The sequence below is a fragment of the Hirundo rustica genome, chromosome 4 (genome assembly GCF_015227805.2).
Source record: "Hirundo rustica isolate bHirRus1 chromosome 4, bHirRus1.pri.v3, whole genome shotgun sequence".
NCBI lineage: Eukaryota > Metazoa > Chordata > Aves > Passeriformes > Hirundinidae > Hirundo > Hirundo rustica.
In genome coordinates, this window is record NC_053453.1 from 36,026,509 (window position 1) to 36,148,404 (window position 121,896).

Genomic DNA, 121,896 nt, shown 5'->3' on the forward strand with positions numbered 1-121,896 from the left:
CAAAACAAAAACAACCCAAGATACGGTTATCTACCCTCCAGCTGTGATGTCATGATGCTCGTGCCAGATCTATACACTGCTGGATCGCTGCACACTCTGGTCCACCCCAGAACGGGCTTGCTGACCCACACAAATCCAGTTCAAAGCTTTTACTGATTTTATGTTGATGGCTGAAGGATGGACAGTACACAGTCTGGCATGAAGCTGGGCTCTTGATTTGGCACAAGGCCTGCTGCTACAAAAGTATTCCATTGTAATGGTTTTAATTTAATAAAACCGAGCAGAAACACCAATTAAAGTAGGGGTTCTAGTATTTATTTTCTTTTTGTGGGAGGGAGAGATTAGGAGAAAAAACAAAGCAGGCTTAAGCTTAAAAATGAACAAAAATAGTTTTATTAACATATATTAAAAGAATGAGAAAAAAAAAGTTGAGAAGAAGAAAAACTTAAACTAAAACAGATACTTTAAAACATGCTTCTTTCCCCTTATAAACTATTAACTTTCTTATTGAACAACATGGAAAGACACAACTTAGCATTTTCAGTCAGTTTCACTATTTAGCCATAACTACTCATTACTTTTAGGAGAAGAGTCTTTCTAAGATCTTTTTATGAAGACGTTTGTCACAAGACAAGATAGTCCAGTGCTCCCAATGTCACACATCTGCTGCTGCCTGGAGTTTTCGCAGACTGTGATGTTCTATCAGCAAAGCTTCTCAGTGTATCTGGGGTACTATTTACGAATACTACTTCTAGTCTAAAATCATCTTTGTCTCCAAAGCTGAGACCTCTTTTTAACCCAGGAGCAGGGGCTTTAAATTTCCCAAATAAATCTCAATTACATCAGTCCTCAATTTTGATTAGAATTAGCATTCTACCCAGGAATACTAAGATGCTGCAAAGAAAAGCTCAATTCTCCATAGTTTACCTTAGAGAAGTCCAGTTAAAAATATCCACTTCTTCAATCCTATTCCAATATTATTAGTTCTTTCACATCTCATCTAACTGACCTAATTCACTGTCTGATCTAGTACCCTACGTTTTCCTTCTTCTTTCTTTTAAGGGAGAATTGTGCTTTAAAAGCTTCATGTTGTTAGAAAAGGGTTAAAGCCATTCGGGCTTGCAAAGGCCACGCGAGGCTGCAGGAGCTGAAGAAAATACAAAGCTGTGCTGATGGAAGAAGCTGGTAGATGTCTTTTTTTTCCACCCCTCGGTCTCATCTAAGGCAGCTCGGCTCAGAGTTGTTACGAAGCTGCAGGCTTTCTTTTCTCTGCTGCCAGCGGCGATTAAGCTGGGCCATGATTTGGCCTTTTCTGCTGCAGTCCGAGCATACGGCCCACACTGCTGAAAACGCAGCCGCCTCTCTTCCCTGCCGGCAGCAGGAGAAAAGGGGCTCAGCCGGCCCAGGCCCTCCCTGTGCGGGCAGCGGCCCTCAGAGGCCCGGCCCAGCCGCCCAAAAGGGCAGAAAGGCCCGACCCAGGCACCCACGATGTTACCTCATGGCTGATTTCCAAAGCGAGAGAGAGGCTGACCACCAGCAATTTCCAAAGCGAGAGAGAGAGAGGCTGACCACCAGCAATTAGTTTTAAATGTCCCCTCCAAAGTCGCATTGACATTTCCCATTGGTTAACTTAGCTGCCAATATCCTGGCTAGCTTTTTAATAGGTCCCTGTCCTCCCTCCCAAACTACTCCACGGTTAGGGCAGGAAAAAAGCATCTCACATTTCTCTACAATTAGAAAACAAAATTGTGCTAACCCATGATATCCATTTACATTTTTCTAAGCAAATATGAACCAATAGAAGAAAGGCTACTGTCATTTTGAAACAATATTGGGAATAGTGAAGTCAGATTTATTTTCTGACCAAATGTCAGTTGGTTTCAGGGCTCAGAGTACCAACTATCCTTTTACCAGCTGAGGATAAGAAATATCCATAAATGTCCTCAATAAAGAAACACTGGAGGCTGAGGGGGGGAATATGGCATAGGGCCAGAGTATATCTGGTCCACTGAAGATATCTCAGATTATCTCATATTTATGCACTTAAAAAAGAAATCATACTCATCAGCCTTTGGCTAGTAGTTTACCTGTGTCCAGTACAGATTGCTAACAAGGATGTGACAACCACAACTATTCCTCACAAAATATTTGGCCATTCTAACAATACTAAAAAGAATAAAATTCTTGCTCATGATATTCCATGTTTGAATATAATTGTGATTTGTCATACTATTTTTCTCCCAAAGGAACACTTGAACTGGAAAGGCCAAGTTAACTGCAGGGTAATCTAATCCATCTGAAGTACCAGTTTTACCCCCTCATTGGAGCTTAGGAGAGCTTGCTACATGACTTTTAGCAAGTCACTTCAGTCCTTTTCCACCATCTCCTCCATTTCTGTCTTGTCTGTTTTGCCAGTAAGCACTCAGGAAAGAATGTCCAGCTATGTATTTATAACACTAGAACATTGATCTCTGGAGCTTGTAATTTAAAATGAATATGCCTTCATATTAAAAAACCACACATAATCAATATGAAAATGGTGGATGTTAGAGTTGATGCCTACATTTTAAGAAGTTAATAACAATTTCATGTTAAGGAATTGTTTTCCTGCAGTTGAATTTTCCAGCCCTGAAAAAGGCAGGATCCTTTTGAAAATTTACATAATAAAAATACATCAGTATTACATTATTTTATATCTAGGATCTTTATACTAGATTCAGTCAAGGGGAATATTTCTGATTTTCTTATGCCAACATAATATTTCACCATATATTTTACCATATAGTGTACAAAGGAGAGACCTTTGCGCATATTTTCCAAACACAGGCCTATGCAACAGATCTTTGTATTCGTACACAAACTTACTTTTTAGGAAACGCTACAGAATATGCAGAAAAAAAAATATATATATAGGCTTTTCATTTGAGGAAACAGACTGTACAATTTCTCCCAGCTAGCACCAGCTATCCAAGTGCTGGACCCCAACAGGGACACCCACCCTCAGGATGTAGCAGGAGGAGTAAGAGTTCCCCTCTCTCCCCGCTGACTTGAAGGGAGACTGGATTAAAAGCTTGGATCAGGCACCTCCTTCTCAGACAGCTAAAGGTGGTGAGATGAATCATACCCCTAGCTGTCAAGTTCATCTGACTTAACACAAAAAGTGAAACATATTTGTGTATATGAGATACATGACTCCTGCCAGTATGTGATACAGTATCCTTTCAGTTACCAGTGTTACTCCATTTCTTTCTGTTACCAGTGAGAACGGGTGTTACTCCATTTCTTAGTTGGAAGGGGAAGCACATGTACCTGTCCCTGTGCCCAGGCATGCACCACTTGCCACTGCTTCTGCCTGAGAAACTGCTGCAGAAATGGGGCTTTAATGTTTCCATTTCTAGTTATCACAATCCATAATGAAACAGATCTGGGTGCAGATATCATAAATTTTACACTATATGAGAAGTGTTTCAGGCCTGTACTAAAATCTGTAGGGGTCTCCAACAGGCACAGCAGTTTGTTTGCTCAGGAGCCACAGCTAGAGTGAGGCTAGTCTCTTGTACTAGAAGGATTTGCTGCTTTTTGCAAGAATATTTATATCACTGTGCACGTGATTTCTAAAAGACAGCAAGATGAAAGAGATAAACAGAGAGAGAGAAAAGAGGAGGAAAGGAGGAGAGATAGAGGGAGAAAGAGAGGATCTCTTTGGATCTTCATCTCTGAAGTTGCTGCCACTTTCTTCAGCGCCAATCCAAGCAAGAAGCAGGGCTAGGCAAGGAGCATGGCTGCAGTAGGAACCCTGGGCTCAGCTGGTGGTGATGGGAGCACGGCAGGCCGCTGAATTTAAAATTCTGCCTACTTCTGCAGAGACATGTCTGACTGAGGAAGCAGCAAACTGCCTTGGTCAGTTGATCTCCATGTGCAGAGCAACTCCATTGCTCTCAGATGGGAACAGTTCTTCCACTAAGAGTACTGAAAATGATGAGCGGGATTGGAGTGCGAAGAAGTGAGAGAGGTTCAAATATTTGTGCATGTAATATTTACAGCTGAATTTCTGTATCATGATACTTCAAATAGTTGGGCTTCATGGTAAACAAAAGTCTGAATTTATGGTCCTGAATGGGACTAGAGTAGGGAAGCATGCTGGTATCCAAGGTGTCTGGGACAGTTTTATAAAATACCAGCACCCAATCTTAGCTGCAGCAAAACTCAGACCTAGACAACTTTTGGAGGGTTCTGAGATGGGATGTGCACATATTTATATATCTTGTTGGACAGTGTTACGAAGGTGAATAAGAGGTAAAAAGTAGCTGCTGTTGCTCCATTAGGGAACATTATAATCCATGATGTAGTGGTTTTGCTCAGCTGGAAAGGCTCAGTTGCAGCCCTGTGATGGTAACAGCTACTGGAGTTTCCCAGAAATGCCAGGGTTTGGGTTTATGTAAACCAGAATAGAAAGTAATACAATTCAGTGTGCTGGCTACAGACAGAGATCAGCTCTGGTGCTGCAAGTTCCCTCTTTCATCAGCCTAGAAACATGTTGCTAGTTGAGTTGGCTAAGGAGGTAAGCAACAGCTCTGAACTTAGGATCTGGGTTTCAGCCTTCACAGAGATGATCACAAGATACACCAGACTCTCTGCTGATGTTCAGGGTCATCCATTGTTATAATCAGCATCCTAGCAAAGCTTTCAAAGTAGCTTAACAGCTGATTCTGCTTTTCAAGCAAGCGCAAAGCCCCGACAACTACTTCTGCAGGCAAGTACCATGGGTCAGTCCACATGTGAAACTATCTGTGGGCTGTGGGGCCAGTATGACACACAGGTAGTTAAGAGCACCACTGGGGATCTCAGGAACTCTTCCCAAAGTACAACCAATCTTCTAATAAAGAAATGAGTTGGCTAATTTGGGCCGCACAGGCAGCAGTCCCTTGGGGTCTTCTGTAGCTTCATGTGCATAACTCGCTTGAACAGGGCAGGGGCCATGGGCTCATCATGCTGTCCAGTGGGACAGTGATACTGGAGTCCTCTGGCTTCTGGTGGGATGGCAGACTATCGCCAGCTGGTATACTTAGAGTTCATTTGTTGTGCTCATTAGCACATATTTAGAGGAGAGCACATTTTGGAAATAGGCCTGACTGTCAATCTTGAAAAACTGTCAAAAAGCAAGAACTAGAATTCAGCACTTTCCAGCCCCCCAGGCTGTTCCCTTCCCCAGCCGAGCCCTCATAAGGGAAATGAATCATTCTTTTGCCTTAGATACCGTGATGGCTTTCCTCAGGCTGCTGGTTATATATTTGCCCATAATTTTTGAAAAAGCTGTTGCAATAACTCTTTATTCCCTGCTTAACTTTTAATTGTGACCATCTTAAACAGTTAAGTTTTTGTTTTTATCAATAGACACGGCAGCTTAATGGAATGTCCTACGTGGCTCATATTCATTGTAACTACAACAGTTAGTCACAAGGAAAAGTCATGCCAAGGAGACCCCAACAACTGAAATAAAACATTGTCTACCTTTTGACGTGATCACAAGTGATGTTCCCTAGGGCTCAGTACTTGGGCCGGTTATGTTTAATATCTTTATTAATGGTCTGAAGGAAAGAATTGAATGCACTTCCAGTAAGTTTATGGATGACACTAAGTTGGGGGGAGTGTTCATCTGCTGAAGGGTAGGAAGGCTATGCAGAGGGATCTGAACAGGCTGGATTCGATGGTCCAAGACCAATTGTATGAGAGTCAACAAGGCAAAGTGCTGCAATCTGCACCTGGGTCACAATAACCCTGTTGCCATATTCTATTAGCTTTCTGTGAATGTTTACATTCCTAGTGGAGTCTTCTCATGCTTGTAACATAAACAAGTGGTTGTTTTTCACATACCTCTCTGATGAGGGACAACTGATTGGACTTCTAGCCTGGCCAGTGGGATGGAGAGGTGCTAACCTTGTTCTCCAATCCCTCGTCATTGTCCAGAATCTATATAAACAAGGTAATCTAAACAAAGATGTCTTCTTTTGCTTTGGAGTTGGAGCATGAGTATAGTTTCTCTTTGAGCCCTCTAGCGACATAATCCATAATCTAGCGACATAGTGCTACAGGCTGGGGACAGAGTAACTGGAAAGCTGGTCATCAGAAAAGGTCCTGGATCAACAGCTGGCTGAACACGAGCCAGTGTATGCTGGGTGGCCAAGAAGGCCAATTGCAACCTGGCCTGTATGAGCAATAGTGTGGCCAGCAGGAGCAGGGCAGTGACTGTCCCCTGTACTTCGCACTGGCGAAGACACACCCTGAATCCTGTGCTCAGTTCTGAGCCCCTCACTGCAAGAAGGACCTTAAGGCTCTGGAGCATGTCTAGAGAAGGGCAACACAGCTGGTGAAGGGTCTGGAACACAAGCCTGATGAGCAGCAGTTGATAGACCTGGGGCTGTTTAACCTGGATAATAGGAGGCTTAGGAGAGACTTCACTCCTCCCTACAACTACCTGGTAGGAGTTTGTAGCCAGGTGGAGACTGGTCTCTTCTCCCAAATAACATACACCAGGACAAGATGAAATGGCCTTGAGTTGCAACAGGAGAAATTTAGATGGGGTATTACGAAAAATTTCTTTGCTGAAAGTCTAGTCAGGCATTGGAAGAGCCTGCCGAGGGAAACAATGGCATAATGATCCATGGAAGTGTTCAAAGAATGTGAACAGGTGGCACTTGGGGTACAGGTTAGTGATAAACCTGGCAGTACTAGGTTAGCAATTCGATTTTCTGATCTTAAAGGTCTTTTCCAACTTAAGCAATTCTATGATTCCATGATTCAATCATTTCAAAAGAGAAATAGCCCTTCTGACCAGGCAGCTCTCCAAAGACCACCAGCTGACTGCAATCTTGAGAACTAAGATAAGAAGGGTTTCTCTTTCACCACTGCCATAACTCCCATCCCTTTGGGGATAATGTTGTTCAGGAATGTCAGTCAGCACCTATTGTGGGACTGGCTTGTGTCTCTAATGCTTCTCTACCCCAGAAAACATATTTCCATCTGCATCATTATTCTTCTCTTTGTCTGAAAAAGCACTTGAAACTGCTATCTCTAATTTTTGATTTATCCTCTCATTTACTAGCACTGTGGCAGACTTCTTAGTTGCTATACAAAATGCGAAGCATCTTATTTTGGGAAAATGCTACATTTTGTCTTCTCTTTGGGGTCATATTATTTTCCAGAATTGGCAGACTTCTTTTTAAACTTGGTATTTTTTCCCCCTGATACTCTGTTATAATTAGCACTAAATCAGACACTGAAGGCACTAGAGCAGAAGGCTGAGAAGGGGTTTCCTGGTAGTAAAAATATGAAAGACTGAGATAAAGATACTTCTGCTCCCAATATTCCCTCCTGGAAACTACAAATCCAGCAGATGAGAAGCCATCTGTGTGGATACCTTGTGATGCATTTTAACGCTAAAATAGTAATTGAACTGCACTTCTAGGGCTTCCCTTGCCAGCAGCCATCCCTGGAAATCCCCTGTAGGAGTGAAAGGATAGATAAGGACAGTGCCATGGAAACAGCTGATCCTTCCCCTACCTTTCCTAAATACACTAGCAACTGGAGACTAACTTGCAAAAGTCAAACTAACTAACCAAATCTGCACAAATCTAAATATTTTGTGTTAAATTTCAGTGCAATAGTTAAGAACTATGAGAAAATACACTAAGAAAATATGAGGTCTCAGTGCTTTTATTCTTAAAAAAAATATGTGTTGTCAACACCTCTTTGAGGTGAGATCTCTAATATTAGATTTGGTGTACATTTTGACACACCTTTATCCTTGTTTTAGAAATATTAAAAAAGAAATCAAATAGGCTATACCATTGAAAAAAATCTGCTATGTTCTTCTAGGGCGAAGAAGAGCATTGCTGTAACCCTACAACATTCCAAAGAAAGCAACAGAGAGACTTTTGAACATCATTCAGTAAGAAAGACCTTAGGGAGAAGCTGCAGCTTCAAATTTATGAGTCTCACACTCACATTTGTAATCCAGCAGAAAACCAAAACCTCTGCCTTCTGCCAAAATGCATTTCACTGTTTTAGCTGATCAAATGCACTTTGCAATCAAGGGGCAGTGTCTTCTGGTTCAAGCCATTTCTTCCAAGGGACTTAATCCCTAATCTGGGGAAGAAAAATACCACCTGTTTCACTACTGCTGAAAAACTGCCAATTCTTGCTCTAAGTGATGGCACTGTATTTGTTTTTCCTGAAGATTATGGTGACAATATGTAGGTGGGAGAAAGAAAGACCCCTGCTGTGTTCCATTTAAATTTTTTGTTCTATTTAAAAATTACTTATACGGTTGCTAATTCACCATGTTCTGCCTCCGCTCATAACTGAGGATGGTGGTCTTACTATGATTAATTTAATTTCATGTTATGGTGAAATGGAACAGCCTAACCCTGCCCTACACATACTCTGGGCAATTTCTCCCACTTCTGCAAGTGCATTGCCCACATCTACTGGTGATACTTTGAGTCACGGAACAACGACGAACTCTCTGGAGCTAAGCCTCAGAAAAACTGCAAAGAATTCCCAATGAACACTGAGATCCATAAAGCATTTGGGGATTCTAAGCACACCTGACTCTCTTGGTGACCTCTTCCCAAACTTTCCAGCTAAGTGCTATAGGCTTTTAGCCTTCTGTAGGTATTAGCAGAAGCATCAGCAAGTGAAGTCCTAACGGCTGGTAGACAAGCGTTGTGACTGCTTCCGAACACGCACAGTCAGGGCCCAGCTCTCAGGAACATTAGGTAGAAGGCTGTGTCAATGGCACCACATGGACTGTCGACTGCAGGGGCCTGCACACAGGATTACATGCAGGACAGGTTTTCTGTAATCATGCTTTATAGCACTGCTACAGACAAAAGTTTTCAGACTGACTCTCATAGGCATTCTTACACTGATTGAAGATGGATGTGTATCAGCGTAGTCTGTAAAATAAGTCAAAAGTAAGAGACCATTAATTAAATGAGAATAAAAATAACAGATGCATAGCAGTTTGTAGACAAAGACTTCAGGAAGGAGGTAAAACTGTACCATACATGGTTCAAAATAGATTAGGACTGTCCACACAAATTAGCAGTCCTTGTGTTAAATGAGCTCAGGGCACTTCTTTAATCAAGCAGATGCAAATACAGGAAACAGGCCTCACCTTTGTAGCAAAATGTATTGAGTAAAGACTAAAAGCAGCAAATGTATGAACACATACTTGACAATCCACCTTCTTTATTGGTGGCCTTGGATGTTATTTTAACACTTTAAAACACTAAATGCTTTCACTTTCTTTAAGAAAACAAAAGAGGAAGTAGAATACACAGCTACTACAGCTCGAGTAATGAACTTCCTCAACTAAACACAGTCTTAGGCAGGACAGGTTAGATTTTTTTTTTTAATTAACAGAATTTAAATCACAAGTTACACACATTGTGAGCACTGGTTAGGTTGTTTATACTAAGCTAACCAATCTAACACAAGATAACACACTTTTTTCCCCATTACTTACCTCTGTTACGCTATTCAGGCTTCTTGTCCTATAAATGCTAATTGATTTGCATGTAAACTGTAATTTTGTAATGGACAGATCAGTCCATGTAGATGCAATGACAATATCAGGATCCTAGTTTACTTGCATCATATTGTTGAGTATTGTCTTAAATGATGTCTCTTTGGGAAAATGGAAAGAAAATTAGCTTTTAAAAAAGAAACTCAGACCACTAAAATGTGAAGTGAAACATAATGAAGCAAAATTTTTATAAACAAATATAAAATAATCAGACTACGTAAACACATTTAATAACACTGAAGGTTAATAACATTGATTGTATTTCTCACTTTCTCTAAAAGCACTGCTTTTACATTTGATTTGTTGTAAGAGGAAATGTTTGATTTTTCAGATTGAACAACAAAAGCGGTCCAGAAGTTCATACTCTAAATAGTATGTCACTTTTGGTACTTTCTAATGGCTTGATTATAGCAAATGCATGAATGTTTGAGACACAAAGGAAAGGTTATGGTTAGAATAATAAAATGCAGAGCTTTCCTGGATGGTGTATATACACATTCATTTCAATTACATGGCAGCCAAGCTAATCACACAACTAAAGCTGGCATTAAGAAACTGGTCTCCTGGCTTAAAAGGAAGACTGTTCTTTTATCTTCAACACATATTTATATTGACAGATATGTTACTGTAGTAGCAATGTTTCTATAATATACTAGTGTTGTGCAACCTACTAAATTCTTCAGTAATTCTAAACTCAGTTTGGAGGTTCAAAATCAAACCTGAGAAGAAAGTACGTGTGTGAACCTACTGAAAGAACCATGCCATTTCTGCTCATAATTTTGCTTGAAATGTTAAACTTTATGATGATTTTACAACCAAACTAAGGTGTCAATGCCATTGTTTTTCTTGATGGAGCAGAGCAGCCAGTTCACAAATGATGTTGGCCTTCATCCTGTAAACACTTGTGCACAGGCTTAGCTTTTTTACCATTGACAGCTTCATTGAATTCAAGGGGATTATTTCCATGAGGGTTCCGTGCATCAGCGCATGCTGTATTCAAACCATTGCTATAACACGGATGTTTTGAGGGTTGATAAATTAAAAGTCCACTTGTGTCATCTTGTAAACGCTTTTCCATTTTATCAAGGCACAAAGTGGATAGCAGGACCTGTCTCTCACCTGTCTCTACCATATTGCAGAGAAAAAGGAACTTTCACACAATTTACCCCAGGGTCGGGTCTTTCCTGACCAAAAGCCTCCACAGGATAATACACAGCCTGCAGAAGAGGCCAGGCCGCTCCTTCTGAGCTCTGCAACCCAAAGGGAGTTGACAGAGCAGGGCCACGGGGAACGGGACACCCCCTTAGGAAGCTGGGGCGCTTCCCAAGGGAGTGCGTCCACGCGGGGTAGGTCTCCACAGGCCCCCGGGGGTGCGGGGAGGGTCGGGGAGCCCCGCTGCGCCCTGATCCTGCTCAACCCCACGCCCCGATCTGGCCCGGCGCCCCGGGCCTGCGCGCCACCCTCTCCCCTCATAGAACGGGATCTGAGCCGGGCGGGTCCCCGGGCAGCAGCGTCTCAGCGGGGCCGGCGGAGAGCGGCAGCATCCGGCAGCCCCGCGGCCTGCGGGCCCTGCCCCCAGCACTGGGCCGCGTCTCCCGCGGGAGGCGGAGGGAGCGTAGCCGAGGGAGCCGCGCTGATCCTTCCTCCTCCCCTTCTTCCCCGTCCCCCTCAGCCCCTCCGCAGGGCCGGGCCGTTGCGGGCGGTGCAGCGGCGCTGCCCCCGCCCCTCGGCGCTGGCGGCCGGGCCGAGCGGCGGCGGGGTCACGGCGGCGGCCGGGTCAGAGGGTAAAGGTTGCTCCCCCAGCATCCTCCGTGCTGGATACTCAGCCATCTTGGATTCGCGGGACAAGAAAATTCATGCGGTGAGTCCGGCCCCGGCCGCCCCTCCCCGGCCCCGCCGCCGACCCGGGCCTCGCCGCAGTCCCGGCCGCAGCCCGATGTGGGAGGCCCGGGCGGCGGCGCGGCCCTCGGCGGGGCACGGTAGGCCTGGGGCCGCCCCACCGGGTTTCCGTTTGCTTTTGTCTCCGAGGGGGAGCGGGGGGGACGCGCGGCGCCCGAGCCGGGGGCGCAGCCGCAGGCCCGGCCTGGCCTGCCGCCCCCCGCCCTCTTCCGCGGCCGCCGCCGGCGGCGGCCCCTTGCCGCCGCTCTGGGGCCGGACGAGGCCGTGGCCCGGCGGTGCCCGGGCCCCGCATCCCTGCGGCCGCCGTTGGCAGCTCGCCCTGCGGCCCGCTCGGCCCGCCCGAACGGCTTCTTCCCGCCGCCGCTCCGGCGGCTGCTCCCGGGCCTCCCCCGTCCCTCTGAGCCCGGCCCCGCGGGGCCGCACGGCCCGCCCAGCCCCCGCCCGCCGCCTTCCCCGGGCCCGGCGCCGGGGCAGCGGAACCTGCCGCCCACGGCCGGGGCCGCGCCGGCACCGCGCTCCGCCGAGCGGCCGTGCGGCCTGTGCCGCGGGCCCCGGGCGGAGAAAGGGGGTGAGACGGGAGTGCTGCTGACTGGCTTTCGGTTGAAATATATTTTTTTTCTTTTTGCCTGCGCCTGTTTCACTCTCCTCCTGGCGGCGGTTAAGGCGGTGTGTAAACAGGTTCTGGCTTTCCCTCAGACGTGTTTGTAAAACAAACTTGAAAGGGACAGAGCGCCGTCGCCGAAGGAAGGAATCAGCCTTCCCCTGCCCGCCTGGGCGGCGATGACAAGCTCTGGCGTGAACCTGACCCGTGCTGGGAGAGGAGGTGGCACAGGGTGACAGGTTAGGGATAAGAGGGGGTCGGTAGGGCAGTGGGGAGAGATGCAAGGGTCAGTGTTAGCAGTCTAGTTAGTGTAGGTATGCTACTGGTGAAAACAAGATACCAACTAATGGGTGTTCTCGGTTTTAGGGTGGGTTTTTCTTGGTGAAGTTACAGGTAACTTTGTTTTGGAGGCTCTGTAATGTGGGAAAATTATGTTTGTGTAAGGGGTTAGTTGTTTCTGCTGCTTAGTCACATTTAACACAAGCAGGTTTATTTTCTGCTGTCTCTTTTATCAGGCAAAAAGTTGTTTCCAGCTTTGCACTGTTTGATCCTCAGGGGAGAATAAGAACTTTCTGTGTATCTTTCATAAATATATATGTGTGTGTGTATGTGACTTGAGCCTGTGAAGGAGACACTCCTGTGTGCCTGCACAGCAGCAACATCTGGTGCTGGTGACTGACTGCTTGTCTTAACTTTTCAGCTGGGAGAAGATTAAGATGATCAAATTTGCTGTCATATCTGTTATTGGAAAACTTTGTTTTGGGAAAGTTGGATTTGTTTCAGACTGTTAAGACTTGTGAAGATCTGCAAGAGGAAAATAATTGTAGAAGTTTATATAGCAAAGGTATCTTCCTTTGGACCTGGAAGGATTTTTGTGTATGTGTTGATGTATTTTGAGTTCTCTTATAATGATATATTAATAGAACATAGTTCACAGGTTCAGGTTTTATGATCTTGAACATGATGTATCTGTCCCATGCCGCCTTCTCTCTTTTTGCCCCCAACTTCCACTGTTGTTTATGTTGCGTCTTCAGCTGGTATGCTAAACTTCAAGGCGTTGACTGCTTCTGATTTTAGAAAGGGATTTGAATACTGACTTATCAAGAGCTGGCTGACTTGACTTGCAAGTGTATTTCCGTTTCGTTTTCAGGAAGCTGTTGATAAAGCTCAGGGTGTAATAGTAGATAAACCTTGTCTTCACATCTCTTCTAGAAACTTAATATTGTTGTCAAAGTAGTCATTGTTATTGCAACCTATTTGTGTGTCAGTTCTGTCAAGAAATGAAAGAAAAGCCCTTTGCTAAAAACTGAAAACAAAGAAACCCCAGAAATTAATATTAAAAAATTGATTTGAATTCTCTTTAACGGAATCTAATTTTAGATAATTGTTATTTAGTGGAAAAAATAGGACAGTTGGTGTGTCCTGAAGTTTGATGCTAAAAGATTGTCCCATAAGTGGCTGTTTCCACCTGAAGATCTTGGTCCTTACCTCAGTTGCTTCATATGAAAATTCTATATGCCTGCAGCAGCCTGGTAGATCTCAGAAAGTATTTCTGTTTTATTTTGTATGTTTCTAAGCATTACTATTTGGATAGAGATTAGCTTTGAAATCAGGAACATTATTCCTTTTTTAAGCCTCTGTTATAGCTTTCTTAAAAATTACCCTAATATTCATGTTGATGCAAGGTATGTTGTGTAGTAACTGCTAAGTTGTAACCTCATCATGGTTTTAAAGGGGCCTTGTATCATAATTTTGTTTATTCAAAAATTATTTCCCCACGTTCTTTTTATGAACTCAGGAAGTGAATAGAACTTAAAAATGCACCATAGTTGAATTAAAACAGAGGTTTGTATCACCTGGCTTTCTGACTTTATCTGGAAACTGAGGAGAAGTATTGAATGGCTTGTTTTCCTATGAGATAGTGTAGAAAGTGTGTCAGTTTTATTCTAAAGGGGGTAAACCCCTGTATCTAACTTTTTAAAATTATGTCTTCTCATAAAGCTTTAATGTGCTTGAATAAAAGGCACCTTAAAAATGTGTTATTTAAAAAAGAAAAATTCTTAAATTCTTGCCAAAGTATTTGCCACATTTGTTGTGTACATTTATAAATGTTAGCTTAAACAGAAACCCTTTACTAGTTTCTATGGAAGTACAGTACCTTAGGAAGTCAAATAAATACTTTTACAACAGATTTAAATGATTATTCTGCAAATGATACAGATTTTCTCATTTTAAATTTCTATCAATACAGTGTGTATGTAAGTTTCAAGGATTGACAAAAGCATAGAAGTTGAAGTTAGGTTAACTTTGCTTGATCTAAACTTTTGAGACATAAGTTAAAAAAAATGTTTGTGAGCATTCTCCTATGCAGCAGAAATCTGCTAATATATTTGTTTGAAATGTATCTTTGTCTCAGTTGCACTGCACTGAACAATTAAATAAAACTTGTTTCAGTTATCTTTCCTGAGTAGAATTTGCCTTTTTTTTTTTTTCCCCTTGCTTTTTTCTTCCCAGATGTGCTTTAGCACATAGGTGCTATGTTTGTGTGTGTCTTGTTGATCTCGTGATCCAGGTTCCTGGAAAGGCATATGAGCACCTGAAAGTTTGTGTATAGTCTCCTTGACTTAAAAGCACCTGCTTACGTGCTGATGGTTCACTTTGTGCTTGAGTTTTCAGGATGGATGGTGTATTTTGACAGCTAACTATGCTTTTATTGAGCATTATAATAGCATAGGAAGAATTGTGTCAAATGAAAATACTGCACAGTAGGATATTTTAAATTGTCCTTGTGGAATTATTTTTGTTTTGGAGCAGGTGTGTATATACCAAGCATGGTGTATGCTAATCAACAAGAGATTCTTACATAGGCTTGAAAATATTTTTCTGTTTGTATATGCAAAAATAATAATAAAAAAAATCCCTAACCAAAAACCCAGCCGTAAAGTGTTCATATTGCTTATAATATATATTTTATCTTTCATTTTTAATACTCTCATAAAATAGAATATTTTTATTGTGGTGGTGTGTGCTAGCTCATCTTCTGGTCTGGCTCCAAGTCAAGGTGTAAGTGGTTCTTGCCCAAAAGGATTACTGAAAACCTTTAATTTGTCTTGCTGTAGCATTGGTTATCAGTAGCATTACAGAAGAGTGTGCATTACTTGTTCCCCCTGTCTTGGTTCCTCTGCCAATCTGATTGTTTTTTGCAGTGCTAATATATATAATTTTGCAACTCCACATTTTCTAGGAGGATTCCTTTCAAATTCTACTGGTACGTTAAAATTTGATTATAATGAAGTATTTTTTCAGACACATTCTTCTCTTGTTAAATTGCAGTGCAAGAGTTGGTAATTAGAAAATCAGTAGTAAGTGAACAGTTGTTTCTTCCTGTTTTCCTTTTGATTTGGGATAATTTATGGGGGAATATTTTTAGTTATTATTTTTTACCCCATGTCGCTTGGGATTTTTTCCTGCTTTTTTTTTGTTTGTTTATTGAACTTCAGAAGCATTTTTAAAATCCTGCTCTCAGTTTTTTTATGTGCTTGAGATCGATCAATGATGTCTGAATATAGTTCACTGAAGTCAAGTTATTCATCAAAAGGTGTAGCTTGTTTAAATGGAAAACTGGTATAAAATGCTACTGTATTTGTGGTACATAAAATGGAGACTCTTTACATTGCTGTTGCTGAGTAGACAGTAACCAATGGGCTGAGCTGGACCGTGCTTTCTGTGTGAGTTACCTACTGAAGTGATGGGTTACTCAGGGTAAGTCATTTAACCAGTTCATAGCCAAGTTCTAGTCTGTGGTAAGAAGATAAGTTTCCTGTGTTTCACTTGCCTTGTTCAGGACTTCTGTGGAATCACGTACCGGTAGCAGTTGATAAATATGGTTAGCAAAAACAGTGTTTACCCCCCAAGAGTGGCCCAATACCAAGTTCAGTAGGTGGCACTTGTCTGGTTTGTCCCTTACGTGTTTCAGAATGGCACGTCCATGATATTTTCATTACAGTCTAAATATGTGTACATTTGGAAACAATAGCAGGGAGTTTTCAGGCAGCAGAAAGAGGCAGTCGGACTTATTATGGCCAACTATTTTTAATTATAAAATGTTAGCATTCAGATTTGTAGGCAATGTCTTGGCAAACAAGTTTTTCTAAAGCTGGCTTTGTAACACAGACAATGATAATGTAATATATGTTATCTTTTCTGCCAAAGGGTTGTAGGAAAATGCCTGTCCTGGTGTAAAATGAGCAACTAATGCTTGTGTCAGTGGACTTTGTACTTGTCTTGCAGTTTATATGACTGTGTGAGTTTTTGCTTGGAGCCTCAGTGGAATAATATTTTTCCCCTTCCAGCTTATGGAGACCTTGTATTGTTTCGAGCAGGATGAGTATTCCTTGTAAGCATTTCTTATTCGAATTGTGAAAATTATTCTTGCAGAGGAAATGTTGCCAGAGAATTATAATGATGGAAAAAATGTCTGCCAACCTTCCCTTTGTTGCTCTGCTGTGTAGGGAACTTATTTGGGTATATGCTTGAAGTCTTTTACCATTCAGTAGTGATAAGGTTTGTGAGAAAGTACTTGTTACATATAAATATTTATTTTTTGAAAAAGTTATAAACCAGGAAAACAGCTTGAAGTAGGTATTTTATGTAATGATCGCCTAAGCTATAAAAAAATGTATAGAAGAAGGTAGTCTCTTGAATGTTTGTATCATGTGTTGTGATGTGGAGAAGTGGAAATCTGAAAGGTTTTCAAATAGAAATCAGCTGTAAGCAGTGTCAACTTTCGAAAGACTGACAAGGTCGTGAGCAATACTGAATGTTAAAGTACCTTGCAATACTGTGTCCACCTGTAAAATTCTTTGACACAAAATATCTTTTTAATGAGAGATTTGTTTATTTATTGCAGTGTTGTTACTGGTCTTGATACTTTGCTGTATTGTGTACTTTTCCTAACATGTCAAAAGCACCATTGTAAAGTAGAAAAGTACCTAATGTTGAAATCTTAATTTGTTGGCTTATTTTCTGGATGTGGATGCACATTTCCAGTAAGATCAAATTGATTAAGATCAGTATTACACATGAGAGTAAGTCAGTATCACTTTTTATTTCATGGTGGAAGTCTAAGTAAATTCAGTAATTCAGGGTCTTTTGCAACTGTGGTATGGAGTTAATTTTTTTGTTTGTTTGGGGGTTTTCGGGTTTTCTTTTGTGTGTGTTTTGTTTTTTGGCATTTTTTGGATATGTTTTGGACAGTAAATACAAGTTTTGTTTCCCCCAATTTCCCAGAAGTTTAGTTATGCATATATGTTGTGAGACATCTGTGATGGAACAGGGACTATCAAATTTTCTTGCAAGATAAAATTTGGTTTTCAGGAGTTTGGCGTTCTTCTGAGCTTACCTTAGGTCAGCGTATATTGTGAATATCAGCAGTATATAGTTGATGGCAAGTAGTATTTTCATTGGGATTAGTATTTTAATTAGGCGTTGCAAACTCTTAATATTAGCTGTGATCCTAATCTTTTATTGTCTCTGAAAGACTTGTAACTAGTTTAAATGTTCTTTTTTTTAAGCAGCTAGCAGTTCTTTTATGTTCCACAGGGTAGATTCAGTTTCAAACTAGTCTGAATTAGGTTTTTTAGCAAGAGTTCAGCAAGTCTTGAAAACTGGGATAGCCAGGTGTAGGTCTGGTTGATAACCAGGAGTGACTCACTAAGAGCAGGCATCTTTAACTCCCCCTTAACAATGTATTCCAGTGTACAGCTGCTGGCCTTTTCTGTACTAATGAATACCTGCATCTACTGAGTCCGGTTATTAAAGCAAAACCATTTTGAGCAGTGTATTTCAAAACTTAGTAGACTAAAGGTACTTCACAGGCCCTGGTATTAAGGTACTTAGGAGAGAGCCTGGAGAGGAGTAACAGAGGCTGCAAATGCATAAACGGTGGTAGTAAATGAATAAACTGTTGATAGTAGAATGTACTTCATGGATTAATTTATGTTTGTAGCTGCAAGAAGTGTAAAAATTTAAAATAAGTCGAATAGATATAGGTAACCTAACTTTCGAGTTAACTCAAAGTTAAGCATTTAACTGAATTTATATAAATATACTCCTATATGGAAACTGAAATCAGGAGAAGTTAAGATTCAAATTATGGTCCTACAGACTTCATAAAATTGTGTCTAGGTGAAAGAATGAATTTCAAATACGTGCACCTTCTTAGAAAAGAAATAGACATGATCTGGTATCTGTTTGGTAGGATGGCAGCTGGTTAAGCATCCTGTAAACACATGCTGACTTGCAGAGTGTCTGCACCACAACTCTTCCCTGAAATGGGGGGAAAGTCATCAAAGAGATGTGGAAAAGAAGGAAGTTGTGGGTTTTCATGGTTTAAGTATTATGATACAGAACAAATCTATAAGAAAAGTACTTTTTAGTTCTGCTGCTCATAGCAAAGGTCTTTATGATTAGTAGGTTTTTTGTGTTTTGGTTTGTTTTTTCTTTAGCTACTGAATGTAAATTAAATTTTATAGTCTCAGATGGTTCAGTATTTTTGGACTATCAGGAGAGAACTTCAGTCTGAATCAAATCTAATATTCTGCTCCAACTGAGCAGTTGTTCTTTGTGCATGTTGATGTAACTGTCCGTGGCTCTGCAACAGATTCCAGTGCAGTACTTAATTTTGTAATGTGCTTCTAAAAATAAGTGCATAGTCTTATGTAACACATCTTGTATTGTTAGCACCTAGAGGCTTCATCCCCACTGGTATGAAGTGGAACTCATCCTACATAATTTTTGATTGTGGGTATTTACGTCTGAAATACTTTTCTCTGTCAGTGTCTATGGGCAAAGAGTAGCTTTGTTTTAGGAATGACTAGTAGTTGCAGGAATATCAGATAACTTGTTTGCATGGTGAATTATGTTACTCCCCTGCATATCTGAGCAAAACAACAGTTGGAAAGGTACTATATAGTTCAGTAGACATTTACTTACAGGTATGTGCGCTTTCTCAGAGCTCTCGCTTAATTTGGCTCTGCAGTGCAACTGTAAGCGTTCTGAAAGTCAGTGGATGCTGCAGACATGAAAACGAGATGTTAATCATATTAATGCAGCTTTGAGGGCAAACTCAAAATCTTCTTGAAAAGAAGGGTGACATTTGTGATCAAATTACACTGTTCTCTTGGTTTTTGTACACCTCTTGCTGTAGTCTTAGCAATGTTTTGATCTTTTTAATGTGGCTTTTCTCATGCTTTTTGAATTCAGGCTGCAAATAACATGTTAAATTAGATGATAAAATGCATCATGTTTTGCTGATAGGATGACACCTGTATAGAACAAACTTGTCATATGTAAATAATTTAAGAAACAGAAATCAAATTTATCAAGAATTACAGCTTTATCAGAGTAACTTGGTTCTCATTTTTCACCACTTCTTGAAGTAGGTGCTGTTCTTTTATGTTAGGGGCATAGCTGAAATTTCAGAGTAGAGGATTGAAAGTTCATCTCAAAGTCTGTGGCCAAAACAGAGGCAACCATTCTTTTTATTCTGTTAGTGTCCCTCTAAATTTTCTATAGTGTTCTTCACTGAAACCCCAAATGCTTCACTTTACGAGGTCCTTCTCTTTTCCTAAGAGATCTGGTACTTCAGTGAAGAATGAATCCAAAGGGATCTGAAGAAATAACTAGAAATAACTAGAAATGTGTAAAACTAAACAAACAGGTAATCTCTTGATTAGGTTGCATCTTTAACAATAAATGAGATGTTTGTAGATGCTTTTTTGATTGTTTTATCTGAACAATGCAAATTATTTAATTTTCTAGCAATATCTATGTCAGGTATCCATTACTTTGGGGCAGGGGAAACACTGTCAGCCCTCAGATTTCCTTGTCAACTATGGTAATCTGGAAAGACTGAAAATGTAAAGCTTGGTATTTATGACATCAGAAGCCCAAGCTTCAGTGTTCGGGTTACCCTTGGCAAAGTATGGGTTACCTTTGTCCATCCTGAGGCCAAACAGCACATATACATATTCAGGTAGTTACGTGTGTGTCATTTGTATATATAGAGGTTTTATTCCTTGTGTAGAAAGGCTGAGAATGTGCCCGAGTCCCGGTGGAGCAGGCATGCACCTCTGATAGGCAAGAAGGTGGGCCAGGGAGGGAGCCATCCCGGAGAGGAAGAGCCTGTGTGTAGACCATGCCATGTTATTTTGATCCTGGTGTGTCAGCCCAGGCCTAGCCTGTCACTTAATACTGTGCTTGTAGAGAAGAAATGCAGTATTGTTATAGCAAGTATGTTTTTCTGTTCTGTCTGGTATTATTTCCTCTTTTTCTTCAGTAAGTGTCCAGGGAGCCAAATGCAAGAATAATGCATTGGTTGTTGGTTGTGTATTTCAGCATTTTTGTGCCCAGTCTTTTTTTTTTTTTTTTTTTTTTAAAGAGAGTATCCCAGAGTTTGCTCACCACAGCTGTCAGTCATATGTTTGTTCCCTGGTAAGAGAAGACTGCTAATGTGAAGACTGCAAATGTGAAGTAGGTTCTGCACTGAGCCGCCTTGCCCTGGTTTGAGTAGGGCTGTGTTAGCAAAATGGTGGTATCACCAGCTTCATGGGGGATTGTTAAGTGAGAGGAGTTCAGTGAAAAGAGTGTGCCATTTATTTTTGTGTGGAGAATCAGTATATACTTCTTACTTTAAACACTTAGTTGTCCTGTTAATATAATTTACCTTTGTGAAGTTAGTGTGTTTATTCCTCACTCATCATCTGACTTGCTGTTTATGAAAAGCTTTGCAGTTTTGTGGAAGATGGCATAACCTTTGTTTCCTGTCTAATTAAGCAAAACTTTGAAGTTTTATGTGAACTTTATTCAATATCTACCTTTTTGACTTGCAGCTTATAGAATGAATGGATAGTCTCTTATTGATTAACGCAGGGTCAGAATGAGCTCACATCCCTCTAATATTGCCCTTGCCATGGCATGCTATAAAATTGTGTGGGTATCTTTTGATCCTTCTGAGATAGGAATATTTTGGCAGTGAACATGTTTTCTGTGAAAACTTTTAGACACTAATAATTGTAGTGACACTCTAAAAGTATCTGTTACTGTTTTTACTGGAGAAGCAAAAAGTGCATAAGACCACAAGAGAATGATATATTTTGCTTAGAAGGTAAACTTCTGAAATTATTATGCATGAAGACCATTCAAAATAATCCAGTTGTCAGTGTTAAACTGATACTGAAACAGGAAAAAAGTGAAAATGGTCTTGCTTAATCAGTTGCCCTCATGCTTTGTAGTGTCAAACCCAAATTTTGCTTTGGTTTGCAAAAGAAAGTTCTCTTTCGTGATGTGCTTCTGAATGAATGAATGCAGCTGCCACAGTTCTGCTCACAGTATAATTCTTTCGTTTCCATTTTTTCTCTCTCTATTTTCCTCTCAGAGATGCGAGTCCAGTGGTGGTAAGGGTGCTATCTTAGAACAAGATACACAGCTGTTAATAGAATGGGTTCCACAGCAAGGCCTTGTCATTCCTGGGAAACATCGCCAGGTCCTGCTCGTGTCAGCAGTCCGACTTCTGTGGAAACTGCCAAACTGGCAAAGTAAAATGGGCAAAAAATCAGAATTATAAATTACAAGATTACTAATAAAAATGTGTCCCTTGAGTAAGAATGGGACTCCTAGTGGTACCTTGTAATTACACATCTGTTATGGGAATCTAATCTAAATTTGAGGTTTGAAGTGATAGAAATCTATGCAGCACTGCTGAGATGGTCATAATCTTCACATATAGGTTCTTTAATATTAAATGTGCTTTAAAATCTTAGCTATTTAGAAGTTTAATTTTTTTTTTTTACTTAGTGTGAGAAGGTTTGAGTTGGGTTAGTACATAAACCTGGAGAGGAGCGGCTCAGTTCCATCTAGTCATGAAGGCTTTCCAGTGTTAATATAGGCACATTATGCTGAAGGCTAAAGTTTTGTCTGAAGACAGCAGTTCAGGTAAATGCAGGACACTCCAGGTAGCCTTTCTTTGTCTCCTGTACTCCTAGAAAGCCTTTTTTTTTTTTTTTTTTTTTTTTTTTTTTTTTTTCTTCCTTAGGTATTCTTACGATTTGTTGGTTTGTTTTTGTTTGGGGGTTTTTCTGTGCTTTTCTTACTCTTTCATTGCTTTTTTTAACTGGGTTTCATTTCCTCCACAATTTAAGATTGAAAAGTAAAGTTTTGGATCACCTCATTGTTCTTCATGATGCTTACTTTTTGTATTGCAGTGTCTTACTGACTTGTCTCATTTTCAGTTCATAAACTGAGAGGGATACAGGCCACTGTTTAAATGAGTGTTTGAAGTTTTCTTGCAAACAAACCCCTCCCTCAGTACATAAAACCCTGCTTCAGTGGCCATTAAAAAGACAAACTCAAGGGAGTCTGAATTCAAGGAATGCTGGAATGAAGGTTTTCTTTCCCATCTTAACTCACGTTCCATCTGCATGTCATTGTTAGACAGGTTTTTTTATCAAATAGTGTTTTCCCATTCTGGTCTCATTGGTTAGAGAGGTTTCATGGTGTTCTCACGCTGTGGTTTTTCGTTTTTAATCCCATTGTTCAGATCATGCTATCCAAACTTATAGGCAAATACAGGGTTAATGTATTCTCTCCAATTTCTTCATTACAGTTTTATGGAAGTGCTTTATAATTCGTTTTTGAAAAGTTATATTTTTATATTGCCTCACTGAAGTTACAGCTATGCATTACACATAGAGAAACTGAGACACTAGTATAGTATAACAGAAGTACCTTCATTTAATTTGCAGCTGTGAATAGTTAATGCTTCTCCGTAGACTCATGAAGTATTTCAAGCAGAAGTCACTTGTGAAAATCTGTGTGGCTCCCTCGAATTATTTAAAAAAAAAGAAAAGAAAATGCAAGCCTTAATGGACAGGCATAAAATTGGTTGACATATGTGGCATTTAAATATCTTAGCTAGACATGTTTTCTTTCTATAGTCTCTGTGTCATCAGTTAGAAGAGGATAGAACTAGATCTTAACAGTAGTCCCTGGTGCATTGGCCAAATCAGTGGGAAAATCCAGAAGGGATGGGTCCAGGATCTGAGGCTCTGCATGCTGTAGTGTCTGGGACTTTGGGACTCTCTGCCTATCCATCAGCATCTTACACTCTTTCTTTCTGCAATTTCTTTTTCTGTTCCCGTTCTGAACTCCAGTTCCTCTTCTGGTTTCCTCCTCCCCTGTGTTCTAGCTATTCTCCTGATAGCACTCAACTGGTATTTAAGACAGTGACAAGCATTTCTCAGTCCTAGGATGACAGGTCCTTAGCTATCTCATGGCTAAGCTTACATCCACACCATTGCACGGCAGTCCTGTGCAGGAAGGGGAAATGTGTTGTAGAGCAGCAGAGAGCCTGCATGATCTCAGTGTAGCATGTCAGCAGGGTGGTGCAGACCCTAGCAGCTGAAGCAGATTTGAGGTCTTTATTGTGGTGGTACACAGTGGCTTCCTAAGACAAGAACATACTGTACTTGTCACTGTTGCACAGCACTCCAGTACTAGAGCATCCAAACAGACTACATTTTAAAATGTCTTCAGCTGGAGGGGGGTATTTTTCTGTTGAAAAACATTGAACTATCTTAGCTGCTCTAAAAAAGAATAAATTTTGATCAGTTTGGCCTGAAAGATGGCTAAAGGTTGTGTTTGGTCCTAAAAGGCTTGTGCATTCTGTAATATAGCCAAGTGAATGAATGTGGGGTCTTAATGACGACTGTTATACAATACAATATTACTGCCTGTGCTTTCTGTAACAATTTAAGTTGGTCTTAATTTAGTAAGACTGAATCGGTATGCTTTCATAGCTTTTTCTTCTTCCGAAGCAGTGCATTTGAAGGCAGTTTTAAGCAAGGCCCAGATTAAAGTGCATTTCACGTGCATGCAATTTATTGTGCTGTTCTGAACATGAAGTGTAAGAAGAGCTGTAGAAAATTTCTTGAAAATCCTTAGTTTAGAAATGTTGGCTTAAACTTTAAATTACAGGATTTTGTTCAGAATTCCCAACTTTAAAATACACAGTTTTCAAAGGGGGCTATCGGCCCAAGATTTCTTTTGAAAATAGTTCTGGACTCAAATTCTTAAAAAAAAAAGGTATTGGTGCTTTTGATTTTTATTTTATTTTATTTTCTGAAAGGAAGTGTCACTTAAGGAGATGAATTGTGTCCATGGGAAGATTATTGATATTTTTAGAAATGGAGTGGAAAGCAGTTAGCTGTAACTTCATGGTTAAGGAATGACTACCACTGTTTGTGTTGTAAATGAAGATACTTTCTGTGTAAGGGTATGGGAGGATTATGTAATGAGAAAAAGGGTGAAGCAATTAAAAGTGAAAGTGTTACAAGAGTGAATGTTCTCAGGTGAGGTGAAAGTTTTAGTTTTATTTGGTGTGTTCACCTGCATTAAAACTACTGTGAAAATAGTAAATATGTTTGTTTAAGGAATATATGACTCATTTTCTTCACTTTGTGTTTTACAAGTGAGACTTAATACCCAGACTCAGCTGTAAGTCTTTGGGTGTCAGCTACAAGATCTAGATTTATCCCCCATATCTTTCTCCACTTAGTTTTATTGCTTTATTGCTATTGAGTCTTGTGACTTCAGCTGGCTAATAGGTAGGCAGGCATGTAGGCCTCTGTGAGTCCAGGTGAAGAAGTACAAGAACTTGAGTAGCCTTGAGAACGCGTACAGGAGAAGTGAGCATTTGCTCTGGGAATGAATAGGCGTAACTGACAGAGTGTGTGTGTTACAGCAATGTGTAGAACAGGTCACAGAGATGTTGTAGATCTTGCTGTACCCTTGTCCTCCTTTTCAGACTATGCTTGTGGCAATACACATATAACCAGTCTTTATGTTGTGCAGATATGCTGCAAATAATAATCAGGGATTTTCACTAGAATGGACTTAAATGTGTGCGTTGCTGATGTTGTGAGTTGCTGATCTAAAACTTCCACTTTTATTCTTCAATTTCCAGATAGGGATATTTTTTCTTATTAGGCAGGTCTTGTTTTCTGTGTGTAACCCAAGGTTCTGGTAAAAATCTTCCTATGTAAATAGGCAGTAGAGCTGCTAGACCTGTGCTAAAGCATAAGAACCCTAATAAACCTGGTATCACTATAGCAATTACAGTATAACAATGATTGAGAAACCTTTGAATAATCTTAAAAAAGCCCTACGAAAACCCAAAACCAAACCCCCATGCAACAATGTATAGTCAGTAGGATCCCTATGAGATTATGCATTTTTTGGAGACTGGCTCTATGTGCCTGTGTGAGTAGTGATTATTGAGATCTCAAATGAGAATACAGTTAGCATATTTTCCTGGTAGGGATCAGTTCTGGACTCATATTATCTTCTCCCCAACTCTGTCCTCCCTGTGTTGTGGTGTTTGTCCTTCTTCGTGAAGGGCCTGTATTGAATTGTTTGTTTACTGGCTCTTCATGGGCTGCTTACTGCCTGCTCTTGAGGCACAGTGCCTCTGGGATCTTTCCTCTTCAAGCTTCTTTGTCTGGCAAAGCCAGAGTTTGTACCTCAGAAAATTTAATTAGATTCTTTTGATTGAGAAATGTGATAATTTTTTGATGTATAATTTTATAAGGATGTGCACTGTTGCTTTTCCAGTCTCAATTTGTGCTTCCCCTTTCAGATGCATATATAAATGGTTACCATTTCTGACTAAAAAATGTTTAAGTTACAGTTTCATGCCCTTTTTTTCTCTTTTTCCTTTTTCTTTCTTTTTTTTTTTTTTTTTTTTTTTAATGAATCAGAACAGTATAGATTGGATTAGGAGTAGAACATTCAGAATAAAATGTTTGCAATATGTAATTTTTGCTCAGTGACTCAGTGTCCTCTCTATTTGTGCACTTCTCTTGAGATCTGTTGTGAGAAAGTCCCTACTGGGCCACCACGCTGACAGTATGAAGTTACCCAAGGTACAGACTTTGCTTGTAAAAACCTCCTTAAAATATGAACCGTAGTACTTGCCACCAGTTTGTGTCCTAATAAAGTTCAGAATCAGGCTACATTGTTTTCTGATTTTTTCAATGCTCTTTTATTGTATTTTTTTTCAAATATTTAATGTACTCAAGAATCACTGAGTTTTATCAGTGGTAATTTATCTCTCTGATGTTTTTGTTCTTTAAAATGTCTATTAGGCTTTCTAACTGTAAAAATATGCTTGATACTTGCGGACTTACATAAACTGGTAGACTTGCTTAGAAACAGTTACTTGAAATTTTTTTTTTTAAAGAGTTCTGGATCTTAAGAAATGTAGTGGAAAAAATCAAATTTTCTGAAAAGAGATACGTGAATGGTTAAGGGAGCATCTGTTAGGGCAGCAGACATACAGTTTTCCTATATATATCATGTATGTATAACATGTTAATCATGGTGTGCTTCAAAGGAGTAAACTACTGAAACAATTTCTTTCATTTGGGCTTTTATCTAGCTAAAGCAATTAGAGAAGATCATGACACTCTTTCATACTTTAAGGAGAACAGTTTTGGGATCTCCTGTTTTGGCTTTCAGTGTCCTGGAAAGTGCTAGTAGTTGATAAACTGATACCATTGAAGACTGTAAGAAGGGTGTCCCCTGAAATTTGTTTAAGGGTTTATAAAGTGGAAGTTATTATTATTAAACTGTTCTTCATTTATGTGATTTCTTTGATTCCTTGCAGCTGGTCTTGCAGCTTGTGAGAATCAAGGGCAGAGAGGAATAAGCTCTGTCTCTTAGAATTATTTTTACTTATCTGTCATATCTTGAGAATGCTGGTGTTAACCACTCCTAGCCTGCAAAAGATGTTTTCTACAGGCAGTTGTAGTGGGTTTGGCTGAGATGAATTCATTTTCCCACAGCAGCCCTCACAGTGCCGTGCTTTGCATCAGTGACTAGAAAGGGGTTGATAACACACCAGTGTTTTGGCTGCAGCTGAGCAGCTCTGGCACAGCATCAGCGCTGTACCTCCAGAACAGCATTTTCTCCACATCAGTAGGCTGGGGGTGGGCAGAATCCTGGGAGGAGACACAACTAGGCCTGCTGACCTAAAATAACCAAAAGATATTCCATACCGTAGGAAGTCAACTCAGACGTAAAAGCTGAGACCAAGAGGAGGAAAGGGGGTGTCGGGGGGGTGGTATTGGTTATTTTACAAAGTTTGCCTTCTGCAGCAGTTGCTACACTGCTGAAGCTCTGCTTCCTGGGAAGTGGCTTGCTGATGGGAAGTGGAGAATTCTTTTTTTTTTTTTTTTTTTTCCTCTTTACTTCTGCATGTTCAAACTTTTGGTTTTGCTTTAGTAGACTGACTTAACTCTAGAGTTGTTTGCCAGCTTACTTTCTCTCCCCTGTGCAAGTGGGAAGGGAGAGCAACAGAGCAGCTTGGTGGGCACCTGGTATCCAGCCAAGGTCAACCCATCGCAGAAGCAAAAAGCATTAGATGGAGAGATTTTAGAAACATTTTGGGATCTGAGTTTTTAGACAATGTGGATTGTTCAGAACAGTGTCAGGTTTTTTTCCTTTGGAAGCAAGACACAGAAACCATTTATGCAAGGTGCTAGTTTCTCCTAGACAGAGATCATGGAAGAATGATACAAACATATTCTGTGGTGTCAGCCTTCTGAGTGAAGTATCAGCTGCAGAGCAATGGGTTTGATACAGCCGTGTCTGAGCAAGCTATTTATGATCATTACCAGCATAAAAAGCTTTGTGCTTCCATTTTTCCCTGCCATCATAAATGCTTCCTGTCAAACAATGATCTGCCAGCACAGGTACCTGTATGACCGGGAAGCGAGCAACTAAACAAACATAAGGAGATCCAGCCAGTCAGTAAACTGCCTAGAAAGGTGCTGTGAGAGCCAGTGGAAAAGTTGATTGGCAGAGCCTGCTCTGATAAATGAGGAAAGTAGTTTTTAAACTGTTCCTTGCTAGACAGGCTTGCAAGCACTGCCTTAGGCTCTGACAGTTATCTCTGATTGCCAGCAAGGCAGCTGAATTAAAGAGAGCTGCTCCATCAGGAAAAGAGAAACAAGTTTCTAAAGAGATATTTCAGGTAGTTTGCTGTGTTTTCCTCCATATTAAGCATGATCTAGGAAGCTATTACTGTTCTTGGGGATTCTCACAGAATTAGGTTTTGGAGGTCATAGATGGGAGTATTTCATAGATGGAGGAAGATTGGCTTGGCAATTAATTTAAATGTGTCCATTGAACTAAGATGTTTTTGGTCTGCTCATGGTGTTACTAATGTGGTATTTCCCAGAGTATCCATTGGAAATTGGGCCGGGTTGAGGTGAAGTCCAAGATTCTTTCTATACAGGATGCCTTTTTCTGTAACTGTAGCAAGTATACTTCCTTTGCACACCATTTCCAGAATAAGTTCAGCTTTTTTACAAACATCACTTAGTAAGCTACTAACCCAAAATAGAACAGTTCGGTTGGGACGAATTTGCAAAATGAATTACAGCAAAGTTAAACTTTACGGAGGAGAATCTTCCTATCTGCCATCTTACATGCAGGGGTTTTTTGTTTGGTTTTGTTCAGTTTTTATTCGTATGCCTGTCTTATCTGAAGATAGTTTTCTGATACTTTCCTAACAATCAAATTACTTTTCATCTTCTAGTGTCTGTTTCCAGGAGCCAGACCTCTGTAGCAGCAAATCCTAAGTCAAACTCTTGGCTGCTGTAGGCTGAGTATCCATTATAATAGACTTACAGAATTTATTTTGCTAAGAATAGCAGTTTTTATAGTAAGTTCTGTTTGTCTCACTTTTCAAACTTTAAATGGACACAGAAGCTGCATTCTTTGCATTCTGTCCATAGTGAGGGAATGAAGGAGGGAACTCGTGCCTTTCAGTAAAGACTATAAACCTGGGATTTGTTCTTCTGCATAGTTGCAAAATATGCTAACAATTCCCCATAACTTTTGTTTCTGCTACTGTGCTCAGCTGGTTATGATCTATCCAGTATTGAAAAAAATTCAATGCAGAATTTTAGCTTTAGAGACTCTTTGATAATATGCAAAGGAAGAAAAAATATAGCTCCTATCATGCTAATTCTTACTGCCTGTCTTATGGTCTTACAGCATTACCAATCTGTTGCTCTCAGTGTATAAATGGTGCTGTCTGAGACCTTTGGGGTTTTTTTCCCTGGTCTCAGTTGCTCTTTATGCTCTTGTCAAAGTGACCAAAAATGAATATAGGCATGTTCAATTCAACTAAAAGCAGACTCAAAAAAAGACCTATTATTTAATCATATTTTTAATTAAACATGAACTGTTACATTATGCTTTTTTCAAATCTTTAGATTTGTTCTGTTACGCTTTTTGTTTTAAGAGTGTGTTGAACTTCCAAAAAACGTTTTGCATGTTGATATTGTAACTTAAAACATAGAGTCCAGATAGATATAAGAACGGAGATTATACCACCATTATTTTTTAATTGATTTGTCATGGAAGGGTTTTGAATACTTGTTTTGTTATTGTGTTGTTACAGCAGCTATTTTTAAGGGACAAAAGGCTGACAAGAAGGTAGCAAGAAGTATTGGAATGTGAGGTAGTCGGGGATGAAACTATTGGGAAAACTTCCTAAATATACTATATATTTTTACATTTAAATCTGTATAAATATCATGATCTCTAGCCTTGACTTTGGAGCATTTTTTGGATGATATCTTTTAACATATCTTTTAATCTTAATTACATACAGTTGAGAAAATCTCTGGGTGCTCATTACTAGATGCCTAATTAAATTCTGCAGAAGGATTAAGCATATGTAATGTTTGTAATAATGAAATTTGACTAAGTCTTAAATGTTCTAGTGTATCTTGCCTTAAAAGAATGGTTCTTAATATGTTGTAAAATAGAGGAGTGCTCAGTATAGCTCCCTTTATAAGAGTGCCTGTGTAATCACACTATTTTAATTACAAGGTCATTGGGCTTTCAGATGTATCTGTGCTTACATTAAAAAGTTTTTCTGGTTTTTTTTCTTTAGCTGCCATCTGAAGGTTACTAGTGCCTTATGAACTAGTGAGTGGAATTAGTGCTCGGGTTCATCAAGAAATTGAGTGTGGGGTAGCATAGACAATACTGAAGCAATAATTAGATCCAAATAGTTTTTGCATGATCACCTGCAATACATCAAAAGAAAAGTTTTTCATGTAGCTATTCTAATTTAAAAAGCAAAAGCTGGGTTGTTCACTACTTGAGAACTGAGCCAGGTTTATGAGAGATGAAATGAGTAAACTTTGTGTTGTATGTAGGTACTTTGGATTTACCAATGAGGAATAAAAAGGTGTTTTCTAATCAAATGCAAAATAACCTGGACACTGATCAGCTGGAAGAGATGTGCAGTTTGCTTAATTGTCAGTACTACTTTGCTCCATCTTATTAAATGAGTGTAAAATCTGGATGGGCCCAGGAAGGAGTAATTATAGGCTTATCTTTCATGTTAAATGCAGTTAGATTTTTGTAATTTTGATTGAGAATTACAAATACTCCGCAAAGACAAAATTGTTTTATCTGTTAACCGGTGTCTAAATATAAGCAGTAAAGTCTAAATTGTTAGTATACCTGGCCAGTTTTCAGCTAAATATTCAGCTACAAGAGAGTGTGCTGTGATATTTAATGTGAAACACAACATTTTTTGAAATTTCAAATTAAGGATGTATTATTACAAGGCAGTTATATATCATGGTGCCTTTTGTATTTTTCTGCTTGATTTTTTTTCCCCTTGCTGTCTGTTTAAAACAAGAGGAGGGAAAAATGAAAGGAAAGGTGAAAGTCTCTTCTACGACCCTCTTTCCCTCCTTACAAAAAGGGGTATGGATACAACTTAATTTTCAGACCCTAATTTAAAGTCGTCTGGGCCCTGTTGGTATCAGTATAATTCCCTGTGTGTAAAAGCACTTGCTTTGGGGAAGGGATTGGTCCCAATCCCAAACTAAACATAGCTTGATTTGAGTAATGAGTTCCTGATTTCTCTTTAGTGAAGCTCATTGTGTATATAGCATTTCCACTTAAAGAGTATATTGTGTAAAAATAAAGTAGAAGAGTGATTGAAAGGGCACTGCTGATTAATTTTTAAGTTGATATTTTCCAGTAATGCATTTTGAATACTTTACCATGAAGCCTCTTTATTAATTCAAATACACTTTTTTCTCCCTGCATGTCACTTGCTGATCTACAGTCTGCTGCAGAAACCTTTGCTAGTCAGCAAAGGTATCTTGTTACTCTGTTCTCCTGGACCACCTTGTGCTGTCTGCTGTCTCTTCAGGGGCAGAGTTGTTGCCCTTGATTGTTGCTCTTGCACACTGGGCAGGTGGGAATGGATGAGTAGAGTGCAGCATCCATGGATGAACCACGGAGGGCCTGTAAGAATGAAATCAGTATCTGCAAAAAGTGCTTTCAAGCCAAACAGGCTAATGATATTTAGAATTAACTTTCCTCAGTGATTTGTTTCTTAGCAGGGTTGACAAGAGCATAAACCACTGTTCTATGGTTTAATAAAATCCAGAAGGGGTATTTAGTGAGGTCATGTGCTCTTGATTCTCTGCAGAATATGTATAAATGAAGGGTGAAGGTGTATCTCTTTGCCTTTGTATTCCTGAGTCCTGCTTATAACGTACCTGGTTATAATGAATTGCACTTTTATTTTGCTCTGGTATTGTTACTGCATTACTGTAAAGTTGCCCTACTGAGAACTGAAAATAAGGGCATTTTGGAGATATCTTAATATCTGCTTAAACATCAGAGGATAAAATTCTTGAATCATGCATGGGATAACGTACTGCGGGGTTGAGTTAAATGGAGCGATTGGAGAAAAAAGATACACCCACGTCTAGGCTGTGTTGTTCAAATAAATTAAACAAAATGGATCTGCATCAGTGCCTGACTGGGCTAGGCTAGCACAGGTGTGCGCTTATAGCTCCAGGTAAATATATGATGCTTGAAGAATTAAGTGGGAGAAAATTTGGAGAAGTCAGAATCTATTAGATGAAATAGAATGAAATTCAGTTTCAGTGTACGAATTGATGTAGCTGCAATGTTGTATACTCACCAACTTCAAACAAAAAAGCAGGAATGTTGCCGAAGTGCTCAGATGAGTGCTATTGATGTGTACTGAACTCCCAGTGTCCAGGGGCTGGGTTGTTGCTGTTGGGACTGTCTTGATTCTGTTTCTGGACACCTTGTGCCAAAGGCTGCATGTGCTCTAAAGTCGGAGTTTGGATCCTGCATACAACAGTTGGACAAATTCTTAGTTAATCTGTTAACTTATTTGTCCAGACATCTAATTGAATGTGATACTCCTTTAACGATACTAAATAAACAAAAAATATTTTTTCAGGTTTTTAACAGATGTGTAGATTGCTTTAGCTTTAAGGCGTGAGTCATGTAGGTGTTCACACAGAGATCCTTGTATGCTCATAGCTATTTGAATTAGAGACCTCTTTTATTTCTAAGGGATATTTAGCTGGAGTATTCTTGGTGTCCTCCCCTGTTTGCTGGCAACACTTGGCTATTTTTGTTTTTCTCTGAGCTGTGCAGTTTCTTACTTGGAGTTTCTGGCCTTTAAATCTACTTGCCCTATTTGTCATTGGTGTTTGTGGTTGTGGCTTTGTGGTCTCTTCAAGCTCTGTGTATTGTATGGCAGGGCCAAAAGATGGTAGCAAGGTGCAAAAGCTTCTCAACAGCAGGTGAGATGAATGCTTGCTTACTTAACCTGTCTGGGCATGTGCTCCAGGCTGCAGATTGGTGGGGCACAGTAGTGGATCTCTCTTTCCCACATCATCTGGGAATGAAATAACTTTACAGTACAATACAGGTCTGTAGTCATCTTTGTCCATCAGAGTGCAATCCCCAGATGTTAGTAGAATAACAGCTTTGCTTCAAGGATTTAGCTGAAGATACAGCAGTGGCCTGTGTACTAGAAACTGAAAAGGGAAGGGAAACATCCTACAACCTCACAGATGCTGTGCAGTAGCTACATAATTCTTACCTGCAGGTGAGGCTGAAGCATGGCTCTGCTTCAGTGCTGATTTCTGTTTCCGTGGCTGTAGGAAAGAAAAAGGTCAGGAGTTCTGACTTTCTAGGGGGGTATTTTTGGTGTTGCCTTCCTGTCTGGCCGTCATGACATAGTCTGAGAAATTTTAATGGAGTTTAGGGGTAGGCAGGAATATACCTGTGTTTTGCCAAAGCACTTGTATCTGTTGTAGAGGATCTGCCTCTGCTGTTTGACCTGAAAACAGATGGTCTCTCATATTGTCAAGCTTTCTAGCTGACAGCATCCTTTCTTTAGCCTCTTTTATTTTTTAGTGGCTATTTTTTTTCCAGATAAGGTGACTTTTACACTGCTTGGAGACCTTGGCTTCAGCTTTTCCTTACTCTCTTTTCAGACATGAAGAAAAATAGTCACAGTTGAAGGCTTTGTAAGCTTCACCTCCAACTCTAGTGACCTGTTTGCATTCACTCTGTTGCTGTCACTATAGGTGTCCCGACAGGTTCATATTGCCTACTTTGTCCATCCTACCTGCAGTTTCCTTTCTCTAAAGTGAAAAAAACCCCAACCAGACAACCAATCCAAACCCAGAACAAGCTCTTTCTCTCCTGTTCTTGATGTACTTAGCCACAAGTCTTACCAGTCATACATGTCCTATAGTTTGTTGCTACCTTTATCTTTCTGGAGTCATTGTGGAATTTTGCTGTATAAAATTTTGCTCTACAGAGAGAAAGGACTTTTTACAGCCTGGTTTTCTAATACCAAAAAGGAGAAAGTTGATATAATTTTATTCTGAAGCATTCATCTTCTCTTCCCTCAGGCTTTGTGACTGGCCATTCTCTTGGCCGTTTAGGAAATTACTTGGTGTCTCTCTTGATTTCAAGACACGACAATGGAAATATGGAAGCAAGTGTCACAGAGGAAGTATCTATATTTTTTTAGTGATACAGATCTGCTAACAATAAAATACCCAATGCCCAGAAATTTTTTTCTATGTCCTATCCAGTTGGATACAGCTGACTGGGGTAATTTATCCTGCTACCTGGAGAAAGGCCCTTAGGATTGTTTTTATAGCTGCTTTCTCCTTCCAATGTAAAGTTTAGTTAGGATTAGTTTTACTTAATCTATGGTGGGATGCACTGGTCTTGCACTTTAGAGTTGTCCATTCCAGAGAAACAGAAATGTTACATCATCTTTCTGTAGCTGGTCAGTGAAGTGGAGGGACTGGGAGGTTGCTGTCTTTGGGTGACTCTGATGGTATATATCACTACAGTATAGCCTTGAAGAAAAATTCTATAAAGTCACATTATGTTCATCAAGACAAAATAACATGTCAGGGATGGAGTTTCCTTTTTGTTGTACTTTGGATGTTGTCAGCACCTTAGCATAAGTCTTAATCACTTCATGGCTTGGATCCTGAGTGGGAGGCTTGGACCTGTGAGGTAGACATCTACAGATAGGTCATATCTATTATGCATTCAGAGAATAATTCTTGAAATATCAGTTTGGTTTATGGTTGTGCTGAAGTGGTGTGTGTTGTGATTTGAACACCTTAGCACAGCAAGGTCAAAGTTTGCCTAAGACCAGTGAGAAAGTTTGTTATTTTTTTAAATAATATCCATGCTCCCAAGTCCTGTTTGGACTTGCTTCTGCTTATTGTTGGAAGCCCAAGGATATTTTTCATTTTTCTTCTTCCAGCAGTAAGGTCTTCCAGTTTTTAGGATAATATTGGTCTAATATTTCTTGAATTAAAATTTGTGATTAAACTAGTGATCACCTACAATAGATATTTTGAAATATCCTTATTGAGAAGAAAAACACTGTAAAACAGCATAGTGATTTGGGTAGCTGTAACATCCAAGTAACAGAAGAGAGATGAGACCATAAAAGCAGGTAGTATTTACAGGAAATTGTGTAGTTTCACTGACATTGTAAACACTTACTTATGTTGGCCCAAGCCAGAGGTACTTTTTTTTTCTTTTTGGACCGTATACCCATGTGAAGTTGCTTTCATTTGCATGTTTATTTTCGTTTTGGGTTATTTCAGCACTGGAAATGGCTCAGTATTACAGTGATGTCAATTAGCCACTTTTCACACTTTCCCCTGTACAGAACATTAAGATTTTCTTGCTAGTGTATTGTCTAAGCAGACTACTGGTGTTCATTCTTACCACCCCTCCTTGTAGGGAACCTCTGTTACATCTGCGCGATGTGGACCAAGTCAGTGTCTTTGGAATGCTGTGTTCTTGTGAGTTTTTGTAGTGGCATTTACTTGCCCATTTTTTTGGTTTAGGAATTTGAAATCTAATTAAATGAATGTTCTGAAATTTTTAGTCACCTTTATTAAAAATAAGTAGTCTTTCCATTGGAAATTCACTCCCCAGATGAAATCTTCAGTGCATGCACTCTCCCAAATACTGAGAAGGACGTGAATTTGTACATAGATAAGAGATGTTGATGTTAGTTATCTTGTCAAAGGTACAATATGTGGAGGAATTAAAAGTGAAAGATGAAAAGGAGATGTAAAGTCATACAGGCTAATGAAGAATTTTGAAAGAAGCAGTTGAGAAATCCAATTGAATGTAAATATAGGTAGCCAGAAACTGAATATTGTCTTAGGTTTTATGAATTTGAATATTCTTCCATTGTTCTTTGTGATCTTTTCAGGAGAGCGTGGATAAAAGAAAGTTTACATTATAAGAGTTTTATATTAAAAAAATTTGGAAAAAATTTTACCAGTTGGTAAAGCTTTTGAAATGTGTTGTCTGTTGGGAGACCTTTTTACTGAGATCTGCATGTACGCACACACATACACACGTATGTGTGTGTGTACTGTTTATATCTTTGTATCTTGAGCTATGGATTGTTACACTCCTGTCCCCCTAGTTTGGCGAAATGAGAATCTTTGTTCTGCTGGGATTGTTGGGTTGTCTGTGTGATGCAAGTGAACAAGAATGTGGTTGTAAGGTACCAAGTGGAGAGGTTAATTTTTGTTTACAAGTGTACTTGACAGAAAAGTATACAAAAATGTGCGTGTTTTAGGATTATCTCTCTTCTAATATGCCAAATACGCATTATTTTTCTTCATAATTTTCGGGTGATGACTTTTTCTGAATGGAAACCATTGTTATAATTTGGATTTACATATGTAAAGAAAAACAGTGATGATTTTACTTCATGAAGTGGTTAAAGGGGAAACTGGTGCTAGAACAAGCTCCAGGTATTTTTTTTTCCCTACTTAATTTTACCTGGATAGTTAGAGGATTAACTTGGATATTTCTGTGCATCTGTACTTACTAGGTGTGACACTCAGGTCACTTAAGGTGAACTTGTCTGCAAAGTAGTGGTGGTTCTGCTTTGAGAGCTGTGTCCCACTCAGGTTAATAGTGGTAGTATCTGTAGGAAAAGACCATTCAAGATTACTGGTCCTTTGTGCTTAATGTTTTTCTGTTAACTGTCTTCTGTGTAGTTATTTTGTGCCCTTGCCAAAGTTTTGCATGTTTGAGCAGTTTATAAATAATTTTTGATTGTCTTAAGTGCAGTTCATTGATGCCTGTTCTACTTTAAGGCTTCTAGTGCTGCACCCTGAGATACTAATGTCAATGTAGAGCTTTCTTACACTCATCTGAGATGCAGTTGGAATTGAATATGGGAGAGAATAAGTAAATAAGCTGCAGATAAATACAATAAGTGGTAAACTTTGTTTTAGTTTATTGTGTGTGGTTGTTCAGTTATTCATTTTAGATGCTGGTTGCATATCTGTATGACAAATAAAATGATCATATTTTCTTTACCATGAGCTATTAGAATTCTGATGTGACAAGTTTAGCATTATTGGCTTTGCTCCAATCAGTAAGGTCAGAGGAAATGTGACGTATGCTCCATTAGATGCAGTGACTAGGTCTGCCTCACTTGCGTTTAACTACTACTAACAAGTTTGGAAACTGATTCACCTGCCTCTTCAGACATTTTTTATAGGCCGTGGCTTGAGATCACTCCAGGAGCGATTCCTTCCTTGCCACTTCTCTTGTCTATTGGTAAGGCAAACCTAGGAGCTGGTTTTAAAAGCAAGATTCTTAATGCAGCTGTTTCTGAGTTCTTCAGTTACTGGCAAAGAACCTGTACTTGCAGACTTGGTTTGGTGGAGCATACAAAAGGGCCTTATTACCTAGAGAAACCTTTATGTCTTTATTTATGCATTAGTACACACAGGAGAACAGTGCTATTTCTCTGTAAGGAAAAAAAAAAACCTCTCTGGACAGTTTGTTCCTGAAAATGACCCGAGGTGATTGGGATTAGGATCACTGCTCAGATAAAGGTTTATCAGGTGTGTAAAGTCAAAGCATTATAAGAATATTTGAATTTAAAACACAATGCTGGAATAAAATTAATATTCAACTGTGACAAATGCAAATGAAAATTTAAAATAATGAAATTGTCCATCAGTCAAGATTATTGAGTCTGAGGCTACAGAGAAAACATCTTTCAAAGTAATTCTTCTATAGGGAAAAATGCAGGTAGTAAAAAAAAATGCAAATATTAAACTAATGTATCTCAAATAGAAGAAGGCTATAAAACTATATATGAGTTTAGTGTAGAGGAAATTTTGCAAAATGGCATGTGTATTTTAATGTGCTTCAGTGTAACCACTGTTTTGACTGGAATTTGAAAATTAAATAATGAAATCTTTGCAATAGTGAAATACTTCCTGTTGTCTTTGCTCTATGTGACCTAAGGTTTTAATGTCAAAAGCGTCTTTGATTTAGCTTTGCATTAATCTATATTAAAGTTTGGAATGCTTGAAGAAACACTCTTCAGTTTTCCTGGCCCTTATCATGTGGTTATGTGTTGGGTGGTGTTTGTGTGGTAGGTGTTTTTTTTTTTAACTGAGATTTCTTTATATTGAGACAGTTGTCCAAACTGTATGGTCTGGGATCCAAAGTGGAATTTGTCAGTGTGAATCCTGCATAGTTTTTCTGAAAATCAAACGGAGGAGGGAGGAAGAGAAGCTGTTCATTGAGAAAATGCTTTAATTTTTTGTTCTATCAAATCTAATATAAATAGCCATGTTTTCTTTTTATTTTCTATTTATTCTGTGATTGCTACCCTTTCTTACTTCTAAAATAAGATAGTTCTTAGTGTATGTTGTCATGTTGTCTTTTTTTGGGAGTTGGGTTTTTTGTTTGCTTGTTTCTTTTTATAATGTTGCTGTTTAGATTTTTAAACACCTAGCAATGTTTTTTTACTCAGTTTGTTAAAATCAAGGGTGAGTTACTTGGTTAGGGTTTGTAAAACTAAAGCCTAAACTTAGGTTGCAGATGGAGTCTGATTGGGTGTTACTCTTGAAGCTTATTTTGAATGGTTTTGTACAAAACCGAACTGCTGAAACAGTCATGTGTTCTCCAGTGCTGGAGCAGAATATTTGAGTAGAGAAGCAGCAGATCCTGTATATTTCAACAAGAGCTTTTGGCATACACTGTTGTGGTCTACATAATTTTGTTAAAGAGTGGTGTCATAGACTGAAGCTTCTATGAGTTGTTTGGAAAACTGTAGTATGAATATTTCTTTGTGAAATTGTAGGGAAATTTCAGGTTTCATATACATTCTTTTGAGCCTAGTACTTGTCAGTACTTTTCCTGAATTACTGGCTGATAGAATAGAAAGTAAATGTACGCACTTTGCATAAAAAGGCAAATACAGAAATGCCAAACGATACAAATATATGATGAGGAATACTGCTCAATTAGCAGGAAGGGAGGTAGCGTTTGTGCTGAGCAGTAAGACATTCAGACCTGCAGTATGTAGTTGAGGGAAAAACGGAAACTGACGCTGTTCTGGGATGTGTTCATGGGGCTGCCTATATCCAATCACTAGTGCAATACAGTGGCTGCGTTCAACGATGCTAGGACCTCACATGGAACACTCTACTTAAAGAAGTATATTTACTGTTACAAGGACTAAAAAGGAATGATTCTAGCAATTTGTACCAGAAATGCAGAGACAAAAAACTGGAGCTGTGCAAAAGGAAAGTGAGAGGAAAATGGAATGGACAAGATGGTTATAATGCTTTGAATTAGAGGTTTTTTAGGAAGCTGGAGAGAATTTGGATAGGTGTGGTCGGATGCTGGGGATAGATTCCTGAGTGAGGTTCTATAAGGGCTCTCATGGTTTTTAGAGACATTTAATGGTGTTTCCCAGTAGATACTGGCTCCTACCTTATGGAGAACTGAAAGCTCAGTAGCCAGAAGCTACCATGCAGGATACCTGCTCCTCTTGAATATGAGGGATCACTTTGCTTAGGGAGAAACTCATGTTTCCTGCAAAATTTTTAATCAAATTAACAACTAATTTGGAAAAGAAAAATACAGTTTGATGCACAGCCTTTGGGCTGAAGAATTCTCATTTCCTGTAAAACACGGAAAATAAGGTGAAATTAGGGCAATTTTAATGAGAATAGAGTTTGTATTTGTATAGCTGAAATAGACTAATACTTGGATAAGTATGTTGTCTTCATAATATAACATTATTTACATATGTAACAAAATAATGAAGATTGGCATTTTCTCATTCAAAAGGTATTTATTTTTGATTTGGTTTGGCTATAGTGCTCTCAAATCTTACCGATTTTGCTATTTGAGTAGGGTCCCACTCATGCTGTATCAATCCGTATCCTAGGGATGGTGAGACTGGAGTGTTGTGGAATTTCAGCAATACTGTTTTAATTGCTCTAGTAAAGTTCACATTGTAGTGGTGTGAGAGATGCCTTTCTTCCATTGGAACTGAACAAAAGGCTGCTTTGGTGTTGGTTTTCGATGCCGTAAGGAGGGGAGGCGAAGCTCAGTGAAACCCAGCTCCTTCTGTGACACTGCCTAGAGAGGTTTTGCAACCCAAGCCCTTTTGCTTTCTGCAAGGCAAAGGAGCAATCTAGTTTTCTGTTGAAATTATGACACTTCAGGGATTATACCCTGATACCAATTTCTTATGCTGTGATTAAGTTTGTCATATCTGTTCAGGAAAAAAATATAACCCTTTCTCTCTAATTTCTCTTACGACTTTATTACTATTTGCATGCCAGCTATGGTGCGTGCTTCCATCAGTAGGTGTATAAGACTTGTTGACAGGAGCCATTCCATGTATAGCAAATCTCAGCTTCATGTAATAAATCTAATACAGTCTTAATGATTAACGTGTTAGAAGAAATACTTAATATTGTTAAGTATAGGGATGCTAGAATTGGAATAGTAACATTTTAAGGCAAGTAAAGAAAGCAGCATTAGGGACTGTGAGGTGAATTTAGAATCTGCCTAGAAGGGAGTTGTGAAAGCTGTGAAGTTGTATGTCCTACATGTTGAAACTCCTGAAGGATCTAGTCACTTTCCAGGCAGGATTGTTCCTGTAAGATTTAGGTGGTGTGATTAGTACTTTGTTATAGCCAATGAAGTTGTTACAGAATTCTCTTCCTCAAAAAAAGAAACCTATGGGTTTTCCATAGTATTTGATACCACCTCTGTTTTGTCAGATAAGAGCCAGCTGTCAGACACATTCTTGTATGCAGCAGTGCCAGGTCCTACTTGCTCTGGGCAGCAGTACTGCTCTTTGCTAGTGCTGGTGAAGGGAGAGGGTCTCTGGGTTATCTGGTTACATATTATCTGGTTTGGGAGGCCATGTTCATTTGCAGAACCAGGGGCATCTGAAACTTTCTGCTGGCTTTGTGGTGGTGTGTGTTGGCTTTGCAACCTTTGTAAGTGGAAGGAGGAAGAGAGCAATTTGCCTGCTGTCCTGCTGTTTCTTTGCCAGATGCAATGAAACTGGGCTGTATGGTGGTGTAGCAACATTGGAGACAGCAGCCTGTCCTGCTTTTCTTCTTCCCATTGCCCCACCATTGCCAGACTGGGTTGTGTTACATGGTGCCCTGGACCTGAGGCTGCACTTGGATTGCTCAGGGACCACAGGGCTGACTGCTGTGGACCTGGGCAACTTGGTTGCTTTCTTCTAGGCTGTGTAGGGGCTCAAGGAGTAGGTCCCCTACAGTGTCAGTGCTCCGGGAATAATTTCACTGAGGTGTTTTGGTTGAATTTTGCAGAATAAGTATGTCCAGATTAGTTAGCAAATGTATTTAGAAGCGTTTCCGCTTTTCTGAAGTAAAGAACCATAGGAAAGTATTGTGAGAAGGGATGATGCAAAACACTTGGTGGCATTCTACCATGCAGCTGCAGAATCCACACCTGGTTGTGTTATACCTTTTCTGGGCATCACTCTTAGAGTGTGGATATGCTCTTTGGCTTTCTGGTGGAAAAAAAGTTACAACTTTGTGTTTGTGGGCAACAGTAGGTTCCTCCTCTAGACCCTGAAAGGTCACCATCTGCTTTCCCAATTGCTTTTTTGTGATCTTTTGTGTTTGTTTGTTTTCTTTTTCATTTTTCTTTCCATTATTTTTTCAATAAACTAAGTTTTCTGTTGGGGGTGGTTTTTCTTTTCCTTTTCCTTTGGATGTGGAAATAGGGATTCTGTGCTGTCAGCTTTTGCTTTTGTCTTTCCAGGCATCTCTGAAAACAGTTGGTACATGAATTTGAACTTGTTCTTTTGCTGTCCTAAGCATTGGATTTGGAAGCATTTCTGTCTTTTTGTAAGGAGGAAACGTTCCTCATAAGGTGGATAATAGAAACAGTTGTCCGTATTCAAGTTCTGTTGGGGTTAGCAGAGAATAAATTACACACAGATAAAAATAATTTCAGGGGCATTTGTGATTTCTTACATGGTTTTCTTATGAGGCAAGTCTGTATTGCTAGAATGACTTGTTTGTACAGGTTCAAGGCATCTAGGGCTTTCTGTTTGGAGAAAGGGTCTCTAGATACTGTAGATCTAGGTCTCTGCAGCCTTTAATTTTCTTTTTCTGGGAAAAAAAGATCCCAGCACTTACTGCTGATCCATCTTTTTCCTAAATCTTCAAGCGAGTAATAATTTTGTTTTTAAAATTAAATTCCTCTGGTTAATGACTCCTGCTTTAGTTTGAGTGTGATTATTGTTTGTTATGGCATTTAGGTTTTGCTTTAAAACTACTCAGAACATTTTTAGTTTATTTTCACTCTATTTTCAGTGTATAAAATGTTTTCAAATGGATTTTTTTTTTCCTCTTTATGGAACAGTAGCAATTGTAAGAAGGTTGGAAGATAACAATGTATTTTACTAATAATGTTTTATCAATCTGCTTCATTTACAGGAAGCAGTCATCGGTCAAAATTTGCTTACCTGAGCAGACACAAAAAATTAATGGGCAAAAGTACAGTGTATAGGTAGGTTGCAATTTTCAGTGCGCTTAAGGTTCTTTGAGGAGAACCTTATTCTAAGGGAGTTCGATTAGCTCTCAAAAGATAAGATTTTGTTTTTTAAAATATATAGGTAGTAGGTTCAACAATGAGGTGTTGAAGGAACTGGCTTTGAAGTATATTAATGTTCTCTCTACTGTTTTGATTTTTTTTTTTTTTTAAGTGATGTGGAATGTTGTATATATGCATTTGAGAAGTCAAGAAAAATTTTAAAAAGTCTATTTTACACGTACTTTAAAAATTTTTTGCAAATACTTTTCTTTAAGATTTGTAAACACAGTGTTCCCAAAAGTGACAGTTGTCTCAAATTTGAACATTACTAATTTATAGAGTGGTTTGGCATTTTTAGTTGTTGATGGATGGTGTTTTACTACAATCAGTGCATTGAAACATAGTGCAATAGTTGTTACACTTCAGTATCATTTACTGCAGTCTGTAATTATAACAAAAGTTAGTCAAGGTTCTGTGACTGTAAATTTGCAGCAGCTCTCCCACACAGTGAGTGGTTGACTTCTACATTTTGGAATATAAATAAGAAACATGTTTTATTTATCCCCTTTAAAAAAACAACAAAAAAACACTTCATATTAACAGTCTGCTTTACACATAAACATTCTTTGGAATCCCTAGTATTCATTGATCTGAAATGGCAAAGGCTAAAAAGATCCGTGAAAAACCCCCTTGGTTTTGCTCACAAAGAAATGTATGTTGTTAAAAATGATTTGAAATACTTTGGGATAGCATTGTATTTAGTTCAATAAAACCATCTTTGAAGATGAAAGGTTCAATTTCAGGGCTATTTTGTTTTTTATTTTAACATCAATAAGTAGAATTTCAGTGGCTATGTATATTATTGCAAGTCTCAAACTGTGGTGCTATGCAGTGTAGCCAGTTTTTATATTTATGGGCTAAACATAGAGTAGGAAGGAGGTGAAGTTTCTAAATTGGGTATTGCACCATTTCAAATGTAAAATTTGTTACATTCTTGTGAATTAGGGAGGAATTTGGGTGGACTGGACTCTGTGGGTTAGTAAAAGCTGACAAATTATTGGGGAAAAAAGTGAATATGATAAAGGATGAAGTTAAAAACAGATGAGTTAGCTTTGGGGTTTTTCGAAATTGCATTTGAAAGTAGCATGGTCATGTTCCCAGGGACATGTCATGACATGCTTAGGATTCATTAAACTAAGATGAGCAGAAGAGTCGGTAAACCTCAAGAATAGCTTGCTTTTGTGATTACTCTGCTTTACATTTTGGCAATATGTGTTTGAATTTAATGATACCCTGTGGAAAGTCCCAGAAGTGATTTTGAAGATTTTTTCTTTTCTGCTGTCATGTATTGCTTGTTATGTGCAGTTAGAATTCAGTTTGAGGATTTAAATGCGGATATGAACTTTCTCCTATGCGCTCCTAGCTCTTGTCCCAGAATCCCAAATGGCTGGGAAAAAGTTGTGCTTGACACGGGTTGGTTTCTTGTTCCTCAGGGTGATTTATCAATGTGCTCCTTTTGTATCCAAGATAGTCTCCAGATTGTTTTGGCTTTCCTAGAGCAAGGCTGGGTAGATAGTTTGCCGTTAGGGACTGTGGCTTTCACCAGTAGTTTCTAAAAATTATTTTTGTGGCTCTGTGTTTTTCCTCAGTCTCCCATGTTGTGCTTAAAAGAAGCTGAGACCAGAGAAACTTGTGGTGTGGATTGCAGTTCCCTGTGCGGGTGAGAGCCAGTGTTTAAAGTGCAGCAATGGTGTGTGCAGGCTGGTAACCAGGAGTTTGAAAAGTTGTAGTTCCAGATATCCTTGGTATCAGGATGACAAAAGTTGTCCTGACTACTGTGATAAGGAAGGCAGATGAGTGTTCTCATTCATGAATTTATATATTCTGAACCCGGCAGTAGGCTCCCTTTTCAAAGCCAGTAGTGCTTGAGACACAGGCAGGTGCCAGGGTAGGAAGAATAAGAACGAGTAGAGCTTGAGATCCCCATGGAATGTGATTCAGCATATTTAAATTTGGACTAGATCTGATGCTTCATGAAGCAGTACCAGACAGACCTGTTTTGAAAAACTGGATCCATAGATGAAAAGTCATTCATTTATTGAGACTAATCTTCAGCTTTGTTCTTTCTGAAGCATTAAAATTAGTTTGCTGTGTAAACGAAACCTTTGGTTGAGCACTTCTATATCCATGTTGTACTAAGGAATTTTACAGAAGCTCCTCATTTAAGACTGTAAGTTTTGCTTCCTTTAAAAATAGGTATTTTAGAATAGGACTTAGAACTGAGGGATGCTTTTGTAAGAACATTTTCAGATCTAGATTTTTGTTTGTATTAAATCCTTAATTGATTGGAACAAGAATGAGAAAGTTCTATTTCAAGAGCCCCTAATTCAGAGGATAGATTTGTCCCTATGAACATACATGGAAGAGGGAGCAAACTGTAAAGTTCTACTTTATGTTAAAGTGAAGGCCAGTTATAAAATTAGTAATCTTTACAGAAAGAGACTGGAAAAATGCTAAGAGAACTGCATGCATACGTTGCTCTTGAAGTAATTCAGAAACATCAATACAGAGTAGATCAGATAAGCATTGGAAGTCACAGAGTTCCCGAGGGGCTCCTGTCTTTCTCCTAACTAGGCTAAGTCACAGAGAATATTTTCAGTGTTCAAAGTGATAGTATAGTGAAAGTCTTTGTAGAAATAATTCTTTGTAAATAATCTGAAACTTGTGAGTCCTTTTTAAAAGAAAATTTACAGCTCCTTAATTTTATCTTCTTAACTAGGGCTATGCATGCCCCAACTAACTATCTAAGCATTTAATTTAAAGTTTAGCAAATTGATTTTTATTAACAAAAACAGGTGCTTCAGATCATGCATCTTTGCAGTGTATCCTCTTCATGGCTTGTTGACAGATTTTCTTTTAGTGTTTTTGAATCACTAGTTAACAGGCATTGGTCAATATTTTAGTCTTTTCAATTGAAATTTTAGGTTGAGGGTGAATGTTTGACGTTATATGAGAAGTGTGAAGGTAATAATAGTTAAGTTCTTTTAATACCTGTGGATATATTAGGGTTTTGTTGTCATTCTTTCCCAGTGAAAAGACAATTGAGCAAATAAAGAAAACTAGGTGCAGGGTGCCAGCTGGCATCATGTGCAGGGAAAGTGGGATGGTGCCTGTGGTTACTCCCCTTGGCTGGTCCCAGAGGTGTCTGTACTTGATCTCGGGAGGGTTGGACAAGGTAGTGTAGCAAATCCTGTGTGAACTTCAGTGTAACCTACCAGAAGTAAATTGGTGGTACCTCAGTTGCTACTTGTATTTGCAGCTTGTCAGCAGACCCCTGGAACAGGCATGATGGAAAAATTTAGGATGGCAACTTCATTGGTCACCCTAGTTCAGTTTTAACAGTTACTTATTATACTTGCTTAATAGTGATTTCCATCATACAAAAATTCTTGATAAAGTGAATATGGGCAGCAGGGTGCTTGGCCTTGATCTTCAGATACAGTGTCTTGGCTGTTAAGATACTGTAAATTGGGGCTTTGGCTATTACATTGTCCCACCTGCTATGGCATAGTGTATCCATGGCTGTAACCACACAGCGAAGCTGGATCAAGAACCCAGCTGGCTGAAAACATAAAGAGCCAGCCAGGAGCAGGACTGTGACAGTAGACTTGACTGCAGTGGAACATTGACCCTGTGAAAATTCTGCTCAGTGGTGATTCACACTGTAGTGAATCTTTCATTATGAAGCACAAATTAAATTCTTCCTATTCAAAGTCTTAGTATAAGAATTACATTATTTAGTGTAAGAATTGCCCACTGAATGTGTAGAAGGTTTCTCTGTCACTTCAAAATCCAAAGAGCTTGCCTATCATTGAAACTTTGTAGTTGCAGCCTGTAGTGGATTGTGGTTATATGTTTGTATTCCATCTTCCCTGTAACTGATTTACGGTCACTTTTAAACTAATTTTAAAGTGTCTTAAACAAGCTTGTTCTTTCTCAAAGAATGCTTTGAGACTTAAGTAAAGTGTTCTACCAGCTATCTGTAGTATCTCTGGTTTTCCTTGTTCTGCTTTCAAAGCTTTTATGATGTGTTTAATTTATTGAATCACCTAGACTTTTCTTTGCAGTTCTACTTTAGAAGTAGAACTTCTAAAGAAGTAGATCCTCCTTTCCAGGAAGCTCCAGTATTGAAGGCAAATGGTTTATGTGCATTAGAATTCGTTTGATAGCTGTTTAGGTTCAGGTTCTTTAAAAAAAAATCATGTGTTTGTGACTGATTTTTTTTTCTGTGTTTCACTTAAATGTGGGTGATAAAGTCTTGTCAAGGTTTTTTTTTCTGTTAATAGGCAAAAAGCTTTTGATGTATATAAGATATATATCCAGTCACTATATGAAATACATATTTTTGGCTCTTTTATACTTACCTGTATGCAGTAATAGTATTGCCATTTCTGAACTAGTTTGAAGATAAATTCTGGTCAGAGCTAGGAAAGCTTACTTTTTTGTGTGTGGCTAAGTTTTGGAAGTTAAAAATTGTGCACCAGACTTGCTCTATAGGCTGTTCATTTATGCTGCCTCCAGGAACATTATTCTTTGTAGCAATAAGCATTTGGGAAAGTTCCCTTTTAAAAGGGGGGGAAAGGGCTAATGAAAGGTGCGAGGAATATATTTAACAGAAAAAACTTACGGCATCACCGAAATACATAAACAGTTTTTTAAAAAATGGCAGTATTGAAGGAAATCTAACACAAAGGACACTCCAGTATTTGTAAACGCTTTTGACATTTGCAGTTTTTGAGAGCCTGTTATTGTACCTTTCAGTCACTTAAAGAGAGCTGCAGTATCTGGGTGGTATTTTGATTAAATTAAGAATAGCTATAAAGTTATGCAACATGTAGCTGCCTCCAGTTATTCGGTATATAGGTCCATGATGAGATGTATCACCCTTCATATTCTTGCCAGTCTGAGGCCAGGAGAAGGACATCTTCATGACTTTACTGTATTCATTTAGATTTTGAAAATATGGTAAAGAAATTAGTTTTTATCTTTCCTGAACACGATTCAATTCTGGAATGTTTCTTTTTAAAACAAAACTTCTAAGATTCTGCTTCAAAATGATGCAGGCTGGGGGAGTGCAGGAAAAAGGGATTGTATCCCTCAAGAAGCAAGAACTTCTTTCAGGACTTGGCTGACCCTGAGAATACTTCAAAGAATTTGGCATCAAATTGTGGTGTAGTGATTTAAATCTTCTGCTTTCCCCATCTGCAATACTGGTAAAATATGTTAAGACTAAAATTCATTTGAGTGTTCTGCTATTGCAAGTTAAGATGGAAGTGAAGTAATGCTGCTGGTCAGGATAACTTCCTAGAATCTTGTGAAATCAGGAGCAGGAGCTGTGAGCAAAGTGTATACATTAGCTGAAGACTGAGTAGTCCCCGTTTCAGCTTTTTGGGGTTTTTGTTTGTTAGTTTTTATGAGACCAGAATAACAGGAAGAGATGCCCTGTTGCTTGTTTTACCAGGCTGTTGAGGCACTAAGCATTGCTGTGCTGTTTTGGAACTGTATCTATAACTGTTTATTGAGAAATGATGAGGAAAGTATGAGATGGAGGGGACCATCCCAGGTCTGGGGCTTGGGCCAGTTCTCAGCTACACTTGCAGTCTGAGCTTAGACTGCCAGTTTGAGGTAGCACTGTTTTAAAACGTTGTGGCGTAAAGTCTGTCCATTCCAAGAAGTTGCTTTTAATTTAAAACTGGTATGTTATTTCAGTTTCTGATATTTCAACAAAGTTTACAGCATAAAGCCAGTTTTTTACAATATGGGAATCTGACTAAAGTCCATGTGCATAAATGAGAGGTTGCATAGCTAGTCTAATTCAATTTTTGACAGCTTTAATGGACAATAGAGTGATTGAAGAGGTTTAAATTAAACGTGTGGAAGATAAGTACAGTGGAAAGGCATGATAGGTGCATTTACTTCCTTAATTTTACTTGTTGATTGCATTTGTGATAGTGTGGTAGGGAGCTCAGTCTATAATTTAGCTTTTCCACCGTGGAGTAGTATCACTTAACACTTAAATAATAAAGAATAATGAGGAATTGCAGTTCAAGAATTTAAAGTCTTAAATAATTCTGGTACTTTTCCATTATCTTTTTTAAAAGATCAGCACATTTTGTTTTAGACTGGTTTGGCGTTGTACTTCAGATCTGATGTAAAAACATTCAAAGTTGTTTTGTCATACTTTATTTTATGTCTGAACTTGATACAATTGTAATCACAACGTAGCCTGGCTGTTAATCAGAAGGTTACAAGAAACAGGCCCTGGAATATTGAGGAAGGATCTGAAGCTTTTAATAAAAAACTACAGTAAATAAATTACCATAGAGTAAAAGGCTGTAATTTTGACTTGGATTATTGCGTTTGCTGTGAAGAATCACAGACTTAGATGTATGTTTTAGGAGGACACTCCAAAAACCGATGAATGAATTTAACCTTAACCTGTCTGTGCTCCTGGGAAATGTTCCTTTTTTTGCAGACTGTAACGTTAGTCTGGAGAAGGAGAGTCACTGAGCGGCAAGTATGCTGCCAAGAGGTTGTGGCAGCTCGTAAATACTTCTTTTCCTTCAAGGATTCAATATATTAAACATACTTAATGTTTTGAATTTTCCAGTTGTATTTTAAGGTAAGACAAGATGTTTGATGTGCTGTGTGTGCAGAATAAAATTTTTGGCCAGAATATTCTCAGCTATTTCTATTTTTAGAATACCTCCGGGAGGAAAAAAAAAAGCCCAACCCAAAGGGAAGACTGTATTTCTTAAAATTCAACTTAAAATACTGTTACTACCTCTTTCTTGAGGTGCTTCAAACAAATGGTTAGCAGTTTACATTTAATACTGCAGGTTTGAAGGTACTGATAGAAGATAAAAAGTAGCTGCTCTCTTGTTCAAAGGTTAATTGTGTTCCCTGTAAAGAAAGCACCCCCCAGCCCCCCACCCTGGCAGAAGCTGGAGTAGAAATGGGTCTTCTATTGATTTATTTAATGTCAACAAACTCCATCAGACTAATGAAAGAAAAAAATAATCTGTTGTTACTCTGTTATCATGCTGTGCATCTCACTGTACAGTGCTTAACTGCAGGAAATGCTCAGGAAACCAGGGCTTGTTTAAAATATGGTATTTTAGATTAACCAAGCATGAAAGTTGTGACTCTATCCAGGAAGAAATAGGAAGGCACTGCAGCTGTCTTTAAAAGTTAGTGGAATTGGTGGTGTACTTAAAAACAAACAAACAAAACCCCAAAACCAAACCAGAAACCTGCAGTATTCCTGGAAAGAGGAGCCTGTTCAAAATCATCGTGGAAATGTCCCAGCTGGAGCAATGGTTCCTCTTTTAGCTGAAGCACAAATGCAGAAATCTAGCCTCCTGGCTGAGAGTCTCAGCTGAAAGCAAATAAAAAGTCAAAGGAGCCCTGTTCTTTAATTTTTAGTCTTTTATTCTTCTCATACAATAAATGAGATTTGACATGATGAAGACACTTAAATCATGTGATTATGAACCAAAATTGAATTAACACTTCAGAGTTTGTTTTTTCCATCTGGTTTACAAGCTTTTATTTCCATGTCTGATATATAGTGCAAAAGTTTATAAACAGTAAATGAACCAACAAAAAACTATGTCCAGTGAAGAGATGCAGAATACCTAATAGATATTGTGATGTACATAATCTAATAAGATTTAATAATCTAGAAAGTTTATCAGTGAGCATTTTTGGTTCCAACTGATTTGGGTGTGTAGGAAGCATTAAATATTGCTTAAACAGTTCGTAAGGTAATGACTACAGAGGTAGCTGGAGGCACTTAGCAGATGAAACTGTCAGCTTGGCTTAGGTGTGATGTAACAGGACCACAGTAAGATTAACAGAAATGGGAAAAAAACACTCTCCCAGAAACAGAACACGCATGTGGTCATGGTACTTGCTCGCTGACAAGCATATCAACACTGTCTTTGCACCCGTCTTCCCTTGCCCGTGAGGCCCAGCTGACCTTCATGTTTCCAACTCATCTGCTCCTGTCCCCATGCTACCACCTCCTGCCCTGACAGTGTCCTTGATGCAGGCCATTTTTGCTTTTGATGCCCTGGAGGGATACAGCCTCCCTAAAATCTGAGAGTGTTGTTTCCTCTTTCCGTACCACTAACTTTCCTTGTAAAAAAATCTGATTTGGCAGATTCTGATTTCAGTGTAAACGTTTGCATGTTACTCCACTGGGGGTTTTCTTCTGTTTTGATAGCTTCTTAGTGGATTCATCAGCATAAAAGGTTTTTGAGATGCTCCTTATAATGAAACCTTTGTATCGTTTCTTTTATACTGGGAGCAGTTCTCTCTGCTTCAGAAGTAAGACTGTATTGCTGGCTTGGAGTAGACAAGGACCTGGTTTGTTTCCCAGTTTAAGCTGTGTTGGTCCATTTGTGCATCGTCTGAGTTGACTGTTGTTTGTGGAAAATATTGCTGAGCAGCTGTGAGTGATACCAAACATCAAAGGTGGCGAAGTAGGTCATGCTGATGTCAAAGTGTTACATGCTGTAACTTTAATAGAGAAAAAATACCTTAGCACTGCAGCTCTCTTAATTGTGAAGCTGGAGTCCCAATTACTTAATCTTACTTAGTTAACTTCTGTTATAATTGCTATTAAAAATGTCTTTTTTGAATGTGTGTTGACTATTAAATACCAGTGATGAATGAAAAGTCTTAAAAGTATTTTTCTTCTCCCAGAACTGTTCTAAGCTTTTTATTGAAAGTCACGCTGTATTTCTTTGTATTTTTTTAACATATTTGACCTGTCTGGGGATTCAGTGAGTTAAGATGCTAGAACTCCAAACGTGGCTTATGGCCTGTCTGATTATCACTTAACCTGCTTAGCTCTCTTCATAGGAGTGCATTTATGTCCCTTAAGAATCTTTTCTCTGCTACATGCCCATACACGTGTCACGAAACATGTATTAAACAGCTGCCCTGTTTCAGGGCTTTCTAGCAAAGGAGTGCTGCCTGAAGAGAGGACTAGTACTCTGAGGTGAGAATGGTATGTCCCTGTTAAAATCCCATTTTCTGTTGCCAGTACAAGGTACAACAAATTTTTTCAGACTCAAGCTTCTTATTCCCTATATCTGCATTGCCTCGTCTTGGCACCCCTCTTTGAATTTTCAGCTGAAGTTACTTATATGCAGTTCTATGACTTATTTCATATAGAAATGATTTTTTAGAGTAGGAAGTGCAAACTTCTTTGAGCTGTTGGCTTTGGTCAAAATTTCCTTTTTTTGCTTTAATGAGAAATTTATATAATATGTCACATTTTTAAGTACTTCAGAACAATGTGCATGTGCTTAGTGTGATTTTACTTGGGTTCATTTCCCCAGTTACCTGATCCTTTCACCTTTCAGACTGCACATGCATCATATGAGCTTGGCCATATGCACAATTTGCTGCAACAGAATTTTACAGAACACAGAAGTTGGCATTTTTATCAATTTGCTCTGAGGGATCGTAATGTTTAAGAAAGAAGCTGGAATTTGGCATTTTCTCTGGGGCCTGGAGGAAATGGTAGTTTGTTATTTCTGAAGAACTTAGTGTAGTAGGAATTTTCTGATATTTTAAAGCTTGGCTTTACAATTGTGTATGATCTGTTAAGGCAGTCTCCAGAGGGTATGTGAGTAGATCCAGAATTTCTAAGTGGATAAATTGTCTTTTTATTTATTTTATTAAAATAACATGCCATAGAGCAACAAAAAAGGCAAGCCCAGGTATGAAACTGGAAATAAAATTCAAATAGAGGAACTTGCTGAATGAGAGGTAATTTTAATCTAATTTGTTATAAAAGGGTAATTTCTGAAAAACATCAAGACTTGTGTCAGCAGTGAAATACTCCAAAGCACTAATGCAGCTCATATGACAAACTGCAATGTTTTTCAACTATAAAATCAATTTTTAGTTTAAACTGCAAGTAGTTTTCAGCCAGTGTGTTTCTGAATTACGTAATGGGATGAGTCAAAGGTTATCAAGCAAAAGAAGGCAGGAAGGTGTCATTCTGGTACCTTCCAATGGCAGGTTTTTATTATGGCTGAGGTGCAAAATACTGGTTGAGAGAAACTCATGAAATAAATTTTTGAGGAGCCAGGAAAAGTGCCACTGTAGTAATATATTTATTATGAGGGTATTTGAAGATGTTTCATTATCTTTCTGGAATGGAATTTCAAGGGTTTTTGCATGTTTATTTACAGACTTAACAGCTGATTTTCTCCTTTCTAAGACTGATCCATTTCTACATTAACCAAGTACCAGTTTTTATAGGGAAAGTGTATTTTCTTAATAATATCAGACAAGTAGTTCTTGTTCCCAGTGGACAAAATTCCTAAATCACGTCCTTGACATGTGTCAAGCTGTGTATTTTACAGTATGTATGTGATTGTGCAGATGTGTGCACTAGTCAGGACTTGTCAGGATTTCATTGCTAGGTCTACAAAGGAGACACATTCCTCCCTCTCAGGTCATATCATTGACTAAGGTGGAATTCATGTGGCATCTTGATTTCTCCGCAAGCTGCTCTAGATGGAATCAGTTTATTTGCCCTTGTTGCTTCTGCAAATCTCTTGCTGCCTTTCTTGTATGTGTTTGGATTTTGTTGGATAGCCTTGTCAGAATATTTTTTTCCTTACAGGTGTAACTCATTGATCAGACCCATAAAAGGCATCCAGCTTAATGAAAAGTCATATCCCCAACTACTGTTGGTTTGTTACATATTCCAAGTGTTGTAGCAGGAGGAGAACCAGCAGGACTCTGCCCCAGGATGGGCATCTTGTGAACCGTGTTACGAGACATGGAGTTTTTTGTAATGACAGTTTTCAGGTTCATCTTTAGTAATTTCAGTGTCGGTTTATTCTTATTTTAATGTAGGATAGGTTTTCTACTCTTCCTGTGCTCTTCTATTTCAGGAGTGTTTTAAAATGTTTCTTTCATAAGAGTTAAAAATGGTTACAAACAGTTAGCATGTTGACCTTGTTTAGGAGAATTTCTGTGGCTTGTTTGATGTTAGGGACTGCATTTCTTGGATATAGTTTGCTTGCAGCGCAGATGCACAGTTTTAGTGTAGCTTTTGAAAGCATTATTATAATTCATAAAATACTTGTAAAACTTCACCCTGTAGATTGTTCTTGAGAAATGAGTGGAGGGTGGTCTAAAATTTTAACCATGTCTTTTATTTTTTTGATGCTCAAAATTTTTGTGTGGAGCTGCGGCATGTAGCTTGCTGTGCATCTTGTCTGTCACAGTTACTTTTTGAAAGGAAAGACTATGCAGTGTTTTAAGGAGATCAGTAACATCTTCAGCTATTTGGAGATAACCTGTATAAGTCTGTAATTGCTGTTATTTTCTACAATGCTGTGTGAATTTGGAAAATAATCAATTTATCATATGACACAAGTACCTGGAGTTTATTCTGAAGGCTATCAAACTTAAAAGTTTTTTGACAGGTATGTCTCTCGTGTGGTGGTGGTCTTTTAGTCTTCTGTGTTTCTGAGACTGAAACCTAAAGACTTACATAACTTAAAAGAATATGAAGCCAGTTGTTAAAGATCAGAGAATCATTAGCGTTAGAAGGGATTTCTGGAAATCATCTAGTCCAACCCTCTGCCAAGGCAGGGTCACCCAGAGCAGTTCACACAGAAACAAAACATGAACAAAATACCTATTATACTATTGTATTCTTACAATGAGGACAAAACTGTGTCAGTATTAAGCTAATCAAGGAAAAAACCCTTATTAACAAAAAGAGAAATATAGTGAAATATTCTGTTTGCCATGATGATGTTCTTTTGGTACTACAAAGTTGTTGTTTGAGGGACTATCGTAGCATAATCATACAGTGTACTGGTAGAGGTTATCGTTCACGTTGAAGAAGTGGACAGACTGATTATGAAATGAGAGAACAAAGAATCTCAACTTCTAGTTTTGTTTTGTCTGGCATGTAGAAAATGAAATCTATTTGTACCAGTGTGGTTTTTTAAAAATTTTTATTTTTATTTAATAGCTTTAACTTATCACTGAAGGTTTGGGATTTAAAAGATTTTTTGCATTTAGCAACTTGGTAATATTCTGTGGTATATCAGCTCCACTTAAGGTTAAATAGGAATTATCTACGCTGAGAAATAGTACCATTAACACTAGTAGTTTTTACTAGCAAACCAACTGATGGAATTCCAAATTCTGTATTTTGACTTAACTTGCAGGCTCATTTGTTGATTCCTGTCATTTTTGAGAGACACTTATTATGCACTGAAAGTCTCATTAAGGGTCACTTTTGTAGATACTTCCAATGTGCTAATATGTTATCTTCTGTGAAAACAGTGATGTGTGACAGGAAAGAAATAGAGTAAATTATTGCCTTTCCTTATTAAGACCTAGGCAGCAACATCAGAAGCAATAGTATGTAAATGAGTAGAAGCTCTGTAAGATTAAACCAAGATTACGACTTTTGCTACCATGTAATGGCAGCATGCCTGTTGACAAACACTGGAGAGGTAGGAAAGTGAAGGGAAGATAGTGCTAGAATTCCTAAAATTTTTTTTTCCCCCAACTTGTATTACTGTGTATAGTTTTAATCTCTCATGAAGATGATGAATTTAATCAGTTGTAGTTCAGGGCTGGTTTCTCTACTTTATGGTAAACTAAAAGTATTTGTTCTCCTGTGAGATTTTATAGTATCAGTTTAAATTTGGCTATGTTAATGGTGGGAGTTAGCTCTCCTTGGGCACTGCCTATAGTCATATGGCAAAACAAAAAATATAGTCTTCATTTTTTAATAGTATAATTTGCTTCAGGCTGTTAAACTAACATTGATATTCAATCATAGAACAACTTTATAAGTTAATTTTGAAGATTGTCTTGCAGCTGAAGACAAAACTTTTAAGAGTTTTTCCATACAAGTTTAGTTTCAATAAGTTATTTTCAGTTATTGGTGAGACGTTTTTGTGCGCTGAATTATGCTATACTGCAGTGTTTCTCACAATTAAATACATTTCTCTTTAAATCTTTTCTTAAATAGGTATTGATTTGTTGTTTTGTGTTATTTCCTCAGCTGAAGGAGAAAGGTCAGTGATCACAGAAAACTGGTTATTAGATCCCTCAAGTTCGTAACATTTGTACAAACTAGTGCTTCTAGTTCTCCTGTAGTGGTTGTTAAGAGATGTTCCACAGAAGAATTTAAAGGTGTTACCAGGTTTCTGTGACTGCATTTTGCTTGATGAACATTAGCTTGAAGTTACGAGTTTTAAACACAGAATCATAGAATGGCCTAGACTGGAAGGGGCCATAAAGATTATCTAAATCCAGACCCCTGCCATGGCGGAGATACTTTCCACTAGACCAGGTTGTCCACAGCCCCATCCAACCTGAAAACTCTGGTGATGGGGCATAAACAACTTCTCTGGGCAGCCTATGCTAGTGCCTCATTGCCCTCACAGTGGCAGGATTTCTTCCTAACATTAATGTAAACCTACTCACTGTCAGTTTAATGCCATTCCCTCTTCTCTTGTCCGTGATACATATTTGTTTAGGCTCCCTTCAGGTACTGGAAGGCCACAATGAAAATATCCCCAAACCTTCTTTTTTCCAGGCTGAATAATCTCATTTCTCTCAGCCTTTCCTCATAGGAGAGGTGCTCCATCCCTGTGATCATCTTGGTGGCCCTTCTGTGGATTCATTCCTTTAGGGCAATATCCTTCCCGTTCTGGGAAGCCCAGAGTTGGATGCAGCACTCCAGGAGGGGTCTCATCAGAGCAGAGCAGAGGGGCAGAATCCCCTCCCTTGCTCTGCCGGCCATGCTGCTCTGGATAGCCAAGTTTCAGTTGGTGTTCTGGTCTGTGAGTGCTCACTGCTGGCACATGTCCAGTCTCTCATTCATCAAGTCCTCCTTGGCAGGGCTGCTCTCGATCTGTTCATCCCTCAGCCTGTATTGATAACCAAGAGTTGCCCTGACCCAGGTGCAGCTTGTGCTTTGAAAGAAGCACGTGTGTTCACTTGATCAGAAGTGGATGTGACTTGTGGCCATGTATCTGGTTAGTTCTCTTAACTCCATCCTAACATGTAGTTCCTTCCCTTTCTTTCCTCTGTCACCATGAATATTTTCTAATAATATTTTGCATAGGACTACCAGTAGGAGTTTTAAGTAGTTTTGCAACATTATGGTGAAGAATGAATTGACCTAAGTGCACCGTTTTTACATTTTTAATGAATGGTTACACTGCCAGTGTGTCTTGTGCAACAGAGAACTGAGTTCCCACAGTAGAACAGGAAGAGTAATTAGAGGATTAGGAGAGGGATCTGCATGACATTAGTTCAAGAGACAAGAATTCTTTGCGTAGTAAAATTGCCATGCAATTGGCATACCACTTCTGTGAGATTGTGTTGGCGTGTGTGTGTGTGGGATATATTATGAAAGAATAACTTAAATACAAGAGCTGATTTCTAGCTTTCTTCACCTTACCAGTCTACACCTTGTACCTGAAGGTCCAAAACCTCAGGTTACTGTTACTTCCCAAAGGGTTTAAAATCTATTTTTAAAGGCTTCATGAACTTTGCTGTATTTACTTTCATACATGATTGGGCAGTGATTTGTCAGTCTGAGAAAAGGGAGCTGCAGTAGCTTCCTGTCCTAGGAAATAAGCAACTAAGTTCCATCTGCAGGTCTGCCTGCATTTGGCACAGACCCAGTTATTCTCACACCTTCTTACAAAGAGTACCACAACAGTGTTTTTCCAATATCTGTGCATATGCTTGTAGCATGAGTGACTAATGAGTGTGTTAGTGAATACTGGAAGAAGTTAACATGGATCGGAAGGTGCCTGCTGCTAACCTGGCAACCATATGAGACTGCCATTGCATAAACCTGCTGTAATATAAAAGTCTGCATGGGGATAAGTGCTCTGATTCAGAAATCTACCAGCCTTTTACTGTCACCAGTGACTATGGGGAAGTAGATAAATTGGCTGCTGGTTTTAGCCTCAGAATGAGCACAAAGTAAGCAACCTGGCTCCAGCAGCTGCAGCTTAAGTCTCCAATCCCAGTTTCTGCTCTTTCTGTTACTGTTTTTTAGCATCTTTTCTCATGTTATTGTGCTGTTACTTTTGTGAGAGGGCTGGATATCAGTGTGAATTGTACCACCACATTTCTCTGTTGTCATCTGTGCTGTGGTTCACACTAAGAACAGGTGACAGCTCTTTCTAGTGGAGTGGAATCCTGTTAGGGATGCAGGCAATTGCCAGAATGCCCTCCAGTGCCTGTACCACTTCACTCAGTGGGAGTTTGGACAGGTTTAACACTGCACGCGACTGCTTCACTTTGCAGCCTTGAACAACACAAAATCATGTACAAAAATGCTGTTGTGAGGAAATCTCTGCAAAAAGTCTTCAGAGGTCTTCAGGGTAGTTGGGTGCAGTGATGCAGCTGGGTAGCAGACAGGAACACTCCAGGCTTCTCAGCCTTCCCCTCTTCCCCTCCAGCTGCAGCCTGCTCTGTCCTCTGCAGTTCATCAGCACAGTTCTGGTAGGTGTCACATAGAAATATGGATTTCCAATAATAATATCAATATTTATCTAATTAAAAGTTGTCTGCATTTCTTTCTTTGTAACCATGCTCTTGTCTGTCTCCATATTAATATCATTGTACTTCAGCTTTTCAGTAGAAAGACTATATTTTGACATACTAGCTTCATTGCAGCAGCTATAGACATATTTTGACAGCTCTGACCCACTGACTCAGAAATCTTTATGGTGCATATGTAGCCAGCCACGTGTAAACCTTTGCAGAAACGAGATAAAAGTCTGCAGGGTCAAAGACAGAATAGTTTTTCCCCCTTATATAGCTCCTGCATTGTGTAGCTCAGGGTTGCTTACTACATTTGTACAGTAACACGTATGCATCAGTGACTCGCTTTCTATCAGAATTCCATTGTTATTCTGGTAATGTGTCACAAGAGAAGGTTATGGGGGAAAAAAAAAATCCTTTTCTTATCCCATGTATTGTTGAAGGAGCACCAAAGAATTCTTTGGAACTTGTGAGAAGCTGTTTTTCTGTTTCTGAAGAGCAGTAGCCGGGTAAGACTCCAGCTTTTCTTCATTGCTGAAGATAGCTTCGCCAAAGCATTTCACTATCCTTTTTACTGCAGTTAAAGGCAACTGCACATCTCTCTGCACTTTACTCAGACAGAGCAAAGGACAAGATAATCCCCTTAGCCTGTTAAATGCTCCATCCCATCTGGTAGGTGATAATTGCATTGTAAGGGGATTAACACAGTGGGATATGCTTACAGTGTAATGAAAGCTTCACTGTAAGTGTGAAAGTCAGCTGATTGCATTCTAGCACTTGGGGACCTTACATTTACACATATTTTGTAAAAAACACACCTTACATTTGCACATGTTTTGTAAAAAACATAAAAGACAAGTTTCATCTGGGGAGGGTATGTATTGGCTTTCCATGCCATCCTTCACGTATTTGTAACTGATTTTACATTTGTTCTGGAATATCAGTAGTCTGAGTAGCTGAAATTCTCTTGTAGGAGTAGTGCAATAGGCTTTTGTTTAGGCAAATGTTTTGAGATCCTTCTGTGGAGTATAGCTATATTAAATGCATCCTAGGTGTTGACTACTGTTAATCAAAAGTACTATGACTTTGAAATCATGGGGTTTAATTGTTACCAGTCTAGGAACAGCCATGTTATTTAAACACTGCCTGGAAGTCTTCAACAGTAGAGGTGAAATTTGAATAAGCCACACTGTGAGGAATATCACAGTAATTTTGTGTCAGCGGGGATTTCTGTCAAGAGGATTTCTGGCTGAAAGTAACTCTTCTTGCAGCCAACCAAAATAAATATTTTGAAATTTCAGTTTCAAGCGTGAGTCTAAGGTAGTGCAAACTGACTCAAAAAAAAGTTTTAAATCCTATGTTTTTAAAGTTTATCTAACACTGTTGTGAAGATTGTAAATCTTAAGGTTCAGAGCATTTCATAAGCTGACTGTTACCTTAGCTTTCTTACCTTTTAAGATGATAAAGATCCAAGTGAAGATATGTAGGGCAGTAGCTCAGGGTTGATTATCATCCTGTTGATTGCACTCTCTCCAGTCTCCCCATATGGTACAAGAAACTGGGCAAGTTGCTCTGCGCTGACCTGCGTGTAACGCTTCGCTGGTTTGAACATTAACGTGTTTGGTTAAAACAGGGCTTGGTTATCCGCACTGTGCTGGGATAGAGCTTCATAGTCAGGTGATTAAATGAGAGTCAGGTATAGAACTGCGTGCTGTGTGCAGTAGATGATTTAGTGACGTTGTATGACCTTGCTGCAGGATTAAATTTTCTAATGAATTAAGGTTCTGTGACCAGCTGTGTGGCTGCTGTTTTCTCTGGTTTCCATTTCCTGACTTAGCAGCTCTGTGTGCATGTGTGCTTCTGGGAGTAAGGGTAAAATAAAGTCTAGTGGGTTTTTACGGACTGTCTGCAGTAACTGTGCCAGTCTGTGATGAGGTTGTTGAGTGGTTAAGCTCAACCTTCTCTTACTTTATTCTGGATCTGAGTGGGGTCAAGTAGAAAGCTGGTTTTCCAAGTTCAGGTGGTGAGACGTGGAAGATTTCACAGGTTTTTTGTTTGTTTGTTTGTTTGTTTTTTTAAATTCTCTCTTTTATTTTTGTCATTTATTTTAAGGTGGCTGAGCTCTGAAGAATATTCTTAATTATTTCCTTTTAGGCTGAAAATGTTTACTTGAGGAGAGGAAAACTAGGGAAGGTTGCCCTTTTATTTTCTGACATTTTGTAGTTTTAAATAAGCTTTTGGGTGTAAGGTCATGGAACTCAAAAAATAAACATAACAACAACCTTCCAAAAAATGAAACGGTGTCCCCTTTCTCCTCCTCAGTTGTTTCTGGAACATGATTTTATGTCACATTAAAATCCCTCTTGAAAGAACCATGACACTGGCAATATACAGAAAGTATTTTTAAGAGGAATTTTCAGATATTTAGAAACGGGATTTTAACAATCCTTCCATATATATATTTAAAATATATACCACCTCTGTAGCAAACCAAATCATATATGGTATATAATAAGTTTTCTTCTTATTTAGGTGACAAACAGCATGTTTGGTGCTTCAAGGAAGAAGTTTGTAGAGGGGGTTGATGGTGACTACCACGATGAGAACATGTACTACAGCCAATCATCGATGTTCCCACATCGGTCAGAAAAAGATGTAAGTTGAATAAGCTTATTTTTTCTCCTTTCAGTACTGAGATAATTTCAAGTATGTGAAATTTATGTGAGGAAGGTCTTCATTTAGCTTTAAGCTGTACATGGCTGTTTCCAGTAGCAGGTGTTTTAATTTTAGTGAATTTATTCATGTAAACTTCAGCCATATGCGTTGTTTGTTTAGTTGTTTTTTTTTTAATCTTAAAAAGCATTGTATTTGTAATTTAAATTGAGTTATTGATTCTGTCTTATAATTCCATGCAGTGTCTACAGGTTTTTTGCTGTGGTTTTGTGTTTTACATCTGCCGCCATTTTTAGTTTCCAAAAATGCTTTGTGCAATTTGCTTGCTGAAGTATTCTAAGTTAGATATTTCTCCTGCTTGGAATGCCACAAAGTTACAAAACTAGTAATTCCTAGTATTTTCCCCTTGGTAATGATAAATTGTATATTAGAACTGCATTGACATTACTGAATCTCTGCTGCTTCTTACCAAAGATGAATATATTAGGCAGTAAAGTTTCACTTCTGTATGGAGTGGCATGGAGAAATACGTGGAGGACTTGAAAGTGTGTGTTGAAGTTCATGTTACCTGCAGGTCAGTAATATCTCATGGGAGGCTTGCATTTAATATGTGTAAGCAATGTATTCTTTGTAATTTAAACAAAAAAAATTCTGTTCAAATTTTAAAAAAAGGTGCAAATGCTTCAAGTCTGCCTCCAAGACTGTCCAGAAATATAGTTAATAGCAGCTGTGAACGTAGTCTTGATGGACTTTGACCTTTATCAACATAAGTGTTTCCTACAGATTCTTAGCTGAGTTTCAGTTTAGGTTTTCAAAGAGAAGGAAATAGGTTTAGAGAGTAGAAGGCCTTTTCAGACAAAATTAAACAACAACAACAACAAAAAAGCAGAAATGCAGCTTTCCAATTCAGTTTCATAAATTGATAAATTTCAGGTGAGCCAGCAAAGGATTAAAATATAGTAGGGTGTAAGCAAGACTAAATGGGCTGTTCTCTGTTCTCTTTTTGTTGCTTACATTTGTACATGTACCTCAGATGCACATAGACACAATGGGATATTTGTGACTTTGAATATACATCCTTTCTCCGGTCACTGAGAGGTGCAGCTAGCACTCTCAAAAACAGCAGACAGTATTTCTCCAAAGTGATTTTTGTACATTAAATCCGCTATTTTAGATTTGATGCACTGAGAGAGAAATCATTATTGTGTAGTAAGAAAGGTAAAGTGAGATAAATGCTATGCTGTGTATGCAGTGAAAACTGATGGCTTGGCACGTTATTGACACAGTGAACGAGTGTTTCAGTTGCCTACTTTTTCTGTAGGCAGAGTTGCAGAAGTGGATCTTAGAATGGCACTTCAAGAGAAGGAAGGTGGGTGTTCCAGACACCAGGAGTGACAAATGAGAAATCTTGAAAGCTTGTGGGAGAAGTGGCCAAAATGGGGCATAGAAGCCTGCTGTAGTTGGCAGAAGAATGATGTCATTCCGACAGGAAATAGAAGAGTGGATTTGCGAAAGCTTTTTAAAATTCTATTTCCAAATTACATTTAAGGTTCCCCAAGCTCCTGTAACTTCACTATTGACCATTTTGATTTTCTGAGTTTATGCTTATGAAATTAACTGTTATATGCTATCCTAATTTTTTTATAAATTTATCAAAATAAATTTGTGCTGTTAATATTGACTGTACACTATTGATCACTCATGTATAGCTAAATGCATATTGTGTATTACATGTTCTATTTGATGTTTCATTTGGCTCACATTAGATAAGGAGGATTGGAATGGTTGTTACGTTCTCTTAGTTTTCAACTCCTTTTGTGGCTTTGTAAACCTTTTCCTATTCAAAATAACCATGTTTTCAAATAGTCTTTCAACTAGAATTCAGCTAAAAATGTTGTATATGAAAGTAAAATAAATATATTGATTCTGTTGTTTAGCTAACAGTATTGACATGCTAAAATAAAGTTGCTCAGAGTTTTTTCTAAGTAAGCTAATAAAGACTAATGTTCAAAACCTAGATCCAGTTTATGAACACCTGGGGAGAAAATTCCAGCATTCTAGATCTTGAAGCACTTTAAATCTTTCTGTCTTCACATCTACTATGGGAATAAAAAAAAGGTAGAAGAAATATTGGGGAAAGAAGCAAATTACTCTTATATTATCTAAACAAGAAGCAGTTTTACTGCAATTTAAATGATTCTTTTTTTTCATTTTCAGATTCATTTATAACTTTACTGAAAGCAGATAAAATTATTGTTGCAAGCTTTTGCTACTGACCTGTAAAAAAAATTACTGAAATGTTAATTTTTTTCTCTCCAGTATATGATATGTACATATGAATGCAGAATCCTTCATTTATGCTTGATATATCTTCTAGAGTTCTTCAAACTGAAATAGAGTGGTTTTGGTGGAAGCCTTTGTGAATTGCCTCTTAAATACTGGTTTTCAGGAAAAGCTGGAGCTTGTTTACCCTTATACTGGCTATAGCTAGGTGTTTCTGGTTTTCCTTTGGTTAAAGTTTTACTGATTCTGAACTTGAAAGTTACTGCTTTCCAAGGAACTGTTGCTGCTCGTGTGTATGTATACCCCAAGCTGAGGAACATAGGGAATAGTGAAATCCTCCTAATATTTTGAGTAAAGGCTAAATACTGCAAGCATATTTGTATGAACTTCAAAACTTACTTTTCTCTTTATTTTTACAGTAAAGTCAAGCCAAATCCTGTCTTAAATTCCAAAGACTTTTGATATGGGCAAAGAGCTAGCAGCAAATAATTTTGGACATCTTTTATTTCAGCTTCAGTGTAATTAAGAGCTAAAGTTTTCTTTTAAATTACTTGTTTTTTTCACTAGAGAAAGCATTTGTACATAAAGAAGATTAATATGATAATTGCAATGGAAAAGGTGCATGTTACTCACATGCACAAGTGCTTCCAAGATCGTTTGGATACTGATTGGATAAGTTTTTTTAGGCCCACAATTATGGTTCCTTAGATGAGATTGCATCTTGCTCAAGCCATTTTATGCTGCTTTTTTACTAAATAAGTTGCTTTGACTTGAATCATCATGTGCATGCTGAGTTAAGTAGGGAAGAGGAACAGATTATGTGCATGGAAATGATCTGTCTGAATTTTTCTGCATTTGGTCAGTGCATTAAAACCAGGTCAATAATCCTTTAGCAAAGAAGTTAGTAATTTTATAGTACTTTCAGAACACAGAACGAGTTAAGAAAATAGTTTAAACTTTTTGCTGGCAACAAGTGGGATCCTTGTAATATAAATGCACTGGGTGCCCACTAAACAATTGCAGAGCTTTCTTGTGGCTAATTTCACCAACTTAATTGAGCAGTCTGTGCACTCAACAAAATAATTTTCAGGACATGGATACATGTATTTTTATTTGGATAGAATGACAGCGGTGGAAGTTGGTAACTCAGGGCCCTCATGTACTTTTGAAACTACAGTTGTTAAATGAAGAAACAAAATGCAGATGAGCCTTTAGAAAAGATTGGACCTATTCAGTCTGAACTTCTTTGATTTATCATGAGAATGTAAGAGGGGCTTTATAAGGTTTGACCAATCTAGCTCGATCCACTGCAAATGTGTACATGAGAGTATGGGATCAGAGCATCTTCTGTTGGCACTGAACGTAGTCATAAATCCGACAGTAGACACACATGCATTTTAATGAAGGTGTACCCAATCAGAAAAGTTATATTTTTCAGTTTAATGTTTTTTTCAAGTCTTAGCCCAGTCCTCTGCTCTACATTTTCTTTTCCAGTTGCTCAACAGATAGTAAAATGCTTGCAGTAAGATAGTAGTAATACTTCTGACTTGTACTTTTAATTGTGGCAGGTGAGATCCAGCTTGAAGATTAGATTTGTTTCATTGCAATTGTTTTTCTAGCTCCCAGCGCTAGGAAGCCCTCAGATTTGGATACTGAGTACAGAAAAGTGGGTTGTTGATTCTGGGAACTTCCTTTCCAGAGATTTCTTCCATCCTGAGCTGAAGCATGTCTGTGATGGATGAAGTTCAGGAGTTCCTCTGTCACGAGACAGTTGCATGAAGGCAAATGTCGGTGGTGCAGATACAACAAAGGGTGGTCAAAGGCCTTTTACTGTGATTCCATTAAACTTATATATATAATCTTTACTTTTACTGTGGTTTGGAATACTTCGCCTTACAAGGAGATGGTACTTTTTTACAAGAGAGAAGACCCTGAAGGTTTAGCTTGCCATTGTGGTTGAGATCCAGAATCTTGCTAAGTTTTGGAAACTAAGTGTGTAAGAGTTTAGTCAGTTTTCTGGAGACAACTTTGACTTTAAGGCTGCTGAACCCCATTAATCCAGATGAATTGCTGACTTCTAAATGCTGTTATTCCAGGATTCTGAGGAAACCTATGGTATCTTATTTCCTAAGGGATCTTTACTGCCTTAGTCGTAATTTTCCTTCAGATGCTTCCTATGGGATTGTAGGTATTTAACAATTCCCATGAAACCTCCTTGTGTCAGGAGCAATTGTAGCATTCACACTAATTCTGGTTGGCTGAATAGAGATACTGTACATTAACCTAACTTGTAGTTGTCTGAATAGTTTTGATCCATTTGTGGAGTAAGAAAAAACCCTAAAGTTTATTTTGAGAAATAAGTAGATTAATGTTGTAATTGCAAATGGCAAATGAATATTTTCACAGGCATTATTTGCACATAAACATTCTTGTAGATCTGACTGAATAGTGAGCTGGTTTGCCCTGCTTGCTTTTGTGTAACACATGACTTAGGCTGCTTCACTCTTTGAAGTGTGTGTTACAAAGCAACAGAGTTACTTTTCACCTTCCAGAAGAGTGATTAAACATTCCTTGCATATATCGCTGAGTGCACAATAAGGTTTTTTTTAAAAAAACCCCAAACAACCAACAAAAGGAAAAAAAAACCAAAAACCAAACCAAAAAAAACCCCTAATGGAAACAAACAAAATTTAAATGTATGAACATTGCAATGCCATTGATAGTGGCAAAATAGTTGGAAGGACTTGGAGGGAATGAGATTAGTAACAATTGAAGGAACTTTGTTTTTTAATGCAGTTCCCTTTCAGAGCCTATCATCATTCTGCCTACAGTGTGCATTTTCATGAGAAAATTATGAACAGTATGCTGAAATATACAAATCAAATACAAAATGTGCCCTTTACTGTGTCATCTATAAGTTTGTGCCTGAATGGATTTATCAAACTAATTTTGCTTAGAGAAAGAAGTGTGTTTTTATACTATTTCACACAGTATACAAGTATGCATCTGAAAAAATATATATCGGAGTATAAGGTAATTCACATCCCTTTACAATCTGGAATTGTGTCACAAGGAAATTAATTTTACTGTTGATGACTAGTATAATTTTCACTGTGATTGTGTTTGTATTTAGGCTTTTTATAGAATAATTGACTATGGTAAGCATTCTACACTTTTCTTTGCTTCATCTTCACTTCATCTAGTAGCTTTATTTTACTGCATCTCCACTTCACAATGTAAAATAATTTTTATATGTTAGCTCTAGCTTTTGAAGTGGTGCCTTTAACTAGATTAATTCCATGCATAAAATCATGTACATTTTCTAGGAGGGGATGGTTATAGTTTCTTACTCAACAAGTCAGTTCATTGAACATGCTGTTTTGTGCTATTGATGATTTATGAGCTCAGTGGTGGGCATTTTGTTTGGTTTTTGGTTTTTTGTATGCAGATGGTTATTTAGTTGGTATAAAATACTTGCTTTGTTGTTGTAGTTCTTAATTGCTTTGACTTTTTTTTTTTTTAATAGCATCTTTCAATGAGCTTTCAGTAGTCATTTGGCTCATTGATAAATTGTACTATAAAACAATGTCTCTACACAGGCAGAATTTGTTTTTACGTGGGTAGTCATGTTAACCTCGCAGGAATAATGTCATTGTCATTCCAAAGCAACATCTTGTCTCTGAGATCTTGAGATATAGCTGCCATCAGCAGTGTGGTCCTACCGCCTTGTGCTCTCTAAGTGCTGCTGGAGGCAGAAGATCACAACCAACCAGAAATTATGAGATATGAAAGACTGAATAAAATTTCATTGCTTTTACAGTATGGTATTAGGGGTTGTAGTTCACAAATTATTTACATCAGCAATAATTTTAACTGGCAGATAATACCCTGTATTTATATGTGTATACAAGGTTTTCACTGATGTATGACACTGAGATTTGGAAATACTTTCTTGTAACATGAGAATTTTGAGTGCTGTATTAAAAGATGGTATAAAGAGGAAGACTAATAGCACTACTAAAAAACTGTCAGAGTTTAGAAAAATATGTATTTTTTTATCTGTTATTTGTTGACTTGTTTTACTACTGTTTTTCACATCACTATAATGCTTCCTTCTTTTGCGGCGGTGGGTCAGATGTCATTATTAAATGGTGCAGCACAGATGGCAGATACCAGAAATAAAGTAGTGTAAATACAAAATGATGCTGATGTTTGCATCTGTGAGAAACCCATCATTTATCAGGCCAGATATTGCTCACAAACTTGCTTATTCTAACACATTATGCTTCTAGGAGTTGACTTTGTAGTGCTAAATCAATCTATTTTAGCTACAACTTGCCTCATGTTTAAGAAAGTAGCTTTGGGCTATAACTACATAATACAGCAGCCTTCACAGAATTCCTTTACTGGCGTGTGCTGCCATGGCAGTGATGGTGGCAGAAGCTGTCCCCATGCTGAGTTGGGGCTTTGCTTGGAGGAGGCAGGAAGCTGCAGTTGAGGCAGGAACCTGTTTGGCCAGTGCTGCCGCTAGAGCTCCCTCCCACCACCTCCCTCTGCTTTCAGGAAGGCTGCAGCCTATGTTCTCTGCTCTGCCAAGAGGGTTGTAAAGTGCAGTGTTTTCTTCACAGTTTGGCAAATTTAAGCATTTCCTGGTGCTGGATTTTTTTTGAAATTTGTTGACATTCTCAAACGAACTTTCTGCAGTAGACTGATCAAGAGTAGTGAAAGCAGTTACAGTAAAATCTCTCAGCACTACAGATAGGAAAATGTTTGGTAGCCCCTTTCAGCTTATTGATTCTTGATGTGGACCAGTCCAGAAAAATTGGGCCATCTGCTTGGATCGTCACTTGGTTTGAGTTTAGATGCATAATCTTCCATGATCAAAATTGCGCTGTCACTGTTTGAGACTCGTGAGTAAAATGATGTCCATGTCTTGAGTGTCATGAGGTCAGTCTTTCAGCCTGCATGTACTGAGTGTTGGCCTTTCCTGTATCCTGGCAAAATAAAGTGCAGTCTTCCTGTTACATGAAGTCTTTTTTGCTCAGTAATCCCCCTGTCCCATGGGAGAGGTAAATCTTGGGCCTCCTCTGTATCCTAAAAAAAAATAGGGAAAACTAATTAAAAAAAAAAAAAAAATCTGCCTAGTTTGGTGATACAACTTTGGAAGAGAAGCAGAAATCCCATGCTGGGTTTCATGGTTAACCACTAGCAAATTGGTTGTTACAGCTACAATTCTGAGCATTTTTTTCCCTAAGATTCTGACATAACTGGGTGAAGCTTAATAGGTCTTAACAACTGGAAGAGGCTTTAGTCACCTTAGGGCTTGGTCTGCTTTGGTTTTATTAAGGTTATGACTTTTGGCTGTTGTAGACAAAAAGAAATTCAAGTGACTTCCAGTCACAGTTGCAAGTATGTTCTTGGAGAGTTGTTACATTTTCTGTGTCGTGTAGCAGGTAGCCCAGTCAGATGAAATAATGACTGCAAAATGCCAGAAGACATGCTTTTAGTATTACTAATACCATTCATCTTGAATCTTCATTATCTTTCCTAGACTGAGTTTGAGTAGACTATAATCGTGACTCAGAGGCTTTGAATGCAAGTCAAGGTTCTGGTAATATAGGTTAAGGTTTTGCTGAATTTAATTTTTGTTGTTGACTTAAATTGTATGGAAACATTAAAAAAAAGGACAATTTTAAACTGTTCCTTTCTTAGATAAGATAGAAAAAGGTGTTTAATAAAGTAGAGGTGGAATAAGTGAGATACCCATACAGCATATTCCTGGGCAATAAGATTTGAGAAATTCTGTATTTAGTCTGCCTGGAACAGATCCACAGGATTTTTTATTGATTTTTTTCTTGAGTCTTGTTATCTTTGGTGTTCTAAGTATGTTATGACTGTAAGTTATCAGACTTAGTGAATTTAACGCTTAGCCTTTATTATGGTTTTCTATAAAGGTTTCTCTACAAGTCATTTTGCAATTAACTTTTCATGTAAAAGCAAGTGACACAATAGATGTGACCTACTTTGCAATGTTTCAAAAGAAAATCGTCTTTCTAATAGGCAGTGCTCAATAAATATTATTTGCTACTGTTTTTAATTGAATTTGAAAATCAAGTAGTACTCAATTGTATGAGATACGGGGTTGTTTTTTTTCTCTTTAAAGTAATCTATTGCTTGTTAGGGATTTTCTAATTATGGGGGTTTTTTACTCCAAATTAGCATTGTAAATAAAAGATTTTATGCTGAGGTCTGTACCATCTTCTCCTTATTGCATCACATGCCATCACAGCAATTTTTTAGCTCCCTTAGCAGCTGTGCTTGTGGGATATTCTTTTTTCGCTTAACTGTTTTGCTTACCTGTCCCAAAGGTGGTAGTACTTTTTGGAATGATGTTCCTAGCGCAGTGTCTGGTGTGTTGACTTTTTTTTTGAACTTGTGTGCCTATATCATTGTCTCAGAAGGTGTCTTATAACTTTCTGCCTCTCATTTTTTCCCATAGAATTGCAATTTTTCACATCTTGCAACATGTTCTAGGATTTTACAACTTGTCAAACCTGAATTTTTTTTAACCTCACCATTTTACTTTGTCTTTCCTTTCTTAAAAACTACAGTGTTAGCTTGTTTTACCAGATTTTAATGAGCATCAGTTTGTTAGGTTGGGGGGGTGGGTAGAAGTGTGCTTTTGAAATTTTGTCTCCCAGGTGTCCCCAGTTCAGCATGCTTTAGTTTGTGTTGCAGAGCAATATTAGTGTGAGTGAATTTTATTCCTTCTGAGTGAAAACAGGTTCGAAGAGATGCTCTGCACTAGACATGTACCACTCAGTAATGGGCATCCAGTCCATGGTATCAAGTGTTTTAATTAGGAAAGCATGCAGGAGCTGGTGGGCTCCCAATTTTTTTTTTTTTACAAATGTACTTTTCTCTGGCTGCATCACTTGCTGATGCAGATATGGCCTGTGAACCTGGTTATGTGAATGCTGAAGCCACTGGGTGTTACCCAAAGTGGGTTTTTGTTCACAGTGAGTTCTTCGCTAAGAAAGATGATCTTGTCTTGCTGTTTCAAATCTCTGTACACTAATGTGGATGTTTGTTCCTCTAGTTGCTAACTAACAAATACCTGCACTTTTTTCTTAATATATATGGGTAAAATGTATGCTGGGTTAGGTTTGGATATATTTTCTGATGGTCTACAGTAATTGCCTGCTGGAATTTCTTTTTTTCCTGTGTTCTGTATATATTAAAAAAAAATCACAAATACTTTGTGACTTACAGATGTGAATGCTACTTTTGATACTTAGTGACTTACCTTGCATGTATTCTTTCTCATTTCTACTGTCTGGATTTGGCCCCAGTATAGACAACTAGCAGATTCAGTTTATAAGGTTTGTACGAATTTTACACCTGCCTAGATGATACCAACAACGCATATTTGCAGTTTATCACAGTAAGGTTATTTTGATTTGAATTCTTTACTCTCATGCTGAAAACTCTTGAAATTGCCTTACATCTAAGAATCCAGACATTCCTTTCTTTGAAGCCGTGCTAAAATTCAGTCCAAGTCCAGGCTAATTCACCAAACAAGCAGCTATTTGCCTATTCGTTACTAAGTAGGAGTATCATGTTCTGTTGTGGATGGAGGGATTGGGTCAGCTAATAACTCTTCTTGCTCCGGGGGGATAATCAGCTATACCCAGTGTTGGTGAACAGCTAATCAACAAAAAGTGTACAGGGATGGATGTTCCAACATGTATCTTCCTTTAAGATTGCAAAGGAGTTTTTTTCCAAGCGTTTAGATTATATGTCCTGTTCCTCAAAATTATTAATACTTTGCATTTCTTCAGAAACATGGGGAACAGTTTATTCTTTTCCTCTTAGAGCAGTGGAAAACTGGTGTCATATGCCTTCTTTCTGGGGTATGCAAACCTAAATCTCCATCTTTCTTCATAGAGGGTGATGGTGGGGTTTTTTTGTTTGGGTTTTTTTCAGGGGTGGTTTTTGGGTGGTGTTTTCTTGTGGGGTTGTTAGTTTTTGCTGTTTTGTTTGTTTGGTTTTTTGTTTGGTGGTGGGTTTTTTGGGGGGGGTGAGTGTGTTGATTTTTTTTTTTTTTTTTTTTTTAGTTCTCACTCTTCCCAAGAATCTCTGTATTTTGTCACATTTCTGGTGTGTTGTCTGAAAGTTGATAAAGAAGGATTTAATGGAAATACTTAGTAATGTGTGATTTCTCTAAAGTGGGCATGCTAGAGCAGGAAATATTGCTTCTGGCACTTGTAGGTCCTGTTCATATCTGAGTACAAGCATGAAGCCAGCTCTTAGGGCAGTATACTATAATTTTACCATTGGAATCTTAACTGAAGTTCATACCTGTTCATATATACCTGCTGCTACCTCTCCACTCAGATTGTAAATTATAAATACAAAACTCATTTGTTGAGCAGGAAAGGATCTGGTTGTATGAGGCATGTTTTGCAGAGGAAAAAGACCTCTTTAAGTAAATGAGTTATTTCTTTTTTCTGTAACAATGGGTCTTCTCGCTGCAAGGGTAAAAAACCTGAAAGCTTTTATATCTTTTATGCTCTTTGCAAGTAAAATCTGTGTTTATACTGGTAAAGTCATAAATTTTCATTGATATGTAATATATTGCTACAGGTGTTAATGTGTAGATATTTTCGGGGAGTTTCTAAAATTTTTCATGACTTTGAACGAGTTTTCAGTTATTTTGGTTTTCTTGGTGTAACATAGTGTTGTAAACTTCCAGAGCAAGATAGCACAATATCTCTATGTCTTTAACAACTTCTTGTTCTTCTTATATTTTAGATGCTGGCATCACCATCAACATCAGGTCAGCTGTCTCAGTTTGGGGCAAGTTTATACGGGCAACAAAGTAAGAATTCTTTTGATTAATAATATGTTTATTTTATGGTAAATAGATTACAGTTTGACACTCTGGAACATGCAGATGGCTTTGTTTTCCAATTGTTGTAAAAATGACAGCATGTCTCCTTACATACAATTATTTTAGGATGCATTTTTGCTTTGCTTAGTATGCATTTTTGCAGTGTTTAGAGTGCAAAATGTCATATTGTCACTTTATAATTGCTAAGTATCCAGATACAATCATACTATAAAAATTTCCTGTGATTTAACAGGCTAGCTGAAGGAAGACCCAAAGAAAGAAAGATGAGCCAAAATGAGCCTATGTAAGGAATAGAAGGATATTATACCTCAAATATAACTGATACTTCATGCTCTACAGGAGCACAGTAAATCTTATGTACATGCTTGGCAACTTGCATTTGGCAAAGAGCTATGCCATGATGATTATTGCTTTCTGCATCGCTCTTATTTTCTTTCCAGTACCTTAATGATTTCATGTGTCTGCCAGTCATGTAGACTGCAATAGAAGAGCTATAGAGCAACAGTCACAAGTGTGATACTAACTTAAGGACCGCCTAACTTAGAGCCAGCATTGAGACCCGAACCTCCTGGTAACTGAGAGGTGCACTCAGGCAGTGACTGAGAATATCTGGGTTAGCTACAGTTCCACGACTAAAACTGGTTGTGAATATCATCTCTCCTGTTTCACTGTATGCTTTTAAGTGTTTTCTGCTGTCTTGCTAAGTGGATCTGACTCAGATTGCAAGAAAAAGTGTGTTCAGAGTACTTTAGTCTGGATTTTTTTATCTGGACAAACTAAAAGCTTTGTTTGCTAGATGCATGGCCTTCTCAACTTCTTCTGGCTTTCTTCAAAAGGTTTAAAAAAAATACAGTGGAGGGTGGAGTGTTTGTTTTTTTGTTTGTTGTTTGGTTTGGTTTGGGTTTTTTGCGGGGGGGGGGGTTTGTTTTGTGGCAGTATTTTTTTGGATTTTTTTCTTTTTTCTGTCTCTGTGGCTGTTGATGAGTGACCCTGTAATGTAAACTGAGATTTATATGAGCAGCTTCTAGCCAGTCTGAGAGTCATGTTTGGCTCTAGTCTTTTAGGTGCTGATTCTGGCACTATTGAACCTTTCAGACTTTACTGTATACAGATACTGAAATAGTTTATTCATTCTGTTTCTCTCAGTTACTTGTTGTTTATTTTTTAAGATAATCTTTTTTTATCAACTTGGTTTTTCATTCAGTTGGTTGCTCTGCCTGGTATGTAATCTCTGTAACAGAGAAAAAACCTTGAAAGTAAATATTATCAGGTGTCAGTTTCTACCAGATCTTGAGAAAAAGGGGTAAGAGACTTTTTTGTTGAAGTCATGGTTATGATTAAAATATTCTTTAGGAAAAACAAAGTTAATACTGCCTGTGCGCTTTTAATGATTGGTAGCTGTCAGTCATTAAGCAAGATGTCATGTTACAGCATTAATGTAACTTGAACTTGACCAGTAGGAAGGAAATTGGCCATTTCATTGGTCTGCCTCCAACATAGCCCATGTTGATCTCATCTCAATTAGAAAAGTGGAAAATTAAGTGTAAGAAAAAAGGGTTTGGGATTTTTTTTTCTACTTTCAGTGAATATTTCAGCTGCCCCTATTTGCCAGGAATATGGTTCTACTTCACTGTAACAGCCTTCATCAATAAAAAATCTAGTTCGAAGAAAGCCAATAAGAGGAAATAACCATCTGTCTAAAACTGGCTTTGCTAAAACAAATGCTTGCACAAAATTAAGTTGAATATCCTAATTGTGTTTTTTGGTGTGCTGTATCTAGTTTGAAAGTGTATGTATTTTTCTTTACCGTTTTATTTTTTAAACACCATGTAATTGTTAATCAACATGAAATACTATTTATAATACATATTTATGCTCATTGAAGTTATTCTGATGCAGCAAATTGCCAAAATATTTACAGTGAACACTTCGATGTAATCAACTTTTAAATGAAATGTTAGGATGCTTGTTATAGCAAGTCACACTGCCTCTTAATCTGACTGTATAGAGATAAATCTGAGTGTTACACCCTTGAGTTTTATTGCAAACTCGCTGGATTTCCAAATTGTAGGGTAGGACACAGATTGCAGTTTGTATAGGCTAAAAGCTGAATGACTGGGAGATTCCTTCAGACCTTGTCCATGATAATAATTTGAGCATATGCTGTGTCCGTTCTTCACATTCTTAGTATTTAACCATTGGAATATTCAGCTCTTATGCTGGACTGTTCTTCCATGGAAGAATGCTGATCCATCAGAATTTTCTTTTGTTTGGTCTGCAAGATAAGGTTTTGAGTTCTGTCAGTCTGCCTCAGCGGCCTCATGCCAAAGCAATTGAACAGTCACAGACATCATTTTTTATAATGCTAAGTTTGTTATTGTTGCCATGCTGCACTAAATGACTTTTTCTTGTCTTTGAACATAATTCTGAAACTTCTCAAACACAGAAATGTGATTTGAGAACGATAAAAACAAAATTTTTGGACGTTTTGGAACCGGACAGTAGCTGGTTGTTTTCTGCTGTTCTCAGTTAAAGTAATTTAATTTTTTACCTCACTAAAGTTCTTGCTTTATTCTATCACACACAATTGTTTGTATAGAAAATACTTTTGGTCATGTTGTTAAAACCATTCTGTATGTTTTTGTAAATGCTAATAGAGGGCTGTTAAAATTCTGCTTGCTTTTTTTTCTGATACGGTCAAATTTGATCACACACACTGAAGTACTGTTGCCATAAAGAAGCACTTGAACTCTAAAGAGAGAATTGGCCTCAAATGTTGCTTTCATTGTCCTAAAACCGGTGTCATTGTTAATTAAAGATCCATCACTTTCTTTTTTTATCAGAGATTTGCTTAATTTTTAGCAAGGCAAATCAGTGTTTTAAATACTGGTCAAATACATACTTATTTATTCAGAAGTAATTAGCATATTTCTTGAGTTCAGCTACTGATTTTCCTAAAATGCTTTTGTGATAATTTGTAGATTTTCATGTCCTTATCAAAAAACTCAAAATTCAACCTTTCATCTACAGTATACGTCTCAAAGGAAACAAAATTTTGTGACTTCAGAGAAATTCCTTAAAGATCCTTTCCAAAGTTAAATAGAAACAGGGCTAAATTTGATAATTGAGTTTCTACTATTCAAACAAGGACTTAGTTTTTACACTGCACTTTCTTTCAGTCTTTACACTTTTTTGTACCTTGTCAGCATAAATTGTTTCCATCTATACCTGATGGAGAAGACCTTGTTCCTGATTGCTCTGTATCTCCACCCCTCTGAATTTTTTTTCAATAGGTGCACTAGGCCTTCCAATGAGGGGAATGAGCAACAATACCCCTCAGTTAAATCGCAGCTTATCACAAGGCACTCAGTTACCGAGCCACGTAACGCCAACAACAGGGGTACCAACAATGTCACTTCACACGCCTCCATCTCCGAGCAGGTATTTATCGATAGCCGGTATTTCTGCAATTGTGTCTTTCTGCAGAGCTCTTGTTAAATGTTCTGCATATTTTACAGTCTGATAAATTAAAAAAGAAGAAAAGTAGTTTCTATGGATCACTGCCTGTGTTAGGGAAATAATACCATAAAAAAGTAAGGATTTACTGTAAGACAGTATTTTATGTAAAGGACAAATTGCTGGCAAATTGTGCTTCAGAATGTAAGAGGTCATTTGATTGTGCAGTAAAATTTTTGCTATGATGTTGTACAGTGCATAAGAATATAAAGATAGTAAGTCTGAAGTGAAGAAAAGAGTTATAACACCTTTTCATATGTATAATCCTTAAGTATTTATCTAAACCTGATGAAGGACTTGATTAGCATGTAATGGGTCCTTTGGTATTTCTGAAGAAATCCAGAACTGCATTAATTATAGAGAATAATCCAAACACACTGTTTGGCCACAAAGCACAAATTAAGTTGCAACAACTTGGAGTCCATCCTGCATTAGTAATCTAAATGAGTAGCCAAATACTGTTGTACCAATTAATCTCTGTGGATGGTTTTTCTCTTGCAGGGGGATATTGCCTATGAATCCTAGGAATATGATGAACCACTCCCAGGTTGGTCAGGGCATTGGAATTCCCAGCAGGACAAACAGCATGAGCAGTTCAGGGTTAGGCAGCCCCAACAGAAGCTCTCCAAGCATAATATGTATGCCAAAGCAGCAACCCTCTCGACAACCTTTTACTGTGAACAGGTAAGGCTCTTTAATTGGATCATCCCTGTACAGCAATAGACACGCTGCTCTGGAAGTGTCACTTATATCCATTGGAAAAAATCTTGAAACCTGTGTCGTGTATTCATGCCTGGGCAGTAAACTTCAAAGCTCCTTGTAATATTCTTTTAAGGTCTTTGTGGCCTTTAAGCTAAGTTCTCTTTCTGACTACTGAATTTCTGCTGCTTCCACTTTGAAGTTTGTGATGTTTCTCATGTATTCCCAAGTTTATTTTTGAAACATGCCCTGAATTTTCAGCATATGCATCTGTTTTAAAATTGTTCATCTAGGACTGTGGGGAGAAGTAAGGCAAAATTTAAAAACACGATGGTAATTCTGGATGACTAGTAAACTGATTCAGACGCAGTAAGGATCTGGTATTTTACTTCCCTAAATTCTGGAATGATACAGAGAACAGTGGCTTGCCATTTTTTTTCGGATTTAGTGCTCATCTGGATGCCAAAAGTTTCTCAGTTGCTTCTTCTCCTTTTCTGACTTGGGGAAGGGTACTAACATTAGGCTTTAACTGTGTGATAGTGCTGTGTTTATGCTTCATTCATATTGATAAACTTGTAGTAAGCACTGTCTTAGTTCTAATTATTTAATGTGTGTAATCACAGCTTAGCATGGCTGACTGCTTTTGAAGCTCAGTTCCATTACCTCATGATCTCTGTGTGCCCAGTTAAGTCCTTTTTCTTCCTTCAGGCCCTTCCTTAGGGGAGTGACTCTTAGACAAGGCACAAACAAGCTCACGGTGGTCAGGTGCCACCTCTAACCCAATCTAGTATTTTACAAAATAGATAAAGGAAAGTGAAGACTGACATCACAGTTAGCTGAATCTTAATCAGATTGTTTAGTTTTGTAGTTTCACACTGATGTAGGCGTGCAGATACTGTTTTCAAGCACAGAAAGTAATGATCCACTAATAGCAGTTTGTGGTCCTGGAGCATGAGAAGTCTTTGTATCTTGCCTCTGATTATGTAGAATTTGCCTTTTCTATCCTGTCTAGTGGCAAGTAGAGCTGATAATTAAAAAAAATTAAATTATTTTAACATTTTAAAGTATTTTTGAAAATAAAATAAATATTTCTAAGTCTTTTTGAAATTGGATATCACAAACAGATGAAACAGTAATATACTTAAAAACTGTGTAGAGGACAGTGATATTGGATATTGATACATGTATACAAAGTACTTGTTTAAATATCATTCACATGTAGGGTAGGTGATGAAATCCCTGTGTATAGGAACATTTGATTTAAAATGTTCATCTTTTACTGTTTGCATTTCTCACTTTCAGTAAGCTACAAGTTTTACAAATTGAGAAGGAAGTATCTCTGAAACCAGGACTGGCTCTTATTCCACAGTTTATTGACCTATGGAAGTATAGTATAGTACATATCCAATGGCTAATTGAGGTGTTTTACAAAATTTTGAAATTACTCTTGGGGAAAAGAATTTATGGCTTTTACTTGTCAGGTGCATGAATTATGTGACTTTCAGGAAGCGTTTTCTGAATAGTTGCTTAGTTGGAGCAATGAAAGTTTTTTAGGTTTAGGTTTTTGAACATGAGGCATTTGAAGCTATTTCAAATTAGAGTCAAATGTTTCAGATTTGTAACTGTAAAAAGTTTGCATAGGTAAAATTTCCACTAGGAAACTGTTTCATATTTCTGTTTATGGAAACTTCCAAAATAGCAGCTTCTATCCTGTTAGAGGGGAAAAGTGGATGTTGTGATTTCCCACAGGCAAGACATTCAGAATTTCACTCAGCTGGGGGCCTACCTTTGGGCCTCTCAAAATCTCCGGCTCCTACGGGGTGAAACTGATTGTTTGTGAAGGTGTCTGTGCAACCAAAGTAGTCCTATGTGATATTTAGATGTTTTCAAACATTTTTGCTTGACTATATAAAAATTTAGCTCGTGTCCTTGTGTGAGAGAGACCATCCCTCTGCTCACAGTAGCGCCATTTATACATGGTCATGATTGCGCACCGTAGCTGTTCAGCTTATAAATGAGTCATGAAAAACTTGGCCATTTTCATGGTCCAGCTTCCCACCTGCCAGTAGACGGATTACATCTGACTTTTAACTGCATTTAATGCTGCTCCATTTTTGTATATGAAATTATTGAGTAATGATCGTGTTAGTCATAACTTGTTTGTTGAGAGATGTCTCAATACACAATGGCTATTAAAAAACTAAGCTATTTTGAAGTCATTCCAGTTGACCTGATTGAGCAGTGTCTGTTGCTGCTGCTCAGTGTTTTCAGAAAATAATTAAAAACCAAGTTTAGGCTAATATGGATTACTTAGGCTTGAGATAATTTCAATTTTTTTCCCCCTTAATATCTTCCACTGAAATACAATATCCTTTTGTCTGATTTCCTGGATTTTTTTCACAGTATGTCTGGATTTGGGATGAACAGGAATCAGGCATTTGGAATGAATAACTCCTTATCAAGTAACATTTTTAATGGAACAGGTGAGTTTACTCTCTTTAATACTAACCTTAAACTACAGTAAAGTTGTGGGGTTTTTTTTAATAAGTCTAATTAAAAATACTTTGTTCTGTTGGAGTGCAATGTTCTAATAATTTTCAGATATTTCAAAGAAATGCTGCTCCAAGAGCAGTGCTAGATAACTGCTATATAGCAGTGGATTTTAATACTTTCGAAGACAAAGTGAAAGTAGTTCTGTAGTATATTTGCTGGGCATCATATGCCTATAGATTATACTTATTCAGTTAGAAAAGAAAAACAGCTCTTGAACTTGAAAAGAGTATTGGAGAAGAAAAGGTTTATCCATATTCCTTGAAAGCATTAGGTATGTTAAAGCAGTGGGAAAGCATTTTTTTTAAATCTCAAACTCCTTTTGAACAGCAGGTTTATCATGTGATCTTTTCAGTCAGTTGTTTAAGTTGTGATTTTTCTCTGGGAATTAGTTCTTCACCTGAATATTATAAAGAGAGGGGAAAATACCTTCATCCATAAATGGTTTAGGTTGATGTGTGCTGATGTTTCTGTATGTGGCTGCGTATATGAAACAATCTGAGGTGCTGGTGATGTCACAAGAGTGGAAGGGTTTGGACATTCCCTACAACATTGTCACATTTTTATAGAGCTGCAGCTCTGGCCTCACCTATCTAGCATTTCCTGCTGCAAATCAAAAAGTGTTCCCATGTAACTTGCACTGCATTGGCTTTTCAGCTGCTTCAGCTTTCTCTTACCTTAGCTAAGGACAATAGAGCTCTTTGATGCTGCTGTTAATATGGGTTATTCTCTCAAATTTCTTCTTGATAATTCTTCAAATTTAAAACAAATTTACCTATTCTAGTGCCATAATTTTGATGGTTTGCCTGTATTTTATGTGTACAGTCTTTAATTCAAGAGAATTAAACCTTACTAAATGCTATTGACTAGCTGTCATTTGAAAGCAAACTTCAAACATACTGATGCTTTTTAGGGTAGTCTCGTAACACAAAGGCTGTAGTTATTTGTAATAATTACAGAATAAGAAAAAATACCACCTTGAAAGAAGACATGTCCTATATTTATCTTGCTCACAATGAAGACTTTGAAAAAAATAAATAAGGGAGTTAAAAATACCTCGGTTTTTTTGTAGATGGAAGTGAAAATGTGACAGGACTGGACCTCTCAGATTTTCCAGCACTAGCAGACAGAAACAGAAGGGAAGGAAGTGGCAATCCAACTCCATTAATAAACCCTTTAGCTGGAAGGGCACCCTATGGTAAGACCATCCTTTTGAAAGTTCTTTGAATGAAGTTAAATTTGCTTGATTCACCTTTTGCTGTTCATAAGTCAATAGACCATCTTTGCAAAAATGCTAGACATGTGACCTGCTAAGACTCATTTTTAAAAATGAATAATTGATACCTGTGATTGGAGACTCCCTTTCAGAAGTATCAGAATTCTTCTGTTTTAGTTTTACTGTCAGTAGGGATTGTTGGGACTTTTGGTCTGTATGGTATGATTGCTCTGAGCCAGTCCACTCTAGAAATTTCTTAGGTAATAGGTTTTATTCAAATCGCATGTATACAAGAGCTGTTGATGTCTGAGTAGCAAATTGCAGGACTAGAATTTTATCAGTAGAGGTGTTACTGTGTAAAAAGTCATAACCTGTAAACATACTGTAAATTTTTGCTGTTTATTGATAATATTTGCTCTTGTACTGTTCAGTGTCACCCTTATGATGAGCATCAGATTTCAAAAAATAACCTCTAAGCATTAATTGCTATCACTCAGATTCCAAGTATGTGTCATATAATTCTTGCTGTACAGGTTAAAAAATAATAAAAGGAAAAACCTTTAGGTGGAAACAAATCTTATTATTTGGGTCTTGAAAAAATTCAGGTAAGCTTAGGGTGAAGCACAAAACTTTGTTACTGCTTTAGTAGATTTTGATACGCATGTTGCATCAGCTACTGTGAAAAGTTGCTTTAATAACTGTAAGTTATTTTTGTGACACTTGTCAAATTTTGAACCAAAAATAACCTAGTGTTTTCTAACTATAAAATGCTAGTGTTTTTCAGAGATAGCTCCACCTTTAATTGGACAAAATAGATACCACATTATCAAGAGCAAGTAGCCTCATGGATTTGGCATAACCAGGGCCCTCCATGTAAGATAGCTGTGAGAAAGAGTTAAACTTGTTAAACTGAATTGTTAAACACAGGAAAAAAAGTGACTTCCCCAGATAAAGACACTCAAAACTCACACCAAGTATGAGTGGAGGCTTAATACAGCTAGAGGCTTATGTAAGATTTTTGTCCAACATAGAATGGCTTGCGTTGGAAGGAACCTTAAAGACCATCTAGTTCCAGCACAGAGCTTGAATTCGGTATTAAATGGCACAGCAGTATAAAAATATCTGTAATTGCTCTTGTGCTTACACCATTTCCCCATTTTGTGCCAGCATAGCTGTTTGCATGACTGCATGATAAACCACAAAATAAAGTTCTCTGAAGAGCTACCCTGAGCATCTGCTTAGTGCAGCAGATGTGTATGGAGGTAGAAACAATCAAAAAATGAAAATGTGAAATACATTGGCTGTTGTTTTCCAGCACAAAATGTGAAGTACACTTTTGATTGTGGACAATAAAGAGAAGGTTTGAAACAGAGCAGAGATCTACTTTCCTCATTCTTAGTTATTCTGGAAAATTACACTTCAAATAACTTTTAGATGGAATAAGAGTATACATTAAAGTTAATTCATTATCAATTTTATTCATCCAGTGGAAGAAATTATAATAATTCTGGATGAGAAGGCTGAACAGCAGAAACAAGATAAACTCAGTGTTGGCTTTTTTTCTTAAATAAAGAAACTTTGATCGCTAATTCCAGAACACTGAAGAAAGTCACATGTTGTCATCTACTGAACCATTTTAGTCCTATCCATCTACTAAGAATCTTCAAAACATAGGACTTAGACTTCCTTCTGTCTTCTGTTCCTCTAGTGCAGTGTTCTTTGCAACCAAATCACTGTATTATGTCTCATCAAAGTCTAGTTACCCTTGGGTGTGTGCTGTGGTGGCTTGTTTGGTTTGGTTTTAACTGGTATTAAAAAAGAAGTTCCAGTTCAGTTGTCAGAATCCATGTTCCAGTGTGACTGGGCTGCTTTTTTTTACATAAGGCTCAGAGCACTGAGAGTTGCAGGCTAAATGTTTTCAGTTTTCATACTGAAAGTAGGAGTCATTTTTATGTCACAGGCAAGTATTTCATTGTTGACACGTTCTGCTGCAAGTTAGTTGGTTGTCCTTTGAGAATATGTGCTTCTGAAAAGATTATGCAAAAAAATTCTTCATGCACTTAGGGGACAGAGAAAAAATGTACTTTTAAAAGCAGTACATCTTTCATCAGTGGTTTTACCTAAATACAGCTTTAACAATGCCTGTAAAAATTATTTGATTACTTAGATGTGCGAAACAGGTGCAGTGGATGTGTCTGTGAATATAACCTGGAGTGTTATGAGTCTCAGCTCACACTTAAATAAGAGGCTTTAGTCTAATATGCGTGGATGTTTTGAATGAATATGCTTTGTTTTGCTTTATCTGTTTCTTAAGTCATTGCTACACAGCTTGCATGTAATGAAAATGAACAGTAAGCAAGATCAGCAGAAGAAAATATTTTTACGTAACAGTCATTTAATGTTTTTCTTGGTTTCATTTTGATGATAGTTGGAATGGTAACAAAACCAGCAAGTGAGCAGTCCCAGGACTTTTCAATACACAATGAAGATTTTCCAGCATTACCAGGCTCCAGCTACAAAGATCCAACATCGAGTAATGATGACAATAAATCTGTAAGCGAACCTTAAATCTTCTCTTCTTTTCCTTGTTCATAGTTCTTTTGATGATTATATTTTAAAGTGGTCAGTATTCCTATTTGTCAAAAGAGATTTTCAAATTTGACCCCCTAAACTAGTAAGAGATTTTCTATAAGCAGCATTTGAAGTGTAACTAGGTAAATGGAATTTCTCAGCAAGGTTTTTGGTCCAGTTACCCTTCTTGGACGCATCAAAACTTACTTCTGAGAATTGATAATATTTTTTAAGTTTGCAATTTGTAGTGTTTTTTTCTATCACTTGTTGCTCTTTTTTTTTTTTTTTTTTTTTTTTTTTTTTTTTTTTTTTTTTTTTTTTTTTGTTCTGGTGCTTCTTATCTCTAGTAGTAACCTACATGTTATAAGATTTTTCTTCAAAGTTGTCCAGTCCTTTAAAAATTAGGTGGTACAATATCACTTTAAGGTAAAATGCTTAATGGGGATGTGGACTCAGAGGGAACAAGCTCTTTAATAGTGAGCATTGATGACTATATTGTATACTAGTGAGGTACTTAATATTTTAAATATTGGTATCATTATTGTTCACTAGATATATAGCTTAGAGCATAAGATTATGAGTTTTTCCTCTGAAAGATTTGTAATAAAATATGCTATTTTATGCAAACGAAAGGTGAATAAAATATGGATGGCAGAGGACACTTTCCTCTGAGAAGATGTTCTGGTTTCTGATTACTTCTAATTGCAAAAAATGCGTTAATGACAGTGTCATAAATACTGGTGAATAAGTAGTAGACATGACTACAAACTCATGTAAGAACTGAAAAATGAAGTGTTCAAAAAAAAGATCATGAGGAAGTCTGGCTCCCAAGTGTTGTGGGCAGTTTTATCATGAGGAAAATATTCTGATACAGTTAGTCCTGTGTACCGTAAGGAGAGAGAGAGAAAATGTGATTAAATGTTTAACCGTAGACTTGTTATAAAGAGTATTAAAGAGTAAGAAATTATACATATAGCAAATACATTTTGTCAGTATGTAGGTTCCTGGAGAAATAGTCATTTTTTTTGCCAGACATAGTGTGGCATAGTGTTTACATGTCTTTCCTGCTAGCTGCAAATGTGCCAAATATATGTTGCTTGCCCCTGAAATTGGCTTGAGTATTATCTGTTACTGTGTCATGGAGTGTTATGCAGAAGCAAGATTATGGGGAAAATCCATGATGGGGTAAGTTCAAAAGGGCTTCTAGTCACAGGCACTTGGGATTCCACTGTGTATTCCAAGTTGAGTGTAAAATAATTTATTCTTTTAGACTAGAAACTTTTAGCCTATTAATAATTCTCTATGACAGGTATACTCTGAAAAACGGCAAATAGTACGTAAGGTTTTTCAACAGAACTCAGGGGCTTCAGCTTGATGCCATGTATTGGAGTGACTTGATGTACTGGCTTAGAGTGCTTGACTGAAAAGATAGAGACTGAAAAGTCAATAAGTATTTCTGTTTTGGTTCATTTTCATCATACCAACTCTGCAAATTATTTTAATAGAATTTGAGTACATCAGGCAAAACATCGTCCAGCACAGATGGGCCCAAGTTTCCTGGAGATAAAAGTTCAACTACGCAAAACAACAACCAGCAGAAAAAAGGGATCCAGGTGTTACCTGATGGTATGTGTCATTCCACTTTTTCTGCTTTAAGAATTTTGACAGGCATTTAGATCACCTTGTTGATTCCTCCACTTCTTAAAAGGAGAAAATTAATTTCTTCTTCTTGCCCAGGTCGGGTTACCAACATTCCTCAAGGGATGGTGACGGACCAGTTTGGAATGATTGGCTTGTTAACATTCATCAGGGCAGCAGAGACAGATCCAGGAATGGTACATCTTGCATTAGGAAGTGATTTAACAACACTAGGTCTCAATCTCAACTCTCCTGAGTAAGTTTCTGGGTTTTAATCCTATCTACACTTTTGGTTTTATTATGCTGTCATTCATAGTCCATTCACTTGACTATCAAACCCACAAGCTGGTTTGTCAAATAAAATTTGAAAATGTAATGACAGTAAAATAAAATTTTCATAACAAAGAGACTTGTGCTCCAGGGCAAGCTTCCAATAAACCTTTGCTTATTCTCTTAACTTCTCTAGGACTTTCTTCAAGGAATTGACAGTATATTGTTTATAAATGTAATGTATACATTCCTTTTCTAATAATAATATTCCTTGGGCATATCTACGCTTAACTCTTGGCAGTGTAAGGATAAGTTAGATTTATATAGTGTAATAATGAACAGAACTCCTTCAGTGTCAGGCTGCGCTGAAGATTAGTTTAAATGAAGGTGTAGTTTTATAGTTAACTTCCAGTGACTCAGTTCACCTAAGTGAACTAGTTTAGTTCCCTAAGTTTTCTATAGAGGCAGTGGGGAGAAGAGTAGTTAGTGACTGCACTAATGGTAGGAGAAGTGCTTAAGACAGGTGAGATGAATAACCAGCCAACCCAGGATGCCTCTCTTTTTCCACTAGTTACAGAAGGAACTCAGATCAGTTTGGACAAAACTGCTGTCTTTTAGGTGACTGCAATCGTGAGAAAAAATTAATTTTCGGTGCTCTGACTTTCAGCTGAAAATCTCCCACCTTTTTGTTTCATCACAGATTTATATAGTGCTAGTCTTATAGACAGAGTAGTATATGTGTTTTAAGGTTTGCACTTACTGTTATTAAAAATCAAAGACCAGATAGCATGCACACATGGTTCCCATCTTTCATAAATTTATATGGAGCTGCATGTAATCAGGGAAGCTTGATGAATATGGCCATCAAGCAAAGGAAAAATGGCTCCTTATTCTTCTGCTTCTCTTAGCAGCTATGCTGTAAATAACTGTATTTTTAGCATTTAATTACTGTATATAGTGTATTTAGGTTCTTGGATGGAGTGGATAGGATTAACATTTGATGCAGACAGTTCCTATACTATAAAGCTGGTTTTACTTTAAGCCTCAGAAAAGCTTTGCAAACAGCCTATGCAGACCTCAGTGTCTGGCCTGCCATCTTTCCTTTTGTTAAATGTTCTTCACTTGTTCTGTGGATTGTTGTTTAAAAAACTAAAACATACGAAAAGGCAAAATTTTCTGCTGTGTGTGGTAGTTTGGTTGGTAAAAATACTGTGTGATATAAAAACTTAGCACAATAAATGTTCCTTTAGAAACAAAATTTTAGAATTCTGTATATATTGCTAGTGGTTTAAATTACCCCTTCTGTCTCCAGTTTTGAAGAAGAGTAAAATCTTCACGGATTAGTTTTAAAAAGCAATATGCCAGTATAAATTTTTCCTCCCCTTTTAAATTATAAGCTAATAAATCAGAACCCACCAGGTTTATGACAACTATTCCTAGTTAAATTGAAACTCTGCATAATAATACTGGATACCTGAAAAAGGTTGGGACCTCTGGCACCTAACTTGAAGGAAAGATAGATTTAAAAGGAAATCTTGACCCCGTACTTTCCCATGGCAGTTTAAATGCAACCTTGCTCTGCATATTGAAAAGAAAATTAATAAATGTAACTGCTTTAGGAAAGTTTCCTCCTTTCTTCTCATTCCAGCTAGGGATTTGGTTGTGTGATATATCTTTTAGGTTTGCAAAATTTGTTATGGAGGGTTTTTTTCAGTTGGTTGGTTTGGAGGTTAATTTTTATAAACTTATGCTTTCTTTTTTTTCTTCAGAAATCTTTATCCCAAATTTGCATCCCCATGGGCATCATCACCTTGTCGACCTCAAGACATAGGTAAGAGACAGATAACTATTAAATTCAATATTAATATTTGCAAATTTTATTCATTTACATGTCTTAATAGTTGCATCAATTCCGATTCTTTTTTAGACTTCCATGTTCCATCTGAATACTTAACTAACATTCACATTAGGGATAAGGTGAGTACGTGTGTGTGTGTGCGCATGCATTTTTTATTAATTTATTACCAGTAATTTTCTAGATTTTCTTTCAGATAGGTAATGTTCAAAATCAGTCCATTTTGTGCATGTCCTCAGTTTTTCTAGAGGCAGTGTTGTGTTAACAGACTGATTGGACACATCAAGCACCCATTATATCTTACAAAAAGAGAATGGGCATGCAAAAGAATAGCTAAAAAGCACAGTATGTTTTTAAGAGTTTGCCCTTCATGTGAAGTTGAAGGTTTTTGTGATATAATTCAAATGTCAAATTAAATGGAGGTATTTCTTCTTGAGAAAAGCTCAGAATTGTGTTCTCATTTATCTGTTGCATTCCATACCTACATGAAAAGGGATTTTTTGAGATATATTTTCTGTCAACTGTTTGTAGGGATCATTGAAAAATAGCATAAGAAATTTTACTTAAAAGGATGTGAAGGGAGCAAATACATGCAGAAGTTGTTTTTTTGTGTTTTTCAAATAAATTAAGCAGATGGGAATGCACAGATAACAGGGAGAAAATTCTGTCTTGCCGGTTTGTTACATCTGTATTTTTCTATTGTATCCTTTAACTTGGAAAGGTTAACTAAAAGTGAAGAAAAATTGATTGTTTTAATAATTATTACTCATGTTGTATTATAATATCATTTTCAACACACTTAGAATGGAAGGATGGAAGTTCTGGATGTATCCTTGTGTTAAGTGGGGTAGTGTGTTGAAACATTTATCTTTCGTGATTTTTCATCCTCGTTTTCTTCAATCTTTTGCAGCTGGCTGCAATAAAACTTGGCCGATATGGAGAAGATCTCCTGTTTTATCTCTATTACATGAATGGAGGAGATGTATTACAGCTATTAGCAGCAGTAGAGCTGTACGTTCAAACTACTTTGTCGGTCTTATATGAGTTAATCTATTGCGATAATGAAATGGCAGATGTTAAAAAAAAAACAACAAAAAATGGACCACCCAAACAAGTCAGACATTGAAAGCGAGACGCTTAGTCAGTCTTGAACTGTATATCTTTTTTTCAAGATCCCTCCTCCAACCTTGGTGTCATTTTGTACAGTTTTTTTACATTTGTATAGTGGAAATCAAAAGCCCATCTTATGTATTTTGCATTATGAAGCACTGTGGAACAAATGGCAGGTGCCAGTCATTGAAACTGTAACTTACCTGTCATCAACAAAATAAGAACCAGTAAATATTCGTAAAAAAAGTTTGTTGTTAGAACCTACTAGATTTGAAGTTTCAAATTCATGTGTTTTGAGGTGTAATAACTGTATGGAAGAGGTATGAAATCACAGGTTTAACCATGTCGTAGAAATTCGGTTTGGGATTTGAATGCGTTGTACAGTTCTGATTGAAACCTTTAAAGTTAGTTTATTAAGTCAATTTCAGATAATTAACACTAAGAATTATTTTTCCTTTCTATTACAAATGAAAGATTTAACCGGGATTGGAGATACCACAAAGAAGAACGAGTATGGATCACCAGGGCACCCGGCATGGAGCCAACAATGAAAACCAATACGTATGAGAGGGGAACATATTACTTCTTTGACTGTCTTAACTGGAGGAAAGTAGCTAAGGTATCTCTTTTCTGTTATGTAGATATTTTAGGTCTGTCAGCTGTGTACTTTTACAAAGGCAAGAGTAAAACACAGAAATCTTCACAAAAGTCTCAAGCTTTTAGATCTCTTGTTATTTAGGTTCATTTCCTTAATTTCTGATGTCTGAGAGAAAATAGGTTGTCTGAAACACTGGCTTGCTTGTGGAAAATAAGGAGCTGTCTCTTATTTCCAGTTTTCTTTGGGAGTTAGAAGGACATAAGATTTCTTTTAGGAGTTTTGTTAAAATTGAAAGTGTTTCCCAACAGCTCTTCCCTTCATAGAGCTGAAAAAGGAAAACCGTTATTTGGCATTTTAGAAGTTTTACTTGCAAACATTTTATTACTTTGCTTTAGAAAATTAAATAGGATGCTACCACACCTTACTTAGGAATTTAAAATGGACGTAAGATGGGTGCAGGGAATGCTTTTTAGTTTTTGGGTACCAGCTCTCCTTAACCATGTCTAGGAATTCCATGCTCTGTTGTTTGAAAATGAGAGTTCTTCTAAATAAATATCTTCTTCTGAGGAGGAAGCGTATTCCCATGATGCTTGTTTTCCATACTGTAGACCAAGAGGCACTAAAAAATCAGAAAGCTATATAGCTTTTTCCTTCCCAACTGTCATAATCTCCTTGTCCCATTTTGTCCATTAATAGTGTCAGTAATGTTCTATGTCAGACCATCTGTAGACACTGTATCACACTCTTCTCTAAAAAAACAACAGATCAAATCAAATTAACCTTGAAGCCTTGAACTCAACAAATGTGATTCCAGTATGTTGTAACTATATTTTGTGGTTCCACGTGCTTAGGTATTTTATAGAATAAGAATCTTTTCACCTGCAGCCCAACTTAAGAATTGTTTGCTGAAAAGGCATTTCATGTCTGTGGGCAAGTTGTATCTATACACTTGGAGATTATGGAACATTGCATGAAATAGTTACATGTCTGTTGATGTGTAAACATCCATTTTAAAGAGAATAAAGTTCAGTGTCCTCCTCTATCTATACAGCAGTTTGCCATCTAGATGTCAACTAGATACATGCTATTTTTATTTCCTCCCCCACTGCTTCCACCCAGTTATTTTACCTAGTTTGTGTAAATTCCCCTCAGGAATTAACATTCCAGCTGCCCTGAAGGATAAGGGAGGTCCTTTAGTTCAATTGCACGAGTGACTCGTTGCCTCTGCTGCCACAGGAAAGCCCAAGAATCTCAAACTGACAGTTTTAATGGCGAGCCCTGCTTTTATGGTTTTTCCTAAGTGCAAGGTAATTCCAAAACTTCTAAACAAAAGCACCACTCCTCAAAAAGAGAGCCCAAACAAAAGGAAAGTTTTTGTTTCTACTTGAATTACCCATTTGCTGCATGGTATACCTTCCTTAGGTTCCCCAGGATGCTGTTTAAAGCTATTTCATTATTGCCTAAGAACATCAGAGGGGAAGTAATTACCTTTTGAAAGGATAGATTTGATTTCTGGAGTCAACTGAATGTGTTTTGTTTATTTACGAGCAACAAGCCTCATGAAGTGTCACATATCAATGGAATTGTGGTTTTGGCTTGTGTGGACACACATTTCTTTTTCTAGGAGGAAGTGGTTCCCATTGTATAAGGATAGTGACCTCTTCAGTGTCTCCTTTTTCTACCTGTAGTAAATGTATGCAGCTGCTAGTTGATGCTTAGCATTATTTTTTTAGACAGTATTGTCTCTATTTGGAATCCTGAGTGCTATTCTGAAACTCAGGATCCAGTGTTTGAGTGATGTACACTCCATCCTCCTGTTAGGCATTCCTGAGATACTGGAGAGATAGGAGCACTACTGTTTTCTGAATGGTTTTTCACAAGATCTCCATAGATTGTCTTCTTTTTATTTGCATGATGGAAATAATTCCCGCAACATTAAGAAGCAATTGATAGCTAGGAAGGAAAGGACAGTATTTTCTAAAGTTTTGCACTTGCAGTGGTATTGCAACGAGGAATATGATTATTTATTCTTCCCCAATGTCCATAAGAAGCAATAATATCTTTTCTTCTAGGCTTGTGTATTCCATAATGTAAAAATGGAACTGGAATATTATTTTGAAATTTTTATTTAACTTTGAGCAGGAAAGTTGAGCACTGATCACAGGAAGCTAGAGAATTATTTTTGGAAAAATTGGGATTTTTGTTGCATGGTAAAGGAGTTGTATACTAGAAATAATTCTGTGACATTTTCACCTTTGATAAATAAATAAGAACTTAGGTGCATGTTGTGTGATCTTAGCTTTCCATGGTAATGTTGTTACCTCTGGTATTAATTTCTGGAGTGGACATTTCCTCTGAGGAAGACTGATACTGTCATCCTAACAAGGACAACAATATTTGATAACACTGTGTTGCCTGGGATGCAAAGAAAAGTATGGCCAAGTAATTTTCTTCTAACAAATGCAGAAGTAATTAATAAATATTTCAGGAAACTAGACCTGTAAAGAGCTGGAAAAAAAAAGAATTTTGATAAATTGCAGTCTCTTATTAAAACGGTTACATTATTAGTGGATGCTGGGAACATCGCTTCCTTAGAAGGCCACAATAATAATTGCTGCTGAACAGTTTCACTAGTCCCCTTTTGAAGCAGGCATACAGGAATACTTGCTCATAAACTACTCTCTCATATGTGCATATTCAATTATTTTTCAAGGTGCTTTATAAACGTGGTTCTTGTTCTAGTGTATATGCTCAAATATTAGGGCAGCGCATGCTCTAATGTGTTGTGCTTTGGAGATGTAATGTATTTTGCATTATAAGCTTATGTATTTATTGTCCCTATTTTAAATTCCACTGCAGTGTGAAATACTGCTGCAGTGAAACACAGCAGTTTACTTTAGATAACATGACTAAATCTTAAGACTTAGGCTTATAAAAACATAAACCAGTTGTGATTTAGTAGATTAAGGGTTCTGGATTGGTTTTAACAAGGGTAAAGAAGGCTGAATAACTTCTTTCAAGAAAAATCAAATAATATATTTATTTATTTTTTATTAAACTATAGGCACTACTTTTATATTCTTAATAGATAATAGACTGAAGAAGGAAATTCAACAAAATAGCTGAGTGATGAGAATTTCTAAACTATTAGGAAATAAAATCAAATTGATTCTGTTTTGACACATGGTAGTAAAAAGTGAAAAAGAAATTATAAACTTCAAAATCACTTTAAATGCCAAGTAAAAAGCAGAAAAACTCTCATTACAGATGTTTGTTACATGGTTTTTCAGCCTAGGGCATGTGGAAAATATGCTGAGGTTAAAGACGCTGATTATTTTTCACTGAGGTTTTGGCTATAGTTTGCTGCTGTTGAGACACGAGAGAGGAAGCTAAATAACTCTGGCACCAAAAGTACTTTCTACAGTTGCACGTTTACTGAAATCCTGACTTAAGTTGTCTGAAGTAAGCTGCTTGAATTTCTCCTTCTTACTTTTCAGTAAGAAGAATTAATTTAAATATAGGATTATAAAACTTTTTTACATTGATGTTATATTTCTAAAACATAGAATTCTTTATGGAAAAGAAAATTAAATTCTTATTTGCTTGTCCGGGTTGCTGTCTAGATGAAATTATTTCCTATCCTGTCAAGAGCAGTATTAATTGAGATAGTTTCATAATTACCAGAAAGTTAAATTTATTGTTTCAGTGAAGATGTGGCATAGTATTTCAGCTCAACCCCTAAACTGGGCCTTTACATCCATCTTTAAGTCAGTTTAAATGCTGCTTTTAACTTCTGTTTGGAATTTTTAAGCTAGCTGTGGGATTTCTACCCTCTGCTCTCATGGATTTACACAATCCAGAATATTTTGTCCTCAGGATGCTATTGTGCGAACTTGTTTGTTTAGTTTTACTCTGTAACTGCTATGGATCATCCCTAAGCAATCCTCTCCTGCCTTAAGTATCCTTGCCTGTTACATGTACAGACTGATGTAACTTTGCTATCAAAGCAAGTTTTCAGGGTGACATGAGAAGTGATTAACTTCTTTGCATAGAACAATTTATTTAGTGTCACACATGCTGTACGTTTTCACACACATTCAGTATTCATTATTCCTAGTTAATAAAGAATATTTAAGTATTAATCATTACCTCCATGTGGAGAAGAAAGTAATTTAACACATTTATCAATGGATAAATGGAATTTTTTAACATCTTATTTATAGCTGTTTATGTTAAATATAATACTACTGCTGCTGTTGGCATCCTAAATCACAGTGGCAAAAGCAAAAACATAAAGTATGCCTGTAATGTAAGTATTTTCCCCTGTGTAATAAATAATTGGTTTTTTAGTTTCCAGAAATACTGATCAATGAATTCTTTTTTAGGTATTGTCAGCTAGAACTTCAGTTGTTCATATGCTACCGAATATTGAATTTGAGCATTACTGACACTGGGATGCAAATCAAGAAGGCTGTTTTAAGCCTGTTTATTTTAGCAGTTAATGGCAGTTTGAAGTATGAACTCACGTACTTCCAGAGAAAATCTGATAGGGAAACATACTCCTTCTGAAGGAGGGGCTTCCAGTTTGTGAGACACAAAGGGTTGCATAGCCCCCTGAGAATTTATTCCAGACACCTTGTTTGCAGCTCTCACTGCCAACAGGGGCTCACAACAACCTTAGGTTTGGAAACCCCTTTTTTAGGATACTGATACTGTCTGCTTTCTGATATTTACTGTATCTTACCAGTTTAAGTAGCAATTTTCCATGGGTAGTTTTGAAGGCATTTCAGAGCTTGTGGAAGTTCAGTTAACTGATTGAAGCTGAACATAGATTGATAGTATCTGCAGACTCTTCCATGATTATGTGCAAGATAGAAGCTTTTCCAACCATGAAAGGTAGAGAAAGCTTGAGTGGTATCTTTTCTATTATAAAATGACTGCAGAATTACTGGAGATCATAGAATCATAGAATGGTTTGGGTTAGAAGAAACATAAAAGACCATCTAGTTCAATCTCTCTACCATGGACAAGAACACCTTCCACTAGAAAGCCCTATCTAACCTGGTCTTAAACGCTTCCAGGGATGGGGTGGCCACAACTTCCCTGGGTAGCCTGTTCCAGTGCCTCGCCACCCTCATAGTAAAGAATTTATTTCTAATACCCAGTCTAAAATGCTGCCCTTCTTCAGCTTAAAGCTACTCCCCCTTGTCCTATCACTACATGCCCTTCCAAAAAGTCCCTCTTCACCCTTCCTGTAGCCCCCGTAAGATCCACCCAACCTAATCCAGCCTTTGACACCAAAGTCATGTATGGACTTGTAGCCCTTGATCTTGCTTCATTCCCAAGAGGGGAGCAGCATCTCTTCAGTCTCAGCACGTGTGTGATCTGCACAAAAGGAGAACGTACACCAACTGGCATGCCGTTTTTTTAGGAATGCCAGAAGCAATTCACTTGAGTATATATGACCTAAAAAAATCCAAACAAACACACCACCTAAATAAATAATGCCCAAAACCAACCAAACAAAAAACCCCCCAAAAAATCTTTGGTTGGAGTAAAGAGCCAGGAACTAGAAATGAAACAGATGTGCAACATTTCAGTGCAGATGGCTGTAACCTCACATAGGTTTTGCTGGGGTTTTCCAGTTTTAGGGACAGTATGCTCAGGAGAGTGCAGAATGCTTCACATTTTCCACTACTTTGTTTCCTTACCATGCTGAATGTTTTTTCTATGCTGAATGGGCCTTGTTTTGCCTTGAAAGAAAAAAGGTCTGGGAGCTGGATTTCCTAGATTTTATTTCTGTTCTTGCATTAATTTAGTACAGACTTACATGTACTGAAATATTATACTATTTAATCACTTTAGAGATTGTTCTAAAATAATCTCTTCATTACTTGTGTGTTTTCATCTCTGCGTGAAAATAGTGGGCTAGGTTTGCTTTGCAGATACAGATGATATTCTGCTGAGATTCTCCACCAAGTTAGATAAAAGAAATTGCTGTGCATGTCCAAAGTTGTTGAATTACCAAGAAGTACCCCTAAAGAACAGTTCTGAAACTTCTGCTTACCGTGTTTCTTGAATAAAGAAAAAATAGGGATGGGGCTTAGTTAAACTGCTATAGGGTCTGAAAAATCCAAGATTTTAGGTTTGGTGGGTCTGGGGCTTAAATATGAGTATGAAATGTGGAGGAATGTTTTGATAAATTTTTGGCTTAAGTGGGTCTCAATGCTTTGTGCATGGACATTTTCACAGAATCATTTAGGTTAGAAAAGATCAAATCCGAACTTTTACTGACCACCACCATGTAAAACAGACCTTAGCAATAAGTCCAGTTGTTTCTTGAACACCTCGATGATGTCCAACCTGAACCTCCCCTGGTGCATCAGGAACCTATTTGGTCTGGTAGTATGACACAAAAATATTCCCAAACTTTAGTTCATCCAGAATAAGCCTCTGTACTCCTGACACGTTGAAAGACAGATTTTGTTTATAATTCAGCTCATGCTGTGATTGTGTATTTGTAGTTTTTTTATGTGCATATATAAAATTGCTTGAGATTGTGATAAGGGTTCTGAGGGTCATGTAGCATTCACAGGAATAGGAGAGCCTACATGTTGCAGGTGTAATGGCTTAGGATTGTTGTAATTTACTACTTTTTTTCTCCTTAAAATATGGAATTCAAGATAGCCAAGTCACATGGTTTTGCCTTAGGATAAATTAGAACTTGACCTCTGTTTTTGTGTTTTTCAAGTATGACTGATAAACCAGGTCTTGACAGGTAACTGATAACATTGTTTTATTTTGGTTTGTCTTTTTTTTTTTTTTTTTTTTTTTTTTAAACTGTAGGAGTTCCACCTGGAATATGACAAATTAGAAGAAAGGCCTCATCTGCCATCAACCTTCAACTACAACCCTGCTCAGCAAGCCTTCTAAAGACTTCCCTTTTCTTGGGGTATGGCTGTCTCAGCACAATACTCAACATAACTGCAGAACTGATGTGGCTCAGGCATCCTGGTTTTAATTCCTTGAGGATCTGGCAATTGGCTCATGCGAAGGGTCACCATTTGAGGTCCTGCCTTACTAATTATGTGCTGCCCAACAACTAAATTTGTAATTGTTTTTCTTTAGTTTGAGCAGGGTCTGAATTTCTGTTTTTGTTTTCTTTTTTGCCAGCAGACAAGCTTGGGTCTGTAAAGACAAGCGAGTACACTGACAAAAGTTTACCACTTAGTTTTCCAAAATGTAAAAACAAAAAAAAAGAAAAAAGACAAAAAATTAGACAACAAAATTTGCATTGTTCATTGTAGCACTATTGGTAATAAAAAATGTTTGTGCATTTTTATGTGAAGATCCTTCTCGTATTTCATTTGGAAAGATGAGCAAGGTTTGCTTCCTTCATTTTACTTCCCCTTCTGTTTTTGAAAGGCAGTTTTCGCCAAGCTTAATGCAAGAATATCTGACTGTTTAGAAGAAAGATATTGCCACAGTCTCTGGTTAGTTTCCAGAGTTGTGTATTACTGAGCTTCATCTTTCCAGAATGAGCAAAACACTGTCCAGTCTTTGTTACGATTTTGTAATAAATGTGTACATTTTTTTTAAATTTTTGGACATCACATGAATAAAGGTATGTATGTACGAATGTGTATATATTATATATATGACATCTATTTTGGAAAATGTTTGCCCTGCTGTACCTCATTTTTAGGAGGTGTGCATGGATGCAATATATGAAAACGGGACATTCTGGAACTGCTGGTCAGGGGACTACTTTGTCGCCCTGTGCACTAAAGGGCCAGATTTTCAGCAGCCAAGGACATCCATACCCAAGTGAATGTGATGGGACTTAAAGAAGTGAACTGAGACAATTCACTCTGGCTGTTTGAACAGCAGCGTTTCATAGGAAGAGAAAAAAAAAAAGATCAATCTTGTATTTTCTGACCACATAAAGGCTTCTTCTCTTTGTAATAAAGTAGAAAAGCTCTCCTCACTGCAGTGTTGACTTTGATTTGAGATTGTGAAATTATTTCTTCAACAATGAAAAATGGAAAAAAAAAATTGAAGTATTAAAACTATCAAGCTGTACAGTGGTTAAGACACTTGAAGAGTCTTTTTGCTGCTGACAAGTAAATTTATGAAAATTTCATATTCTTTTCCACAGTAAAGATTCCACAGCCAAAAACTTTGGTTAACCTTGGTTTCAGATCCCCTCTATAATAGCAAATAATTTTTAGAAAGATGGGTGGGTACCATGCCAAATGATAGAAAGATGTTTCAAGAATTTGTCACTTGGGAGAAGCTTGGGTTAGAACTGATCACAGCTTAGTTCCATGTTGATGTTTTCCTACTTAAAACAGAAATAAATTTCATTTGATGATGACTATTACTTGAACTTCCAGATACAAATAAATGTGAACATGTACTGGTTCTGAAAACTGTAACTGTTCTGAGCGGAGAAAGAAAAACCTGAACTGTTGGGATGGTTTTCTTTTTCTAGATATGATTGCCACTTCTCATTGAGTTGCCTCTGGTTGTGCAGATCATTGAAAAATACCTGAAATTACCAAAGCAAGAAAAGACATGTTAGTGAATCCTGGGATTTAGTTTTTCCATTTTGACCCATTTTTCTGTGTAGTGCAAAAGCAGCTTGTTTGCATGTATTGAATTATGCTTAGAAATTGAACCAATAGTGGCCTTGCTGTGGTTCTGTATCAGGTGTATGGTGAATCTTAAATTCTGAACTTTTTTTAACATCTATTTTAAGATAGTAAACATAAAAATATAAGCCTGTTGATTATATATTTTTTTCTATTATTAAAGTAATGTTTTCCCAGCCTGAAAGAAGAGAATGGTTATAATCCATATAACTAACACAGCTGAAAAAGATGGTGGCTTTTTCTCAAACCAAAGCAGATTCAAACATGTATTTGATTATTTAAACATAAATTTATAAATTTTAAGGATGATAATTTTCCAAAAGCATAATGTTGCCTTCACAATTAATGTAATATTTTTTTACTGTCAGAGGTTCACTATAACTTTTTTTTTTTTTTTTTTTTTTTTGTGAGGATTCCTGAAGTGGTATTTCCTTCTTCAAATCAAGTTATTATTTCTCATGTTCATGGAAATTAACAACATATGGTAAAGGAAGCAAGACCAATTACGTTAAAATACTAAATTACCTGTGACACTTTAAAAACAATTAAGCTGGAATTGGGAACCTAAATTCTCCCAAAAAATACTTGATGATACAGTTGTATTCACCTGCCCAGTCTTTCAAAGATGTGAAATGCCTGATTTTGGGAAACTTCTCACCTGTGAGCCTGGAACTGGTGCTTTGCTTCTTCCACATGGAAGAACAGTCTGGCTCTTGTTTACCATTTAAATAAGCATATATGGAGACTTTAAAATCTGCAACTTAATTTCATATTACACTCTGGGTTGAAGCAAGAGAAACAGATATAAACAGAAAACAAGGTGTAAGATTGAAACCACTTCTTAACTGTACCATATTAATTTTAAAAATTGAAAAAGTATACTTTTTTTCACTGAAAGGAAGAAAACCTCAGCCCTCACTCATGTAGCAAATGGGTGACTGAATTGCCCTGTAGATTTTCAGACCAACAGTTACGGTCTGAGGCTTAGTTAATATGTTTTTACATTCCACTAACACTATAAATAGGAAGTACTAGAATACTGTTTTTAAAATACCTTTATTTGAAGTGGGTGTTCTTCCCCCATAACTAGTTTTGTACAACAGTGTGGAAGGTAAGTTCTGAGTAGAAAACACAGTGTTCTTGGGAAGAAGTAGAAGTATTCCTATTTCTGGCCTGTCCAACATGCACTCATAGTCCTTATTGCATATTATTTACAAAGTTTTATTGAATAGTTAACTCCACTTTATCTGCAAATCACGATCTTCAACTTCCAGGGCTAACTTAAGTTTCACTGATTTGATTACACCTGGTATTGCAGAAAACACTCCGTATTGTCACAAGTATTACTCAAACCACCCTGCTTGTGGAAAAATCAAGGGTACCAGAGAGTCAGGAAGGAAAGTGTTAAGGAGGCTCCACTGGGGTGTTTAAAAATGAACAAACAAAAAACCCCACCCAGCACTCAATCTCCTCCACCTTAGTGCCTGGTGCCACAAATACGTAAGCATGTGAGAACCTTCATGGGCTTGATTAATCTAATTGAAGACCCAAGTAATCCAGGGAAGCCTGCAAATACTCACATGGGTGAAAATATTTTCACCTGACTGTGACCTTCCATGAAGTGTCAGCTGCACCTGTGTTGGGATTCATGACTGACCACGCCACTCCCTCATGGCTGTGACATTTCTACACTACAAAGATGTATGATCGTATCACTTGGCTGCATGGTGTGTCTGAAATCCTCTGTCTCCAAGCCAGTACTTCTTGTACTGGTCTGTTTCCGTTTTAGTTTCCATGAAAAAAGGGAGAATGTACCCAAATGTGAGTTTGTGTATTATAGTCGAATGCAAGATTCTTGCAGAGTCTTGAGGGACTAGTTCTGTTGACCATGAAGAGACCAGAAACATTCTTTGGCATGACCTAGGCAGTGCTGGGAAACAGTGGTCTGTGGGGCCATCAGCTTGGTCCTGAGTGGCTCCTAGGTGGCCATGGCTATGGAAGAAGGCTGTCTATCTTTTAAATAATACTGTTTAAAGTTAGTAGTCACTGAAAAGAAACTTCCCCCTTCCCCCCCCCCCCCCCCCCCCCCCCCCCCCTTTACCCCTCAAATCCTGGTCACTTCTAATTGAAAATACTTCCTTGGCTGGACATTGAATGAAACGGAAAAATTGCTATCTGTCACATTTAAGAAAAGCCTGTAAATGCACAGCTGCCATCCTAAGCATGGGATAGCCAGACAGTGCTTTTAGTTTAAGATCCTAAATATAACAATTGCCATTAAAGCCAAATTTTGGGGTGTGCTTAGTTTTCAAGTTCCTCTTCATTGTGTCCCTCAAAATTTGCCACTGCCCAAAATGAATGGTAGTAGAAGTTGAATTCTGGTATGCAGATTCTAGTCTGGATTGACAGCTGATGCTCTTATTTTCATATATGGTATGTGAATTAAGTTTTTGTTTATGGTAAGCATGTGTGCTTTCATTTCCATAAATCTGAAAGCTTCCAGTACATTAAAAAGACCTGAGGAAATGCAGCTGAATAACTTAATTTGAAATTTTGGCTTTGTTTCAGTTGCTTTACCACTTAAACCACTTTACTGTTAGAGGTAAACTTTATTTTTTTAAAAATAATATTAACGCACAATTAACAGTAATTTTGACTGTTACTGATTCAGCTTACTTCTGCATTAACACTGCTAACCAAGGTTGGGTATTATTTTTCTAGGCTTCAGTTTCTCATTTGCATTTCATACTGTCTTCTTGGTATTAATGATCTAATATATGTGGGTATCTCTGAGGTTTTTACTGCTGAAACAACCAAAATAATTTTCTGTAAAATCACCTTTTTGAACTTCCTCTGGTTTGGCCAACAATCCAGTGAAGTAGCTGGTTTTCATGACTGGACCATCCTGCACCAGCTGTAAACAGTCCTGAGGAGGAGTGAGAGGAAGGCTGCTGTGGTGCAGGCATCGATGAACCTCTGGAAACCCTTCAGTTCTCTGAGCTCTTATTCTCGACTTAATGGTTGGTTTGGTTGTTCCAGAGATCTCTCTTCCCTTGGAAGGCCAGTTTACTTTCTGGTGGGCAACACAGTATTGTTTTTTAAGAGGCATTCTGTTGTTTATATAGACATTTGATTTTGGAGAAGGCAGTTCGTCACTGGCACTTTCCTGGAAGAGGTGCAGTCGGCATCCCACGGACCAGCACTAGGCGTGTGCAGCAGGGGGGTGTGAGCCCAGTCCCAATGAGTGTCCCGGGTGGGTGTGGTGGCAGAGCTGCGCTGTGGCTGCCCAGCCTCCAGGTGCCTGACCAAGGCAGAGGTGTTCTCAACAGTGGCCATACCAGGTAGGTCAGCTGCAGCTGGCCACAGGTAAGGCTGTCCCTTGGCTATGGGGCAAGGAAGGGCTCAAAAGAACAGGCAGCAACCTGTTCTGCAGCTGAGATTTTCATGCAGACATTGAACTTTGTATTCCAGCTTTCTCAGCCCTGGTGCCTCCTGGTGCAGCCTGTGGTCCTTGAGCCAGCATCCCTACTCCTGCCCTCAGCCGATGACAGCAGAGCTAGAATCTTCACAACAGGCTTCCTTTACTCTGCTGCAATGATCAGGCATTGATCATTTTTCCCTTCCAACTGATCCAAACACATCTTGAGTCTTGACTGAGTCATTTGTGCAGAAGTTCAAAATCTATGAGATCGCCTGGTGAATGCCAGGGACTATTCCTAGTTAAAATAAAGCATCTCCCCAGCTGTGGATGGTGGAGGGATTGGATGCACACAGGCGGACTAACTCAAGGTTGCTCTGTCACCCAGTGAACTGTTACCTTAATTTCCGTCTGCCAGCACTTTATGTACAAGGGATTGCAGGGAGTTGAACCAAGTATGGAAGGCCAGCTGTTCAGGAGGTAAGACAGAAAGAAGCTACAACTCATTTACACTGAGAAAGCAGAGCTGGAGCTATCCTTTCAGGTGGTCAATCAGCCTGATTATAACTTTATATTACGAAAACCCCATGCAACAAGCCTCCACCATTAGAGACTGCTGTCACCACAAGTGCTGGCAGCAAAACCTGTTGATGGAAATGGATGAACAGGGCCAAGGACTAAGCAAGATGTGTTCAGTTTCTAGTATATACACCTATGGCAGGTTTAAGTAAAAAACCCATAATCCCAGGCTCAGAGCTGGCACACTTCTTCAGAAACCCTTTGGTATTCAGGGCAGGCTACTGCAAAGCAGCTGGCCTGAGGATTGTGGTAGTGCACTTGTGCAAGCAAGGACAATATTTGCATCCATCTATATTCATGGCACATTGTGGGCTCTTAGTAGCCTTCCTGCCAAACCTTGCTCAATAGTCCATTTGGAGAACCTATGGATCAGCTTCATTTATAAAACTTGACGTTGCACTATTCAGTGGGAAAGTGATTGAAAAAGGAAAGAGCTATTTCCCAAACATTTTCTGTGTTTCTATACCTTCTTGTCTGCTGTGTCATCAAGTTCAGCTGTCAGCTCTGAGGGTCACATTTTGTGCTACCAATTGCCTGTGATAAAGACAGAATACAAATATAAGTATTGCTTTTGGTACTTTGGCACTGAAGAGCTTGTTGTGTTGCCACACTGGGAAATGCTGGGTAATAACCAAATTTTATTTGCCAAATAAATATCTTTTCTTGAATCAGCTGCTTTTCTTGCAAACCTGCTTGGAAGAGAGCACTTCTTAGGGTGAACCTTCAAAGGTCAGTACCTTCCTGTTCAAAGCAATTCCTCTGTGTGATAGCTATCATCTTGCTTATCTGTTACCACTTGTCCCTGCTGCGCAGATGCTGGTTTTGGAGCTGAAAACTTTACCCTGCACCCCAAAAAAGTTAACATCTTGCCAATTCCCATTATGTCTCTTCTCAATTAATAAGGTGAAAATAGAAGCTGCCTTCTCACTTGTAGATATTTAATTTCTTTAATTACAGACCCGTTTCCTCCTCCATGCACAGAGACTTTGCAGATTTGATGCCTGGGGGTACTAAACAGGACTTCACACAAGACTTCTCCAGGACTTAACTGAGCCAGTGGTGAGACGTTGCCTTAAAGGGGGGCCACAGTGCACCCACAGGACCCCACCCACCCTCTTTCAGATATTGTACATTGCATGATGGTACCCTGTATTAATCCGGACTAGCCCTCCGCACAGCAAATCTCCGGGGTTAGATAATCCGTTTGCAAGCTGTCCCTTTCCACCCCCGGAGGGCCCTGAATTAGGTCAGACGGGATTAAATTTGCATTTTATTTATTTATAATTTTTTTTCGTGCTGGTTACACGCACAGTCAGCCTCGGAGGAGGCGGGGAGGGAGGCGGGGAGCGGCGGGAGCTTTAGCCGATGGCAGTGGCCGGTGCCCGGCGGCGGATGCCAGCGGCAGCCGTGCGATGGCGAGGAGCCGGGCGGCTTACGAGTACACAGAGGCGGAGGACAAGAGCATGCGGCTGGGTTTCCTCCTCATCGCCGCCGGCTTGCTTTCCCTCTTGGGTCTGGGTTGTTGCTGGCTTCGCCCGGCGCTGCAGGAGCGGGGCGGCGGCGGCTCCGCCAACTGCACGGTGCTGGCGGTGCGGCAGCTGGGGGAGCGCTTCGCCTGCACCTTCTCCTGCGGGGCCGCCTGCCGCGGCACCGCCCGCTACCCCTGCCTGCAGGTCCTGGTCCGCACCTCCCGCTCCTCCGCACCCGCCCTGCTCCATGAGGACGAGCGGCAGCTGCGCACCAACCCCAAGGTGAGACCCGCGGACGCCTCCTCTCCCAAAATGCGGGGCGGTGGTCCCGCCGCGGTCGGTGCCCTTTCACCGCTCCTGGCGCTCGCCCTCTGCTCGGTGCGGGGGGTTCTCTTTCGGGAAGTGGGGGAGCATCCGTCCCAAATGCCGCTCAGCAAAAAGTAGAATATCTCTATAGTGTATATCTGTATATCTATAAACATACTGTACATGGTGCATCTATATTTATATGTTGTGTATATATGTGTGTGTGTATATATACTTATATATATATATAAACACACACATATATATACAGCGTCTCAGGGAAGGTTTAGGCTCAATACTAGGAAAAGGTTCTTCCTTTCCCCAGAGGGTGGCTGAATACTGGAACAGGCTCCCCAGGGAAGTGGGGAGCACAGCACAAAGCCTGACAGAGTTCAAGAAGCGTTCGCTCTCAAACACATGGTGTGACTCTTGGGGCTGTGTTGTGCAGGACCAGGAGTTGGCCTCGATCCTAGTGGGTGCCTTCCGATTCGGGATATTTTGTCATTCTATATAGCACAGTATAACGTACTGTGTATAATGTATAGTGTATTATATAGTGTATTACACTGTACTATATACTATACTTAGTATGATACATGCACACAGATTCACACAGACACTCACACTCCCACACTTCACGGCCAGCCCCATTCCCAGCCCGTCCCGCCGGCGCCCGGAGCGCAGGGAGAGCAGCGGAGGCTCCGCTGCCGTTCCCCGCCGGAGCCCCGGGACAGCGGCCAGGAGACGAGGAGAACTCCTGCTGCGGGCGGGGAGGTGTGTGCGCTCGGACAGCGCCCGGTGCCGTTGCAGCGCGCGTCCCGGAGGGTGGGCGCTTCCCTGTGCCTTTCCCCGAAGCGCACGGAGAAATGTTAACGGAGCCGCTGCTGGCGGGGAGCTGGGGAAGGGGCTGAGCCAAAATAGGAGTTTTCTCCGTGAAATTTTGATTCTTAAATTCCTCCATCACCCACACGAAAAAGGACCAAATGAAGAATTCGTGGAAGTTGCATCTTCCAGCAGACTGGGGAAGTCTGAAAGCAGCGTGTGATTTGTGCTTTCTCTTTCTTTTAAGGCAGTTTTTCTGCCTTCTCTTCCTTTTTATGCTGGCCTTGACAGCACACATCTGAGTGGAGATCTTATTAAGTAGTTTGAAGAAGAAGAAGAAGAAAAAAAATTGTTGCAATCCTCCTGCTGCTGAAAAAACTTGAAATTGGGAGTGTACTGGAGAAGGAAATTTCAGCTCTTTGACCAGGATGTGGATATAACATAGTGCCAAGGGCCATGCTAAACATGATGCAGGGCTCTGTTTGCAGGGGCTGGGAAGCATGATTGGCTGTCCAGTTGGGATGTGCAGCCTCACATCTCCTCAGACATTCTTGTGCTGGTGTGCTCTGTCCCTTGGAAGGCAGGTTAAGTTTCACACTCAGGGTTTGAGGGTTGCTTTTTTCCCCTTGGCAGCTTGGAAAGGTGGTTGGGGTAAAAATCAGCACAGTAAGTAGCAGGATGGTAAATCTGACAGGATTTGGATTAAATTGTTGGCACTGCTCAGAAGTGATGAATGATTGGAGCTGCAGTGCTGGATGGATCCTGATTGCAAAGCAGAGGGTGCAGCATGGCTCACCCCAAGCATGGTCCTGTGGCTCTGTTGTGGCCATCTCCAGAAAGATGGAAGGTGGGAGATGGGAGGTGAGCGTTGATTGCCACCAGAATGCCTGGGCTCAGCAACTCTGGCAGTATCCACAGGTTCAGTGGCAGCTTTCAAATTGGACCATGACCACAATACCTTTCCGAGTAGTCCAAGTGTTTTGTTTTGGTTTGGTTTTGCTTCTTAACCCTATTTTCTTCTTTATTTCTGGAAGTGTGGTGGGAAGAGGATTGCACCTGCCCAGGGACTGAATTGCAATTGGAGGGAGGCACTCTGAGCTTCAGAAGTAATGCCTGTATATGTCACTCAAAAAACTACTTTTATTTAACAATTAATTTCATGTTAACTCTTAATAAGAAAATAGGGCTGTTGCCAGTGTGTGGAACTTTCCTGCTTTTACAAATATAATCTGTTTTCTTTACCTTCCACCTTGCATCTCTAGGTGTAGGTTGTTTACCCTGAGATGTTGATTGCTGAGGATTAAATCTGATTTACCAGATGTGACCAAGCAGAAAGGATGCATTTTTTTTTGATGTAACTGTATTCGTTGGTAGTAATTGAATTTAACTCAGTGGAAAACTGTAGAAAAAAATGTGCTTTAATTATTTCCCCTACTTTAAACAGCTTATGTAAAACAAATACAAAATAAGAAGAGAAGTTGGTTAGGTCTCATCAGGAAAACACACCTTTGTAAGGGACTGAAGTCTGTATCTGTTGCTTTGGTTTTCCCTTTTTTTCTCCCTAGTTCAACATTTGTGGAGCCAAACAGTAACACTCCCCCTTAATTTTTGATTTAGAATCTCGCTGTCTTTAAAAGCTTTCAATATTTTATGCTGAAATACATTAGTTAGAGCCACGGAGTAGGAACATGCTGGATTTAATGCTCGGGATCCTGTACGTATTTATGAACAAACACTTAGAGAGCTGTTTAACCCTTCCTGTTCCCATCACATTTTTGCACTATGCTTCCTTGTGTTCATGCACTTAGGCATACATACAACATGTTAATCTGTTGCAACTAGCTAGAAGGGAAAAAGAACACTTATTTGGTTTTGAACAGTTTTTAAACTTTACTTCCTGCTTAGCTGCTTCTCTTTGTAGAGTAGCGATTTTTCCCTGTAAATCAATAGTGTGGAAAAGGCATTGTTCATACTCCTTACAACACACAACAATACTAAATCAGGTGGCAGCTTCACTCCCCCCCAAAATTCCCAGTGCATTTGATTAAAAATCTTCTACTTTGTGTAGCAGAGTATGGTGACATAGAAACATATCACAGATATAAATCTATCTGTTCTAGTGAGGAAAAACCTTTCTCTAGATGCGGGATTTTTTTTTTTTTTTTTCTCTCTCTTCTCTTGCTTTCTAAGATAATCACATCATTGTACAGCCTAGGATTCATTTTAGCTCTTAAAAGATTATGTAGCTGGATCAGAGTTAATCCAGGAACGTGTATATAAAGCACCGGACACGATTACATTTGTGTTCAGTCTGAGTGATCTGCGGATTTCTTTTTCTTTTTTCTTTTTTTTTTTGATTGCTGTCGCAGAGGAAGAAATTTATTGGAGTGACAGTAGCCTTTCTTCAGCTGCCTTGATAGCAATAATAATCTTTGAGATAAGGCTTAAGAGGGATTAATTCCAAAGTCAATTTGTCACTATCACTCTCCGGCCATTGGGTATGTCGGTGGCGCAGACAGCCAGTGCAGGGACGAGGCCGTAGCTCTGCCTGGGGAAAATGAGTACGTCAGGGGAGAATGACAGCTGCTAAAAAATGTCTGCTTTCTGGATTTTTAGAGAGTTCCCTTTCTATATCTGCAGTTAAGCGTAAGGTTGGAAGAAGATGCCCCCTGTTTTGCCAAAGAAACTTTTAGGGGAATGACAGGTAGGACAGATGTTAGCAGCTGTGCAGCAGGACCTGGTTCTCCCCATCCTTGTCCACAGGCAAGGGAGCAAACCAGCTGCTGCCCCTTGTCAGCACTGCACATCTGCCTGTGCTTCTGTCACGCTTCTCTGTATAATGCCTCCACTTGACAAGAGGATGTGCAGTCATGTCTTCTTTGCACTTATAAATGGAATTGGGCTTAATTTTTTGACTTTCTTAAATATGCCCCATGGCAGAGGAGGTTTCATAACAAAACACAACTTCACAATAATTTTGTGAGAGTCTGGTGCCTCCGGTGAAGCATTCAGACTGTGTTTGGGCCCGTACCTGCGACAGGCAAACTGTGCGGATGCTGCCTAGCAGTTCCTCTGGAAGCGGGCCCAGGGGCCATGGATAAACTCTATCACCCACTTGTCTCACCTGGGGCAGCACTCCCTCCCTCGAGCCTCTGTGGGGGGTCATGGATTTGATCACTCCCAGTGGGTTGTGCTGATGATGATCATCCTCACTGACAGATGCAGGTGAAAACCAGACATGGTGCTCAGCTCCAATTCCCTCAGGACACTCAGCTGGGAGGGGGAAATTTTTTGTGCTAATGGAGTGAGCTCACCTGCTCATGTCCTGCCCCAGTGGGACGGCTGTGGCTGCTCTTCCTCTCTTCCATAGTGAATGACACACACAAAGTTAGGAGAAGCTCATACATTGCTTGATGTGTTGGGTTGACCCCATGCCTGGCTGGACTTCGGGTCCCCACCCAAGCTGCTGTATCACACCTCGGGTGTGGACAGGGGAGAGAAAATATAATGAAAGGCTTGTGGGTGGAGATAAGGGCAGGGAGAGATCACTAACCCTTTATTGTTATGGGAAAAATGGACTTGACTCAGATAAATTAATCTGCTTTATTGCCAATTAAATCAGAGAAGGGTACTGCAGAAATAAAATCAAATCTAGAAATGCCTTTCCCCTACCCATCTGTTCTTCCTGAGCTTAACTTCACTCCTGATTTTCTTTACCTCCTCCTTCCCACTGGCACAGAGGGACAGGGAATGTGGGCTGTGGTCAGTTCATCACACTCCTTCCTCTTCACACTCTTTCCCTGCTCCAGTGTGGGGTCTCTCCCACAGGAGGCAGTCCTCCATGAAGTGCCCCAGCATGGATCCCCCACAGGGTCACAAGTCCTGCCAGATAACCCGCTCCAGTGTGGGCTCCTCTCTCCACAAGGTCACAGATCCTGCCAGGACCCCGCTCCCATGTAGACTTCCCTCAGAGTCACAACCTCCTTTGGGCATCCCTTTGCTGTGGTGTGAGGTCCGCCATGGGCAGCAGGTGGATATCTACTCCAGCATGCGTTGTGGGGCTGTGCCACACCAAACAAATGATACACGCTCCGTCCCACAGTTCACCAGGAGCCAGGAGGATGATCCTCCACTTGTCACTTGGAAACTGAGTTTGAAGTCTTGATCCTGAATTACTTTGTTTTGTCTTCTGTTGGGCTGAATTGCTTCTACTTTGGGTTGGGATGTCTCTTCACATTTGAAACTTTCTTGGACTTGTCTTATAGTTTACAAAACCTGTCTTTTATATTAAAAATGTGACTGTATTAGGCAAGAATTGATCTTTGAAAAACATGAAATGCAACCTGGAACTTAAACCATAGTCAAGAGTTCATGTGTCTGTTCTTTCTCTGTGGTATGGGAGAATATTTGCCCTCATGAAGTGTTCAGGAGGACCAGGAATCTTCCCATGCATCTACAGAGACACTGAAGTGGGAGCATCCCACAACAAACACAAATACACATCCTGCAAAACCATGGTGTAAAGATGGATTAGCTGCTCACTGACATTTTCACTGGTGTCTTAGCTTGCTTTCATTTGGCATTTGTTTTTGTTTTGACATCAGTATTTCATGCCATGTCTTGTAAGGGATGACTACAGAATTAATGCCTCAGAAACTGCCTATTGCCAAGGTGGAAGTTATTGCACATTCATCCATCAACTCACAGCAGCAAAATTTGTGAGGATGTGATCTTATCTTATTCAGCCTGCTGAATCTGCTTTGGAGGGTGATAGAGCTGGTCAAGCAAAGTGCCGTAGAAGTGTGCTTGGGAGGCTGAGTAAAGAGAGCCCATACGTGGATGGGAAAGGGACAAAAAGCACCTTGGGTTGGTTGGGACTGTGCTGGCATCCTGGGGAGGAAAACAAGCTCCAGTATTTGTGCAGCAGCGGATATGTTCACACTGGGATTGCACCTTGGGTGTTTTCTGTGGCTAGAGGCCTTTGTCACATTGAGTTGATGTTTCAGGGTGGCCCCTGGGATTCATATTCGGACAGAGACCACTCCTCTCTTCAAGACTGTTAATCCTCAACAGGCGGAAGCAGTGAGGCCACATCAATTTATAGCATAACCCTGGATGCCTCCTTTGTGTTCTCCACATGAAAATAAAGAGGAAGAGGTAGAAATGTATCCAGCATGCTTTCTGCCAGTTGGGATTACTTGTGCAGAGAATGGCATGAAGTTTGAGTTATGGAAAGCATTTGCTGTTGTGCCAAACTTCCAGGTGTCCCACTTGTAGATACTGGCAATACTCCTATATGCTGTCTTACTTTGGCATGGGAAAATATGGAAATGTTGCCTGGAGAAACTGTCTGTGGGCCTCTTTACATTTTCCAAATCAAGAAATATCCCTGCCCTGAAAACCTCAATTTTTAATATCTTCATGTGGAGCTAAGAGCATGGGGACTGATGGGAAAAAAATGTGAAGCACTCTGTGATGAAGTGTCCTGGGAGACTGTTAAAGCCTGATGCTTGTCTGTTCAGATGGACATCTCTTGGGAAAAGGGACCTCTCTGGTTGTTTCTAAGCCTGAAACTCAGGACTGGGCTAACAAACAGTTCACCAAGTTATGAACTTTGTGAAGGATTCAAGTAATATTTTGTGGAGTTGGAGGGTCTCTGAAGGATCCGGAGAAAGTTTAACCAGGACTGGTGGGGCAGTTGCACTTTCATAGCAGAGGACAGCAGTAGGCTCAGCCAGGAGGAGGAAACATTCAGGGGATAGAGGAAATACGTGTACAGGAGCCAGCATCACAGGAATAGGAGTTTCGAGATAGCTGGGTGAGTTTAGGCAAAATAGTGTCTATTGGTATTTAGCTGTTTTGTCTAGTTCTGCTTTTTGTGTGCTGCCGAAATAGTGGCTGGTTTGGGAGCTCTTTCTAGAGCCCCTAAAAGCTGGGGGCTACCTACAAGCTGGAGGCTTGGGAAGGGAAGGGCAGGACTCTGATTACAGTCAGATGTAGGCAGTGAGTGCACAACTCACAGGATATGGTGCCGTTTCCAAAGCAGGAAATGCTCCATAATGGAAAACAGAGTGGAGGATGTTGGAAGTGCTGGACCCCGGGCCAAGCAGGGAGGAGGGGACCAGCTGGGATGGTGCAGGACGTTGGTGCTGTCAGGGGGTCAGAGCAGAGCCAGCAGTGCTCTCAGGTGTCTTCGTGCCAAATTCGCTGACTCTGCCCATCTGCTGCACAGATGTGTTTATGCACCGGGAGCGTGGAGGAAAAAGGGGGGTGTTTGATGCCTCCAAAGTGGACAACCAAAACAAAAATTCTGCTGACCGAGGAATATTATCCAAGATGGCAATAACAGTATGTGATAAATCCTGCATTCTGGTTTCTGAAGTAGAGTGGTGTTGCTGCTCATTTCTCTTTCGTCTTCAGCAGTGGGACAATCCTTGTTTAGGGTCCTGTGAACAGGGAACTAGAGGGAGCTCTGCGCCATGGCAACACCAGACAGGAGTCCATGTGAAAATGGGGATCCAATGTGGAAAAGGTAGGTTTCAGTTTGGAAGAAGCAAGGAAGACCTTGCAGATTCTTTCATTCTGAAGCATGCAAGACACTGGCAGCAATTGCAGGTGCTGGCAGAAGTGGTCAGATTTTGCATGATCAGGGGAATGAAGTCCTGAGATTTCTCCCTTGCCTTTGGAATTGGGAAGCTTGGAATCTTCAAGCTGTTGTATGGTGAACATGGACTTGTAGGTCTGTACATCTTAGGTATAGATTGCAGCTGGGGGTAGGGTAGGCCCCTGTAAAACCTCAGCAGAAGGAGAGGAAGCACTCACAAGGCACAGTGAGTCAGGATGATCTTTATTCTCATGTTAGAGAGGGTATCGCTCTCCTTGCTGCTACTGCCTTCAGGGTACTGTGGAGAAATGAATGTTGTGATCATATGTGTGCCCTCCTTTAGGGGCTTCCCACACCTTTCACCTCCTGCTTCCTCATCCTTCCTAACTAGGAAGCTTTTTTTTATCTTTCCAGTCACACATTTTTTTTGTTGTTTGTTTGCAGCTCCCAGTTTTAAAGGAATTAAAATTCAGTGTGTGCGCCTGGGGTCTTGGCATTCATATGTCCTGCAGGGTGAAAAACCTCTGTGTTATGGGAGGATCAGTTAAGCTGTGTTACTCAGTGTGGTTCGACATCTCCTGTCATGATCTCCTCTATGGATGCCTGGTAAAAATGAGAGGGATTGTGCTTGGACACTGAACTCTGACAGGGCTGACACTTGATTCAATGCACTCTTTGTTTTCTCTTTTTTAACTGCATGTGGCTGGAACTTAAGGGTGGTGTGTCAAAGACTTGGAAACAAGGTATATGTGTGTATATATTTGTGTGTGTGTGTGTGTGTGTGTGTGCACGAGTGACCCAAAGGTGAGCCTCTGAAAGCCCAGTCCCAGGGGCACCAAGCTGGGGAAGGAATTTCCCTTGATCTCTGGGCTTTGAGCAGATGTCTGAGCCTGAGACCTGCAGATAGCTTAGCTGCATGCTCAACTCTCCTTGACTTCTGTACAGCAGAAGCAGAGGCTGAACCTTTCTTCTGAAGCAGGGCTGTGAACCTTATTTCTTCTTTCCTTGTGTTGTAACAGTTGAAGAATGCCTTCTTTTAACAGTGAACAGCAGCCCGATATCCCATCATCTGGGAAAGCTTGCTGCACTCTTTGGGTTATTTATTAGCATGATACTTAACAAACCTTGTGATTACATGTCTCACTGAAAATAGGAAGTTATTCAAATCCAATCCATGTGGCTGGCTAGGAATACATCCAAATGAAACGATCATTTTCACATTCATCCTGCCAAACTCCGAGATATTATGAGGTGGTTTGGTCTAAGAGTGGAACAAACATGGCAAAGCCTTTATTTTCCTCTGGAATGCTACTATATTCTTCTGCAGTACCTGTACAGAATAATTAGCAATTGAAATGAAGTTCAGCTAATCTTTCTTTTCTGTTTCTTTGGAGCTTTTGTTTATTATTCTGTGTCCATTCCAGTCACCCTGGTACCATGAGGAAATGCAGAGAAGTGATGCCCTGAGTTCTTGAGCACAGCAGTAACTCTGTTTTGCAATGTGTCTTGGCAGTGTTCATACATCCCTCCCTGTGCAAGAGATGATCAGGAGAACTCTGAGAACGTCACATACAAGCAGAAATACTGGAAAGAGAAAGTGGGTTCTCAACCATTTACATGCTATTTTAACCAGCACTTGAGGTGAGTAATCTCCACTTGGCTAGGAAGGAGTGCTTATGCATCTGCTTAACAGCTGTCCATTGGTTCTGTTTGAAAATACATATAAATGCATGCATATGTATATACACACACAGAGACCAACCCCCTCCAGGGCAAAGTGGTTTTAACACAAAGAGCCCGGTGCAGAACTTTGCAAGACAGCTCTGTTGAGGAAAAGCTATATAGAAACGAAAGGGGTATTTTTACCACTTGAAGTAAAAACATAAAACTCTGAGAAAAACTTTCCTTAAGACATGCAATTTTTATAGCAAAAAGCATCTTGACTTTTAACACTCAATGGCAAATTTCTGGTGTGGATATTGACATTTCTTTCCTCCATAGAAAAGGAACTCTACTGTGTTCAAGGAAGAAAAGGGGAGATCAGTAAATACTACAAACTAACTCATAATTGTGTAATAATTGTGTAATTGTGTTTGCAGAGGATTAATGGATCAGATATGTGTAATAAACAGCAACAGAACTGCCAGGTTTCATACATGCTCACAGAGTAGAAAGTTGTGACCTAAAGCTTCTCCACTTCTCTTTCAGTTCTTTTACTTTCAGTGTTGATGTGACTTCCATGTGTGTGAGAGTGAAGTGTGCTTTCCTTCCTCCAGTAAACAGAAAGGGGAGGGAGTGCTTTTTCCTATCTCTTTCTGATGGTGATATGCCAGGAAATAAAAGGTAATGTGGCTGCAGCAGGAGGTTAGTCCTATCCCTCAAACACTTGGAAGTTAAATAGGTGAGGGAATAGCTCGTGAATTGCAGGTGCAATCAGGGCTCAGTGTGGGAGTGTGGGCACCAGATATTCAAGTTCAGAAGGACAAGCAGGAGGAAAATGGATGGCAGGCAGAGAAATGCCTGACTCTCCTGAGGGTGTCCCGCTGAGTGCCTTGGGGGCTTCAGGTTTGTCCTAGGCTGACTACCATAGTTGTCTCCCTGGAGAGACTGTAGACCGAGCCGGCATGCCCCAGATGAGTTTGTTGTCCCTGGTTAACTCTTTGAAGAGGGTCACCACCAAAACCTTGTAGCATTTTTTTTTTCTTTTTTTTTTTTTTTTTTCTTTTAGAGTGGAAAGAAGCGTTGCTTACAGCATGCAGAGGTTAAAATTCAGGGCACTCTCTGTGGTGACATCAGACCTGTAAGGGACCTTTTTAGGAGTCTTCTGGTCCACAAGGTACCAGTGCTTGGATCTGGTAACCAGGAGCCGAGTTACAATTTTGGTTTTTCTGGGCAGGCAGGTGTTTTCTGGGCAGTTCCTTGTGCTCCTTTGAACCAGGACTTGCACCACCCAGTGCCCGAGTGAGCAGGGGAGTCAGAAACATGGGATTGTCTGCAGGAGAGTTCATGGCTAGGATACATCTAAACTGGTGTGGAAAGGATGATGTGAAAGTTAACTTTTTTAGTTGGTGGAGGGAAACAGAAGCCTTACATCTTACCCCAAAGTAAATGCTTGATATGGATCAGATGCTCAGAGATGTTTGTTTGTCTCCTGTAAAGGACTGTGGGGTGATAGGTGTCCAAAGCTATGTGAGCTGATTCTCACACTACATTTTGGTGAAGCAAAGACAAAGCTGCCTAGCGTCTGACATTTATGTAAGCTGGCACTGAGGAATTGGGCAGCACTCAGGAAGGGTTTTTTCCCTAAAGATGCTGAATCCTATACTGCTAAAAGCTCTTGCCAGCACAATGGCTGCCTTGAAACACTGCCTTTCGCTGATCATACAAAAATTCATGCCCAGCATAAGAGAGGCTTGCTGCCAGAGATACTAGAAGGTGGTCTAAACTGAAATGTGTACACCATCCATTTTCTTCTGGAGATAGTAATGAGCTTTGGGAGATAAGTTCTGCTGACTAAGAATGTGCTTGCTTGGATATACTTTTAGAGCAATGATGACTAGGCAGCCTGCAAAGCAGTAAAAAGAAACCATAATGAACTGAGGGAGAAATCTGTTCCTTTCAAAATAGAAGTGTGCATGTCTTCTGATAGTATTTTTCACTGTGTGGATAAGCTAACTGTTCTCTGTCAGTCTGTATAAAACATAGAGTAAATAGTTCCTTAGAGAATGTAGTATTTGTAATTTTAATACTCCCTCCTTTGAAACAGCAGAATAAAGTTCTAGATAAATATACAGGCAATGAATGAACATCATCTCCTCTTCATTGAATTTACTTCATCTTCATTGTGAGAACTGTTGCTGCATGCAGACTGTACTGTTGGGTAACATCTTCCTTTCAGTTTGGTGGTTTCAACAGGTTATTTTGAAAAGATGAAAAAAGGGATGCCATTCTTACAGTTTAAAGTTATACAAAATGGATGAGAAACAGACTTGGAAATTTCAACCATTCTTAGTTACTATAAATCTAACTGCCCAGCAAAATTAACTTCCTGACATCTATCTTAGGAAACCAAAGTGCAGCTTACCTTGGAGCTCAGTGCTTTACTGAAGAGCGAAGTTTTGCTTTGCCACTGCAGGCACTTAACTTTAGTGTCCCGCTCTTCTCTGACAAGCTTTGGGACAAGGGGCCCAAGCTGTGTGGGAAAGTTGCTTTGCGGGATGTCTGGTGAAGGTGCCTGTCTGTTGACACAGTGATACCTCAGCCTGAAGGAAGCCCAGCACAGCAGAAACCAAGCTTCAGTGTTTCAGACTCTAAATTAAAGGACAAATTCAGCTGAAGTTCTCAGGCTGTTCCCAAAGGTTTGAGAAGGCACTGAGCTCAGGGGCTTTGGTGTTCTGGATCTCCCACTGCACTGAGTATCCCAGGGGTCTGCAGTCATGATCTCAGACAAACAAAGGCCACAGCTGCATGCCCTAATGTGAGAGGCCTGTGAGAACAGGCAGGATGGGGGAGATTTATTTCTTAATGTTCCAGGTCTTATTGACATCCATGACAAGAACAAAAGAGAGAAACTAAGATCGCCATGAGCTCAGGCCTCACTGTCTAATGCCATGCAGAGAGAGGCAGAGCAACCTGTGTCAAGCCATTTCTTATTATTGGCTGATTTATGTGGTGTTACTGCTTGCTAGCTCTGGGTTTGTCCCATATGCAAGAAAGCTCTGTGTTTCCTTTGCTGCTGCACAGCAGATGAGCAGATGAGCCAGCCATGCTTTAACCTCCTCTGTGTTTGCTGCAGGATGCTGTACACAAATTCATCAGAGATTTGAAGAACAAACCCTGTCAAGTGGTTAGTGACAACCTGTATGTTCTTGGGGTGCCCTGCAGGGTTCCCACTTACCTCAGAATAATTACGTGTGTAAGCCAAGGGTGCTCAGGTAGTAGGGCTGCTCATCCATAAAATGTTGGAACATAAATCTTGGTTTGCTTTGTTACTTCACAGTTTTCTAAATTAATTCCCTCCACCTGTAGAGCAGTGCTTGGGCCCGAGGGGGAAAGGACTTTACTGTCAGTAAGACACTGTGCTGCCTCTGCATGCAGTCATCCAGCTGAGGATCTCTGCATCTTGCAACGATAAGGGAAAAAATAACTGCTTGTCAGAGCGAAGGGATGTGAATATCTGTGGGAAAAAACCAACAGTGTATTGCAAGCATCTTTAAATCCAGATTGTTTGAATACAAAAATATTTGTATTTGTAATATTTCCTATCCTGCCCCTTCACCTCTGTCAGGTATTATGTGACATAAGGTTCATAGTGTTGTTCAAAAGTGATGACTGAAATGCTTATGTGCCTATAACCTTTTGGTCCTATGTGGCTTTTTGGTAATCCCTGCATTGCATTTCTCCCCATGATGTTCAGTAATTGCTCTGAAGGCTCTGATGGAGACTTGTTTTATCTGGTGTCTGTTTGAACTACCTGGCAGAACCTAATAGGGATCTGTTGTATAATGCAACAACTAATCCAGTTAGCCGTGTTCAAAGCTCCACAAGGGTCTAGCCCCAAGCTCAAAGTCCTGCTAAAAATAAGTTCTGGTCTCACCTTTTAGCAATGTAAACAAAATTCATTCCTCCTTGTCTGTTCAGTAAAAAGGAAAGCTGTGTTTTCAGGATTAAGGCAAAGGCTTCTTCTGGGATTTTTTTCAGTTTGTTGTTTCACCCTGGGACTGCTGCTGGGCAGTGGTGGTGCTGCACTGTGGCCATCACCGTTCGCAGCAAGAACCAGATCTGAATGCCTGAGCATGGCTTGAAATCATTGGGTGGTTTCCCCCTTTTGTCCCACTAGATCTCTTTCTTGCCTCTGCTGCTGTTTTGTGCACAGATAACTGGTGTCAGGATTTTGGGGGCATCCCTTCAAGAGGTTTTACATTTACTGGAAACTTGAATGGCAGCATTGCTGAAAAGAAGAGACTGCCAATAATCAGGCTTAGGGGGAATATGCACAACCCTGCTGCCAACATCTTTGAACTGAAGTACTATATAAAGTCACAGATCAAAGATAAGTTTATTAAAGACACTGTACTTACAGGAACAAGGCAACAAATTTAATTACATCTGCTGATTTTCACAGGGAAAAGAAACACATTTCTAGGCATGAGGTGCCTCCTTTGGGTTCAACATCGCTGCCTCGGCACCAGGGGAGTGATGCTCCTAGACTTTCCAGCAAAGACCAGTCTTTACCATGAGAAATCTTCTTCTGAGTACAGAGCACTTTTCCTTTTCTGTTTCCAAGTAGAACAACAAGCATTCAGACTGTGGGCACAGGCAGATCACCTTTAAAAAAGTAGCATGAGAAGTCAAAACTACTAGCTTTGCCAAGCAAACCCAAAGCAGTTACATTACTGTTTCAAGTGCCCCAGAATCACAGAATACTCTGAATTGAAAGGCACCCACAAGGATCATTGAATCCAGCTGGTGACCCTGCACAGCACCATTCCCAAGAGTCACACCATGTGCCTGAGAGCACTGTCCAAACGTTTCTTGAACTCAGTCTTGGTGCTGTGACCACTTCCCTGGGGAGCCTGTTCCAGTGCCCAACCACCCTGTGGATGAAGAACCGTTTTTCTAAAACCCAACCTGAACCTCCCTTGACAAAGCTCCATGCCGTTTCCTTGGGTTCTGTCACTGGACACCACAGAGAAGAGATCAGTGCCTGCCCCTCCTCTTTCCCTTTTGAGGAAGTAACTGCAATGAGCTCTCCCCTCAATCTTCTCCACACTGAACAAACAGTGACCTCAGCCACTACTCATATGGCTTCCCCTCAAGGCCCCTCACCAGCCTCATGTCCCTCCTTTGGATGCTCTCCAACAGCTTAACATCCTTCTTATATCATGGCACCCAAAACTCCCCACAGGAATCAAGGTGAGGCCACACCAGTGCACAGGGACCCTTGCAATACCTAAAAATAGCAGTAATACCTATCTAAACCCAAACCTCAGCTCAGGACTTACTTAAAGGCTTTTTCGTTGGCTCCTTTCCAAGAGGAAAACTCTTTAAAATTACTAATTCACTGTCACATCCATAATGAATGTTTGACATCCATTGCTGCTACCTTTGGTACCTATGGTTTTCAAAACATTTAAGATTCATAGATGCTGCTGGTGGAGGCAAGGAGGTTCAGACCTTCAGTGGGAGTCTCACCAAATTGTTTCTGTAGGAGCCTACTCAAGTCTGCTGAGGCACTGCTGTCTGCAGCCCCAGATCACAGCTTATTGCTGGAACAGCCACTGCAGGGCAGGAGCGGAGCTGGGAGCCTTGGCCACCCCGGGGCAGGCTGTAGTCCTCGTGGGGATAGATGTCGTGCAGGCTGCTGCCTGCCAGTGCAGCTGGGCTAGCCTGGGCCACCAGCCATCCAGTGCTGAGGACAGAGACCAGCTCCCTGCCCAGACCCAAACCACAGCTGGGGATTGCTTCATCAGGAGCCTCCATACAGCCCCACAAACAAACACATCAGTGGTCAAAGCTAAGAGCAAGGATTTAATTACTGATTAAATCCATTTCACTGGGCCTGATAACATTTGAGTTAGATACGTATAAATGCTGCCTGCTATTATGTTTTTGCCAGAGTGGTTTTGCAGTCCACAGTCAGTATAATACTGTATCTCTCATGGCTGTTTGTGATGACCACATTCCCTGGAAGATGTAAAGCATCAACACTTTTCTTTCTTTTTTGTTTATTTCTTTTTTCTTTTTTAATCCAAATGAACTTGTTAGCCTGTAAACATGGCAAGTGGACAAGTTCTTACAGTCTGCCACCAGTGCTGGTGATAAAATGGCAAATGCAAGCAGTGAATGCAATGGTCCATTTATAATTTTCTAGCACTTTGGCAAATAAAGCACCTTTACTCATACCATCTTAGATGACTTCCACTTATGATGAATTGACAATATTATGTTGATTTATATTTTCTCCATCTTCTGTTCCTCCTCTTTACAGGCCAGATGATGTGATGCTGAAGCGCACGCATGATGAGACAGTTCTCTTGCACTGCTTCCTCTGGCCTGTGGTGACTTTCCTGGTTGGAGTCCTCATTGTGGTCCTGACCATCTGTGCCAAGAGCTTGGCTGTCAGAGCAGAGGCAATAAAAAAGAAGAAGCATTTATGAGTGACAAGGCTGCTCAAGGAAAAGAAGAACCTGCAAGAAGGTCTCAGGCGGGGCAACCTGACACACCTGCAGGTCTGCGGGAGCACCCGGCTGTGTCTCCTTCCAGGGACTGATCTGTGGTGGAGTTGCTCTTGTCTCAGGATTGTTCTTGGAAGATTGCCCCATGAAATGCCAGCTAATTGCTTCTTCTGCTATGGCACTAAATAAGTATATTCTACCGAAAAAAAGAGAAAATCTACGCTGCACCAAATATGCTGTGTGCTGTTAGTGCTGAAGAGCAGCCACCCAGAAGTTGACAGTTCATAAAACTCCCTGATGATGTTACCTTCATCTCCACAAACTGATTTTGCTAATGCGTCATATTAAATATTTAAAATACTTACTTTAGATAGAACATGTTTCCAAAGTAATAAAATCTAATTGTTTTGGGGGTTCTAACTTTTTTTTTTTCCCTAGCTTTAAGGCAACCATAACACTGTGCTGATTTTTTTTTTTTTTTTTCCCAATGTGTAGAACTTAATTTTAAAATTCAAACTTTACCTTCTGTCTAGCCAAAATCTTTCACTGTCACCCATTCACTGTGATGAATTGTAGAAATCTCTCGGAAATATGTCTAAAAAAAATGAAACAGTTATTGGAAAAGATGATTAAATGCTGGATCTAGCTTTATTGCCTCAGTGGTGTTCAGTCCCCACAGTTTTTCTTGTCCCCTCTCAGATGCCCTCTCCACAAATGCTGCAGGCTGTAAGGAGCAGGGATTTTACAGTAGTGGTTTTACAGGTATATGTTTTACCGGCTTCTTGCCCAAATAGTGGAGTGCCTGAGTGCTTGCTGAGGAGAGCCTGTGTGTTATTGGTGTGACTCACAGCCCCAGAGAAGGACTCCTTGTAGGGCTGCGGGTGTTTGCTGCTGAACTGCCTGTCCCAGTGGCACCAGCTCCGTGAAGGTCCCCTCCGAGGGGATGCTCCAGAAAACATACGGCAGCGTGTGCACGGAATCTTGCTGCCTCTGTTTTCTCTGCTTGCCCCAGCTCCTTGCTGTGTGTGATGGGAGTACCAGCTCCAGATCACTTACTCATCACAGAGAGTTCCATATTTGTGGCAGTCTCCCAGAGCAGATTTTTGTGTGTTGTACTCAGGAGCTGGGGCCAAAGCAGTTTCATGGCACTTGTCACTGTACCCACAGGGCTGCCCCACCCTGGGACCAGCTGTGCAGAAGAAAAACCATGTGGCTAAGTCAGGAAAGTGAGTGATTACTGTCAAAGCACTTTCATCTGCATTAACAATTCTGCAATTCTGAACATACTGTGCATTGTACTAATCTCTGATATTCTTAGTATATGTGTAAATACCTTGGGGGTTATTGTGATTTTAACACACAGCAGAAATGTTTCCTGAGGATGAGAAAAGTGCTAGATTTGAAAGCCTGAAAGCTTAGCTGGCACAAGGCAGGATGACAAACCTGCTTGCTTTGCCCTGTGTCCTTTTCAGATTAATTGTATTTTGTATTTAGAATTGATTTCCGTAAGACCTCTTGTGCACACTGGGGTACCCGGTGATGAGGGTGATGCATGGTAAGGGCAGCAGAGTGACTGCAGGTCATTCGCTGCTTTCCCTCTTACTTGCTCTGTGACTTTTGGAGTGCCCTCTGGTCCCAGCCCACCCTGGGACAGCTGTTCCTTCAAAGCATGTCAAGGAAATATGTTGGTATGGGTAGGAACTTGATGCTTCTTGGCACATTACCCTGTATGAAAGACCCAGTTGACATTGGTTACATATGTTCAAGCACCTCCAGTCCTGTAGAATTTCCAATTCCTGCTATCCAGCTCACACTTGTACCTTCTGTCACTGCCTGCTGAAGAGAACAGTGCTGGATATGCTGGGTGCAGAGAGATAGTGAGCTCTCAGCCTCTCAGGGGAAACCTGCAGACTTCTGAAAGAGCTGTCCTGCAAAGGTCGCTGTGTTTTGTTTCACTCGTGTCTCACTGCTGTGGCCTTGTTTGCATCCACTGCAATTCTCTTGCCTCAGCAACCCGCAGAAACACTGCATTGTGTGTCTGATTTGGGGTCTTGGTTGCTATTTTTTAATATATATATTACTTACTCCCACTCCGCACATCACATAAAGCTGCTGGTATGGGGTGGTTTGGTTATCTGAGTAAGATGATGTCAAATTATATTCATTTATTTCCTTTTGGTAGCCTCTTACACTTAAGAGAAATAAGCCTGGTTTTCTACATACATCCGTCCTTTGTTTTCCCAAGGGAGAAGGAAATACAGAGTGACACAGATTCATCATGAAATTTTAAACCAGTACCTTGGGGCTCACAAATCCAGATTAACAAAATCCTCTCTTGCTTTGCTCCGGAAGCTTTTGTGAGTGAATCGTACAGCTGGTTCTCTGAGTAAAAGGCAAGAAGCAAATTAAGCAGATGCAGCTCACTTGCTTGGCAATCATATATTTAAATCTCTTGGAAATGCCTTTGCAAAGGCCTCTGGAAGAAAGTAATGGCTACAGAGATGATATTAGATTATTTTGCTGGGAGATTAACACCCCAAGGTAAATATCTAAATTGGTATCCAAAGATCAGCAGTAGGTATATGCCTGGCATGGCAGTATGTGACGCTGAGGGGAAAACTCAAAATCCTAATATTCAGTCTTCTGTCTCATCCCATCCCTCACTGATTTAGAAATGTCTTTGTAATCCCTGTACTTGATTGTGGAAACTGGGGATTTCCCTCTAGTGGATTACTCACTGATTTCCTCCTTGGCTTTGCAGATTTCCAGGTTTTGTGGTGTATTCTCTGAAACATATTTGCAGCCAGAGTGGCTGCTTTTCCCAAAGCCATCTGCAGAGTTGGCTTTTGCGTTTTATTCAATATTTCTATTCCATTGCTTTGAGGAATTTTGTTCTGGCACGCTGTCTATTGCTCTGCTTCAGGGAGACCTGCCTTCTCTTTCATGTAATGCGTTTAAATGTATTTGTTTGTGCAATATCTTTCTCTGTTAGTTTCTCACATTAATTTTAAAAGTTGTAGTAATAGAAGCATTTTTTTGTTGCCTTTTTCCTGCTTGTGTGTTTCTGTGCTGCCAGTAACAGACAAGATTTCACAAAGTTAGAAAATTTAACTGTTGAATGAACAGTTTAATTCAAACTTGGAGCAGATGAGGGATGTCATGGCAGAATCCAGAGGCATTTTACATCATTACCCAAAATCTCTGCTATAAATGTAGCCCTTTGACAGGGGCACAGCACAGACTGCTGGATTTGAAGCACTGTTTTCAACTCAGCTTTTCAGTAGGCGCAGCAGGATGCAGGTTGGGAATTGCAGTGGGAAGGTAGCACAGGTCTCTGTTTCCAGACTTGCACTTCCAAGTGTGTTTTGAGGGATTTTTCCTAAACAGAACAAAGGCATCTGCGAGGTGCGAGAGTGCAGAGCTCTCCATGCACCTGCTGCCGTGGCTCAGCCTGCCGTGCCCACCCCAGTCCTGGTGCTGCCGTCTGGGGTTCCCCTGTGTGCAGTTTGCTCCTGGGAGCCCTCCTCGCTGAGCCAGGCTGTGGTGTCATGCCCACAGCAGCAGGAATGTCCGCAGAGGGCTGCCACACAGCTCGCTTCGCACACAACACGAAAGCACCCATCAAGCGGGTGTTATCCTGTCAGGGTCCAGCTGGGAAAGGTGCAAGGGGAAACACTGGTCAATGTTTAAAACCTTTTAATAGATAAAGTGGTAGGGCTTCAGTATTCTTGAGGAAGTGTCTAATGCAATTTGCTAAGGCTTACTTGAAAAATTAAAACTATTAAATTTAAAATTGGCAGTGGGGCTGGTGAGACCATGGGATGGTGTAGATTGAGTGTGAACAGAAGGGAAGTGCTGTGCAAGCATCTTTGTTCAGCACTGCAAGTATGGGAGCTGCCCGCCAAATCAG

At 39.2% G+C, this 121,896-nt stretch overlaps 2 protein-coding genes across 5 annotated transcripts; both read left to right on the plus strand.

Moving 5' to 3' along the window:
* Positions 1-11,354: 11,354 nt before the first annotated feature.
* Positions 11,355-95,962, plus strand: CNOT2 (CCR4-NOT transcription complex subunit 2). 4 transcript variants are annotated; one of them, XM_058420315.1, is made up of 16 exons: positions 11,355-11,450; positions 60,597-60,719; positions 62,059-62,106; positions 71,835-71,901; positions 75,228-75,375; positions 75,952-76,134; positions 78,553-78,632; positions 79,772-79,897; positions 82,344-82,468; positions 83,992-84,112; positions 84,224-84,380; positions 86,164-86,225; positions 86,322-86,371; positions 87,160-87,260; positions 87,834-87,978; positions 94,804-95,962. In XM_058420315.1, exons 2-16 carry the CDS (start codon positions 60,609-60,611, stop codon positions 94,888-94,890), a joined length of 1,611 nt encoding a protein of 536 aa, XP_058276298.1. In that variant the 5' UTR covers positions 11,355-11,450; positions 60,597-60,608; the 3' UTR covers positions 94,891-95,962. The 4 variants fall into 4 exon arrangements, with proteins under 4 accessions (XP_058276298.1, XP_039918510.1, XP_058276299.1 ...); XM_058420316.1 differs by lacking the exon at positions 11,355-11,450 and adding an exon at positions 11,540-11,568; XM_040062574.2 differs by lacking the exon at positions 11,355-11,450 and adding an exon at positions 42,334-42,410.
* A 6,046-nt stretch (positions 95,963-102,008) lies between these two features.
* Positions 102,009-118,574, plus strand: KCNMB4 (potassium calcium-activated channel subfamily M regulatory beta subunit 4). Its single transcript, XM_040062791.2, has 3 exons — positions 102,009-102,359; positions 111,323-111,450; positions 117,800-118,574. Exons 1-3 carry the CDS (start codon positions 102,021-102,023, stop codon positions 117,966-117,968), a joined length of 636 nt encoding a protein of 211 aa, XP_039918725.1. The 5' UTR covers positions 102,009-102,020; the 3' UTR covers positions 117,969-118,574.
* The last annotated feature ends 3,322 nt before the right edge of the window (positions 118,575-121,896 follow it).

Coding starts and splice junctions, on each gene's coding strand:
- CNOT2 (XM_058420315.1), top strand. CDS start 60,609: ATGTTTGGTGCTTCAAGGAAGAAGTTTGTAGAGGGGGTTGATGGTGAC. Junction 71,902..75,227: donor AAGTTTATACGGGCAACAAA/GTAAGAATTCTT, acceptor TTTTTTCAATAG/GTGCACTAGGCCTTCCAATG. Junction 76,135..78,552: donor CAACCTTTTACTGTGAACAG/GTAAGGCTCTTT, acceptor TTTTTTTCACAG/TATGTCTGGATTTGGGATGA.
- KCNMB4 (XM_040062791.2), top strand. CDS start 102,021: ATGGCGAGGAGCCGGGCGGCTTACGAGTACACAGAGGCGGAGGACAAG. Junction 102,360..111,322: donor AGCTGCGCACCAACCCCAAG/GTGAGACCCGCG, acceptor GTGTCTTGGCAG/TGTTCATACATCCCTCCCTG. Junction 111,451..117,799: donor TATTTTAACCAGCACTTGAG/GTGAGTAATCTC, acceptor TCCTCTTTACAG/GCCAGATGATGTGATGCTGA.